This window comes from Amphiura filiformis, chromosome 5, assembly GCF_039555335.1.
Source record: "Amphiura filiformis chromosome 5, Afil_fr2py, whole genome shotgun sequence".
NCBI classification, from domain to species: domain Eukaryota; kingdom Metazoa; phylum Echinodermata; class Ophiuroidea; order Amphilepidida; family Amphiuridae; genus Amphiura; species Amphiura filiformis.
The window spans coordinates 66642051-66786229 of record NC_092632.1 but is presented as its reverse complement, the minus strand read 5'-3'; the positions used below and the strand labels follow the sequence as shown (position 1 = coordinate 66786229).

Sequence of the window (144179 nt, the reverse complement as noted above, 5' to 3'; positions counted from 1 at the left end):
GTATTCAGAATGCAATTCGATATGTCTGATGAGCTCTAATGTCCCACAATAAATACTGTCCAAACGTTCATACCCCTTCCCTTAAATAGGGTTTTCTGCAAAATACAGCTTTGTAAATGTTTTTTACTCTCATATAAGAAGCTGAAAATTTATTATTTCCGAGTTCCGACTGATTTTGCTTGATCGCATCACATATTATTTTCAAACAAATGTGTATTGCAATATCCTGCTTCCACTCAAGTAATATCAATTAAAGGAGTATTTCGTGATCCTAGCATCCTCTTTTTATGACATTTTTCAGTAGATATCCACGAAAAAAGCTTATTCCCAAAATTTCAGTTGATTCCGATTTTTTGCGTTTTGCGAGTTATGCATGATTATGTGTATTACACTGCACCATAGACAATGTGTTGTAATTTCGTTCTGGTATACCAGAACGAAATTCAAATTTCACAATATCTTTGCTAAACGAATTAATCTGCAAGAAATTGTCTGTACATAGACATTATGTAGCTAGAGGTTTCCAGTGATATAAAAATCTCAACTTTTTTTGAGAAAAGTGGAGGGTGAGGCTGTGGATCACGAAATGCCCTTTTAATCGTATCAGCTGAAGATATGAGTCATCTTCTTTTTCCAAAGGAGTTATTTCTGTAAGCAATACAGAGGTTTCAACATTGACATGACTGCTCATAATCTGAGACCAAGCAATTAAATATGGCAACTCAATAGATATTTAAGCTTTAAATTCACCTTTTCGGTAAATCCCATAAGCCTTTGCGAGTACACCTGAGACCTCGTCATTTGACGTCACGCCGATCTGCGCCGATGCGCACATCGTTTATCAAACATCGTTACTGCGCATTGCAAGTCGGCGTGACGTCAAATGAAGAATTCTCAGGTGTACTCGCAAAGGCTTAAAGGGATTTACCGAAAAGGTGAATTGCAATTACTATGCGAATACTGGCAATCACATTTTTAGGCGGTACCCTCTTCAGGTTTATATGCTTGATTGAAGGGAATTGCTCATTTTCAACTCTGTAATTTGACATACGTATCATGTCTCACTTTTTACATTTGAAACTTCAGATTTTAAAGTTAAAAGAAGTTTAATGCTATGAAAACGACATGATTACATGATGACACATGTGTAACTAACCACTTACTTAGTTCTTGTAAACACATTTTACTGAAAGTTCTGAAATGTTTTTAAAGGAAGCAGTATCTTGCCATTGTGTTTGTTATTGAACATTTGCAATTATAATGTTAACATAAGATTTTGAATTTCTGATTTCTTAGCTTAGAATGATGCTATTCATTTTACCAATGCAAAGGGTGTTTTTTTTTCACTACGCATAGTATTTACTATTAAATGTTTAAATTGGTATCAAATTTAAATGCTTACACTTGGATGAACTTGGATGAAATGGATGAACAGGGCTTTTCTTCTCCCTACTGGAGCATATGTCATAAGCGCAACGGTGTAATTTGGAGAAACTCCCAATATTGCACCATGCATCAAGGGTTGCGCCAATTTTGCTTTCGTAAATTGCACTTTGATGTTGATGATATTTATTTGAAGTATCAAGATTTTTTAGGTTCCAAAGATGTTCTTGAAGTGGAAGCCCCACTTTTGGTTCAAGTTCCTTAAGGAATTAGTCAAGGTTAAAATTTATCCATGTAAATTCTGTTTTATCTGTCATCAAATAAACAGATGTAAGGGCTCATATTGAAATACCCTACCACGTTTTCACACAGAAAGAAGGCAGGATTCCCCTTCGCTAAGCACGCGCCTCAGGAAAGCTCGGTCATAAAAGCGGATGGATTATATGCATCAGTGATACACCCTGCCCAGGATTTTAACAAAGAAGGCTAGCACAGGAAAGCTGCAGGATGGCGCACACCTTCCTGTGTAAGGGAATTTCAATATGAGCCCTAAGTCAGTTCTTCTGTGGCGAACTGGCCATGTGGCGCTTCCTGTTTAAACTAGGTATTCTTGCAATGGGTTCATGGTGCTATTAGCTTTAGTGTTGTAAAATAAAAGTGAACAGTTTTGCCAACAATTTAAGGTAAAGAAAGTTTCTGAAGTTGAAGTTATACAAATTGTCATAATATTAAATACAGTGTGCAAAAGAATTAAGGTACCAGTTATGTCCACCCCTGTATATCCTAAACAAAGACAGATATGTTATAATTGGTACAAACAGCCAATAGCTGCAGCTGTTAGGTCAAATTTAATACCTCATTCGTTGAAATCATTCAAGAAATCAAGACACAATGATCCAAAAAAGATGCAAAAGTTTGCAGTTTGCTCCATTGCATGCCCTCAGTAACGTAGCCAGCGTAGCCCTGAACACCGCAAATTAAATGGGGAAGGAGATGTGGAAAATTGAGGACAAGAAGGGGAGGAAAGAGAGAAAGAATGGGAAGGAGAAAGAGAAGAGGAAGGGGGGAGAGCGAGAAAGAGAAGGAAAAGGGCAAGGAGAGGGGAAAGAGAAGTGGAGGGAAAAATAGCGACGATATTAACGTTTGCCCCCGACTGACAATGCTGGCTGCGCGCCTGCATACCCTATTGATTTGTAAAGGGTTTTTTAACAAGAAAATTAGTAGCATCATGCTTTCATTGATTAGAACACAAAAGTGCAACTTATGATTTTGTTTCTTCCTTAGGTTTTAGATCACCATTTCTTTGAATTCTCAACCAATTTCAACAAATGAGGTCTTAAATCAGAGATAAAGAGTACAGGCATTGCTGCTTGTTTTGTTTAGGATATACAGGGGTGAACATACCTGGCACCTTAATTCTTTTGCACACTACTATAAACCATCTCTGTCTAATGTAAGTTCTTCATCCAATTCACAGAGCAACCAAGATAAAAACTACACTATAAAATAATGATTAATGTCGCCCTCTATAGACAGAATAATACAAAAGGATGTGGACGGTTTATTCTTGGATGCTGTTCAGCATTATGCAGTGATAACGATGAAATATAGTTAATGGGGTTTTAATTGTAATACATAGGAATGGTGCTGGGTATCTGCTTGTATTAGAGATGGGACCAGATTGAGTTATGTGAAAGAAATCTTATCAAAAGCCTCTTATTTCAAATTGTTTCATTTTAATATTTCATTTCTTTTAAGGGGTGGGTATGAACATTTGGACAGTATCTATTGTGGGACATTAGAGCACATCAGACATATCAAATTGCATTCTGAATACGAAGAATGTCCTGATGATATCAAATTCGCAATGTAATACACATTTTATGACAAATGATTAAAAATTGATATTTTTGATATTTAACAGTACTCGAACTAAACTTTATAAATCTGATGATTTATACATAAAAGTGTATGTAGGTGGGATGAAAAGCCGACGATCAATTGAAAATTTTGACCTTTCGTATTAAAGATATGGATTTTTTTCCCAAAACACCAAAAAAATTTAGGTCTTTTGGGGAAAAAAATCCATATCTTCAATATAAAAGGTCAAAATTTTCAATTGATCGTTGGCTTTTCCTCCCAGCTACACACACTTTAAGAATATATCATTAGATTTATAAAATTTACTTCGAGGGACTGTTATATATCAAAAACGTGAAAAATATCCAATTTTAATAATTTGTCATAAAATTTGTATTATATCGTAATTTCAAAAATGAAAATTATTTGATATCAGAAAGACATTCTTCGTATTCAGAATGCAATTCGATATGTCTGATGTGCTCTCATGTCCCACAAAAAATACTGTCGAAACGCTCATTCCAGGTCCCTTAAACCACGCCCACTTATCTAAATTAACATTGGTATCATTTTATGTTGGCTAATTCACTCTTCCATTTTATTTGCCTTCCATATATTTTGTTTGGTTTACATATTTTGCATTTTAGTCTGGTCCCATAACTTTTTTATTTTCTTAACAGAGGCTTTAACATTTATTTTCTTTTGTAGCTTTAAGTTATACAGATTTTTTTTTTGTCAGAAAAGGCAGCCTAAATAAAGCCAGGATGATATAAACAAGTATCATAATGTCAAGTCTCCAGTTGTATTTATTATACCCATAGATAGTGAGTTCATGTAAGTGCAGGAACTCAAGTTTTTGTGGCTTATATAAGGCGAAAAAAATAACTCATAACACCATGTATTGTTATAGAATGGCGTGCACACAGTTGGACGCAGTGTTTTATGCTAGTTGTGCATTGTGGAATGCGTCACTGATTACCGAAAGTGTCCCATGTATACATGAAAAAATTTTTTATTACTTCAGCTAAACGTGCAGATGTATACATTGCAAATTCCAAATTCCCAGACAGAAACCATGACATTTTCCCTTTGTCTACTTCCATTTCCAAAAAATTAGCTGTAATTATTATGTATTAAAAATATTCCAGTTTTATTGGCTAAATACTGCTAACCCTTTAGTTGGCACAATTTGAGGTAAAATAGACCAAAACAAGCAATTTTGCATGTTTTCTTACAACTTCAGTCACAAATTTCACCTTGGCACAAGTTAAAGCATTAAAAATCTTGAATATAGGCCACAAGTTTGCTCATAATATTTATGTTGCTTTTGATAATTGGTTATAAAGGAGATCAGAAGATGTTTTCCAAAAATGAGAATGCATAATTTGAATTGGTCTTTGCAGTAGTCTTAGGGCTCTATTTGGCTTTTCTATTTAAAATCCACACTACCCTTATGAAAGATTTTGAAAATATCTTCCGCAGGGGGAGAATGAATTTCAAATGGAATGAACACATAAGCATCTCCATTTTGAATATCGCCCTCACTCAGTGGAAGATTCAGGTTGAATCTTTCTCAGAGGGTGAATAAAATTTGAATGAAGCTGCCTAATGCATTCATTCCATTTGATATGCATACTCCCCCTGTGGAAGATATTTCCCAAATCTTCCACAGGGGTAGTGTGGTTTTAAATAGAATAGCCCAATTTGTCAGAGCATATACATGTAACTAAAATTTAGCCTTATTTCCAAAATAAATGGCAAAATATTATAATTTGACTTACTGAGTTAGTGCTAAGGGCTCATATTGAAATTCCCTTACACAGGAAGGTGTGCGCCATCCTGCAGCTTTCCTGTGCTAGCCTTCTTTTGTTAAAATCCTGGGCAGGGTGTATCACTGATGCATATAATCCATCCGTTTTATGACCGAGCTTTTGTGAGGCGCGCGCTTAGCGAGGGTAATCCTGCCTTCTTTCTGTGTGAAAACGTGGTAGGGTATTTCAATATGAGCCCTAAGGGATTGGGATTTATCTCAGTTTCATTTGGCAAAGAAGGATATTACTAATCTGCCCTCGATAAATTTACCCTGTGGGGTCACCCCTACACATCCAATCACATACTGTGCTACTATCTCTGAGAAAACGTGTTCAAATGCTTGTTGGGAAATGTTTGTTGTAACTCGCAAGTTTTTTTTATCGCCCCGTGTACCATTTCAGTCGCTAACTAAGATTTATAAATAGTATTGTTTCAATGTAATTCTCCACATACCCTCTACCCTTACCCCACCAATCAATTTTGGGAGAACATACGGTGATGATAAGCATATTGTGCATGGCAACATTGGATGGGGAACCATTTCCAGTTAGGCTTTTAAAAGTGTTTGAACATTTTTTTCTGAGATTGTAATTCCCCACTGCACTAGTGTCTTGTCTCAATTCGAGTACAACACCATGTTGGATTTCGAGATGGCATATTCGAATCGGTACAGCCGTCTTACCGGCTTACGAACAAATCGCTCTTATATGCATGTGTATAAGCCGCAAGATTAGTTAGTTTTGAATCTGCCATTGTAAAATCCAACATGACGTTACTCTCAACTTGAGACAAGACCCACTCTAATTGAAGATCAAATTAAAAAGAAGACTAGTTTGCGTATGACCAGGCCTGAGAGTGTGTCTTTGAAAAAATATCTTTTTTGGCGAACGGGGGGCTGGAACAGCTAAAAAAATCTGAAATTATTTAAACCATACATACTTTTGTACACAAGTGTAGAAAAAAATCTCGGAATTTGAAAAAAAATATATCTGGAAACGGATTAAAATCTGGTCTCTCACACCCCTGCGTACGACGTCCTGTCAACCAGACCAAAAATGCTGTACTGCGCAGGTCAGCAACCAATCACGCCCCACCTTTGCACTGACGTCAGACGCAAACTAGTCTTTTTAATTTTGTCTTCAATTATATAGGTACTGAGTGGCAGGGATTACAACAGCTTGATTACTTGCCATACATGTAATATGCAACCACCAATATGCTGCACCAATTTATGCATGACCTCAATGAATGATGACAAAGGTAAGAGACAAGAACTGGCTCTCATTTCTTTTATTTGAAAACCACAATATAGATTAATAAGATATTGCCACTAGGTCTGGAAAAAATTTCATTTCCCAGGAAATTTCCCTCCAATATATCAGGAAAGCACAAATTACCAGGAATGAGATTCCTGAATTTTCCTGGCCTGATTCCCACTATAACAAGCAGTCTTAATATTTGACCAGTTTAATATTTTAGTGCAAATTCAAGAACAGTGATATTCAAAAAATAAGACTAGCATGTATCCTGAATTTGAAAGGCAAATCTTATGAGATAGGTTTTCAAATTTCCCCCATCTATCCATGGCACGGCCAAGCAAAAGGAGTCCTTTGCTAAGCGAAATCAGTTGTCATTATTTTTTTCTTCTAATATTGTTGACACTTTTACCATTTTCCATTTTGACAGGCTATACAATATGCTGACAATCATTTAAAATGGGACCCAGTGTTTCTGACAGCGAGATGTGAATATTTTTATGATAGAAACACAATATCCTTGTGTGGGAATACATTTCTACGGCCACCTTTCAAAATCAATTTCAAAGACAAATGGTTTACTTTGCTTGACCACATTCCAAAAATAATTGCATTTCTGCACACAATCAATTACTGTTTCCGAGTTTTCTCCATGATTAAAAGTTGATCCTAAACAATACAGCCAAACAAAAAAGTTTCAGGTTTTCAGAAGTTCCTGTTTACCATTCCCTTATTCTATTTCCATAAAAATTGGTGACCATCAGCAATATTCACAAGATGTAGCCAACAGATTTGAATCCTTAATAAATCGGATACTTTATACCACTAAATCAGTCCTTGAAGCAGTTTCTGAGTAAAGTTTATATACCAACTTTACACAAACATTGTGGCAATCGGCAAAATATCAGCCATTTCAGTGTTGAAAATAAAGTTTTACTAGAATTGTGAAAGTGATCTCTACAAATTTGTAAAGAAAACGTGACAATTTGAGCGATGTATACGATTATTACGGTGTGTAAACACATAAAATTCAGGCTATTTATATAAATATAACGCTGATTTTCTCAAATAAGTAGATGTAAAATATGGAGTCATTTTCAGCAGAATTCAGTTCTGATTACAATGATATAATAAAATATGTATTTATATATGTACCTCAACATGCGGCCAGAATCGCAACCCCTATTTCAACATAAAGTCTGTGGAATGCTATTTAGTAGTATGAGCCCTTGAACTTATAATTAAAGTAACAGATGCAGAGACACAAAAAAAAAAGTAACAAAAACAGACAAACAAATTATTTGTTTCACTTGGCCTCAAAGTTCTACTTTAATACTTGGGACCGAGTCCAAGCCTCATTGAAGTTCTGGACTAAGTTAGTCACCTTCTTCAAATATATGAATGGATTTTATGAAATGTGCTTCAACATCACCTGAACATGGAAATAGAGCTTCTTGCAGAGGAAATAAGTTTAGATAGTATTGTAAAATACCATCGCGTCCTATTGCTACCTTAACACCACCATTTTCCTGAGCACCCTTGCACATTTCGCTATCCTGCATTACAGCTGGAATACAATATAGTTTGTACATCTAAATCCCCCCAATATGCAGTAATTGGAATTGCAGGGAATTATCTCAATACAGTAAAACAGGCATGTCTCTCCAATACATCCTCCTTGTACAGGTATGAAGCTACCGCCATTTACCAGTATTATTTCTCTTTGGCATAATATCAATTGTTCATGAGTCCATTTTGATATCCACAATGTCTTTCAGATGATTTCAATCCCACTCATCCTCTGCTTGTGAAGTTTGTCTATGCTGCGGTCCCCACCCTCCTGAATCTCTGCTGCTAATTCGTACTGTTGCTAAACCTGTTGATGCATTTGGGGCAGGGGCAGGACCTCGAAGGGGCATCTGAGGCGGGGGACCTCTTGGCACGCCCATAGTTTGTTGTTGCATTGGGTACGGAGCAGGGTTATACCGATATGGTTGAGACTGCTGAGGCACTGTGGGTGTTGTTGGCGTGGTAGGTGGAGGAGCAGCGTAGTTTTGTGGAGGAGGAGGGTGATGTGGTTGGGGTGGATAGTTTGGCGGAGGATGAGCTGGCGGAAGGTGACTTGGAGGAGGATGGGCTTGGGTTGGGAGTGGTGGTTGATGCGACGGTGGTGGTGGATTCATACTAGGATGAGGCACATTGGTTGGGGCTACCTGCATGTTAGGAGGGGGTATACTAGGATCAAATGATGGTTGAGATTGAGCTGGCACAGATTGTCCATGATATTGTCCTGTGTATTGAGTGCCATGATACTGCACTGGAGGAGCTGCTTGAGTGGTAGCTGCAGGTGGAGCTGGTGGTGCACTGGCAGGATATGTAGGTGGTGGTGGCTGCTGTGCATACTGTTGATTATAAGTTGATTGCTGCTGCCCATAATATTGTGTGTTATAAGGTGCTGCTCCATACTGTGTGGTTTGATATGCAGGCTGTGCAGGGGGTGGTGCTGCTGCTGCCTGTGGAGCTTGGTATGGCTGTGATGGTACAGTTGTGTAGGTCTGTTGGGGTGCTGCTGTAGCGTATGTAGCAGGAGCCACATTGCTAGAAGCAGCAACAACTGTAGCCGCTGGTGGATAAGCTCCTTGTTGATAGTACTGGGAAGACTGTGGGGCAGCAGGGACAGGTTGTTGTGGTGGTGGTGCTGTTGGTGGTGCAGGTCTTGCTGGCTGTACAGGGTAACTTGTAGATGGTGGTGCGGGATGAGCGGGAGGCTGCTCTGCAGGTACTTGTTTTGGTGGGGGAGGTGGTGCTTGTGGTGCTTGCCGACTTAGATATTCTACTTCCGGTGGAGCCCCTTGGCTAGCTGGAGCAGTGGGTGGTGCTGCTGACTTAGAGGCTGGTTCCCGTGACTTCTCAACTTTGGCAACCTTTTCCCGTGGTTCATCTGAAAATATCATACAAAGATGAAGGTAAATATTGGACACTGAGCTTTAAAAAGTTATCGGGCTGAAAAGTACTTAATTTCTACCTGTGATGTACAACTTAAAGTAGAAAAACAGGATTCCCTGTTAAAAGTTATGATGATAACTCTCCTTCACCATCTTAAAAGCAGCTAAACATTTAGCTAACTGGAAAGCACCACACCCATTTTGAATCAACTCGTGTACAATTTCATTACGAGGCGATGGATGAGTGCACTGCGCGCCATGAATTTATCACAAGTCCTGCCAGGTCACGTATTGACAGAAGGAAAGTTTACCATCTGGCTTTATTTCTAGGAATGACAAGCCATGACTTTATCATGGGGTCCTGCCAGGTCAGATATTGACAGAAGTAAAGTGAATTGTCCAGATTTATTCCTAGGTATGACATACAGGGTGGAAATTAAGCCACCTATTGCTGACATATACCTAACTCCCACCTGGGTTCCCCGTTTCTGAAGTGGAAGGCTGTTAATACTGCCTTTCCTTCACTTAGTGATAGGCACCACAATAATGGACACTGTGCCAAAGTGCTCATGTCCTGGCTAAGGGAGTTTTGATGTTCTTCCACATTCCTGGGAGTGTATTTAAAAGATGCTCAAAAACTACTTACCTGATGCTGGCTGTCCCTTTTCTGATGCTGGATTTGGAGTTTTCTGTAAATTCATATCAAAATGGACAAAATTAGCCATTATCTATTACAAACAGCTCACTTTCTGGAAGAGGTTCATTTGGATAGTTCAATGTTCAATCAGCAGCTTAAGTTTTTTGTGACTACTGTTTAGGTTTACGATTTAGGTTAAGCCTGCGTTTAGATCATGGTAAAATTTAGGACTAGAGTTACGGTTACGGCCAAAGGCAAGTGTAATTTGAGCTAGCTTTTACTCTGGGTGCACATTTTTGTCTCTCCTGTGAGTGCCCATATTCGAGTTGGGTCCAATAAAATGCACACTGACAACACCAACTGCACAAAAGTGAATAACATATATCATCACTTACCGCTGCCTTCTTTTTGCCACCTGCTTTGATTGTAGCGCCTGGTATCGGTCCTCCTTTCGACTGCCCTGATGAATACAAATCTAGCAACTGATGGCAAATATCTACAGGAAAAGATGCACAGAATAACAAACATTTGTAATACAAACATATTTCAACAAATCTTCCGATACCTTTGTACAGGAGCCAATCGTTATAAATCTGTGATGAATCCACACCGCTAGTACTGTATACGCCAACACAATGCGCGTATAATTTGCCATGCATGGAACCTGCCACTACATGTTGAATTCAGTTTTTTGGAGATAGCGGCTAGAATTTGCCATTATATACTGTAGTTTTATTCCTGATATCAATAGAAAATCACCTCCCTTCTTGTAAGGTTGAGTAGCAACATTTGACCAACTGACATTTGATATAACCATGTAAATTAGATGATCGATTTTTAGCTTGTTTTCGTTGTTGAAAGGGATTAAATCATGTTTTGGCGTTGTTCATCACTGTTTAACAATTCGTGTCTGGTGTGACTTCACTCAGGCAGCTACAGCTGTTCTCGTGAACTAAATCATGCACACGACATGGACGCATCATTGTTAAATGGTGATGAACAACGACGATTGAATCCCTAACAGTTCCTCAAACCCCTGGCCCTTTTATATAGACTTCACTACCAAAATTCAATCAGGCTTTGTTTTCCCATAATTAGCATAGTACTTACCTTCCATTATATCAAGAGATACATCATCTGTCAGCTGATCCCACCACTTGACCTTTGAACTCTTTCCTGACCAGTCCAGCAGGTCACTCTTGGACAACCTTCCAGCCAGATAGAGAAATGCTGTTGCAATGATGTGTGGCTCCCATTGTAGACATAGTGTTGTACACAGGCTGAAATGAGACGATAATAATGAGCGCAAATAGTAATGCTTCTTATTTATAGCAATGCTAAACATAATACATGCCAGTACTAAATATACATAGCTATTTGCATACCCCAATAAGCGCCCACCCAGGATATTTTCAATTTGCTAAAGGGTACCATTAATGTTGAAGTGACTGATAGATGTTGATAAAGTGAAATAGCTTGAGGATTTGAAGTCCTGTGTAAACTTGCAATAAATTTACTGCATCAGAAAAGCTACTAGAATGTCTCGGGACCCTATATAACGTAGGTCTATAATAAACAGCCCTTACCAAAAAATTAGGTAAACAATGTAAAAAATAACTGCCCACCCAAAATGACTTTGTAAAGCGCCCAGGGCGCTTATTGGAATGAATATTTGGTACATGTAGTTTTCAGCAGGCTGCTGATTTGGCGTCGTTTATGGCGTAAACACAGAAGTGAGGTTCTGAGTCGCTAATTGAATGACATCATCATCACATCGGCACCTCATTCCCTTGTCAAGCTGCGTAGTATCGTGACCTAGTTCTTTTTACTCGATTCCCTGAAAAAACGGATGGTTACCGCTGAAGGAATTTGCATGTTGCAGCTTACCTATCATTAACAAATGTCCAAGCCATCTGTACCAGCTTCTGTATCTTACTTTTGTCTCCTTTGATTGTCTTTGCATATTTGAGTAAGTAAGAATACGGATGAAACACCTGCAGGTCAAATTTGATGGTCTGCAGTAGGATGCGCTCATATGTCATAATCTCCTCCTGTAACAAGCAGTGAAATAATACTGTTAAGTGTTGACAAGTTTAGCAGGGACTGACTTTTGAAAATGAGGTTAAGAGCTGTAGAATGCTCTTCTGGTCTCTTCAAGAAGAGCTTTAGAAGAGCTATTTGCACCTGTGACCATTAACACAAAAAGAATATAATAAGTCATCAAGAGGAGCGGTAAATCGCTCTTACAAATGCAACTTGCGATTGCTCTTGTTCCTCTCAACAGGCAGTCCCTGGTTTAAGAGCAACCTTGCAATAGTTACACTAACCCTAATCCCAACATAAAATCTCTTTAAGCTTGACCATACATCCTCTCCTTCTAATTAATCCTAATCCTAACCCTAAACATTATATTAATGACAAACTTTTGAGATGACACACATCACTCCCACATTGTCCTATAGTTGTAGAAGCATGCAATCATGTGCAATATTTCTATGGTGCAAACAAAACATTGGAAAAAAAAAGGTATACACTAAATTGAAATATGAGCGAGCCTGCTTGTTGGATATTTTACAATTTTATTTGCTTGTAACACCTGTATTTTACCTATGTTAGACCATGGGACAAGGCTTGCTAAGTGCTTCAGAAAGTAGTTTTCGTTCTCCCTTTCTGGGTAGAGGATGGTTTATACATGAAAATATAGCTATTATATCACTGATCAATAATATAACATTTCCCACTTTCAAAAGTTGCACGTTACTGTGTAATTTAGGAGTTATTTGGGGTTAAAAATGTGTTTTTAAAGATTTTTTTCCATTTTTGCCCAAAAATGTCAAATATTTAAATAGCTGTAACTTTCAAAATAAATTGAGTAGAAATTTCATTTCTATTGTACATGTTACATATTACATGGATGTCTAACACTGGTGAATAAAAATGTCACAGCACAACTCTAAAATATAAAAAAAAATGGCAAAAACCATATTTGTGTGCTATTTCGGCCATTTTTTGAGCTAAAAATGTAATTTTGCATGGGGAAAAAAATAAATATAAATTTTATTGATTTAAAAAATATGTCATTATGTCAACCTAGTTATTCTGAACAAAAAAGTTAATGATGGTGAATGTCTGTGACCTATAGTTTTTGATCTATAGCCCTTTCAAATCCATATGACATGTAACATCTACAATAGAAATGAAATTTCTACTCAATTTATTTTTAAAGTTACAGCTATTTTAATATTTGACATTTTTGGGCAAAATGGAAAAAAATCACTGAAAAACACATTTTTAACCCCAAATAACTCCTAAATGAGTAAAGTAAAACGTGGGAACTTTTTGGATATTAATTCAGACATATATTTACTCTTGATTTGTTATGTTTTTATGTTCTGCCCAAGAGTGGACTACGGAAGTGAAAGATAAATGCCCATGTCCCATAGTCTATGTGTCAATACCATTAGATAATTAACCATTTGTTTGCCACGTACCTTAGGGTCGTCTCCAAATGTGGAAAAATATTGATCAGGAACAAGTGCTTTGGCCATACGAATGATATCCTTGCATTTCTTTGGCGTCTCCTCCACTTTGCCTGCCAGGAATAAACATGCTGCACCAGTCACCTGCAGGGGGGAGCAATAAGCATTTACTATATACTTTTCAGTACGGTTCTTCCGTGGTTTGCCAATTTGGTGCAGTTTATGGCGTATACGGCTAATTGAATCACTTCATCATCGCATCGGCATCTCATTTGCTGGTCAAGCTACGTAGCAACGTGTGACCTAGTTCTTTTGTACATGTTAATCAGATAGAGCAGACGGACACCGCCGACAGAATTTGCTGAATACTAGTATAATTAGATTTTTATGGTAATATGCTCAATCAGCATATAGGCCCTACAAACTAACTGACTGCTCTACATTCACATAATTTCACACAAAATGATCAGTATTAAGATGATACACTGTCCCTAACAAAATCAGATTTACAGAGACTTAGGTCCACCTACATGTAAGATCATAACCATCTTGTTATAACAACAACAAAAAGATCTTGTTGGGACACTTAATTTGCTGATTTAAATCAACTTTTTCAGTTTTTACCGTTTTTGATCAAAGTTAATTTCTATCTTGAATTGCCTGTTTTACTTCATTTGTAATGTTTCTACACCTTTTGGATACAATTAAATACCTCTATGTCATTTTATCTATTGCTAAAAAATCATTTTCAAGGTGCAGAATTCAACAGGTTTTTTCCCCATGATTTTACCAAATATTTTCTTTGAAATTTTCACGTCTGAAAACATGTTTTGATTTTTTGTAAATACCTGATAGGATTGTGCATACATGTATGTCTAGCATTCCACTGGTCTCTTTAGACTTTATCATGGGGTATAGCAGTTCTTGAGATAAAAAAAAATCAAAAAAATCTGATTTAAATCAAATAAATCGATTTAAAAATAAAAAAATTAAATCAAAAAAAATCGCCAACCCTGCTCTCTGTTACATAACCAACTTGCCTAAGGTGTGAAATCTTTCCAAAAGCAAGCCTTTCTCTCAATTCTAACTTCAATACAGAGGTAATAAAAGGTTTTCATACTTACATATCTTGGGAATTCTTTGAAGGAATGAAACATGTAGAAACGATGAAAGTACACAACTCCTGTAGCCATAGTGTCATACCGACTGTATCCATTCAAGTTAAGGAATGAAAAACATTACTTGGTTTTGGTCAGTGATTCATCCATCTACCTCACCTGGCATTCGATGGACAATCCATAAAATCAGGGACGGTGGTCCATAAACACAATGCATACATGTAGTAAATATTCATAATGAAACATTTTTTGTTTGTTTTTGTGAAACACCTTTTTCATTTTCAGCCAAAATAAGTTGACCTCAAATGACCTCTGCGAGAGTTTCCAGAATGCAGCTTTGGCTCAAGTTTGATATAAAATTGGATTTTTTTTTCACCCAATACTACAAATTTATTAGTTGAGCTATGAGTTTTAAAATATTGGACTTGACTACATCTCGTCCAATATTTAAAACTCATAGCGAGACCAATAAATTTGTAGTATTGGGTGAAATAAAAATCCAATTTTATCATTATTATGTTTTCAGAATCTTCATAACTTTTTGCTTCAACATGTTCAACTTCAAGCAAAAGGGTTCCTAATGTCAAGGCCAGTTAGGCCACGTCCATGACATGTTGTAATATAAGCTTTCAATAAAAATATCTTCCACGCAAAATGAACTTTTACGCTGGTTAAAAATTCATTCTTTCCATGACATTTCTGGGCCTGCAAACTGAATCCATGTTTTCATAAAAACATAGCAGTCTGATTCAGTTTCACATTCTGCATTTATCATTTAAAAATAGTGCTGCGATAAACACCTTCTGTGAATAGGCTTATTATTATTACTATAAAAGGATACAGTCCTTGTGATGTGCCAGCATCGATGATAAACCGTGCACCTTCTCGTCGGTAGCGTGCCTCTGTGCTAGCATCGATGCCATCTTTAAATGACGGCGTATTGATGAGGTCAGGCTTCTCATAAAACCAACAAGGCATTGTGTATTCTGTGAATGATAACAAAAGCATTAATTGGGTTAATGATCAGGAGAATGCAAGAAAGAGAGAAGTACAATTTCAATACAGAATATGAGAAGCATTTTAAATTTATAATCAGGGTTGTACATGTAGCTAGCCTGATTTTAGTGGTAGGCTCTAAATTGAATGGCTCGGGACAAAATCTTTTTTAGTGAACGCGAGTGATTGGGGAATAAGCTCCATGGGTATCACCTCCCTAAACGTATTTTCGCGATGTCACCAGGAATTGACCCTGTTTTGTTGACATTATTTGTAACATAATATTTGCACGATCCGAAAAAAAACCCGCAAGTCAACCTCTTCCACAGTTCCCATCGTATCGCTGATCAAATATCTGTGCATGAAATAGCGATGTGGTGTGTATCATGTTGCTGCGATTTTTGTAATTGTATGTAATTTATGAATGAAAAGGTGTGAGCCGCACAATGACGACCTATGATGATATTTTCTATTTCTTGGATGGGATTTTTTGCAGCTATTTTGATGTAAATTGCGACTTCGCTATCTCCATTTTCCCTATCGAAACGTCAAGTCTTGTTTACCATTTTGCCGGAAATGTGGGAAATTGCCAGGCCGCCTTCTGGAAATGCGCAAGGCATTGTGGGAAATTGTCAGATCTGTACATGTTGTGTAGCCTAAGTCCCTTGGCCCCGATCTCGAAACAATAAACATGGCGGAATAAAATGGCCGTGCGTATTCAGTTGAAGGACTGGTGGAATAGACCTATGTAACTCGGTTAATTGCGAATCGGTCTGACAAGGTCAGGTCAGGGTTGGTAAATACGTCATCTGCTTAATTATTCATAGATACCTTAAACGGCTGGAATACACGGATAGCGAAGTCGCATTTTACATCAAATAGCTGCAAGAGTAAAACGTTCTGAAGGATCGGTAATGATTAACAGCTGGTCTGCTGTATTTGAAGTGCATATATTGAAGTTTGTAAGTTTGTGACTTCGTATGTTATGTGTAATAGATATTACAGGAGGCTTAAATTGGTACGCTGTCCTGCAATTTGTCTGTCGCTTTCGAAAATGTATTGGAGTTCTGGGCACGTCACACCGGAAGTGTTACGTGACCTCGCTGGGCATACTACAACTTAGCATGATTTTTTATGGTGATAAGACAATCGCACATGGAATTTTAGAGGGATTTTGATAGCAGTTCCATTAAAAAAAGCTGCTATCATAATGAGACTAAGATCTAGAAACACCCCCGAAATGCTGTTTGGGGAATTTTGCTTGCTGAATCTTTTTGATGAAAGTCAATCTTTGACAAGATGTAACTTTTGCTACGGAAAGTGCTATGAAAAAAGGTTTTCAGTTTTGGCTTTGTTTACTCAAGGGCTTTAATTTGATATATAAAATGATGCAGTTTGATGGCAAATTTGAATTCACCTAGCATACCTACTTTATAGAATAATAAAATGTTGCTATTCTGTCGGTCCGTGCCATGTCACTTCCGGTTGATGATGAGACTCAAATTTGAGTGAAAACAAGTCCTTGGTTCGATTTTTTTTCTTGATGATTTCTGTCATTGGTGTTGTGTATATTATGATGGCAAATAGTCAGTGGAATCAAACAAGTTTCTAAGTTTTCAGAGTGGAAGTTACTTACTTGATTTATCGTTTTATATAATGACAAACCGACAATTAAAGTCCATGGTCGAGTGTTGTTTTTTCCGAATTGACGATGTTGCCACTCCAGTCTGGAGTGACTAGTCTCCTTCACAGCCGGTTTCTGAATTCTGTCGTTCATTACAAACCGTGAGCCACGTGAAACTTGGGCCCAAGACTAGAAGCTGGAGCTGGACCGACAGAATATATTTAAAGGTGAACCTCATTGAAAATAAAGTTATATATCAATGGAAAGCTTATGATGTCAGGAAGCCGAAAAGAATATTTTTTATTTGCATAGCGTACCAGGCTATATATAATCTCCATGCAAAGATTGGATATTGGCACCCCCTAAATTACAAAACTAAATCGTTCAAATTGGGCGCCGTTGATGACGCCAGCCCAGGGACACACAGTTACTTCCGGGTTTGATTGTAAACACAATGTCCGGTATTACTGTGGCATGCATCGGGCCAATGCACAAATTCAGTCATTGTCAACTTACTTTACATGAAAACTATCTTCAATAAAATAAGAATAACATGAAGGAAATATCATGATCAAATTAAGAATGAAGTTCCTGAATAAAGTGTGTGGATTTAGAAATGAGAAAAGTGCTGGCCGGGGTGATTTGGGATAGCCCAAGCCATCCACGATATGCATAGGGAATATTACAGTAAAGCACGAAGAGCGAAGATTCGCTGAAGAACCGGAATGAAAACAGATTACAAAAAAATAACTGCTAGTGCTATTATAGCTACCAGTACAGATCGTCACACCAAGTTGAGATGAACTTATCACAATGAGAAAATGAAGGAATAGAATAAGGTACATGTACAGGATTTTTTAATTATTTCTTAGCTTTACAACCAGTCATGGCCGGTCATGTATGATAGGCGAACTCGTATAGATACGGGATGAGCTCAGTGACTGCACTGAGTCTCACTACGCCGAGTGTTCAGTATCCGCGACTGTACTGAACTTGCAGACAAAATGACCGATTTCATATTCACATTCTGATATTTCCAACTTATTGCTACTTCATCAGCAAAATTTATTCCTGTAAATGTTCCAAATATAAGGGAACGATTGATCAAATCTGCTGAAACACCCCATGAAACACGGAGGACGAAGCCCGAAGCGAGTCGCTGTGTTTGTGCATATCCGTCCCTGCAATTCAGCAGCAATTTACGCATCGTGTTCGGTAATCCATAAAACATGAATGTTTCACTTTTTCAGTACCGTACACTGATTGTACTATCATTAAAGAATCATGACACAAGTGACAATATTTTAATAAATTCAGATTTCAGAATTCCATCAAATAACGGCATACTAAGCCTAAATTGTATTTATTTTATAATAAAGTATCTGCCCGAGTATCTGTTTCTTTCAATCGCGATTGTGTGGAAAGAATGTATTACCATAATACGCTAAATATGAAAACCTTTTATGGGCTGGATTTGATGAAATCAGCGGTTTTTTATTTTTTTTTTAATTACTGCAAGACGATATTTTTTTTAAATCAGACATTTTTAAATGAATCAAGAATATATAGGGAATGTCACAAACAACTATTTAATTTGTTATTCGATCATGTTTATTCAGTCCATGACATGAACGGTAGCAGCATTTTAGGCATAATCGGTATTGTAAAAACCGAAAACCGATAAACCGTTTGTGTAAAACCGATATAAACCGAAAAATCGAGTTTTGAAAAAAAAAAAAATCGATTTTTTTTTTTTTTTTTTTTTTTTTTTTTTAATTTTAAATTTTTTCACAAGTTTTTAATGTTTTTCCTACCCATAAACAAACTCTAACCCTCCCCCAAACTGTACTACATAATATACAAACCCACCCAAGCCTAACTAGCCTAACACTGTTGCCCCAAACCCCAAAATGGAATAGGGGTGAAATTGATTTCACCACAAAATCGGACCTATATTTAGCATGTTTAGTAAATGCATGAATATATATTAATAAAGTTTCAATTACTTTATTTAGCATCATCTCATCAAATGGCCATTTTTATGGCTAATTATAGGAAGGAGAAACCTTTCACATAATTTTGGAAATAAAAAAAATCTAAAAATACCAAAAAATACATTGGAGTGCAAAAGCTTTTTTCTTCTGGGTAAATTCTTTTCTTACATGCAACTTTTTTCTTGCAGGTTAGAAAATTGATAAATAGGTCCATGTATGCATTTTGTATATGATGACCTATTTATCAAATTTCTAACCTGCAATAAAAAAGCTGTTGCATGTAAGAAAAGAATTTTTACCCAGAAGAAAAAAGCTTTTGCACTCCAATGTATTTTTTGGTATTTTTAGAATTTTTTGAAATTTCCAAAATTATGTGAAAGGTTTCTCCTCAATATAATTAGCCATAGAAATAGCCATTTTGTTGAGATGAGGCTAAATAAAATAAAGTAATTGAAACTATTGACATGAAACTATTAATGCAATAACACTAAACATATCTACGTCCGTTTTAGGTAAAATCAATGTCATTTTTTTTAATTGTTTTTTTCTGACCTTACACAAACTCTAACCCTATTCTTAACGTTACTATAACTAAACAAACCCACCCAAGCTCAACTAACCTAACACCCATGTCACAACCCCAAAGGGGAATTGGGGGGAATTTAAATTTCACCTAAAAATCGGAACCTATATACATATATAAAAATATTCTTTTTCAAATTTCAAATGTTATTTTGTTTTAATGTTTTTCTGACCTTAAACAAACTATAACCCTTTTTCCCAGGCCTTACTATAACTATGCAAACTCACCCAAGCCCAACTAACCTAACACCCTAGCCCCAACCCCAAAGAGGGAATTAGAGGTAATTGATTTCACCCAAAATCGGACCTAGACATGTTTAGTGTTATTAAATGCATAAATATATGTCAATAATATTTCAATTACCTTGTTTAGCCTCATCTCATCAAAATGGCTATTTTTATGGCTAATTATAGTAAGGAGAAACATTTCACATAATTTTGAAATTTCAAAAAAATCTAAAATTCTGAAAATACAAAGAAAATACATTAGAGTGCACAAGTTGTTTTCTTCTAGGTAAGAATTTTTATCTTACATGCACCAGTTCCTTTCTTGCAGGTTAGAAATTTGATAAATAGGCCCATGCATGAATTTTGTATATGATGGTTATCAAACTTCTAACCTGCAAGAAAGAAACTGGTGCATGTAAGATAAAAATTCTTACCCAGAAGAAAACAACTTGTGCACTTGAATGTATTTTTTTTGTATTTTCAGAATTTTAGAATTTTTTTTGAAATTTCAAAAATTCTTTTAAAGGTTTCTCTTTTATAATTTAGCAATAAAAATAGCAAATCGATGAAATGAGGCAAAATAAAGTAATTAAAACGTTATTAACACATTCATGCATTTAAAACATAAAAAATAAAATACCTGTCCGATTTTCAAGGTGAAATCAATTTCTCCCTAATAAGGGGCAAGGGTTTTGGAGTTAGGTTAAAGGTTAGTTGGGCTTGGGTGGGTTTGTATAGTTATAGTAAGGTTTGGTAGAAGGGGTAGTCAAGGTTGGGGTGGGTTAGAGGTTATAAGGTTAAGAAAAAAAACATTTGAAATAAAATAAAATTTGAAAAAAAATATAGGTCCGATTTTTAGGTGAAATAAATTTCATCCCTAATTCCCGATTCGGGCAAGGGTGTTATGTTAGTTGGGCTTGGGTGGGTTTGTATAGTTATAGTAAGGTTTGGCAGAAGGGGTAGTCGTAAGGTTGGGGTGGGTTAGAGGGTTATAAGGTTAGGAAAAACATTTAAAAAAAAAAAAAAAAAAATCAATTTATTTTTTTTTTCTTTCCGGTTTATCGGTTTTTGAAAAAACGGTTGGTATCGGTTTCGGTATTGATTTCAAACCGATATAAACCGCGAAATTCGGTATACCGAATATGCCTACAGCATTTGCGCATGGGATTGATCCCAGCGCGAAATTCAAACTCAATTACCCAGTTATACCCAGCCAGTTATGACTGATTTTGTCAAAAATGTACGGAAAATTTATGTGTTGACAATAATTCTATTATTTCTAATATATATAGAAGGAACCAGCAATTTGAAGATTCCTCTAATTTCAAGCTCGATTTGTGCCCATAAATGTTTAGGCCTATGTTAAACTGTATGTTATACAAATTGTACAGCTATCATTTCTACCCTATGACGAACCGACATACCTGTAAATCAAATAGCCCACAAAAAACTGGTCATCGCTGGTATTTTTCATGAAGAAAAACGACACTTTTTTACGCCGGAACATGTCCAAAACACGTTAGCTGACGTACAAGCCTCCCCACGCATGTACATAAACAAGCCGTGTTCATTGTTTAATTGTCACCTGCAGCTGTTCGCAAGAAAACTTTCTGCATAAAATTACCTGGGGTCGTTATCAGGCCTGAGACACACTGGCGCTTAGTTTGAGGACAGTCACTATGAGTTACTAATGTCGGCACATGCAGAAAATGCGTGATGGGTCGCCATTTTGTGACTCGTGCAAACTAACACAAACAAATTATTGGACTTAATAATCTTTTCAAGTTTTAATAAAACGTGCATCTATCATGATAATATTACATTTTATTATTTTATTATTTGAATTACATAAGCTATGTCAATTTTGTGTCCATGTTAATTTTTATATGGATTTACCTGTGTTGATTTTAAACTGTTGTGAACGTGGAGCTACGCAAATTGGCAGGCGATTACCCACCATGCAATGCGAATACACGGAAACGATCCAGTTTAGGATGCATCGCAGTTCCTGTTGTGTCAACCAGGCGTAAACCGCCCATCCAACCTGATCGTGTGCACAGGATTTGTGCTGGAGGCTAGTTAATGCGCACAACCAATGCGCAGAAGAAGACCTTGATACTAGGCGGAGCTTACGTTTCACAAGAATGATTGACAGCTGTGAGTAAGTGAAATTCTGTTCTGTGATTGGTACAAAAATATGGTTCTCGTGATAAATGAATATATTATCCATGGCTTCAAAATTAGGAACTGTTTCTTCCACAGAGCCCTATATAGGGCTCTATGGTCTCTACTCATCATACACGCATCGAGAAAATCTGGCCAGCGGCACGCTTGCCAATCAGGCTAGCTATTTGTACGGCGTGGCCTCTCATCCTTTTTATTATCTCTGGTCTTGTCACGCTGGTAGATTCGCCCACCTGTGATTACTGACCTGGATCTGACAGAAGATTGTGGAATTTACGATTTCCAGCAGCAGGATTTTATGAAACTGCCAATATTTGCAAGTATTCTGAAGGATCGGTAATAATTAAAATATTTTCATGGTGTCGGTAGTGCAAGTTGAAGTTAGTGAATTTGTGGTTTTGTATGTTATGTGCAAGAGTGTTTTCAGGAAGCGTAAATAGGCAGGCCGTTATGCTAAGCTCTCCATGTTTATATATGCAAGTTCGGCGACGAACTGGACACATCACACGGTAGTGTGATGTGTCCAGCCTGGATATAGCAAAGTACAGGAAGCCAGTCTTGTTTACATGTTTCCGAGTAGGATCACGTGACTGCTAACCCTGAGCTTACGCCACGAGCATTCCCAAGGTCATAGACGATTGATTTGGGTGCTTTTGGGCGCCTTAAAAAGACCAAAAATTCAATCATTTTTTTAATTTTTCAGCTTTATTACTATTTAATAGCCATCAAAAAAATCGGAAAAAATAATTTTTAATATCCTGACATCATAAGCTTTCAACTTTATTTTCAATGAGGTTCACCTTTAACACCGCATAACACATTACTCATTAGTAAAATTGTTAGTGAAGATTTCATGATTACGTGTTAATCCAATGGAGACGTCAAAAATGGCGAAATCGCATCCGACCCCTGCCCCCCCCGAGAATAATTACCATCAACGCAAAGGGCAGGCAAGGGTGACGAATTCTGCGAATACGTACAATCGGCGGAATTTAGTTTACGTTTACTATGGAAAGATAAAAGTTTAGTACAAGATTAACAACGATATAACAAATCAGATGTGAAGAAGTTCATACTCACGTGATTTCAGATACAGAATTCAACAAAAACCGGTAAAACATTAACTTTAAAGAAACGTAAAAAATCACGACATGTCTCTTCACAAAAAGTGGCCATTTGCAATTAGGCTTTGTCATTAAAATAAATTGCTATTCAATAAAATAAATAAACATTCATTTTTTTAAATACAAATAATAGTTTTAAAAATATTATATTAATGTGTAAAATAAAAAATGGTATTATTTTTGACCAATAAATGGGGAAAATGTATTTTATTTCTGACTAGTAAAAATATTGGTGAATTAATTAAAGTGAAAATGCAGGCATTTTTAACGCGCAGACATTGGTAGTAGTGTAAAATATAACACATTGAAAACTTTCCAGCAAACATTGTTTAACACTTAAAAAATTATAAAATGTAAAAATAATTATATATTGTATATTAAAAATACAATTGATAGCATATATACTCATATTACTTCTTGAAATGGACCAAAAATGATATTTGAGTGATCTTACATTTGGCTAATTGATGCATCATCTGCCCGTTTAAAATTCCAGGAACGCCCACAGCTAGACGACAACCACCTTGCAGAAATTTGGAGGAGGAAGAAGAAACTGTATTGGGGGTGTTTGGAATTTGGTTGTTCACCCAGTAAACATTAAATTTAAGCTTTTCAGATTGGTGCAATCTGTTCATATTGGTTGTTTTCAAGAATAGGTAGGTATGAAATGTAGAACTGACAAATAACTATGGCAATCTAAGCAGTTCTTTTGAAAATTGTGGATGGTGTTTTCAATGTTTTGATTTTCACTCAGTTCAGAGTCAGAATCTACTAAAGTACTAGTGCTAGTCAAAACACAAGACATGCATGAAGGACTGCAGTCAATTATATAATATTGGATAGCTTTTAGTGTGATACGAGAAATCGAGAATATACCACACAAGCCATGAAAATGCTGAGCGAGTCGGAAGCTTTTTGGGTGCCAGAGTCATGAGAGTACTATCAAAATAAACGTGTTTTGCCTTTTGGTGCCATTAAAAATGCCTTGTCTTGATTTGGAAACCAGTTGTTACACTTTGAAAATTGTGTACTGAATTTCACAAACATAAATTATCTGATTGTATCCAAATAATGTAGCTACCCAAATAAGGCAGATCGTAAACAGCGCCGCTCATCAGTAAAATTCACTAAAAATGATGTTTATATCAATTTAAAGAAATTCCAGCGCTGGGCAAATCAAGCAATCTCCTGATTGGCAAACATACTTGTCAGTGGCGTGTCCAGGGGGGGCTATGGGTGCTGAAGCCCCCTGCACTTTGTTAAAAATCATGTAAAATCAGCCGTTTTTTGGCGATTTTAGCCCTTACAACTGTAAGCCCCCCGCATAAATCTGAAAGAGAGGCTGAGGAAAAGATTCTGGTGTCATATTTTCTTGTACATGGCCATGCGTTTTGAGTTGGGCCGGTAATGCGTTACATGTTTTCGCGAGATGAAAATTGCATGTTTTTTTGTTTGGATATGAATATCTTCCACATACTATACCCAACATATATAAAAGTATACATTTTCTGACTGCAAATGAACCAAGGAATCCAAAAATGCACTTTAAAATGACACAGGGTGTAACACTAAGGAGCTATGAAACTGAAAATACCGAATATTTTAGGGAAAAAATGTAAAATTTGACAAATTAAAAAAAAAAGTTAGCTTCACCCCACATATTTAAAAGTTCCATATTTGAATTCCTCTCAGTCAGAGCTTTAAATACATATATAACATCATAGGGTTCAATAAAATTAAAATGATTTTGCGCCAGCCTCTTTCAAGGCATATTTTCCCATTGACTTCAATGTGTAACCCGAACGGAAAATAAAATATGCAAAATTGCTTCTCAAAGTCAAAGCAAATTAAATTACCTGGAATATGATTGTATGGTCTTATAGTATGCAGTTTAAAGTGAATTATAAAAATGTGAAAAAAGAAATGGACCTCTTGCATCATATGACCCCTGGGGGTCACTTTTATTAAATTTGCTCCTCCTGATCCTCCTCCTCCTGATCCTCCTCCACCCCGCACATTATGCTAATTAGATGCAAATTATTCAAATGTTAATAACTTCTTACAACTTTTTTAAGGTTTACTGTATTGGTCTCATCACAAGCTGTAATTTGACACCAAATTTAGGCTACATAGGCTGCATATTAACTGAGAAAATTAAAAAGATGAACCCTAAAATGTCGCGCGCATGTAACATCTCCACCTATTTACTGGCCCAATTCAAAACGCATGGCCACATGTGAGCCCAGCACTATATTTTGTGAGCCAAATTACTTTTTACCACGGCCATGTAAATATTAAAGAAGTTACAACAAATTATTCATCGCTATGTCGAGTCAGTTTTCAGCTCGGAACTCGGAAACACAAAATTTAAGTAAATTAAACTGTCGATTTTTAAATGCTTCGTATCATTTAAATTGGTTTTTTCAGCAATCAGGTATATTTTTAGTGTCAAGTTGAGAGTCAGATTTTGTTTTTGGTGCCAAATTCAGCTGACAGCACTGCCAGGAAGCAGTGTTGGAATTAAGGCTTAAGCATTTTTTTATGCGTAGCAAAATTTGCTTTTATTACTTGGTACATTCACATGCAGTCAAACCTCTTTTATCCAGCCATGATGGGACTAGGGGTGTGATTTTCTTTTCTTTCTTTTTTTATTTCTTTACTTTTTTTGATTTTATAGTATCAATAAAAATAAAAAAAAATAAAAAAAAAAAAAAAAAAAAAAAAAAAAAAAAAAAAATTCACGATGTTTTGTGTTTTTAATAAGAAAATTGATACTTTGTTTTCATGTCATACTCTATTATTTAATGATATCAAAATGCATTGAATTAACTTAATTAAGCTGTTGTAATTAATTAATACATTTGTTTAATTGTATTTGTTATTAATTCATTAGATTAATAACTTCAAAATAAGACCAAAACCATTTGTTCATGATGAATTTGAGCAAAAATATAGGAATAAGAAGAAAGCAAAATGTGACGGCACCCCCTTTTTTAGGGTCCCAGTTTAAAAAACATGACCAAATATTAAAATTTGATTTTTATTGCCAGTTAGAACCAGTGCCGTACTATTACGCTGACTTTCGTATTCGGCGAGGAGGACGATTTCGACCTCCTCGTTTGTTTACAAACAGAGAGGTAGACAAAGGGCCTGTCAAAACTGTTCCGCTTGTCCAAATACTCAAGTATCAAAAGGATGGTCCACTATAGAGTGGTTCACGCAACATGAATAGGGGATTAAAACACTGAAGTAGGACCATGTGCTTCTTTTGACCTATTTGCCATCAAGATTTCGAATGAAAACAGTTCAGATCCAGAACAGGATCATGTCAGAAATTAATATTTTGTTCTGGGTCTGATTATTCGGACTAAGTTAGAACTAAGGATTAGGATTTAGCTATGCTTCATTTGGCGAAACAAGATAATATTTTTTTTTTAATTCCAAAAAATTTGTTATATGTATTTTTTCTAAAATCTAAAGTTGTATGTACATACATCCTAGATATAATATCAAAATTGCATGGTTCCTGCACATAATGATAAAGGATCATGCGTAGTAAAGTCGCTGGGTGGGCGCTTATAGGGGCATGGGCGGTTAAGGCTAATGTAAGCACCGGGAAAATGCGCGATTTTTGAGAGCACATTTCACGCAACAGTTTTAGAAAATTCGTGATTTGTCTATGATATTCCCAAAATGCGTGCATTTTCCCCAAAAAGTTCAAATTTGTAGTTTAAAAAAAAAAAATTAATGTTTTCTTTTTTTCCTGGGAGACTCACATAGAGAATCCCGTAAAATGCCTTCATTCAACTTGATCGGCTCATTCACTCAGCAAACTTACGCTCAAGTTCAGCACCGAATTCAACCACAGATTCTCAACACATTGAGAATCTGTGATTCAACACCCGCCATCACGAAAACATGACCAGCTTTCAACTCCGCTGATTTTTGACAAATTAATCAATACTACCGATTAATCAATAAAAGTTTCTAACCAATGCAGTGATTGGACATCTACCCACTCACAACACGATAATCAGCCAATCATGTTCTGGTTTCTATATACACGACGACACTGCGACCCGAATCGTGTGCTCACTTGCGGGTTCATGTTTACGACTGTCAAAATTGCACTCTGTTTTTTTCTGCATGGATTGTATTGCGGATCGCCATGGAATCTTTCAATTTTAGTAAAAACTTACATTTTTTGGAAAATGAATACTTTAAAAATGGATATCTTGGAAAAATTTTAAAAATTCGCGGCCAAACCTAAAATTAGTGATTATACCCAAAATTCATGAATTTCGGCGTTGTTTGCACATCGCGAATTCTCCCGGTGCATAGGCTAATGAAATCGAATTATTAGTTTCCCGTCACATTTTTTTCAGTGAAATATGAGGCCATGATTTCATTATTCATTATTTCGGAAAATTTCATTATTGTCAAAACTTTCATTTACCTTTGTTGATGAAAGACCATCTCAAAATGAGTATTATGCTTAAATCATCATTACAGACATTTTGCAACAGATTGAGAAAAGATTTGAATTTGTTTTTATTAAAATGAAAAGAAATTTGCAATTTTTGTAATCACTAGAAACATGATGAGGTAATCCTTAAATGTCCATTATTTACTACATCCTCTACCCCTACAACTAAGAAAAACTGCTGATTATGATCAGCCAGGGATGTCAGACATTTTGAGAGTTTCAATTTCAATTTTTTTTTTTGCTGATGCAGGCGGGTGACGGGAAACTAATCATTTCATTTCATTAGCTTAATGGAGTGAACACAGTGCAATTTAAATTAAATAATGCATATGCAGCTGCAAAATCCAATAAAACTTAATTAATATGTGAAATGTGCACAACAGTGATGTATAAGTATGAATTTGGGGAATGGATTGGTTAAATTTATGTTTAACTAACAATATTATATAAAAATAACATTTCCATAAAAAATAGATTTCACTACAGTATATCAGATAATGTGCCCTTTTAACTATGAGTTAAAAACAAATGAGGAAAAACTAAGAAAATCTCTATTGCATTCCATCGCCTGACATCGAAATGCATACAATTGTTAATGAGGTCGACTGGGTCAATATGACATTGCAGCTGTAGGCAAGGTCGGCTACACGTAATAAGTTGTGTTCACATTTTGAGTTACACCCGGCGTAAGCTTATGCTAACCTTGATCTAAATTCCACAAATATTTTCCCTACTCCTACAGGCGTGTCCACACCTAGCCTACTCCTAGCACTACGCCTACTAATTCCACCAAGTATTCACTTCTGGTCGGCGTAAACATTGGCTACCACTTCCGGTGTTTTTGTGACCTTTATCAACCACGCGATATGTAATTTCTTAGTTCCGACCAACAAAAGGTCAAACTTACTCCGGATGCCAGGCGTAATCTGCGTTTACATTGCAACTTACGCCTGGCGGAAGTTACACCCAGCTCGCTACTCCTGACTTTTGTCAGGAGTAAATTGTCGAACGTACGCCTGGCGGAACTTACGCTGACCATCGTTCACATTGCACCTACTCCTGGCAGCACCTACCGCTACTCCTAGCAACTTGCGCTGACCAAGTTCCGCCGGGCGTACATCCGACAATGTGAACACGACTATACATGTATTTCTACCATATTATGAATTAAATCTTTTGTTCTGTACTTTTATTAAAACTCAGATTTTGTCACAAAGGCCTTGATTTTTGCAGGGAACACAAATGTAGTTCAATATAAAGTACATTCAGGCACAATCATGTATAAATGAAAATGTTGATAACAAAATTGAGGGTGCCCTTCGAAAATGTTACAATATTGCTTTAAGATTATTTCTTGTACATTAAATTTTGACCAAAGTGTATCCATGAGCATCAGAGAGATCAAGAACCCCACTTCCAATCAATGCATTTAGTTGTACCATATTTTTTGTTTTGGGAGCTTTATTTCCTTATATTAATAATATTATTGATTTACATAAATTAGAATTAGAATAAGAGACAATTGTTTTATATATTACATGTAAGTAGAATACTGAATAACATTATGAATATTATCTAGTACCAATCTGAAACTGCTGGTATAATAAGAAAAATTGAACTTACACTAGCTCAGACTCAAAAAAATACCATTTAGCAGGCAAGGCATGTTGCGGCACCGAGGTCCAAATATTATTTGAAACAACATAAATGCCACTGATTACAGATATCATAATGTGTAGAATTGTGTTATTTATGTAGTTTTGAAAGTTATGGAATATTAAATTAAAACAATGACAGTTACTAAACTCATAAAAGTTCAAGAAACTTTGATTTTTCAGAGATTTGATTTTTAGGATTAAACAATTCCAAGTAGAACTTTTAATGTCCAAAATACATGTCTAGTGAGAGTACTTCCTGCATCTTTTGTACGAGTCCTCTAGGATAGTTTGTTTTTCTCTCATGTTGAGTAAAAGAATATTCTTCTGTGTGTTTCTCCTATCAGGAGGCACTACCTCTGTGAGTAGTGCATTGAGCATCTGACTACTACTGTGCTGGTACTTGCGTCATGGGTCGTAAGAGTAAACGTAAACATCATCCGGACCCAGAAGATGTCGCCAAAGCAGATAGGAAAGAGATCAACTCCCTCTGTGGTCAGCTTCTTGAAGGTTGGTGTTACTATATTTGCAAAGACCGTTCACACTGCCCAATTTTGCGCAGTTTACGGCGTAAAGATGGATTCAGCACCTTATTCGCCGAACCAGAGGAGGCTTAAAGGCATTCCTACAATGCACTATGATTGGGAAATTTGATCAATATAACCTAATTTTAAAGGCAAAGTCCCCATTGCCACACACACAAAATGGTAATTTTAAAACTGCAGCCAACAAGCTAATAGTTGAGACTTATAACTTATATTTGAATTTCTTACAGGAAACATTCATATTGTCCCAATGCATTAATTTTATTCATAAGTCTCAATGTTTTGAATGTTAAATAAAAGGATAAAAACACCAGATATTTGCACACAATCCCTGCAAGGCATGGTTAACTGTACCACATGTGTACAAAAGCCAGACATACCAAGGTCAGAAACCCCATTGGGTTATGGGAATGCCTTTAAACATCCTCTGTCGCCGAACAATCTGTGTTTGCGTAGGCACAACATAGTTCTTTTTACGCGATCGGTCGGCCTGTGCGAAAGGTCTTTGCAAAATAGTGTAGTCATTAATGTGATTGTAAGATTCTGTCAAGACTAATGGGGACAGGGTTGTTTTCATTTTAGCTGCTCTGGCTTACTGAATTGGTTCTTGATGTTGCAATGAACGGAATACATTTTGTTTTTTGAATTGTGCAAGTTCTTTTCCAAGTTCAATATGTCTTTTGATGTCTTTGCTCACAGTTTGCTCCAGACCAACACCATTAGCACCTGTCAAGCAATGGGAAGAGTTTATGCTGATTTATGCTATTGTGTCAAAAGTCTGCAAGAAACAGCAAGGTAAGTTTTTAAAAAATAGTTAATGAATGAATTAACTAATTATTGTGGAATGTATATAGAGATTGTTCAAAGGTTGCAAAATTACTCCTACATCTACAAAGTGATGCAAAAACATCTCAATGGTACAGAAATGTAAACATGATCTGAAGTGGGGTTAATACCATTTAGGCCTAACGGATAAACACAATTACACGAAATGAGAAATGTGTTGAAATTGTCCCCATTTATGCAGATGTGTAGGTTCATTGTCCCTAGTCGACATAATATAGCAAGAATGTGTGCAGGGGTGCACTTGTGCCAGCATTCTTGTGGGGTACTGTGTAAGTTGCAGCAATAACTTGTGGGGTACAACTTCTTTGTGGGGTATAAATTATATCATGGATCCCATAAAGAAAAAAAAGCTTATAGGACCCCATAAGGCCTGAAACATGCAGATTGGCTATTTTTAGAGGTACCTCATAAGGGGAGTATAGTGGGTCTGTGTGAAAAAAACGTTCCCCACAAACTATTGGTGGTACATTTTTGGTACCCCACAAGAATGGTGTGATTAAGGAATATACCCCATAAAGAACCGCTGGCCTATTTAATACACACATAATGCTGGACCCCACAAGAATCCTGGTGTAAGGGGGGGTGTTTGTGTGTGTGCCTTGTGTTATTCTGAAAACTATATTTGCATGTACATGTATACTGTGTGTGTGACTTATGAAAACCCACACTTGTCAGCTATTAATATTAATACTTTCATTAAGGGATCTGGAATGAGCGTTTCGACAGTATTTTTTGTGGGACATGAGAGCACATCAGACATATCGAATTGCATTCTGAATACGAAGAATGTCTTTCTGATATCAAATAATTTTCATTTTTGAAATTCACGATATAATACAAATTTTATGACAAATTATTAAAATTTGATATTTTTCACATTTTTGATATATAACAGTCCTTGAAGTAAATTTTATAAATCTAATGATATATTCTTAAAGTGTATGTAGTTGGGAGGAAAAGCCGACGATTAATTGAAAATTTTGACCTTTCATATTGACGATATGGATTTTTTTCCCAAAAAGACCTAATTTTTTTTGGTGTTTTGGGGGAAAAAATCCATATCTTCAATACGAAAGGTCAAAATTTTCAATTGATCGTCGGTTTTTCATCCCACCTACATACACCTTAAGTATAAATCATCAGATTTATAAAGTTTACTTCAAGTACTGTTAAATATCAAAAATATTAATTTTAATCATTTGCCATAAAATGTGTATTACATTCATGTAATTTCAAAAATCAAAATTATTTGATATCAGAAGGACATTCTTCAGTATTCAGAATGCAATTCGATATGTCTGGTGTGCTCTAATGTCCCACAATAAATACTGTCCAAACGTTCATACCCCACCCCTTAAGGCCTCTGCATAAAACAAAGCAATGTATATTTCATAAGCATAATAAGTGCAGGTTAAAGATGTGTTTCAAGATAACTATGTTTAATCATTTCAGATACAAGATTTAAGAACCACAAGAGAGAAGAGCACTTTGAAGTTTTTGATGCATGGGCTAAGGAGCATGGTGTCACAGGTCCAGGTGAAGCTTTCTGCATTGAGCGATACGAAGAGGGTGGTTATGGATTGAAAGCTCTCAAGGATCTAAAGGTACAGTGGCAAAAGTTATATGTGATTCATTTGTGCCATTTCTAAAAAGTTACTGAGATTTGTTGCTGAAGTATGATAGTTTCTCTGCACAATACTATGTTCACCTTGAGTTTGGTAGTAAAGTTAGTACCTGAAATCAGTGAAATGCAATTGTGCTGCAAGTGTGCCAACATCCCACCCTTGTACATAACGTAAACGTTCGCCTAATGGCGCTATGGGCGCCCTTGACATAACTGGAATTTTAGACACTCTAAAAGTGCCCTCCCATAAAAATCCCACCAGCAAAAAAGGGCACATACCCTTAATTCTTGTTGGGAATTTTAGAGGAGGGAGCTCTCTATTTGTACATGAAATTTACCCTGAGGCAAAGGAGCCCATTAGGCGAACATTTAGGGTATGTGTACATTCTTGTACACTCTGTAGAATGAGGTTAGCAAATGGGTAAGCTGGAAACCACATGCACAAGTAAGGAGACGAAGCCTGTGAAATTGAGCTCATAGAAAAAGGAAGTGCTTGTTGTTTTTGTATAGAAAAGTGTGAATTATCTTGTCTGATTGATCATGCTAATTGTTGAATATATGATTCTTTTCTATTTTAGACTGAAGATCTGTTTCTGTCTGTTGGAAGAAAGGTTATGATTACAGAGAACAATGCTAGAGAATCAGATCTTGGTAGGTTTTAATTAGAGACCAAAGTTTTCCGTTTTACCAGTAAAGAATACCGAATTCAAAGTTTTGGTGGTAAACCAGTTTATGTCATAACTTCTTGGGGAACACTTTGTCAAACTAATTAATGTCATTTTAAGCTTTGCTTTGCCTTAAACACTCCAAATTCATGCTAACAATAATGGTCTGTCTATGTGGAGGGTGAAATTCAGCAATTTGAAAACTTTTGGAAACTGGTATTGCAATTCACAAAACAGAATTTGCCATTTAAAAACGGAAAACTTTGGTCTCTAGTTTTAATTCATGTTTATGAATGTAATTGCAGGTCCTGAAATATATGACTCAAAACACTGCATTCCGTGTTTACTATGTTTTAACTATTGATGTTATGAAAGCAATCACTCTTCTAAGAGCTCTCCTTTACTTCCTGAGAGTGATGTATAATTTTGGATTCAGTGATGTCAATGTAAATCACACTCCTGACAGCTCTCCTAAAAATCCTTTGGATCACATTGCAAACCTCACCTGTAACTTTCAGAAGTTTAAGCATTGATTACCCTCCTTTTTAGATCCTGCAATTAGAGGGAAACTAGAACCTTATCACCTTATTCTTGTCCTTTGATGCTGTCGACAATCATCTCTTTTGTAATTTGTATTACAGTTGAATGCTTAAATGAACACTTATACTTTCCAGTATTACCCTTAATGTTCAGAACTCCTACATTGTCCCAGTAACTACTTTGGGCAATTAATGTAAAAATGTCATAATATTAACACATAATTTGTGAACTTGTACATTTCGAAAGGAAACATATCGACTGCTCAGTGCCAGAAGTGGGTACATGCAATAGCTGCCCTATGATCATTTCACAATTTACATACAGTATATTGTACTCATCTACACATGGCAGCAATTACACTTACCCACTCCTGGCACTGAGTAGTCAAAGTTCAGAAATCCAAATGTATGACCATCCACGATGAACCCATTGGAAAGTCACCACAATTTTGAGTATCTTAGATTATTGAACAGTTGAAATCTCCAGAAAACAAGCTTTAAAATGATACATCACTTGTCATTTGTGTGGGAAATCAAGTTTGCTCTTGAAATTCTTTTGTGTTCTTTTGATTTCTATAATGTTCATTGGTCCATATCTCTGAATAAGCACTGGCGACTTTACAATGGGTTTGTCGTGGATGGACACATATGAACAGAGCTTTTATTTTCTGACTTTGTTGTTTTCTCCTAACCTTTCAGGTCCATTGATACGTAAGGATCGTGTATTACAAGGCATGCCTCATGTGGCCCTGGCACTCTTCTTACTTGCTGAAAGAGTCAATGATCAGTCCTTCTGGAAACCATACATTGGTATCCTTTAATATGGTAGTGGATTCTCCAAAACAATGCATGTGTGATAAGACAGCAGTTGTCAACTGTTTTCAGTACATTGTTATTACACATTTGCAAACTTTCATCAGAATTTTTTTTTTTCCTTGAGGTATGGAGGTTTGTAGTGAAGCTGTTACGTTAAATGAACAAGCTGTTTTAAACACAATGAATAAATTGTGTGTGTTTGTTCTTGTGAATAATTTTCCAGGCAACCTACTCATTTGCTTGATGGCATCAAATACTAGTAGTTATATCTGAGACGAATAAACTATATTCGTCTCAGGTTATATTAACTTTCTGTGATTTTGAGGCAGAATTGAGAACATCAAATATTAGCTTTATCAGTAGTTTAAAGAACCACAAGATCCGACCATTTATCAAGGTGTACATATGTGAAGTCATCAACTGATTGTCTGGCTGTAAAATATACCTTCAGATCAATATCGGTAAATCCAAACATGTATATTGTAGTGTGTGATTTTGTGCCTGTATATACTCCTTGACTTTTGTATCAGATATCCTTCCTACTTCCTATTCCTTGCCACTCTATTTTACTCCTGAGGAGCTTCAGCAACTGCAGGGATCACCTGTATACAGTAAGTCAACAATATTCTTGGTTGTGATTTCATGTTTGATTTAGCTTAGATCTGGAGCATGAAAGTGGGACGCGACTGATTTTTTTTACCTTGATATTTTGTGGACATTATAAAAAAAAGTATGAAAATCCTGATAATGGCAAAAAAAAATCCGGTTTGAAATTCATATCAGAATAAAAACACATTGTAAACCACAGCAGTTAGAGATGTAGGGTCAATCCAGACATGGATAGTGAAAACAACGGTCCACAGAAATGTGTGTGCGCATTTGGATGGTTAAAACTCATGCAGTGGTGTATCCTTGTCCAAATTTGCCGGTGCGGAAACATATGCATGTGCATTGTATGTACATCACTTGCTCTATTATTTCAATTACTTGCTTAAATTTTTTTTTTAATTGTGAAATATTGATATATTGATTGTCTTGCATTTTGTATGTAATTTGTAAAGGCTGCCATATTCGTTAATCTTGTAAAGTGAATCAAGTGAATAATGTTGATAAAACTATTACAGTTTCTGTCAAAGAAGAACGGCACTTGTTTACATTTTGAGAGCGTGCACAGTGTAAACACGGAAGTGGGGTTATGATTGGCTGATTCAATCGTCTGACAATCATAACATCAGACGCTGTAAACGTTGGTCGGCGCAAACAAAGCTCCGCGTATGTCGCTCATTAACAGGGCGCTCGCGTAAATCTGAGCAAGGGACTGCCGTTCTTCATTGAAACCGAGTGTAGTTGTGCTTTGCATCTACTAATGATGTCTGTCTTCTGCAACTGCTTTGTGTGCAGGTGAAGCCCTGAAGCAGCATAAGAACATTGCCAGGCAGTTTGCATACTTCTATAAGATGTTGCAGGCCTCACAGGATGCAATCAAACTTCCCTTGAAGGATAAATTCACATATGAGGGATACAGGTAAGAATCAATATGATAAGGGTATATTGGGCTATTCCATTTAAAATCCACACTACCCATGTGGCAGGTTTTGGACATATCTTCCACAGAGGCTTGTCGAAGATTTTGGGTATATCTTCCACAGAGGGAGTATTAATTTCAAATGGAATTTAAACACATTAGACAGCTCCATTTAAATTTCATACACCTTCTGAGGAAGATTCAACCTGAATCTTCCACAGAGGGAGGGTGTGTTTCGTATTGACCTGCCTAATGTGTTCATTCCATTTGAAATTCATACTCCCTCTGTGGAAGATATGTCCAAAATCTTCCATAGGGTTAGTGTGGATTTTAAGTTGAATAACCCATTGCTAGTGCTGATTCTTGAGACAGCAGATTGATTTTCAAGAACTACATGTGTGAATATACTTCACACAACATGTTGGTGACAATCAGCTGATTCTTACAAAGTTTACTTGTGGTAATCACAAAACATTGAACCAAAATTGAACCAAGTTTACTGAACTATTGTGAAAGTAATGTGAACTTGTTTACGGATAATGTGTAGTTGTATTGTAACATAGGGTCTTATTTCAAATACATCTGTTTTTTAAGCATCATTTCAAATGAACATATCCCGTCTTTAATCATCAGAACACAACTAAGTTGCAATTAAATGCAGTTGGTACTTTTTGGTTACATTAGTCAATCAAACAACTAGTGATGTTGGCTTCAGATGAACAATGTCCAAAATTTGAGAGTATTTTTAAACAGCTTCAAGAACATTGGATGCATGTAAAGATTAAGATTTCATAAAATATATTATAAATTTACCAATCTTGTTACAAAGATTCAGTGATCAAATGAGTTGCTTGTCATTTGATTCTCTTGCCATTTGGTCCATGATGGCGTATGATTTTATGGATTGGGATTTATGATAAGAGTTAAAGGTTTTAAGTGGGGTTAGTCTAAGAGTTCAAATTGTATTGAGATAGGGCTAGAGGTGGCATTAAACCTCAAATAAACTCTAGATAGTAAATGTTTTATATATGTGTGTCATTGTGTTTGCAGGTGGGCTGTAGCTTCTGTGATGTCTCGTCAGAATCAGATTCCATCCAAAGACGGGTCACACCCTATATCAGCTCTCATCCCTGTGTGGGACATGTGCAATCACACCAATGGAAAGGTAAGAATCAAATTCCATCCAAAGACGGGTCACACCCTATCTTGACTCTCACAAAACCAGACATAAGTCACTCATTTTGAAAATTGAGTTTTTGATGTAATCATTTAGTACAGGTCTTCAGCTTTCATTTGATAGCAAAATTATGTTTCTGGGACATGTGGTATTCATTCTACAGTCTTTCAATGAGAAGGGGGAAGCGACACATAAAGAAAAAAATAAATGTAAGAAAAATGGCTTTGAAGTTGTAAAATGACATGTTAAGGACTTGGTTTGGCTCAGGAAATGCTAGATTTTGGGCGCTTTAGACGTAAAAGAATATTTTGTTTTCAGTGGTAGGTTAAAGTAAACATATTAAGGAATCAAAAAATAATAAAAACTGAGAAACAAAATCTGCAAGGTTTTCACCCCTTTCCCAACATTGACTCACTGTATCTTGAAATGGCTAAGTGTGACTTGTGGCAGGTTTTGTCAGAGCGGGTCACGTATGTGTCAGATTTGTGTCCCACAGAGTGGTATTCATATTTATTACATGCACAAAATACTGTATGTAAACCTTTCTTTTTCCTGTTACTCTAATCCAAATCCGTTCCAATTTCCATCTCGTCAGATCACTACTGGTTACAACATGCCAAATGACAGTTGCGAGTCGGTGGCGCTTCACGACTTCAAGGAAGGGAGCAGATCTTCATCTTCTACGGAGTACGTCCCAACGCCCTTCACCTTCTGTACAGTGGTTTTGTGTTTCCTGAGAGTCACTGTGACAGCATGGGAATACAACTAGGCATCAGTAAGAACGATAAGCTCTATCTGATGAAACAACAGATGCTAGGTAGAATGGGACTCACTGAGTAAGTCTAGGCGCAACTCGTCGGTCGCAACACATAGTGGTGTCCGTGAAGGACAAAATACGTTTCTGATCAAAATGATTTTGAAGGATATGCTATTAATAACGGAGTCTATACTCCTCCACTGTTATCTCTCAGTGACCCGATTTAAGGTTCAAACTATTAAACTATATCTTCAATAGTTAACAAGTAATAAATATTATAGGATAATAGCTAGCTCTAAACCTATACGCCACTATGTGAAACGGAAAATGTTGAAAAACACTCTACGCCACTATGTGTTGCGACCGACGAACTGTTGTTTGCTATTTGATTTTGTGATGGTGTTTATATGATGTTGCTCTCAGGGGTATATAAACTTGAAAATTTCCTTATTTTTTGGTAAGGAAAAAAATAAGCACTTTTTGGAAGTTGTGAAAGAAAAAAACCCTTTTACCCATTGGAAAGGATGTCAAATTATGGAAATATGATATTTTGTGAAAATAAAGGTATGGAAAAAATAGCCTTTCTGTGAAAAGATATATTCCCCTGGTTGCTCTATCTAAATATTTTTCGCAGTATTTATTAGACTGTTATTGAATTTAATCCTTATAAAAGTTCAACACTTATAATCAAATGCAGCAAACCTTTGACGAGCGTGATTACCGTGATGTTGCAAATTCGAAGCTAAACAACGCGTACGGCGCACAGTTCATTCATAAATTTCCACTCGGCAACAGCAGATTGCCTCAGCAGCCAATCAGAGACAAGTGCGTCCAACGCAGTAAATACGCGATGTATACTTAAAATACGCGCTCAAATGTTTACTGCATTTGACTATAACTGACTTCAGCCTGTAATGTATTTGGTCGGTGATGGATAAAAACTGTTCTGGAATTGCACTTTTTTAGTAACCTTAATGTTAAGACTGAAGCTGAAATGGTTAAAATTGGACTTGCATTTGTAAAATGATCAATGCAACATGGTGAGAGAATTTGTAACATGAAGAATAGAAAAATGGAAAAATGTCATTTCATCACTGACCACAAAATTGGATTGTTAATAATAGTGTTACATTTTCTGCTGAATCACAGATATAAATCATTTTATAGACTGAAGAAAATACTCTTATAATAGTTCACTAAATTTGTTTGCATATATCACATAATTTATCAAGTTAACTCACAGGAATGTGTATATAAGAGTTCACACACAAAATATGATATATATGCAAAGGCTGCCAGTTGTTTACATTTTGAGAGTGCACAGCGTAAACACTGAAGTGGGGTTCTGATTGGCTGATTCAATCGTCTGACAATCATAACAACTGATGACCGATAATCTGATTGGTCGATTATGCATCAAAACATTGGTTGGTGCACACAAAGCTCTGTATGCCACTCATTAACAGGGCACTTGCATCAATTTCAGCAAGGGACTCTGGAACTGAGTGTAATATAGCTATCATTTTATAAAATGTGAAACTATTTGCCCTTCATGAGCGACAAATCAAAATGGTGGATTTACCACATAGTGTTAAACACAGGCAATTTTGAGTCGATACTCTTTGGGCATAATCTCTTTGATACAGTATTAAATGACATGAGGGGGTTTCCAAAAATCATCAACATCTGTACATTTTTTGCACTTTGGGGAAATACCAACGACAAATTAATTATGCAGCAAATGTTACCCAATATTGTGAAAATCAACACATGGCCGCTTAATGATCTCATTAGGCATCCAAACGTGACATATTTACCCAGTCTATACAAATTGTATCATTGTAGTGGTAGATTGTAGTCTGACCTCATTATCTGATGATGTTATTGATCAATAAGTCAGGGCTGTCAGGCTTATCTTGGTTTCGACCAATGACAGCCGAACAAGTTATTGTATTGTGATATTACTATATATGTCTATTTAATGAATGTCCAAGGTTGAGTAAATATGCAGTGATATTGTCTGTTTAATTAAGATCAAAAGAAGATGTTTGAAGATCAAAAGCAAACAGGACTTGAGAATAAAGTAAACTAAGGAATGGAATGGGTGTGAATGTGGGTGTGTGAAGAAATAAGAGGGTGTGTCTGTATATGTGCATTTGTAATCACCTACAACTGGGGATGTAAGTGTGATACCATGCATTCCAACCGGGGACTTTTCAGATCTGTGGACTGTCCCCATTTTATAAACATGTGCAATGGGCTAGAAGTAATGTAAATATAAAATCAAGAGTGTGTCCCCTATCGGTGATAAAAAAAACCATCCATGGTTGATAAGTTATATGCTGTAAAAATGGTGTAACGTCCCTGGTTACCCGGTGAAAGTCGGGAAGTAACATCCCTGTTTGGGGTGGGGTGATTTCACATAGAGTAGAGCCTGCAAACCTATAGCGGACATTTGTATGTACTTTTCACACCAGACATGGACTTCATAACAATGTCATCCCCACTTGTCATCACTCTCACAATGTAACCCCCCCCTCCCCTTTTTTCTGATTATGCAAAAACTTGACTTATTCAGACCTACAGTAATTCAATGTTCCCAACATTAATTGTGTATTTGCAGGTCTTCACACAACTTTCCCTTGCTGGGAGCTGAATATCCTATTAGTGCAGAGCTACTAGCATTCCTTAGGGTTTTCTCCATGAGTGAAGGTAAGTTTCTGTGTCATCATCTTGTAACAAATTAGTAGTACTTCATCAGAAATACGGTACTCTTTTGAGTGATTGGTATGATACTTATAAGATAAGTTGCTGTTGAGATGGGTTAAGTAATATAATAATATTGAACTTGAAAAAAATTCGTTCACTCTTGTTTATTTCTCCCAAGCCTGGTATTTAAATGGAAGGGAGAGCCTGGACAAATGGACATAAAATTGTGAGAGTGAAAAGATACCAGTGGGAATTGAACCAGTACACCCTACAGCAAATTAGTGAACCTGTCTTGGTCATAAGTGTGCTGGATCAATCCCTGTCAATTGTGATCTCTGATGAGAACATGGTGGAGTGGTTATGGAACACACCACGTCCCAGGTTCAATTTTCAGCAGTGGCAACTTGCTTGGGTATTGGTTCTACCACTCTTCTCATAGTGTATTTAATAGAATTGGGGAAATGAACCATGGGAGTACTCTGGGTTTTTTTTTGGAGGGGATGTTAAACCATCAATCCTGTGTACAGAGAGGCATACAGTCAAGTTTGGAAAAAAGTTGGATTTCAATCCCTGACTGTCCCATCTTGTGATCTTAATGTTTTATGGTGAGTAATGTTTATGTTGTTTTATTTTCTTTCAGAGGAACTGCAGAAACGTTTGTTCGATACCCATTTTTCTGAATCTTTGGGGGATCTGATTCAGCCAGAATTCATAGTGAGCAAAGAAAATGAGATTCGCTGTTGGACATTCCTGGAAACAAGACTGACACTTTTGCTGAGACAATACAAGACATCACCTGAGGCAAGTATATGTCCTTCAAGTTCAAACATGAGCTCAAACAAAAATACTTTGTACTCCAAGTCACAAAATGTCCAAATTTGTCAGGGGCAGTCAACTATAAACAATTTCTCTTCCAAATTTGGTAAGTTTTTACAACTTTGTGTGAAGGAGCAAAGAAGAATCAAAATGTTTTAATACCTGTATATCTAATTGAACTAAATAATTAGATGTATTGCAAGTGGGAATGACCCTACAGACTTATTTAATCTAGTCCCATTCTATTTCCAATAATGTTTAAGTTTTCTAACAAATGCTTGATGACTTAAAATTGATAATATATTTCTACCAGATATTCTACGTAACAAGTTTACATCATAAAACATTTGTTAGAACTTCAACATTACTGGAAATAGAATGTGACTAGATTAAATAACGTAGATATGTTACATCAAATATTCTACATCGAACCAGGGTTAGCGCTGGGTCAAAATCTCTGAGGTCTATTGGACCCCTTCAACTTCATTCCAAACATTTGGGGTCCGGGGTAATTTTTTGGGGTCCCAAATTTTGTTAAGCATTTTTAGGGGTAATGTGGTATATGTACACATTAAGAGTGTACATTAAGAGTACTGAAGACGAACAATAAAGAATTAAAGAAACAAGCAGATATTTTGTGACTGATCATGCATGTTTTGAACAATTTTGCGACAATAATTACCACATGGCCACCCATGCATGGAAAACTGTAACATTTGTTAAGCTTATTACTGGGTAATTTTGTCATTTGGAAGGAAATTTACTAGATGATGTGAAACAGTCAAACTTTACTATCTGCGCCGGTAGAGGCAGCGTTATGCAATTGCAGTGTTGCAACTTGCAGGCGAATGTGGTTCAAAATTCGCACCCTAACTTCTTAAGCTGATTATCATGTGCCCTTTCTAACACAAATTTTCCTTCAGTAATCAAGAGAAATTCTACATTTTTGAGTATAGGAAACTCACAAATTTACTAGCTGAAGCAATAAAATAATGTGAGGAATCTATGAAATCCTGAAAATCTTGTATAATTTTGGAAGATTGTCACGCAAGGCAGTACACACAATATTTTCGTCTCACCACTGAACTATACACCCATATAAACATTGCTACTTCTATGGCGTCATAGTTGTCTGGCATTAAGTTTGGAGTATGAGATCCATGAACACACATAATTTGCATACTATAATTTGCATATAACGGAGAATACTGTATTTAGTTTGATGATCAATTGGCGAATTTCAGGGATCTTTCTTGCATTCTGAAGACTGACATTGAAATTTATTGCGTCCAGTCGGACGCAGAAGGTTTGATAATTTCAAAATTAATGCGTCCGGCGCTTAAAAAAAGAATTTCAGGGATCTTTCTTGCATTCTGAAGACTGACATTGAAATTTATTGCGTCCAGTCGGACGCAGAAGGTTTGATAATTTCAAAATTAGCGTCCGGCGCTTAAAAAAAGCGCCATGGACGCGAAGACGCGAACCCTGCATCGAACACTCATAGTCTGTAGCGGCCCTTACAATTGAATATGTGTTGGGTTAGGAATGTAGGCTATGTAGCAAATGTTGCTGTTCAAAATGTTACAATTCTTTTTCATGAGTTTCTTTTCTTTTCTTTAAAATAACAGGAGGCTGAGAAATTGTGGAATGATGGCAACCTGTCTGTCCACTCCAAACTGTGTTTGCAACTCAAAATGACGGAACAAAGCATCCTAACAAACTCTATTGCCTTCTGCCAAACTCAGAAAGAAAGGGCACAAGAACTGGAAGATAACGCCACGTCTTATCTTGGCGAAGACCTGGACGGTGCAGTCGATATAGAGGAACTGGACATCGGCGGACATTCCGCACGTCTGATCAAACCACGTGGACCCGTGGCACTAGCCATGGAAGAGGATACTCAACTAGACGATGATGAAGATGACGACGACATTCCGACGACAAGTTCCACTTCACTTTCAACAACGACTAAGGACACTGAAAGCATTCCTGAAATGAGTGACGAAAGTCAGACGGACAGTAGAAATGATGTGGAAGGAAGTGAGCTTCCACCTGAAAACAGTAGTGATAACGGACAGCTTGAAGAGGTTGTATCAAATGGGGACCATGAAATAGTTGAAAGCGGAGGCGTCATCAAAGAAAAGCGGTATGAATGGCGATTATGAACTTGATGAGAGGGATGTGTCAATAGTTGGTAGTAAACTTAGTAGCTTACACCTAGAAACAGAAGAACAGACAAAAGTAACAAAATCAGCAGAATCACAGGACTCAATAGGTACAAATGGAATCGCCATCAATGGAGAACAACTGGAAGAGTCGAAAGAGTAGATATGTGTTATCATGTATAGGTTAATATGACCTGTAATATCGTAGCGTTTGTGTCTCGCCAACCGCCCTCGTTTTACTTCTGTTGCCCAATAATCGCGAAAGCAGGCGGTCGCGAGAGTTGGCGAGACTTGTGGTTCGAAAACCTCTTGTGTTACTCAAAGTAACCATTATTTTCTTTTCAGCAGTGTTATTGATGAGGTAGTAACTTGAGCAAAGACATGTATAGTATTTGTGTTCAATGATGATAAGTCCCACCATGTGATTTAAAACAACAAAAAACATTCCACTTTTCAAAATGAACCAATGCACTTATTTGCAACTCATTCCAAAATATTCTCAGGATTTACTTAACTCATTTTTGTCAAAAAAACATAAATGATTATATTGCAATTATGTGATAAATCGACCAGCTTAAAAGAAGTACATGATCTAGTCTTTCATATATCTGTTGACACAAGACTATAAAAGCAACTCATTTTCACAGTGATAAATTCATTTAGGGACATATGTGGTGTGATCAAGCAAAATCAGTCTGAAGTCGGGCATATTCAATTTTCAGTTTTTACATGATTGTATAAGCATTTGCAAAGCTACATTTTGCAGAAAACCCCATTGAAATTGAACATATAGTTCCAAAGATATGAACAGTATGCAACAAAAGAAATTGTTGTCTTTGTTTGGCTATATCTGAAAATCAATATATCTGACTTCCAACTGATTTTGCCTGATCACATCACATATTAATTTGCAATTTCCCAAACGAGAACACCCTCAAATTCAACAAAATTCAGATTTTATCATTTTTTGAACAAGCAATTCACACTTTCAGAGCGTATTATTTACCTGTTTTTTGCAATAAACTTGATATATTGTGACCAAATCAGCCGATATTATTAATCGTTTGGTGATGCAGTTGACCAAATATTTTGTACAGAAATATCTGTTAAATCCTTTAAGACTATTTCTTGTTACTACACTCTTGCACATGAAGATGCTGCCGGCACTGTCTTAACCCTAACCGAACTTGCGGGTTTTTTGCTATTGGGGGTTAAGCTGGCCCGGCCAGCGATTTCCTGGGTATATATGACTTGGGCTGATTGCATCGCCGCAATCACGTGGAATCCATGCATGCACAGTGCTTTTCGTAGTGCACTTTAGTGCAATTCAGTTCGGTTAGGGTAATTGCCTATTGTTTTGTTCATTCATTCTTGTGTGTGTTTCTTGTTGTGTTCTATTTGTTTAAAAGCAAGTCTCTCAGACTAACTTTTCCACCTATGGGCAGATTATGAAAAGAACTTGTCTGGAAAAAAAGTAGTAATTAAATATCACAGAATGGCAGCTGAATGAGGAAAAACAATCACTTAAATGTTGAAACAATTGACCAAGAATGAAGACTTGGTTTTGATCACCCTTGCCTACTATTTCAGGGCCTCAATTTCGTGCCAGTTTGCGAGAATCAAAAAACATCGAGTCACTTTACTTACTGCATGATTCAATGAAAGAAGTTGATTCTCATAACATCCTGAGATTCTCATTGAATCTGAGGCCCTGTTATCTGACCAGCTTGAACAGGTATATGATTTAGTGCTTATGAACGAAACCCATCTGATTGGTTGTGTTTACTTTTTGATAAAGGTGTAAATAAAAGGTACTACTATAGAATAATGTTATATAATGAAAACGAAAGTAATCATGGTTTATGATTAAATGCTTGTATGATAGCTCTTTAAACAGAACATGTTTTGAAACAAAAGGATAAGACTGTGTGTTTATATAGGTTCAGATTTTGAATATATAATGTACAAAGAGTAAGGTATTAAGAAACGTTGTTGTGTAAATAGAGAACTTTCTAAAAACAACATTACCATGGTAACTATTTGTAATAACCGATTTTTATTTTGTTCACCTCAATCAAAATGTTTACTGGCTCTATGCATATTTTGATTCGACAGATTTATGTAATTGGCCATATTTGACAATATTTTTCATAAAAGAGATGTGTTGTTTTTGCAAGCAATAAGGTTTTGTTGTTTCCAGGGCTGCTCAATTTTGTATATATAATGTCAAAGCTTATTTTGAGATTTTGCCTTGTTTGTTTGTGTGCTTTTTTTTGTAAAAAAAAAAACATGTATGTCGTTAAATTTTTTCAAATCTTCATTCATGTACAGAGCTTCAAAATAAACAAACAGTTTTAAGGCTCATTAGGCTGAACATTTTAAGGGTGAAATGTTTTTGGCTTGAACTTTAAGGAGAGACTTCAGATCAACATGGGGCATTGGAAGAATGGAGAGTGAAATAGCCAGCAAGATGGAATTTTAATTAGGTCCACAATGATATGAACAGGCATGAGAATTTCCAGTCAAAACTCTGGAACCAGTCTTTTTTTTTTTTATCAAAATTTCCACAGTTTTATTTATTTTCAGCCTATTTTCAGGTGTTTTTTGTCCAATTTTACGCACTTTTCCAGACTTTTTCATGAATGTGTATTCCCATGCCTGTATGAAAGGGTTGGCCCGAGGATTGGTGCAACCTATTTCAAGTACTGTATTGTACTTCATTAGAACAGTATGACTGCTCAGTGTCAGAAGTGGGTAAGTTCAATAGCTGCCATGTGTAGATGAATATTGAATACAATATACTGTGTATAAATTATTAAATATTCACAGGGCAGCTATTGCACTTACCCACTTCTGACACTGAGCAGTCAAGTATGTGAATAAAAGTTTCACACATAACACAATCAAAGCCTCTCCCCCTTTTGTGTTTTTCTCCTTTGTTTTGCCAGTGGAACAAGTAAGTGCCAACAGACTGAACAGATATTATATCTGCCTGGCATTGATCATTGAATTAGTACTACCTGGTAGTAGAAACCCCCACCCAACCCCCTCTAGATGTGGACAGTGCATTTCACACTGTATGAAAGCAATTTCAGTTTTCTTCAAAATCGCCATTGTGCATCAATTATAAGTTGGGGTAGTTAGGTAAATGATTTACCGTATTGTTTGTAATAAACGCCCCGGGGGCGTTGCATTTTTCCAAAAGGGGGGCGTTTATTGGAAGTGAATTGTCAGTGAAAAAAGCTTAAAAATCGGGTTCAATTTCCGATGGTGCTCCTATTAAAAGGAGGATTCACGACTATACATGATGATGGCGCCCACGGAAAATGATATTTTCGTGGGAAATACAACAAAATTACTCCTGTAAGTGCATGGAATTAGTGAAATTCTACCATAATTAGGCAATGAAATGGATGGGAGTTGAGTCATAATATGTTTTGTCCATTCAATATAGCGATCGTGACTGACATGACTGATGCAAGTTTTAAGCTTACCTACGATATGGCATGGAAATGTTTGCATTTTGTCAATTTTCACAGAAAAATTGGAGGGGGCGTTTATTAGAGGGGGAGCGTTTATTACAAACAATACGGTATTACACAACAGGAAAAAGTGTACAAATATTGACTGCTATGAGGGGCATGGTTAAAATTATAAGCCCAATGTGCGCATCGGGTCACAGCATGGTTTTGAGATCACCGCAGGCCTATAATTTTAACCATGTCCCGAATATGAAGTAGTCAATATTTGTTTTGTATACCGAATGGATTTACGTGGATGTTGCGATTGTGCAGTTTGGTTGTAACGTACATGACCGGTCAATAGTTTGTTACCATTACCAGTCAGTAGTTCATTTTGAGGGCATAGCTAATTCAATGACCGCACTTTCAACCAATCAGAGGACAGGAATCTATATATGAGGTATATAATACTGTGTATAATAATATTGTTGGAATTCTTTGCAACACTACATGTTTACATGTATGTGGCATATTCTATTGCACATTATGATTTGTGTTATACTTTGTAGAGAAGCTATATTTATTTACCATAGATCACAATAGTATTAAGTTGTGTTAATATACAAATATTTTATCTATTTTTAAACTATCAGTTATGATGACGATTAAGTAGTTAGAAGTTCTTTAGTTTGTTATCAATAGATTTGACAGCTTAGTTTTGTTAACTTGGAATTTTTTAAGACAATCATTCCTTTATAGCATTGGTTTCAGACCTAATTTAAGGGTGTTGTCAAGTTCCTTCAGGAAGATCATTTAATCTTAGGTTGCATGGACCTGCACTGGATATCAGAGAACAGAACATTGATCGTGTCATTAAACATTGGCCCTTTGTTGGACATGCCTTATGGCAATGTGTGACCAAGATGTCGACCAGATGTGATAAACAGCATGTTTCCTGGTAGAATCTGTAATTAATCATAATATTTAACTAGTCCTGTTCCAGAGCAGTTCTATGTGCATTTCTAGTCTATAATCTTTTTCACAGGTTTGCCCTTTAACCTGTATATGACAAGTGCTGTGTTGTCTTTGCACAGTAATGTTGAAAATGGCATAAATGGTCTTGAGTAACCAATAAATGCCATTAAATCCAAGCACCCAACCGAGGACTTAAACAGGATTTAGTCAATTGGGCATTCTAAAAAGAAAGTTCGGTGTGCAACTTTTTAGTAACTACGGAGCATGTGAGCAGCTCAAAGTCCTTGCAGCTGGGGTTTTTAGATGCTCTCTGGTGCAATCTGAGGCCATTTTCTACCTATTTTTTGTTTTAATATTGTGACAATATGAAGCCTGATTTCTATACAAATATTCAAAATAATTATATGATTTCATTGTATTTTATTTTGATTTACCTTTTTTTGTCATACGACAAGATGTGTATTGGAGCGACAGGCTTTGTTTGTTAAAGCTAATAACAATTTGCGAACCATATATCATTGTCTCTGATTGTGAAACACCAAGAGTAAATTAAGGCAGTCGTACTATGCAAGCTAGGGGGCGTACATACAGTCCAAGATTGAAGCGTGATGACGACTACTAGTACTTATGCGAGCTTGCTCTTTTACGATGGCCAGCTAGATCATTACTCTCATCGCATTTTGGTGATTGTTCATTTCATGATTGAATTGTCCCACAAACATGACAATGTAGCTACAGGGATTTGTAATGGTGATGGAAAAGTGCATGGTCGCCGCATTGATGCGTATGCCGTGATAATAGAACATTGCTGCATTATTTCTAATGTGGCTGCATAAAATGCAGTCTACACAGCTGGCTGGCTGGTTATTTAAAGTCCTTACACCCAACCTTTATCAATACTACACTTCTGGTCCTGTAAGCTTTGTTATCCTCATTCAGGCATAAAAACTGGTCTTGGGAAAAAAAACACTGAAAAGCATGTTTTTTACCATTTTCTGTGAAGTTGATTCAGAAATAGGCTGAAAAACAATAACAGCTAAACTGCTGAAAAATTTCATGCCTACTCATTTAAATGTATGTTACCCTCATTCATGCTTTGTGCTTGTTTAGTTTATTGTGAAGAAATTTCTTATTATATTGATTAGAATATATAATTTTGTTTATTGTTTATTGGTTAAACTTTATTTCAGTAGTGAAATAATATATTACAATTTATTTTCCAAGTGTATTAAGTTTCATACCAAATTATTTTGATGTTTTAGTTATAGCTTGATAAGTATAGCATTAACATATATATGAAATAAATGCATGTTACGATATTTACCAGAGAGATTAGGTCAAGTAGATTCCAGTATCTATATGGTCTGGTGTGTCGTGCAATGAGAAATCCAATATTGGGATTTTCATGCATGGAGACAAAAATAGGGTACCTCTGGCATGGGTACCTCAGGGGTACCTCTGGCATGGGTACCTCAAGCATATTTTGTCAAAATGATACTTAATATCTTTTAAGCATCATGAGTTTTTCAAGTGTGCATGTGTAGCCTCTGACACACATAATTGGTGCAGTGCATTAAACATTAACGTTCTAGAAGTTTACTATTCACATGAGGAAAGAAGCTGGAGTTAAAACTACTTTCCCACATGTGTGAGTGACACAAATTATATGATAGTGTGATCTCATGGGCTATTCCAGTTGAAATCCACTGTACCCCTGTGTAAGATTTACGAAAATATGTACCACATGAGGAGTATGTTTTTCAAATGTAATTGGTCAGAGTTAATCATTTTGAAACTCATACTCCCTCTGTATTATAGCGTTACCTATATCTTCCACACCAGGAGTGAGTATTTCAAATGGAAGTTACCCAGTTTGTCTATTCTATTCCAATCTCATACTCCCTTTGAGGAAGACTTCAGCTAAATCTTCCACAGAGAAAAGTAGTGTGGATTTTAAATGGAATAGCCAAATTAGGTTTACACACAGGTCAGAAGTTTCAACTTGCATGTGTGATGATTTAATTATATAACTGAAATGTTACTTGGAGCAGGTTCTGTACCTCATATGGATAACCTAAACATCCTTATGCTGAGTTAAATTGCTCCAGCTGTTTGGCTTCTAGAAGTCAAAATGTGTATCACAGTGGTCTATAGAACAGTTCATGACATTTTGGGTGGTAAACTACGATGTTTTTGTTCATGCTGCTGAAAATTAAACATATTTTAGGCCTAAATTTTCACTGGAGTCATGAGAAAAATATTACACCATGTTGGGGGATGAGGCCGTCAATCGGGTCACCCACCTTTTTTAAGCTAAAGATAAAAAGTTTTTGTCACACATAAATTTGAATCAAATGAAAAAAATTGCTCATAGCAAATGAACTTCATGATGAAATTGACTCAAGTGGTGAATGTAAGGGCCAAATAGATACATTCACAGCTCACTATAAAACATTCAACCCATCGTGGGACGTTTTTCAAACAAATTCAGGCTACCGGGTGATCATGCATATCATGTTATGCATGCCAAATTTATTGGACCAAGTATAGAAACACATTCAATATTAATCCTAGTCCCTGATTTTGGAGAGTAATATATGATAAACTATCAAAGAACTTTACTGCTTTTCCACTGCTGTCGTCAACGCGTAGATGTGGCTTTTCGCATGTGCACATATTTAATATCTTTAAATGTGCATGCTAGTGCTTCAGAGGAGAGAGCAATCACTCATGCTCATCTCGGAGTAGACGGTACACGTAGTGAGTATTCGTTATCAACAGGTGTAGTCTGATACAGTTATTAGAGCATGTGATATCTATCAATTACTGTTTAAAGGAAAGAAGCAGTTGTTTTGCTTGACGGTAACTCACTTTCCATTCACGGTAATCAGAGAGCCACAAGACCACCTAAAGTTTGTTGATAATTGACAAGTTTCAATCAGATGTGAACATTAGTGTTTTCTGAAAATGTTCGTAGAATATTGTACCATTCAGTTTTCACAATCTTAACCAGTTTGGCAATTCCACCAAGAATTCATACCAGTTTGATTCCATACATGCAATCGAACAAGTCCTGTATTCAATACATCAATTAATAAAAAGTGTTAAGTTGTCATGTGATGTTTTATTTTGTTCTTGTACACATGAAGTGTAAAATGTTTACCAAATATTTGAAGTAATAAATGAACAAAATTGGTAAATATTTGTTTCTTTCCTTTTCTTTTGTTCCATTTTGCTGTTGGGAGTTTTTCCTCTGAAGGGGTATAACACATTACCCAGGGAGTAATTTTTTTTTGAAGACTAACAATGTGTGTCTCAATTTTACAGAATTATTGACATTGTTAAAATTGTTTACACATCATTTCCCAAAGTGACTGAAATAAGCAACTGTTATGACCAGTGTTAACCTGGGATTTATTTACTGTAAAAGTAAAATTTTCGCGAGGTTTTTAATTTCGCGAGTGGACATAAAATCGCGAAAATAAAAACTGGCGAAAATAACCATTTGCATTAGGTTTCTATTGTATCAATATCAAAACCGTGAAATTTAATTCTCACGCAATTGACAAAATCGCGAAAATATCTTCTCGCGAAAATATTGACTTTTACAGTATCAGGATACAACTAACTTGCAAGTGCTAACCAATGGCAGGTGTGAAATTTTTGACCAGAAATGGACAGATGTAATGGCATGAGTTGCAAACGTGAACAGTAATTCGCTGCCGTAGTGCACGTTAGTAACCACTGGTTACTGCTCCATGCCTGGGCTCATACACCCGTTCCAAATTTTGATATGTCATGTGATTATTCAATCAGTGGTTCGTAACAAAGAAAGCGTGAGCCAGTTGACCTAGCAACAGTCATATTCTAACGTGCACTACGACAGCGAATTTCTCCACAGTAAAATGTATGGGAAAATTCAGGAAACACAGGAAATAAGAAACAAGCAAACAATGTATTTTTTTTCTGATAGACAAATGTCTACTGATCTATTAGTTGGGTTCATGTTCAACAAAGAATTTTCAAATATCAACAACAAAAGTATAATCCATTATTTTACATAAAAAATACAAATTTCTATAATGTACTGATCCATATTTAAGTGCTAATTCAGCACCTCATTTTTGCACAAGTAGGGTCTTTGGAGTTTATAATGATGCAAAGGTGTAGAGTTGATATAAAGGGTTAAATCATCACGTATACAGAACAATTCATGGCATTTAAGTTCTTGAAGACTGGCAAATACAATGCTATGTGAATAATATTCACACCTACACCATATTTGAAGTGCAACATATAAGGCCTCAGAAAAAAAAGTTTATATTGCCTTTTTCCAACCAAAAATAGGGTCACATTTTTTTCCTACATCTGAATTGTCAGATATTTGGTATAAAATTTGCAAAATGTTTTGTCTGTTTGTAATTTGTAACACACAACTCTGATATATTAAAAAACAAGCATGGCAAACATTTAGTCATTTTGGTTACCATCGTAAACTTTTGTTTTTTAATATTGTATGTGAAATATTACAACAACAAAAAAAGAAACATACCAGCCGACCGGGACTTTGGAGCTTTAAGGGCAATACAAACTCTATTAGGCCTTATTTATAATTGACATTGACATATGTGACACAATCTGGTCCACGGAAGCCAAAGGCAGCAAATTTGAAATTCAAAAAAGGGAAAAATATGAGTAAAAATAGAATAAAAATATGTAATTAAACATCACAAAACTACATGATTTTACAACCAAGTATGCTATACCTTTGGCATTTTATGATAGCCTAATGTTTATATAAGGTAATAATAACTCAATTTTCAAAAATGCCTCTTTTGGCCTCCATGGACCAGATCGTGTCACATATGTACAGGGAAGACTACATGTGCTTCATACTGTTTCATACATACATTCATACTAATGCAAAGTTAATGCAAAGTTAAAATGGTTAATTACTGGTACTAATCAACTGCTAGAGGATAAATCATGTTTCATTTATTTCATATTTTGAGGGCCCTCAGTGTGGAGGGCCCAAAACTTGCCAAGAGTAAAGCATGTGCACTCAATTGGCCAAGTTTTGGTTTATGTATAAGATCAACAATGGCGGCGGTAGCATTTAAATTTAGAGTGAGACGAGCATATTTTGTTCCAAAGCATGTGAAAAAAATTATATTTTAGCCCAAAGTGGAAGTGAATTTTACAATATAAAAAGCCAGTGTGCACAATTTTGCAATTCTAACATATTTTGGTCCAAAACATGGTGTTTTGGGAGCCCTGGCCCTGTACTCTGGGTAGTAAACATTATTGACTAGGTTTGGTCAAGTGAATCCTTTCTCTATAGGGGCCTATATCTAACGAAACTCTTCAAGAACCTGTAAAATGAACTTATTTCTCTTACATCAATTATTAAACAGAACTAGTCTCTTTTAAAAATACAATGTTGACAACAACAGGATTTACATTTTCTTTGGAAACAGTGAAATGAGCAGTATATTTCATCTTTACTTTCTACACATAATCAGCTGCTGATTTGTTGACAATATTCGCTATGGGGTTTGGGACTCTTTCATTTAAAGGGCAAATATACAGGGAACTAACTAAAAGGTACTAAATAAATTCTAAATAAGTAATTTCTAAAAATGTTGCAGATACTTTTAGAAGTTTCTGCACATTCCTACTGGCTTTGGTAGCAACTAGCAAATCATTATTTATCAAATATTTGTGCGATTCATAATACCAGTGCTGACAGCTTTTACTGATGAAACATTTACAATGAGGGGTAGTTTTTTCATCTTTCCAACAGAAATTCCACAAGGTGCCACAGCACTCTAGATTTACTAGAAATGTCTCTCAACTCTGCCCTACAATGCTGCACTGACTGTATGAAGTGTTCAGCAACATTACTATTCAAGCCTCACTGTGGAAAGCTAAAGTGTACCTTCACATTTGTGACCCCTCAGCACAACTGAGCCGGATGTCGCCAGTGCCACTATTGAGATATGCTCCATCGAACTTAACAATAAACAATAGGAAACAAAGGATTTATTGACTGTTTTATTGATTTTTCACTACTTAAATGTCAAGTACTATAGACATGATATACATCATTTTAAAGCTAATTTCAAGCAGAATATTTTGGTTGAATATCTCAAAAATGATGATTGGCGACTTCAGGGCTCAATTGTGCTGAGGGGTCACATTTGATAACCACAGACCATTTTACTGGCAAACACAATTGGTGTTAGGGCGGCTTCATAACTCAACTGGCGATTGTTTAGAACAATAGAAACCGGCTCCAACCCGATGGAACCAGCAGGCAACCGGTGGTTGAGTTTTGAAGCTGTCACTAACACCATTTGTAGAGTACGCTGCAGTGGCCTGGGAACCCACACTTAGCACAAGATCAAAGAAGTCAAGCAAATCCAAAGATGAAGTGTGTGCTTTGCCCCCGGCAACTATGACTGCAAGACCAGTGCCATCTTACTTCTTAGTGATCTTCAATGGCCATCACTCCATTCTAGACATCGCCATCGCCAAGCCAGACTCGCCATGCTGCACAGAATAAGATGCAACCTTATCAACATTAACTGGGAGCAGCACTAACCATACCAACATCTAGAACCGGGGGCATAATAACCTGGACACCCTACTTCAGCACCCAGACTTGTTTGGCTTCCTTCTTTTCACGTACCAGCAGGGAATGGAATGCTCTAGGAAGTCTCATGTACTTATTTTGCACCCGATTCTACCTGCAGCCATATATGTCACAACAGGTATACACTTAACTTGGAAGAAGAAGAAACCAAAATATCCATGAAGCATTTACGAACTGAACTAGTGATTAGTAAGGAGGGGTTACAAATGTTGATTATGTTTCTCATATTCACTTACATACATAACACATTTCATTTTGATCCACATTGGACTTCATTGGTGAGGGAGGAGCTATGTAACAAAAGTAGGTCATCCAAAGATATGGATAGCGAACACCACAAGTACATTAAGGTTTCCATAAGGGATCATTTCAATGGAGGGAATATATGTTCTTTAATCATTTAACATGTTAGTAAACAATTACAAGTTAGTAATGAATAAAATGGTATTATACAATGTCAAGTTTAAGAAATTACACTATTGATTCACCTCAATTTCAGTACTGACATAATGTGCGTATTTCGCTGGCAGTTGTATTGAATCTTATGCGTAAAGTTAATCTTACAGGGCATACACACACGTACAAAGGTGGCTGTAAATGCGGAAAAAAGCATTGATATCCTTACCAACACTGAGGTGAACCAAAGCGTACACATAGTCACTCAAGTCTGATGGATAACGCAGCAATTTTCTTGCTATTGTGATCTCATGGCAACTTTTACGTAACACACAAGGCATTTTGAGTTCTGAGGTGTCACTAGTTAAGTGTCACTGTCCGTCATTTTTGTTCTCACAATCAGCAAGGTTGCCAGTGGTTATGCTAATTGGATGAAAATAAGATATTGCCAGACTGAAAATTCAATTAAAAATAGGATTCAGTTCAACCCTACATGTAGCAGCTCAGTCAGAAATTCTGCACTTGCCAGTGAACTAGTCCGAATAATCAGTCCCAGAACAAATTATTAATTTCTGACATGATCGTGTTCTGGGTCTGAACTGTTTCCATATGAAATCTTGATGGCAAATTGGACAAAAGAAGCACATGGTTCTACTTGACAGCTTTTTAATCCCTATTCATGTTACATGAATCACGCTATTGTGGACCATCCTCTCTGTTTGTAAACAGACGAGGAGATCGAAATTATCATCCTCTACAAATAGGAAAGTCAGCGTAATAGTATGGCACTACCAGTGAACATCCTTCAGATTTCACAGCATAAATTTGGTTGTAAATCGTAAGAAATTCCATACTGCTTACTCCAAAATAAGATGTTTTATGCAAATTTGACTTTGCAAACTTTCCAAGATTAGCAAAATCCAATTTCTGCAAAAAAAATTGCATAAAATACTAATCTCATAGCATGAAAATTGCTGTATAAAAATTATCCGCCACCTTTTGGTGATTATCTTCCTATCGGCAGTGGTACTGAACAGCTGCTCCTGCCTCTCCAACCCTTTGTCTTTTCCTGGCCTGCATATCATCAAAGAACTTGTTGATATCTTCCGTCTTCACTACTTTGCCTTGGTCAGCAAAGTCTTTGAGATAATTGGTCAGCTCAGCCTTCAGGTCATTGAAACCTGTACGAAAAGACAAAAGAAATAGCACAATATAACTTGTCAAAAAGGTGTACCGACGTGTGTTGCGTAATAGCTTCCCTGCTTCCCTGATAATTTTGAGGTTAAGTATAACAGTTAAATCGTGTACATGCATGCTTTTAAGCATACCTAGATGTCTGTGGTATGAGAGTATGTTCTGGGGAAAAATTCAAGCACAAATAGTCTAGAACACCGGTTATGGGGATCCTGCAAATGGCCTTTTGTCACCTATAGAGGTAGATAGAGTTTCAAAACAGACGCCCATATCATTTTAATTACAATTACCGCCCACAAATATTATTTTCTACCAGTATTTACATACAATCACAACACAATATCACTTTGTACGAATAATACATACCCCACAATGTACATACACAAATGGGCATCACACTCATCACGCTTTGCATTTAGTGATATCCACATCTGTGACGAATGAATAGCGTGGCCATTAACACACAAGTACACTTATTGATGTTTATAAGCATAACTATTTTATTTCTGAAGATAAGCTTTTCACATTTCGATGGCGTTTTAAAATCTTCTTCGAACACCTCAGTTAGGTGTTCTCTGAGTCAAGTTGTAGATTAGACTAACTCATCTTGGGATTGATATAAAACTATGTGGAACTAATGTTAATAATAGGTCACCCCAAAATATACTTTTAACCAATGAGGATTCTCAAAAGTAAGGGGCGTCCCCTTTAATAGCCAATCCTATTAATAATTAATATTCATCATGTTTGATTTCCAAGATGGGCAAGTGGTCAAGTAGGAACAATTGTGGTCCACTACCATCTATTGTCTTTCTTCATTTTTTGGCACATTTCCATTACCAAGAAATGTGGGAAGAACATGACGATAGCATTTCTTTTGTTATCAAAGCCTTGAGGAGGTTAATAACTTCATGAAGAGGTTAACAACTTCATGAAGATCATTCTATATTATTACTATTCATTTTACTTTTACTTTTCATTGTGATAAACTGAGATCCACCCATAAGCTCTTTGGGTCAACATCTCTCTTTTATAGAAATATTATTGATGCCAATATCTTATGTTTTTAAAGAACTTGTTTTTCTCACCAAAGGTGACCAGTACTATGTATCAAATTTGGTCTTTAGATATTTTCCCAATATTTTATCAAATATTGTACAGCAATTAGTATTTTCACTTTAACTATGTCACATGCCCCCTTTTCGAAAAATGAAGTGGTATCTTCATTCTTTATATAATATGAATTTATTCATTGGTTTATTGTCCGTCATTTAAGTTCGTCTTCGTGATCCATGCTCTTCTTTGTGGTGCTCCTTTAGAGAATTATAGCTTTCAGTTCTTCGACTTGATTGAAGACAGAGCGAACCACATAGACAAAAAGTTCATGATGAGCGTTGAATATACCAGTGTTCATACATCCTGATGTTTTGTAGACAAACTGCTGTAATGTACATGTAGACAGCAAAAGTTTATTTACAATATTTGTAGATGATCCCTTGTAATTCTGGTTGCCTTGTAGTATATCCATTTATCTTGGATTAGGCTCAGAAAATAGAAAAAGTTGTAAAGTAAGCAGGTCACATGTCCTTGGGACGATGTAAAGATGATCATTTGTATTCTTCTTGTTATTGAAAGCAATGTTGCATGCAATATAAATAATGCTGGTATGTAGTTAAAATAAACACTGCTTGCAAAGTCTATCCAAACTGGAATATTTATATCATGGAATAAACTCTTCCTTTTCGCTGGAAATATAATTCAAGTTCATTCTGGATACATGTTCCTGTAGCAAATGTTCTTGACTATGTGCATTCCTCCATAGAAACCTGCAGTAAGTGTCGTTAAAGTTTTTCTCTAGTTTTATCTCAGCAGGGCTGTGTATATTTTGCATCTGAGGCAGTTCACTGTACATGTACTATGTATTTGCATAAATGTACATGGACAAAGTTCTGAAACTAGTTATCATCTTCATAAGTTCAAATATTTGTCTCATCTCCGTTGTTTAAGCAATTGGAGTCATTTTTCACCATTCAGTTTCACCAGTTCTATGTACAGCAGTCTTTTGTATCGTGACTGAATATGTACACAGTTATCTCATGCCTAACGTAAGACGGCATGGTTTTGGAAGACCGTTGGTCACCCAAATAACTGTTGAGTATAGCCACCCATATGTTATGCACTGAAAGTGGCATATGGTGGTTAAATATCATTCAACACTCAAGTTTAGTATTAGTCACACAAATTTAGTAACTCTTTTTGTTATTCATTTGCTTTCTTGCTTGCTTAATTGTTACTTTCTTAGTTCTTCACGTCTTTAATTTCATTGGTCATTTATATCCAAAAATAGTTTAAATTTTAATGATCACTTTTAAAACAGTTTCGAGTTCAACATTTCCTATAACATGTGTATAATATGTTAGAACATGTTATTATAGTATTAAAATTTTGCCTTTGTTGTCGGCAGTCAAAATTTCCATCTTAATTAGCACTTACGTTGCTTTATATAATTTTAGCATGGCAGTTCTTTTCAAATTGGTTGCATAACAGGTCTCATTTTGTAACCATTAAATTAGCATCTCTTGCAATTCTTCAAGAACACATCTGAGTGGCCAAACCATTGCCCTTTGTGGCAATAACAATATCACATCACCAGTAGGTTTGTCTGAAACCCTAGTGATAAATTGCACCCAACCGTTGGTTACAACTTAAATTATATACTTTCAATAGATATGCAACAAGTAGATCTGCATTATTGTAAATGCAAGATCTGGTACTGATTCATTTCAGTATCACTTCAAAGTCTTATTTCAATGAAATGTAAATTCTAGGTATTAAGTTTAATTGCTATTAAACTTTCTTTTCACTAAAAAGAAAGATCCTAACTTTAATTCAAAGTTATCATGATATTAAATTAACATCAACAATTCAACATTATATCTTACAGAGCCAAATCATAAAAGTAGCCAAAAATACCTGTGCGGCGAACATCACAAAGGTCTTCCCTGAGTAAAGTGACTCAGTTAAACCCATCACATCACCATTAGGTCTCGTGCGACCCTAGTACCTAGTGATAAAATCAGGGAAGTGGCACTTCCCTGATGAAATGGCATACCCAATTGGAGGTACCCAAAAAGTGCCTGTGCGGCAAAACATCACAATAGTCGTCCTGACTAAAGTGATAAAGTAAAACCCATCACGTCACCATTAGGTCTCGTGTGACCCTAGTCCTTAGTGATAAATCAGGGAAGTGGCACTTCCCTGATAAAATGGTGTACCCAAATGGAGGTACCCAAACATGCCTGTGAGCGGCAAAATGTCACAATAGTCTTCCTGACTAAAGTGAACACAAAATAAACTCATCACTCCACAGTCTGTCTGACTGTAGTCCTTTAGTGATAAAATCAGGGAAGTGGCACTTCCCTGATAAACTGGTGTACCCAAATTTGGGGTACCAAATGGCTATCTTTATATTTGAATGAAATAGATACAATATCATATTAAAATGTTGCTTCTTTAGTAATTTAAAATCGCTTGTAAGTGGTTACAATTAAAAAATTTTAAGTAAACTGACTTGTTTAGTTTATCCGGCACACTTGGCCATTTTCTTTCAAAATTTATTTTATTACCTGTTGGCGAAGACAGGTCATCATTACATAAAATGGTGAATCATCAAAGCCAAAATTTAAATTTGCATTTGCCATAATGATTGACTGAAACTAAATCTTCTAATGCGAGGCCTAGTGTGACTAATACCAATTTGAATGTCGGATTCAAATTTACACCATAATGCCAATTTCACTACTTTAACCAATATGGATAACTCACCCATAGCTATTGGGATTCCGGTAGACTTCCTCCACATTAGATTCATCTTTCAGATTACAGTTCTACTAGCTTGAAGAACATTTCAGGTGTCGTAAACCTAGCTGCTACCATGTGACGAACGATTAGCGTTGCCATTAACACACAAGTACACTTATTGATGTTTATATCTCTAAGCATAACTATTTTATTTCTGAAGATAAGCTTTTCACATTTCGATGGCGTTTTAAAATCTTCTTCGAACACCTCAGTGAGGTGCTCTCTGAGTCAAGTTGTAGATTAGACTAACTCATCTTGGGATTGATATAAAACTATGTGGAACTAATGTTAATAATAGGTCACCCCAAAATATACTTTTAACCAATGAGGATTCTCAAAAGTAAGGGGCGTCCCCTTTAATAGCCAATCCTATTAATAATTAATATTCATCATGTTTGATTTCCAAGATGGGCAAGTGGTCAAGTAGGAACAATTGTGGTCCACTACCATCTATTGTCTTTCTTCATTTTTTGGCACATTTCCATTACCAAGAAATGTGGGAAGAACATGACGATAGCATTTCTTTTGTTATCAAAGCCTTGAGGAGGTTAATAACTTCATGAAGAGGTTAACAACTTCATGAAGATCATTCTATATTATTACTATTCATTTTACTTTTACTTTTCATTGTGATAAACTGAGATCCACCCATAAGCTCTTTGGGTCAACATCCTCTCTTTTATAGAAATATTATTGATGCCAATATCTTATGTTTTTAAAGAACTTGTTTTTCTCACCAAAGGTGACCAGTACTATGTATCAAATTTGGTCTTTAGATATTTTCCCAATATTTTATCAAATATTGTACAGCAATTAGTATTTTCACTTTAACTATGTCACAACATCTCACCTTGTATTCCATTCTCATGTTAATTACATTATTTGTCTATAAAGTTATTGATGTAATGAGATGAAATAAACGATCCAACTGTTGATTATACAAAAATACACCCACAACGCAGCTCTTGTATCAAGTATGTATGTGTTTGGAGGGGTTTTTTATGTGTGTGGTAGAAGGGGTATTCCAGGGTGTGTGTGTATGTGACCTACCATGTAACATTTCCACCTGTTGTATCCTATTCATATTAGATAGTGCCTCCATGCCTTGTTCATACTGTGTGTGTGGAGGGGGTGTTCATGTGTATGGTAGAAGGGGGTATTCCAGGATGTGTGTGCATGTGACCTACCATGTAACATTTCCACCTGTTGTATCCTATTCATATTAGATAGTGCCTCCATGCCTTGTTCATACTGTGTGTGTGGAGGGGTGTTCATGTGTATGATAGAAGGGGTATTCCAGGGTGTGTGCATGTGACCTACCATGTAACATTTCCACCTGTTGTATCCTATTCATATTAGATAGTGCCTCCATGCCTTGTTCATACTGTATGTGTGGAGTGGGTGTTCATGTGTATGATAGAAGGGGGTATTCCAGGGTGTGTGCATGTGACCTACCATGTAACATTTCCACCTGTTGTATCCTATTCATATTAGATAGTGCCTCCATGCCTTGTTCATACTGTATGTGTGGAGTGGGTGTTCATGTGTATGGTAGAAAGGGGTATTCCAGGATGTGTGTGCATGTGACCTACCATGTAACATTTCCACCTGTTGTATCCTATTCATATTAGATAGTGCCTCCATGCCTTGTTCATACTGTGTGTGTGGAGGGGGTGTTCATGTGTATGGTAGAAGGGGGTATTCCAGGGTGTGTGTGCATGTGACCTACCATGTAACATTTCCACCTGTTGTATCCTATTCATATTAGATAGTGCCTCCATGCCTTGTTCATACTGTATGTGTGGAGTGGGTGTTCATGTGTATGGTAGAAAGGGGTATTCCAGGGTGTGTGTGCATGTGACCTACCATGTAACATTTCCACCTGTTGTATCCTATTCATATTAGATAGGGCCTCCATGCCTTGTTCATACTGTGTGTGTGGAGGGGGTGTTCATGTGTATGATAGAAGGGAGTATTCCAGGGTGTGGGGGTGTGCATGTGACCTACCATGTAACATTTCCACCTGTTGTATTCTATTCATATTAGATAGTGCCTCCATGCCTTGTTCATACTGTGTGTGTGGAGGGGGTGTTCATGTGTATGGTAGAAGGGGGTATTCCAGGGTGTGTGCATGTGACCTACCATGTAACATTTCCACCTGTTGTATCCTATTCATATTAGATAGTGCCTCCATGCCTTGTTCATACTGTATGTGTGGAGTGGGTGTTCATGTGTATGGTAGAAGGGGGTATTCCAGGGTGTGTGTGCATGTGACCTACCATGTAACATTTCCACCTGTTGTATCCTATTCATATTAGATAGGGCCTCCATGCCTTGTTCATACTGTGTGTGTGGAGGGGGTGTTCATGTGTATGATAGAAGGGGGTATTCCAGGGTGTGTGGGGGTGTGACCTACCATGTAACATTTCCACCTGTTGTATCCTATTCATATTAGATAGTGCCTCCATGCCTTGTTCATACTGTGTGTGTGGAGTGGGTGTTCATGTGTATGGTAGAAGTGGGTCTTCCAGGGTGTGTATGTGACCTACCATGTAACATTTCCACCTGTTGTATCCTATTCATATTAGATAGTGCCTCCATGCCTTGTTCATACTGTGTGTGTGGAGTGGGTGTTCATGTGTATGGTAGAAGGGAGTATTCCAGGGTGTGTGTGCATGTGACCTACCATGTAACATTTCCACCTGTTGTATCCTATTCATATTAGATAGTGCCTCCATGCCTTGTTCATACTGTGTGTGTGTGGAGTGGGTGTTCATGTGTATTGTAGAAGGGGGTATTCCAGGGTGTGTGTGTGTGCATGTGACCTACCATGTAACATTTCCACCTGTTGTATCCTATTCATATTAGATAGTGCCTCCATGCCTTATTCATACTGTGTGTGTGGAGGGGGTGTTCATGTGTATGATAGAAGGGGTATGTCCAGGGTGTGTGCATGTGACCTACCATGTAACATTTCCACCTGTTGTATCCTATTCATATTAGATAGTGCCTCCATGCCTTGTTCATACTGTGTGTGTGGAGGGGGTGTTCATGTGTATGATAGAAGGGGGTATTCCAGGGTGTGTGCATGTGACCTACCATGTAACATTTCCACCTGTTGTATCCTATTCATATTAGATAGTGCCTCCATGCCTTGTTCATACTGTGTGTGTGGAGGGGGTGTTCATGTGTATGATAGAAGGGGTATTCCAGGGTGTGTGCATGTGACCTACCATGTAACATTTCCACCTGTTGTATCCTATTCATATTAGATAGTGCCTCCATGCCTTGTTCATACTGTGTGTGTGGAGGGGGTGTTCATGTGTATGGTAGAAGGGTGTATTCCAGGGTGTGGGGGTGTGCATGTGACCTACCATGTAACATTTCCACCTGTTGTATTCTATTCATATTAGATAGTGCCTCCATGCCTTGTTCATACTGTGTGTGTGGAGGGGGTGTTCATGTATGATAGAAGGGGTATTCCAGGGTGTGTGCATGTGACCTACCATGTAACATTTCCACCTGTTGTATCCTATTCATATTAGATAGTGCCTCCATGCCTTGTTCATACTGTGTGTGTGGAGGGGGTGTTCATGTGTATGATAGAAGGGGTATTCCAGGGTGTGTGCATGTGACCTACCATGTAACATTTCCACCTGTTGTATCCTATTCATATTAGATAGTGCCTCCATGCCTTGTTCATACTGTGTGTGTGTGGAGTGGGTGTTCATGTGTATGATAGAAGGGGGTGTTCCAGGGTGTGTGTGCATGTGACCTACCATGTAACATTTCCACCTGTTGTATCCTATTCATATTAGATAGTGCCTCCATGCCTTGTTCATACTGTGTGTGTGTGGAGTGGGTGTTCATGTGTATGATAGAAGGGGGTGTTCCAGGGTGTGTGTGCATGTGACCTACCATGTAACATTTCCACCTGTTGTATCCTATTCATATTAGATAGTGCCTCCATGCCTTGTTCATACTGTGTGTGTGGAGTGGGTGTTCATGTGTATGGTAGAAGGGGGTATTCCAGGGTGTGTGCATGTGACCTACCATGTAACATTTCCACCTGTTGTATCCTATTCATATTAGATAGTGCCTCCATGCCTTGTTCATACTGTGTGTGTGTGGAGTGGGTGTTCATGTGTATGATAGAAGGGGGTATTCCAGGGTGTGTGCATGTGACCTACCATGTAACATTTCCACCTGTTGTATCCTATTCATATTAGATAGTGCCTCCATGCCTTGTTCATACTGTGTGTGTGGAGGGGGTGGTCATGTGTATGGTAGAAGGGGGTATTCCAGGGTGTGTGCATGTGACCTACCATGTAACATTTCCACCTGTTGTATCCTATTCATATTAGATAGTGCCTCCATGCCTTGTTCGGGGTGTGTGTGTGGAGTGGGTGTTCATGTGTATGATAGAAGGGGGTATTCCAGGGTGTGTGTGTGTGCATGTGACCTACCATGTAACATTTCCACCTGTTGTATTCTATTCATATTAGATAGTGCCTCCATGCCTTGTTCATACTGTGTGTGTGTGGAGTGGGTGTTCATGTGTATGATAGAAGGGGGTGTTCCAGGGTGTGTGTGCATGTGACCTACCATGTAACATTTCCACCTGTTGTATCCTATTCATATTAGATAGTGCCTCCATGCCTTGTTCATACTGTGTGTGTGGAGGGGTGTTCATGTGTATGATAGAAGGGGGTATTCCAGGGTGTGTGCATGTGACCTACCATGTAACATTTCCACCTGTTGTATCCTATTCATATTAGATAGTGCCTCCATGCCTTGTTCGGGGTGTGTGTGTGGAGTGGGTGTTCATGTGTATGATAGAAGGGGGGTATTCCAGGGTGTGTGTGTGTGCATGTGACCTACCATGTAACATTTCCACCTGTTGTATTCTATTCATATTAGATAGTGCCTCCATGCCTTGTTCATACTGTGTGTGTGTGGAGTGGGTGTTCATGTGTATGATAGAAGGGGGTATTCCAGGGTGTGTGTGTGTGTGCATGTGACCTACCATGTAACATTTCCACCTGTTGTATCCTATTCATATTAGATAGTGCCTCCATGCCTTATTCATACTGTGTGTGTGGAGGGGGTGTTCATGTGTATGATAGAAGGGGGTATTCCAGGGTGTGTGCATGTGACCTACCATGTAACATTTCCACCTGTTGTATCCTATTCATATTAGATAGTGCCTCCATGCCTTATTCATACTGTATGTGTGGAGGGGGTGTTCATGTGTATGATAGAAGGGGGTATTCCAGGGTGTGTGTGTGTGTGTGCATGTGACCTACCATGTAACATTTCCACCTGTTGTATCCTATTCATATTAGATAGTGCCTCCATGCCTTGTTCATACTGTGTGTGTGGGGTGGGTGTTCATGTGTATGGTAGAAGGGGGTATTCCAGGGTGTGTGTGCATGTGACCTACCATGTAACATTTCCACCTGTTGTATCCTATTCATATTAGATAGTGCCTCCATGCCTTGTTCATACTGTGTGTGTGGAGGGGGTGTTCATGTGTATGATAGAAGGGGGTATTCCAGGGTGTGTGTGTATGTGACCTACCATGTAACATTTCCACCTGTTGTATCCTATTCATATTAGATAGTGCCTCCATGCCTTGTTCATACTGTGTGTGTGGAGTGGGTGTTCATGTGTATGGTAGAAGGGGGTATTCCAGGGTGTGTGTGTATGTGACCTACCATGTAACATTTCCACCTGTTGTATCCTATTCATATTAGATAGTGCCTCCATGCCTTGTTCATACTGTGATGAGGAACTGGTCTGCCTAGATAGACCTCTTTGTTCATATGCTAACACAGAATCTGCAGAATCAGTCAGGAAGGCCACATATTTCTCTTCATACATACTCTGCAAAGGAAGGTGAAAAAATTGACAAAAAGTTGTTTCTAACTTGCTAATATTTTGTAACAAAATCATGGTGATTCTCACATATGTATGATATATATAAACAGATGACAGGGGACCTTTAGTTTTTATGACAAAAACATGGCCATACCGTATTTCGTCAAATAAACGCCCCCGGGGGCGTTATATTTTCCCAAAGGGGGGGCGTTTATTCAAGGTTAATTTTAGAACGATAATTCTCGTTAAAATCATTAGGTAAACGTAAAACTCACGCTAAAATGACGAACTATGAACTAGAAACACTGACTTCTGGTTCACTTCCGGGTTTCCAATCCAGATTTTCGCCAATTATTGACGCTATTATCGACCATGTGGACAAATTGGTAAGCTTACTACACAAGATAGCATGGAAATATCGGCATTTTTTAAACATCTTGGTTGAAAAAAGTGGTGGGGGGCGTTTATTTGAGGGGGCGACTATTTGACGAAATACGGTATCTAATTTTGTGACTTTTTACCATTTGATTTTACATTTACATAGTCACTGAAAGAGTCAACATTTAAATGACTGAAGCTGTAAGGAATGATTATTGTTATTACATACAAATACATACAGAGAAGATGGAACATGTGTAACACTATGTGAAATGTGCCACATGCAGACACAAAAATAGCCAAACATCCAGGACAAAAAGGCCAATTTTAAAATCAAACAATAATAAATTGTGACCTGCTCCCATAAAATTAGTGTAATAGGGGTGTGAGAGTTCCTCTTTTCAGCTGATTTCTTCTTTTTTAATTGCCAAAATTTATGTGTTTTCTTTTATTTTCAGCCCATATTTGGCTTTTTTAGTAATTTTCATCTTCTTTTGTCTAAGGCCTCTCACACCCCTGGTGTAAAGTAAGAAGTTGGTGGTTTCAAGACCTTCCAGTTGTTGTTCTTTGTTTGAAGACATCTGTGTAGTCAGCGGTAAGTCATTTGTTTGTTCTCTCCCCATTCGCAAAGGACATACCACTGCCAATACAGGTGTCTTCAAACAAAGAACATCAACTCAACAGTTGGAATGTCTCAAAACTCATTACGCTCATTTTGTGGGAGTAAGTCATGATTGGTGCCGCATATCACAAGCAAGCAAAGCAAAGCAAGCAAAAATACGTTAAAAATTTAACAATGCCAGGCAAATGGTAAAACAATCCTGAAGTACACCCCCCCCCCCACCCACATGAGCGTCATAAACAATATATGCATTCTCCAGTTAAACTTCATTAACAACATACCTTACAACTATCACAGACACAGAGTTTACTTCTCCATCCAGTGGGCCAAAATGTCGCATGCTCCCCTCTGTACACACCCCTAGCCTGTAGGTCCTTCAGTTTGCATTATTGACAACTTACCTTACAACTATCACAGACACAGAGTTTACTTCTCCATCCAGTAGGCCAAAACGTTGCATGTTCCCCTCTGTACACACCCCTAGCCTGTAGTTCCTTCAACTTGCATCATTGACAACTTACCTTACAACTATCACAGACACAGAGTTTACTTCTCCATCCAGTGGGCCAAAATGTCGCATGCTCCCCTCTGTACACACCCCTAGCCTGTAGTTCCTTCAACCTGCATCGCTGACAACTTACCTTACAACTATCACAGACACAGAGTTTACTTCTCCATCCAGTGGGCCAAAACGTTGCATGTTCCCCTCTGTACACACCCCTAGCCTGTAATTCCTTCAACTTGCATCATTGACAACTTACCTTACAACTATCACAGACACAGAGTTTACTTCTCCATCCAGTGGGCCAAAACGTCGCATGTTCCCCTCTGTACACACCCCTAGCCTGTAGTTCCTTCAGTTTGCATCTCGTCTCTGCTGAGCTCATCTGAGAATCATCGTCCTCTTGTTGCTGCTGTTGTTGTCCATTAGGCACTGGGTCATCTTTAACTATGCAATTGTCTGTTTTATTCATACTTTTCTCATCTTTCACGTCTGTTTTTGGTGCTACTGCTTCTGCTGGTTTTGCTTCTGGAGTTGTATTGGACTTTTCACCATTCGGCAAGCTAGGGTTGACTTCTGTTAAGTTATTACTGGCACTATCATTTTCCACCTTTGTTTCAGAGTTCTGTGGAGTTTTGAGTTCTTCTGTAACATTTTTTGCAGATGATTCCATCTTCGTTGATTCTTTGGAGTTTGCTGATGATGTTGATGCACTTCCAGGATCTTTAGCTTCCGACTTCTCACAGTTACCTTCAACATCTACTGAATCTATGGTTTCTTCTTGTACTATTTTGGTTTCTGAAACAGAAAATGATCAGCATTGATATAATTAGGAAATCCTAATTATAAATGCACAAGATTCCACATCCAATTAAGTCTGATCTACTGAAATAGAAGATAATCTGAACTCCTATACACCTTGTAAAAATACAAACCATTCTGCATCAAATCTTATGATAAACATGCATGTGTCGCTCCTTCTAAGTGTCATGCACAAGCACCAAACAGTTCCGATACACTCCCAAGTAAAATATGAACACCCCTAATTATTCCCCATGCCCGAATGAAGATTTTTGTAAACCTACGTTAAATCCACACCATTGATTTACGCACAATTAAACAATGTAAAATTCAAACAAACATTTTTAATTGATAATGCCTTAATGGAAAGATAACCTTTGACCTGTAATTTATTACAGGTCAAGACACATGATGTCATCAATGGTGTGTAAAACTATGATGACAGGGAGTCCTGATTCTCCTCTATTTCTGTGTTCTGATTTCATCTCACATTCTAAATTCAAATTAAGGGAAGGTGACCTGATATATTTGGAAAATTTGGGTATAACATAAAATGCTGTCCCTTTCAAGCATTTAGAATTCTTGTAAATGTGACTAATTCCTTGTGGAATTACTGACATTTATACAGTGTGATACTGGTAGTCTAGCAAATCCGTTATTTGTTTGCTTATATATCTCTTTTCATTGACTCACCAAGACTATGGACACCATAGGTCCACAAGAAATCACACCGCTTCATACAGGTGCAAATTCGTTATTTGTTTGCTTATATGTGTACATCCATATCAAAACGATGCACTTGTCGGCTGCTACATGTGTCTCATTTTACATATAAATAGCTAGAAATAAATAGGTTTACCAGACTATCTCAAGTGGAGGTCACCTCAAATCATACCGAAATCACTTGATTTAGGACTAGAGAACATATTCCTAAACATACTATGTGACTTGGGGATGATTTGAAGTGAACTCCACTTTAGATGAGTCTGGTATGTATTCCTAGTTATTATGTGAAATGAGACACATGTAGCAGCCGACAGGTGCATCGTTTTGATATGGATGTACACATATGTGACCATCCAGCACAACTGAGCCCTGAAGTCGCCAATCATCATTTTTGAGATATTCAACCAAAATATTCTGCTTGAAATTAGCTTTAAAATGATGTATATCATGTCTATAGTACTTGACATTTAAGTAGTGAAAAATCAATAAAAGTCAATAAATCCTTTGTTTCCTATTGTTTATTGTTAAGTTCAATGGAGCATATCTCAATAGTGGCACTGGAGACATCCGGGCTCAGTTGTGGTGGATGGTCACATATGTCTCTTTTCATTGACTCAACCAAGACTATGGACACCATAGGCCCACAAGAAATCACATCGCTTCATACAGGTGCAAATCCGTTATTTGTTTGCTTACATATCTCTTTTCATTGACTCACCAAGACTATGGACACCATAGGCCCACAAGAAATCACACCGCTTCATACAGGTGCAAATCCGCTTAAATTTGTTTGCTTACATATCTCTTTTCATTGACTCACCAAGACTATGGACACCATAGGCCCACAAGAAATCACACCTCTTCATACAGGCGCAACACACCATTTCCTGATAGTCTTCATTATCAGGTACTTCAACACCACCTAAATGCTGTAGCAAAGAAAACAACAGATAGCATACAGGTATCAGAGAGAAATGAGTGAGGGGAGTCTACCACTACCTCAGTGCTGTCTGATACCATATAAGGCTTAAGCTAGAGACCCGTCTGGCCGTCATTTAGACGCCCTGTCACGAAAAAGGCCATCCAAAAAAAAGCCTTTTGCGATATATACAATCATGTTGAATGTTACAAACCACTGTTAGGAGCCTCTAAATGTCTATAAAATGGCATGTTATGATGCGTTTTCGCAAGTACCACCTTCGATGGGCGCCATCTTGTTTACTTCCTGGTTTGGTAATAGCACAATCTCTTGAAATCTCTTGTTTGCATGTATTCATTTTGGCTGTTGGTGGCGCTCTTCCAGAATCCCAGTTTTGAAAAGCCCTGATACCATAATGATACTGTGCCAACAACCTCACGTCATATCCTCACTTGTATCATTGTGCGTAGCACTCACTCTGCCCCTCTTTTTACGTGACCAATACTTCGATGTTCTTAAGGCTTGTGTAAAGAGCTTTACCAAAGTAAACTTTCGCCTATGGTACATGTACAACCTGTCTGTCTGTCTTCTAATTTTTACTATCCTCCAGTTTTCTTTTTTAAGATACCACAACAGAACTGAAGGTACAAGACACCAGTGTGATTCTGCTGTTCAAATCATGTTCAAGTAACATGCTAGGATTTCTAGAACAACATAATTCCAGGAATTCACAAGATATTTGTCAGTCACTCTAAATCTGTCACTAAGTTCACTTACCCTGCCATGATACCAGTCTTCACATACAACACACTGGATCATCTCATCTTCAGTCTGAAATACAATCAAAGACATACACATAAATCTCTTTTAATAGAGAACATTAGTTTAATGCCCTTTGGCTACAATTGGACTAATCGCTGGACTAATCGCTCACATTTAGCCCACCACAGCATGTGGTTCTTCTATTTAAATATCCATATGCTCCCTGTGGAAGATTTTGGAATCCAACCAGTTTCATCCAAAACAATAGAAAGTTGTGAAAGATTTTGGAATTCCACATAAAACAGTCTAACAAAATTCTACTGGATTCATCAATTTCACCATTTTAAACTGGAATTTATAAACCAACATAAATTTGCAAAGGTTAAAGGTTAACTAGTATAGAGATGGCAGCGATATCTTCCACAGGGGGTGTAGATTTTAAATGGAATAGCCCATTTCAACTAGCCCTGATATTTTTAAATATTTTGGCTGTTTGTATGGCCATAGCTTTGTTTTATCAAAGGTGAAATTTACAACTAGTCAACCAGAATAATTGATTAATTTCAATCCTTGGCTACCTCACGGGGACAATAGATTGGGATCATATATCAATTTAGTTATATACCTCGTCCTCTGGATCGGGGTAAGGTCTCTTACAGATGCAGTAGACTCCATGGAAGTTATCATTGTACTTGTTGTCAGCATTGGTTGCAGCTTTGTTCTGAAAGAAAAAGTAAAATAAGATCATGGTCATTCATGGACGAGTTCAAATCAAAGGTCTTATTTCTATGTCAGTAACATTTTTGTTAATTTCTTGACTGAACTTTCTTGGTAGCTAGCTCAGTTTGCTCCATTGTTGCGAGTGTAAAAACTTTGTTGGACTTTCAGAACCTGCAAACATGTTAATTTGCTCTTTGTTAAAAACAGCCAACTTGAAATGTCCTGTATGCTGAAACTCTTCCTTTTTGATATGTGAAAACTCGGGAAACTGATCCTGGTTCCACATCTGCACAAACTATATTTAAACAATGCTAAATGATTTATGGGGTATTTTGGGCTACCATAATCAGTCACTTTAAAAATGCAATGATCTTCTGTGCAGTTAGTTTAGTCAAGTTTATTACCTTTATTGCACAACATAAGCATCAAAACTGTACATGACGTGTAAAAGGAAATCCCTTAGGGAACACAGAAGCCCGAGAACTGGGGATCCTTGAAGTCACATGTTAAACTAAAGTACACATATTGGATGTTATAAATGCTAAATGTGACCATCCATGACGAACCCAGTGTAAAGTCGCAATTTTGAGTATCTTGAGTATTATTGAACAGTTGAAATCTCCAGAAAACAAAGCTTTAAAATAATATACCATAAAACCTCATCTATATCTATAGATTGCTTTTGATGAAAGCTAAATTAATCCAAGTGCCATCCATTGACAAAATTGTAATATTATGGAGTTTTTGAGCAAATAAATTACAGATGCAAGCATATATACAAATATGTGACACGATCTGCTCCATGGGGGCCCAAAGGAGGTATTTTTGAAAATTGAGTTACTATAATTATCGCGTTGTAGTAACATTAGGCTATCATATACTAAAAACACCAAAGGTCTAGCATACTTGGTTCTAAAGTTATGAGGTTTTCTGAATGTGTATTTTCTTATGTATTTTATTGTTTTTTACTCCATATTTTTGCATTTATCTCAGTTTGAAATTTGCCGACTTTGGCCCCCATGGACCAGATCATGTCACATATGTGCTATTGTAAGACCAATCTATTGTATTAGCATATTTACAGCTGTTTCATATTAATTTATCTTTTATCAAAAACACTCTACATGTATATGCTTGTAGATGAGGTATTACGGTATCACTTGTCATAAGTATGTGGGAAATAAGGTGCTCATCAAGTTTGATCTTGAAATTCTTTGTTTTCTATTGATTTCTATAATGCTCATTGGTCCGTATCTCTGAATAAGCACTGGCAACTTTACACTGGGTTCGTCGTGGATGGTCACAAATGCAGAACTGATACTATCTATACACACAGGTGACCCACCCACCTGTTCTAGTTTGCATGTTAGGTTGGGAAACTTGCTATTGCCACAATCACACCTGAAATTCCTGCAAGGAAAGAAAGACAAATCACATGATAAAATAAATTTTCAAATTTGAAATCATTTATGTCTGGTGTGTATTTCAAATACTGGTACTCTTTGTGTGACAATTTTTTTTAAATGTCAAGAGAGAACAAAAACTTTATAATTTACTCCTTTATTTAGCCCTATGCATTTCAATATACCTAAATAGCAAATTGGTCATTTTTGGCTGTCAAACTTATATACCGGGTACCTACTTTTGTAACGTACCCACATTTGCCCCCCTCCCCATCCGTGCTTGTTTAAATAAATCTACCAACTGAGTCATCATGTCACTAAAGAGTTAATTGGGTATTGACAAATATATAATTGCAATCCCATCTCTGTTGATTTTTATAAGTTTCGGGAAATCAAGCTGGCATACCTTGATCAATTTCATTCCACAGAATGCACATTAATTTGATACAAACATGCACTGAACTGAAAGTAAAACAAAATTTTCCTTTCCACATTCCAGGACTGGTCCTCTTACTTTGACTTAGACAGTGTTTCTCTTACCTCTTTGTATACAACTCAAACAGTTCATGTCCTTCATGACACTCATAGCTACAAGCCAAGCAAACACCTGCAGGTGGATTAGGTGCTGATGAACAGGTGCCACAGGCATACAGAGCTTGTCGCGATAGATAGCCCTGAAATCAAAACAGAAACAAATTATACACATCAGGAAATGCTACAGTGTTTCTTTTGTTTCATTTTATTTCAGCCACATTTTGCACACCACAGCGTTTCATCCAAATGATTGCGCAATAATTGCACTTGGCAAATCCGGTGTTGTGCTTTGTCTATTCACAGTGATGTCTGTGATAGAGACTGGGTATTCCACTTTCTACCATTTTTTCCCATGATGAAAGTCTCATTTTTTCAATGCATCAACAATTAAAGATTGGGTGGCCTAAACATGTGATGTAGTGTCACATGCCACAGCAAAATCTAGAGATTCATTCATGGCTGTGGCTAGTGGCCGGGAAAAAATGAGGTGGACAAAATAAAATAAACAAAATTACCACTTGTAACACAGAAACTAATTCAATCTGTGAGGCAAGATGGTTTTCAATGTATGTTAAGCCAAGTACTAAAAAAGAAAAGGCAACCTTGTCCTTGACAAATTGCAACAAAAGGCAATTAATGTACCAGTATTCTGATTGTCATGATTGTTATTGCTCACATCACGCATGCGCACATGGTGCAAGCACGGCCATGACGGGGTGATCTTTTCCTTTAGACCACCCTCGCTATACAAGTATAGGGACTCAATTATTACTTTTGCATCAAAGTTAAACAGTTGCCAAATCGAAAAATACATCGAGTTTTTTGAGAAATTCACCATCTTGAATAAAATAAAATGCAGAATTTCATCACACAGTAAAACCTGTCAAACACGCTTGAAAATGCTTGATGTACGCGAGCGTAAATCATTGTCAATACGATTCTAGCGCTAGCAGTAGTAGCACTCGTGCTACACGAAAGTGTTGGAACTTGCATCACCAGTTTTACATAAAACATGGATTTTGGAACAAAATAAAAGCTTAATATTGGTGTAAATTTTAACTGATTCACACAAGCAAATGATATTTACACTTACGTGTAATTTTCGTGACTTATCCAAGCTCACTTCTTCAGCACTCTGATGGATTGCTGGTACTAGACGTGGTAGCGCGAATCGGATCACGTGACCTGGGTATTGATCCCAAATCACTAGACCCGATAAGCTTCTTGTAGGCGGGGGGGAGGGGGTGCCGTCCCAAGTCTTTGTTGAGATCTGGATTAGTGGCGGCGATATAGATATCCTCTTTCACTCCTCTCTGATACCATCGGGGGTCCCGAGTCTAAAATCTTCACTTCTTGAGGATCAAAGGTGTGTTTGGCGGCTCTCATGTGTGCACCTAACAGGTGACGCAGCTTTGTGCTCAGATACACGTTTGGACAGTGGACGCTCAGTTTCACCGACATACTGTGATGGGCAATCCTGGCACTTGATATTATATATTGTCCCAGTGCGATCCAGAGTTTTTGGTTTGTCTTTAGGCGACACAACCATGCTGCGGATGGTGTTAGTTGGTTTCACATGAACCGTGACGCCCGCCTTGCGTATCTTCCTGTTGATGGACTCAGTGACACCGCGTACGTAGGGGAGAGTAATGTGCCCCTTAGGGCGGTCTGTCCGTTGTTTGGGTTTAGGCTCATGACGCTTGCTGGAAGGGGAACTCCACGCCCACTTGGTGTAACCGCAGATGGCAAGCGATTTCTTGACATGGTCCATTTCCTGTTCCAGGCGTTCACTATCAGAGGATAGGGTTTTGGCGCGGTGGGTCAAAGTTCGAATAACCCCTAACTTGTGTTCTAGTGGCTGGTGACTCGCAAAGTTTAGATATTGGTCTGTGTGTGTACTCTTCCTATACACACTGAAGGATAGGGAGCCGTCCGTGTTGCGCGAGATGAGCGTGTCTAACATGGCGATGGAGTTGTTGGATTCATGTTCCACGGTGAACTTGATAGAGTCATGAATGGAGTTCAGATGGTGGGTGAAACTGTCAACCTCGGAACGCTCAATGATCACCATGGTATCGTCAACATATCTCCGAAATAGCGGGTGGGGTATGAAAGGATGTGATGGCTTTCTCCTCAAAGTTCTCCATAAATAGGTTGGCGATTATGGGACTCACCGGTGAACCCATCGCGGCTCCCTCTCGTTGAATGTAGTACTTGCCGTAGTAGATAAAATACGTGGTCTTGAGGCAAGTGCTAAGTAGATCAGTGACTTGTTGTGGGTTGAGGTCAGTCCTGGAATCCAAAGTGTCATCAGCTGTGAGCAGATCTTTCACGATAACCAAACTTTCTTCCACTGGCACACTGGTGAATAAGGCTGTGACATCGTATGACACGAGACATTCGCTAGGACTAAGTTTGAACTGAGACAGTTTGTTAACAAGTTCTTCACTGTTCTTTAAATGCGTACTGGACTTGCCGACAAGCGGAGACAAGATGTTGGCTACGTATTTGGCCGTGTTGTAGGTGATGGACCCTCTACTAGCAACAATCGGTCTCAGAGGGCAGGCTGGCTTGTGCACCTTCGGGAGGCCGTAGAACTTAGGCACCACTGAAGTAGTGGGATACAACTGTTTGTAACTTTTAAAGTCAATAGCCTCCTCTTCTTTAAGAGCTTTCAGTTGATCCACTAATTGAGTCTTATATTTAGTAGTGGGGTCCTTTTTATGTTCTCATAAGTGTTCCCATCGCTTAAAAGTTCACTTGCCTTTTTTCTTTATACGTAGCAGTATTGAGCACAACAGTAGATCTGCCTTTATCGGCAGGAAGGATGGTTATGTTCCTATCCGATTTCAGGTCCAGAGCGGCTCTCTCCTCCTTCGTGATGTTGCTTTCAGGTACTTTCGCGTGATCTAAAATGTCAATACAATCCAACCTGAGACGAGCAGCTTCATCCGTATTGTGTCCGATAGCTTTCGTGGCAGTCTCGATACCGGTGATGAATTCGACAACCGGGATCTGCGCTGGCTCACAGCGAAATTCAGTCCCTTTTTCAGAACTGACGACTCAGCACTGGTCAAAACTTTGTCAGACTTGTTCACAACCCATCTATCTGTCACATTCTTACTTTCCTGCTCCGTAACATCAACGATGGACCGTTGTTTGTTGTTATTTTGAACATTTTTATCCTTCGAAGACACGCGGTTGAACTTGTTTACTTGACGTGACCTGCATTTGTCGTGACTCAGCGTGTATGCGCATGCGCGACCCAGTTCTTCACTTCTGTATACAAATCAATCGATAAAGCATTGAACAGCTGTTCATCGGTGTCCGAAATGTGTTGTTTTACCGAGTTCAAGGTGACATAAATCTGCCTAATGCGTTCACTCACTAATTGGTGTTGAGCTCGTTCCAAAATCCTTTCCGCCGTAATTCCTTTGACAGAAGATTTCAATTTTAGACTGTGCGGGGTGACTCCTTGATGTTTACAATGGAGTGTAAAGTGTAGATGATTACGGAACCTCGCCGATTTCCTCTCAAGAAATTCCAAACGTCTCGTTAGTTTTGTTGCCATCCGGCCATGTTCGCTTTCGAGACGGGCGTGTAGGTTTAACTGCTGTGGCGTAGACATAATATTGGTGTAAATTTTAACTGATTCACACAAGCAAATGATATTTACACTTACGTGTAATTTTCGTGACTTATCCAAGCTCACTTCTTCAGCACTCTGATGGATTGCTGGTACTAGACGTGGTAGCGCGAATCGGATCACGTGACCTGGGTATTGATCCCAAATCACTAGACCCGATAAAAGCTTGTTCGAAGAAATAATTTTGCTACGTTTGTGCAATTGTGCTAAAGATAGGTATCCCAGGCAAACCTTAGTTAACACATTTGCTAGTCAGCGAAATTCGCCGAAACCGGGGCCCAAACACAATGCATATTTACATAGAAATTTGAATTTTTTTCGAGAATAGGTCGGTGAAGAAAACCTACATAAATATGTTTTCTATACTTCACTTGACCCAAATATATGATTTTTTATGGTGATAATCAAGTCGCATATGGAATTTTAGAGGATTTTGATAGCAGTTCCATTAAAAAAGCTGCTATCGCCATGAGACTAAGATCTAGAAACACCCCTAAATGCAGTTTTGGGGAATTTTGCTAGCAGAATCTTTTTGATGAAAGTCAATCTTTGACAAGAAGTAACTTTGTTACGGAAAGTGCTATGACAAAAATGTTTTCAGTTTTGGCTTTCTTTACTCAAGGGCTTTAATTTGATATGTAAAATGATGCAGTTTGATGGCAAATTTGAATTCACCTAGCATACCTACTAAAGACATGTTTAACCTTGATGCCAAAGTTAAATTTGATAAATTCGTAATTTTAACCTCATATAGCTCGGGTGGTCTAAAAGAAAAGATCGCCCATGTGACGGCATTACATTTTATGTCAATGACAATCACAATGTCATGAATGTAGAATTGTAGAAACTCAAACCTGAGACAAGCAAATTATATGAAAGCCTGATAATTCAATCATAATAAATTAGTTAATTACCAAACTGTGTGTGTGACATGCTTAATTCTGCAACCTGTTACCTATCCTCAGTGAAGCCTGAAACATGACATAACATTTCCATGTGATTTCTAAGTCTTGTCGTCGAGCTGTCTGTTTACTTCATGCATGCATGACTTTTAAATTAAGCTTACTGACACAAGAAATTCAGACTCTACCTGTAGGTAAGTACAGCACTTATCGTCACTGTCACCAAGCACAGCCGTTGCCTCTGCTTCTAGCTCTTGATTCACCTGCAAAACGTCAACCATGGACACCACATTACCCTCTTCAGTCGCTGCTAAATCAGCACTTTTACCATCAGAACTTCCAGGTTTGTCTTCCGCCATCTTCACTGATTATGGGATCTAAATTTAGGGATGGGCGACTATATCTATCAGAAATGAAGTAAGAATTTGGGTTGAAAATCACTCACATCACACTTTCCTTCCTGGTAAGCTCTGGTATTATTAAAGTCTGTGCAATCACAGATATTATATGTGCGGGGGCCTGGGGAGGGTAAAATTAGGGGGGGGGGGATTTATTGGCAAGCCAAGAGGGGGCAAGCAATTTCTGGCAGGCCAAGGGGGAGCAATTTTTTTTGGCACACATTTTCTGGGGCACCCTAAAAGGCTTAGGAAAACCCCCTGGGGGCACTCAACTTTGGAGGTGACGCGTATGTAGGGCTGTTAAGACCCCTTTTTCAGCATCGCTGTCACCCAAAGACCCCATATTTTTTATTTAACACATGCTCGCTCCAGGCTCTGTCACCCAAGACCCCTATTTTTCCATTTGATCTGTCACCCAAAGACCCTTATAAGTTCAATTTGAACAGCAACTTTCATTTATCACTGATTTTGTTACTTATTTTGAAAAAATAAAGAAATTTGAAGCCATTTAGAACTAGAAATTCGATTTTCGAGGTTTTTGTGGCACTGTTTTGGTTCTCACCCAAAGATTCCATTAAAAAAAAAGGTCATGTTCTCACCCAATGACCCCATATTTTTTACATTTTGCTCTCACCGAATGCCAAAAATCATGCTCTCACCCAATGACCCCATATTTTTTACATGTTGCTCTCACCGAATGCCCCTTAGTGCGAAAGCGCCAGCCCTACACCTATAGCCGTTTCAAATTGAAGTGCCCCCCCCCCCCGGGGGAAAACCCTACAGAAACGTTAAAATCCCGGTTCAAATATGCTAAATTTTTTTTTCGCTACGCTCGCATTATAATCAAGAACATTTAAAGTTTGCAAATTGGGAACCAAAAAAATTGGCATGTACAAAGGGCAAAAATATTTTGGGAGGCCAAGTAATTTTTGGCGGGCCGAGAGAAGGAGGGAGAGCAAATTTTATTCGAAAAATTCACTGCCCCCCCGGCTTTGCAATGATTTTTCATCAAATGTATCCCCCCCCCCTTTTTTCATTTTCAATGACAAGAATTTCAAACATTTTCAATGACACTCCCCCCCAATTTTCTAGATTTTGTAGTGTTTTATCCAAATTTTGCATAGGGGGCCTACAGTTCAAATCAAGTTAAATAGGCCTACCCCCTGTTTTGCCTATTTTGCGGTCCGCACTTAAAAATACCCCTTTTCCATGATATATTTGGTAACATAGATGGTTACCAACTTTTAATGATGAGGGGGATAGGCCTAATATTATAATGATTAATTTTAAGAAGTTATGCATGCCGGTCTTCTCAAAGATAAATTTAGTATGATAAAGTCCCGGGGATAAAGTTATCTTATTTTCAATTCCATCCTTTTTTATTTCCTCATTTCATTTTCTTTATTTATCTTATAGTTTTCATTTTATACTTGTCTTATACTCAAATCTTTTCCTTCAAATCTTGTCACTCTGGCCGGCTTAGTAGGCCTACTCTCCTCAGGGGCCAATAATTATGTGTAGGCCTATACCGGGGTACTGTGAATTATCAAAATGGTCTGCCAAAAATCGCTTCCCCAGCACCATCATTGGTCACGCCACAAAATCTTTTTGCCTCCGGTGTCAAAACCCCGCCTTTTGACGTGCAACACTGATGCCCCCCCTTTACAAGATTTTGGGCTACCCAAATTTAAAACCATCTGTGCCAAAAATCACCTCCCCTCCAAATTATTTATTATTTATTTATTTATTTATTTATTTATTTATTTATTTATTTATTTATTTATTTATTTATTTATTTATTTATTTATTTATTTATTTATTTATTTATTTATTTATTTATTTATTTATTTATTTATTTATTTATTTATTTATTTATTTATTTATTTATTTATTTATTTATTTATTTATTTATTTATTTATTTATTTATTTATTTATTTATTTATTCTTTTATTTATTTATACAGATCTTTGGTCTAACCATAAACCCTAGGGTATGTTGGTCTATACTCAGCTGTCAAAATACACCGTCTACTAGCATTATATCATAATATCAATTTGCTTTTCACTACCACAATGTTGACCTTTGACACATGTCAACAATGTGCATGTACATGTACAACAACACGTGCATTTGTTGCAAAAACATTGGATTTAATATTGGAAACGTAACGTAACGTAATAACGTAACCTGTCGTTGGTATCTGAATCTCGGAATTTGAAGTGGAAAAGCATCAAACTGCGGAGAATTTCTGAAGACTTTGTTTCACTTCATTGATGATTCAACAGATACCGATGTTTTTGGTGGTCTAGCGACAGTAAAATCGCAAATATGAAGTAAGCTTAAAAATTACTTTTACATTTAATATCATTTTACACATTAAACATTACACAGACATGATAGTTTATGTCAATGTCATGCATATGCATGATGCATTGCATGTATATAAGAATTTCCGTATATGTTTATTATTTTTTTATTATTATTTATTATCTTTGCAAAGTCCGAATCAGCTACCCTGTGTAAAGATAGTCACTTGTGCTGAGCATGAAATTGGTCACTTATCGCTCACTGTTCAAAATGTGACATCTACACCAATTACAGTCCCCGAAACTGTCTACTTTTTAGCCGACCTCAATTCCGAAACATTTAGTGATAGTTAAAAATGCGATCCCCAACCCTTTGGTTACCTTTGGACGAATTTTTCGAAATCTCCATGAGTCTCCGTGTCTGAAATTCCCGGTACAAACATCGAAAATGTCGCAATTCTCAGTTCTCGGTGATGATACTATATCCGCATCGCTGTTTTCATACATGAATATGCATATCTCTGACCCCTGTAAGGTCAAAAACGGCGTTGATTTCAACCAATCCGATCCACCGCTTAATAAGCAGCTTGATACTGACGTCATATCTGAGGTGACCAGGAGGCAGGAGCTACCATTTTGGTAAACTGAACTCGACTCGTATGCGTTCTTTTGGTTCACATAAATCGAACAAAATTTTCAATAACGGGTAATAGTATGATTTCAATTTTTTATTAATGAAGTTACTTGTAGTTTTGAGGAATGACAAAGTTGTTTTTGGAAACTTAGATGTTTGTTTCAACTGATGATGTAGGATCGCAAGGTGAGTGAATTCGTGAAGAGATTTGCTTGTTTGAGTGATAGTAGGATACGGGATGTAGGCTAGTCCTCTGTGTTTGACCGGCTCCGACGCCTCAATTCTAACGTCTCAATTGCATACCTGCTTACCAGACAGCAATACTGCGTATTGCTGTATGGAACCAGATATACGAATCAGCATACGGTACCGTACTCATACTGTTATTGTTAACCGGATCCCTGCAATATACAAAGTTGTAATGTATTGTTTTAAAATCTATAATAAATTACCGAGTTGCAAAACTTTTCGTGATAAAAACTCGAACGGTGGTGATGCAACTGCAAATTTCACTTTTGCAAACCTAACTGAAGTATGACTTGCCCACACAGGGTATAATTCACCGAGCCGAGTTACGCTGCATATTCACCTCATTTGGGGGCTGGCATTTTCTTCAGAAAGGGGGGGTCCCAAATATGACGGTGACTGGAGAAATTTTTTATGACCCCCCCATCCCATAAGCAAAAAAATTTACGACCCCCATCTTGGGTCGAAAATTTTCATGACCCCCCCCCCCTTCCACCTACACAGACTCAAGACAAATTATTTATTGCCGGAACTAAGGTGCGGAGCACACCAAAACTTAGAGCGTGTTAAAATGTTTATTGCAAGTGTAAAGAAGCGCAAAAATTTTGCCTAGATTGTACGCACATTTCGATTGTGAAGTTAAAGAATGCGCTAAAATTTTGAGTCACCAGCCCTTAATAATTCTATAACCCCCCCTATTTTGGGTGTTAAAAAATTATAACCCCCCTATTTTTAGTCTGAAAATTCTATGACCCCCCTGTATTTTTGGGACCCCTTCAGAAGAAAATGCCAGCCCCTCCCTTAATGATTAAAGTCTAAAAAATCTACAAAATCTTGTGTATTCGCGTATCAACACGCCGTGTCAAACAAAAAATGTGTATCATTTAGTTCGCATTATCTCGCGACATCGCATATCAACACGCTGGCTCTAAAGCAAGTGGGAATAATTAACCAGGAAAATCAAAATGAGTGAGGAGAGTGCATGGGTGCTATGGGTTGGCGATATTATTTAACAATCTGCGATGCATGGGTGACCATCAAACTTTGCGACCATGGCAAAAATTAAAAAAAAATTGAGCATAGGACAAATACTGACTTAAAAATTGTACATTTTATTTTCACATTTAAAATCGCATTCACAAATTTTTTTAGCAGTTGACTAGGAAGAAGTACTAAAACCATGCTACTAGGGACAGATAAGAGGCAGGGCGGAGAACAGTGGAAAGAACGGGAGAATCTAGGGTACAACACGGGGGCAACAAAGAAGAAATTCATTAAAATTAATGAAATGAAATGACTGATCATTCGGTAATAAATTAGGGAGTTTGTAAAATTGTTCGCAATAAAAACTCTGATGGTGGTGATGCATTTGTAAATTTTTTTTTTATCATCCTTTTTCAAGCAATTATCGTAAATAAACGATGATTTACCAGTGGATTAACTGCCATTTTTAATATGCCAGTAAATTAACAACACTGACATATCGAGGGCTGAGTGCAACAAAGGGCTAACTGCATTTTTGGCGATATAAGGTTTTGGTACCAAAATAATCCTGAGAACAATGAGAATATTCTCGACACAAAGGGCTAGTATTTAAATTACATAGATTTCAAAATCAGACTTCCTGAACAAAGTGTTATTTTGTTTAGTGCAACAAAGGGCTATCTGCAGCTGGGTTTGGATATCTGCAAACATTTTTGCTCATATCTCGAAATGCCCAATTTGTAGCCCTTTGTTGCACTAACCCCTCTGACAATATTTATCTTTGTGTATCCTTTGTTTGTTAGACCTCCACACTTGTCTTGTTGTTATGTGTGTGTGTTTTTTATTTCTGTAAAGTCACTAAAGTGGGTTACTCCTTCATGTAATTTTACACAAAATTAGGGTTAGGGTTAAGGGGGTACTACACCCCTGCCCAATTTTGTGCCTGTTTTTGCATTTTTCTCAAAAATTATAGAGCATTGGTGACAAGTAAGATATGTATATTATAGGGGCAAGGACTACAACTGCTACATTGGAAATTTTATTTCAGCACAGACAACAGTTGTGGAGTTAAAGTCAAAAATGAGGGAAAACCAATATTTGATCAATAAATCAATAACTACTTGTCTTGAATTGCTGAATTTTCAGTGCAGTAGTTGTAACCCGTCGAAACTCGGGAGCTGATCCTGGTTGCGATGGTTATTTGTGGAATGTCTAGGGTGTGCGCTCTTGAAGCAGCAAAGTCCCTGAATTGTTTATGGAATGATGTGGGGCCATAGTGGTCAGCGACAACCTGTAAAGTGTGCTGAGGCTTGTGGATCAACGTCTAGGCGTTGTGCCTGTGCGTAGCGCACTATAAATCACTGCGCTTTTTTTTTCTTTTTTTTTTTTTTTAGTCCTTGCCCTATAATATACATATCTTACTTGTCACCAATGCGCTATAATTTTTGAGAAAAACGCAAAAATAAGCAAAAAATTGGCTAGGGGTGTAGTACCCCCTTAAGGTTAGGATTAGGGTTAGGATTAGGATTAGGGTGTTGGTAGGGATTAGCTTACACAAAATAATTACATGAAGGATCAACCAGACACAGTGTTGCAACACTTATGCAGGCATTTGCCTTTTGTTGCATCTCCTCCATTTGTGTTTAATAAAATCATTTTGGTGTTTTAGTATTTTTTGTAATTTTGATGGAAATAAATTGAATTGAAACTTTCAGTTATAGTTTCTTCTGTTTTTCTGGTTATTTTCCACAGGTTGAATGTGGATGGATTATTAGTGTACTTCCCATATGATTATATCTACCCAGAGCAATATATGTACATGGTAGAGTTGAAACGAGCTCTAGATGCCAAGGTAAACTTGCTAACATGAAGCATTGTGTACTTTCTGTTAGAAGCATGAGAGTTTCCACACATGAAGTACAAGGTCCAATGTTGATTTTAAGACATGGGGCTATTTTGGTTTGACCCTTGGTGACTGATAAAGAGGTCATGAAAAGTCATACAGGGGTAAAAAAATGAATATTCCATTATTGTTGACAGATACATTGTACATTAAATTACTCATCTGATCACAAAGATATTAAAAGTCTATAATTTGTGCTATGATGTAGACATCCTATCATTAAAATCAATGGACCTTGTACTTCATGTGTGGGAACTTTCATCCTTCTAACAGAAAATGCACAATGGCTCCCAGCTGTACTATTAGGCCAGATGTATCAATCTTTATCTTTCTCTAACTACTGTGTAATGTGTACAGTATACAAATATTACATGCCTATGAGTGTGATAGTACAAAATATATCATATATATCTATTTCACGAGGTGAAGCCGAGTGATAAAGATCAGTCAAAATTTGACCAAATGATATATTTTGACTATTACACGAATATTGGCATGTAATATTTGTTTTATATCATGATATCACATGGTTTCTTTTCATGCCATGTGATAGTAAAAACTATCACACGGCTAAAGTCACTGTAATCAATTGCTGTAGAAAGAGGCGTAATAATCGGGTTAACTACCGTAGCAATAGATAAATTGTAGTGCAGGGCGATATAGTCAAAATTGTATTAATCTATTGCTGTGGTAGTTAATCCGATTTATAATGTCACTTCTACAGCGAATTAACATCATTGTATCCAAATTTAGACAGACAAATTGTTACATTTAGGCCAGATTTATCAATGTTTATGTGTGTAACTACTCCTCGATTTCAGATAAATACAGCTCTATTTTGGGGGGATTAAAAAACATCTATCCTGTTTTGCCAAATGAAACAGCGCATTCCTAATCCTTTTGTTGAACATGGTCAGGGATGTAGCTACAGTGGGCAGTGGTGGACGGCATGGTCAGGGATGTAGCTACAGTGGGCGGTGGTGGGCGGCAGAGCCCACCACTCCGTTTTTGAGCCCACAACTCAGCTTCAATTTTAGCACTGGAGCCCACCACTCAGAGGCCAAAATTGCTCAATTTTATCAAATAAGTCAAGAATTTGGTCCATTTAAGCAAAAAATTGCCAAATATGCAAGATTTTCATCAAATATCACCTGGCACTAAACATACCCTAGCTACAACCCTGAACATGGTATAATTATATTGATTTGTACATTTGTATGAGTTCTTGTAAAATAATTTATTTATTTATTTATTTAAACTTTCTTTAGGCAGGGTAGCCCCTTCAATGACAAAGCACTGATTTCCAAGGAGGCCCTGCAAGTACATATATTGAGTAACATAGTTACAACATAACATAGTTAGAACATAACATAATTAATACAATACAGTAAAATGTGAGATGCAGATTTGCACAATGATAATATAAATTAAAATTAATTTACATGACATCACCATGTACAGTAATAACAACATTTTACAATAATATTATTTCAAGGCAGGTTTTACAAATGCAGCATTCTTAAGTTGGAAAATACTCATGTTATCAAAGTTATTACAAATACTAACAGGAAGATTATTCCAAAGTTTAACTGCTCTCATTTGGAAAGTGCGCTTACCAGCATTATTATTCCATGATGGTTCATGTAATAAATTAAAAGTTTGACTTCTGGTACCTTTTGAATGAACAGAGTGCATGAAGGTAAACTGAGATGAAAGATAAGATGGAGCAGTACCTTTAAGACATTTAAAGATTAGAGTTAACATGTGATTATTCCATCTGTCATTTAGTTTGACCCATTTCAAAGAATTCATCATCTCATTAATCATGTATGTACGTCATCCACCAGTGGAGCTCCTGCGCCCCTCCGCAGAACATCCGGTAGTGGATGTTCTGCGCTCGGGGGCGCAGAGAATCCACTGTCGGAGTTGCTGCGCTCGGAAGTAAAATAATATATTTTCGTATTATAATAACGGTGGATCATTGCTGCGCTCGGGCGCAGAACATCCACTGTCGGAGTAACTGCGCCCGGGCGCAGTCCCTTATATGTAACGGTGGATCATTGTTGCGCCGGGCGCAGAACATCCACTGTCGGAGTAACTGCGCCGAAGTAAAATAATATATTTTCTTATTATAATAACGGTGGATCATTTCTGCGTTCGGGCGCAGAACATCCACTGTCGGAGTTCGCGCGCCCGGGCGCAGTCCCTTATAGGTAACGGTGGATCATTGCTGCGCTCGGCGCAGAACATCCACTGTCGGAGTAACTGCGCCGGAAGTAAAATAATATATTTTCTTATTATAATAACGGTGGATCATTTCTGCGTTCGGGCGCAGAACATCCACTGTCGGAGTTCGCGCGCCCGGGCGCAGTCCCTTATAGGTAACGGTGGATCATTGCTGCGCCGGGCGCAGAACATCCACTGTTGGAGTTGCTGCGCCGGAAGCAATATAATACATTTTCTTATTATAATAACGGTGGATCATTTCTGCGCTAATCCACTGTCGGAGTTGATGCGCTCGGAAGTGAATTATTTTCTTATTTTATTAATAAAATGCAATATGCATGCGTATAATAACTAATATTTTCTTATTATATAAAAATAATATGCATGCTTATAATAACTAAACTCCGAGAAGTATATTTTCTTATTATAATAACGGTGGATCATTTTCGCCGGGCTTAGAACATCCATTGGAGTAACTGCGCCGAAGTAAAATTTCTTATTAATAAATATACATGCGTATAATAACTAGTATTAGGCCTATTATAATAACTATAACTCCAAATTGACAGCAAAATAATGCATTTTCTTAATGAAATTACGGCGGATCATTGCTGCGCTCGGGCGCAGAAAATCCACTACCGGAGCTTCTGCGCCGGAAGTCAAATAAATTATTTTATTATTTTATTAATAAAATACAATATGCATGCGTATAATAAGTAATATTTTCTTATTATATTAATAAAAAATAATCAAAATAATAGATTTTCGTATTATAATAACGGCGGATCATTGCTGCGCTCGGGCGCACAAAATCCACTACCGGAGCTTCTGCGCTCGGAAGTCAAATAAATTATTTTATTATTTTATTAATAAAATACAATATGCATGCGTCTAATAAGTAATATTTTCTTATTATATTAATAAAAATAATCAAAATAATAGATTTTAGTATTATAATAACGGTGGATCATTGTTGCGCTCGGGCGCAGAACATCCACTGTTGGAGTAACTGCGCCGGAAGCAATATAATACATTTTCTTATTATAATACTGGTGGATCATTTCTGCGCTCGGGGTGGGGGGGCGTAGAACATCCACTGTTGGAGTAATTGCGTTCGGAAGTAAAATAATAGATTTTCTTATTAGGCCTATTATTTCTTATTAATAAATATACATGCGTATAATAACTAGTATTAGGCCTATTATAATAACTATAACTCCAAATTGACAGCAAAATAATGCATTTTCTTATTGAAATTACGGCGGATCATTGCTGCGCGGGCGCAGAAAATCCACTGTCGGAGCTTCTGCACTCGGAAGTCAAATAAATAATTTTCTTCTTTTATTAATAAAATACAATATGCATGCGTATAATAACTAATATTTTCTTATTATATTAATAAAAATAATCAAAATAATAGATTTTCTTATTATAATAACGGTGGATCATTGCTGCGCTCAGGCGCAGAACATCCACTGTCGGAGTTGATGCGCCCGGGCGCAGTCCCTTATATGTAGTCTGACTGCCGAGCAATCTGACAGGCTGGAGAATATCCAGAAACGTGCATGCCGAATTATTCTGGGTATCAGATATGATTCCTACACAGAAGCTTTGGAACTTACTGGACTCCAAAGACTGTCCAGCAGGCGTTTGCAGCTTTGTACCAAGTTTGCTGTTGGGTGTTCTGAATCAGAAAGATACTCTGATTGGTTCCCCATGAACAGGAGTAGCCATAGTATGAGACTAAGACGAACAAAAGTCTATCAGGAATTCAGATCAAGAACCAAAAGATATGGGGATAGCCCCATTCCATTCATGTGCAGGCTTTTAAATAATAAGGATTAATAAGTTCAAATTTTGCTGTAAACAGCAAATTTGGTGCAGAGTTGTGAGCGCCTGCTGGATAGTCTTTGGAGTCTGATGTTTTGGCTGAGTTCACATGGGATTGTGCTGTGTGCTGTGTACGATGTTCGCTGTGCGGTGTGTGCCCGTTCGATCTGGCTGAGTTCACATAGTATCCGAGACTATTATACTCCTATGTGAGCTCGGCCTGATCGGGTGGGTGTGTGTCGTTTTGCTGTTGACGTGTGCCGTATGCAGTATACTCCTGTGTGAGCTCAGCCTTATGTACCCCGCATGTGTTGCAGGGGGGGGGGGGGGGGAATTGAGCTTTTATTGACTTTGTCAGCATCTCAGTATTATATTTATGTTGCTTCACTGCTCGAGGATGAAATCAATGTGCAATATTTTCATTTTATTCTGAGTTAAGCTCAAAAATCTGTTTTAATTCTTAATATATAATGCCCCATTTGATTATCTATGTAGTTTTGATGTTTTATGATGTATGTGCAATATTCCATGTTGATTATAAATGTTTCTTAATGTTTTAAAAATGTAAACCACATGTAATTTGGCCTTTGGCCACGATTTTGTGAGTGAAATAAAATACAATACAATACAATACAATGTAACGAAGATCCACTGTTGGAGTAACTGCGCTCGGAAGTAAAAAAAAAAGAGTCTAGAGTCTAATATAATATAATATGTTTTTTCTCATTTTACGTTTATTTTTTGTTTTCTTTCATCTACATTCTTTTCTTCTTTTGTCTTTTTTTTTCTTTCCTTTTTTTCCGCTCACGCTTCCTTGTTGGTACTTTTCATGTAACCGCAATTGCTCTCTCAGATAATTCCTATTCAAATATAATTCTGATTGACACATGACCACTTTCAATTCGGCCTTTGTTAGTCAACAGATAAGTAGGTGGATTCCCAAACAAGCGGAGGGGGTCCAAAAATTAGCATAAGCGAAGATCAATGTCAATTTTAAATCCACGGCAGAGGATAATTATGGGCCGTCATTTTGTGGTTAGAGATTAAAGGAACCGATAAACGTGGTTTCATGTCGCCGGCAGCTAGGCTACACCAAGGACTACGATATATATCAATAAACTTCTCGGAGTTATAGTTATTATTATACGCATGCATAGGCCTAATAGTAATCAACTTCTCCGTAGAGCTATTACAATAAAAAATATATTATTAATATAATAAGAAAATAATTTATTTAGCTTCCGAAAGCATCAACTCCGACAGTGGATTCTTTGCGCCGAACGCATCAATGATCCACCGTTATTTTAATAAGAAAATCCATTATTTTGCTTTCGAAAGCGCAGACCTAATAGTAAATATCAATAAACTTCTCGGAGTTATAGTTATTTATTATACGCATGCATAGGCCTAATAGAAATAATAAGAAAATGTATTATTTTGCTTCCAAGCGCATCAACTCCGACAGTGGATGTTCTGCGCCCCGAGCGCAGAAATGATCCACCGTTATTTCAATAAGAAAATCCATTATTTTGCTTCCGAGCTTAGTTACTCCAACAGTGGATGTTCTGCCCGAGCGCAGCAATGATCCACCGTTATTATAATAAGAAAATCTATAAACTTGCTGTCAATTCGGTTATACTATAGCAATAAACTTCTCGGAGTTACGCATGCATAATTATATTTTATTAATAAAATAAGAAACTAATTTATTTGAATTTCGAGCGCAGAAGCTCCGACAGTGGATTTTCTGCGCCCGAGCGCAGCAATGATCCGCCGTAATTTCAATTAGAAAATCTATTATTTTGCTGTCAATTCGGTTATATAGCAATAAACTTCTCGGAGTTAAGTTATTATACGCATGCATAATTATATTTTATTAATAAAATAATAAAATAATTTATTTGACTTCCGAGCGCAGAAGCTCCGACAGTGGATTTTCTGCGCCCGAGCGCAGCAATGATCCGCCGTAATTTCAATAAGAAAATGTATTATTTTGCTTTCAATTTGGAGTTATAATAGGCCTAATACTAGTTATTACACGCATGTATATTTATTAATATAGGCCTAATAAGAAAATGTATTATTTTGCTTCCGAGCGCATCAACTCCGACAGTGGATGTTCTGCGCCCGAGCGCAGAAATGATCCACCGTTATTATAATACTGAAAATGTATTATTTTACTTCCGAAAGCGCAGCAACTCCAACAGTGGATGTTCTGCGCCCGAGCGCATCAATGATCCACCGTTACATATAAGGGACTGCGCCGGGCGATCAACTCCGACAGTGGATGTTCTGCGCCCCGAGCGCAGAAATGATCCACCGTTATTATAATAAGAAAATCTATTATTTTGCTTCCGAGCGCAGTTACTCCAACAGTGGATGTTCTGCGCCCGAGCGCAGCAATGATCCACCGTTACCTATAAGCATGGAGGTATATAAATAAATGGAGAATGATCGCCAGAATTCTAATCTCTTAAGTGGAGATTATCCCGTTACCTCTATTCAATGAGTCACCAAACTTGAATTGACCAGCCACTTCAGCCAAGCTATTGATCTCCACGATGGTTATGAGCCTCTACCATGGTTCATTGATTGTCACTCCCAAAATTTCCTCATAGGAATTGACCCTACATTGACCCGCATCGGAAGCCTTGTAAAAGAGACTGTATAATGACGTCAGCTAGTCAATCAGCTAGTTCAAAGTCACCAGTTTTGATAGCTTATAGTTTCAATGTATGATCGTGCGAAAACCCGAAGAAATTCGGATGTTCTGTTCTCAAGTTATGAAACTATTTTCTACACTAGTTGTGCCGTAACTTGACAAATATACTTAGTTTTCATGTTCATATATTAAGCTTTTAAGGGGTCTGAGGAGTTCAAATATAGTGCAAATGAAAGCAAAACGTTTTTACCTTCCGATTGTGAAAAAAATTATGTTGGGCCAATTTGGGCCATTTGAGTTACTGAAGCGAGCAAAATTTACCGGAAGTACTTGAATTCAAGCAAAAGTGATGATCAGACAATCTTTTCTAGAGAGGAATTGATATACGGAATGTATAGGCCCTACATACTTTGTTTAAATAGTTTCTCATAGTTTAGTGTATGATAATCGTGATTTTGGTTGAAGCTTCGGGTCAAATTGATTGAGTGCCATGACGGATATGTCATGTTTAATTGTTTTTAAACTTTAAATTCTGTATTGTCATGAAATCGTATAGGCCGCCTAAATCATCATCATTAAACTTCTCATTGTATAATAAATAATTATCAGTATTTAGGCCTAAATGATTATTAATATTATTAGGAGGCTATCATTTTCTTTGGAGGGAGGGGTTCCAAATATACGGGGGGTCATAACTTTTTGGAAAAAAAGTCATAATTCAATTTTTCATGACCAAAATGTAGGGAGTCGCAAGATGACAACAGATAAGGTGTTTCTTTTTTCAAAAAGACTGATTTCTTGATGCAATTTAAGCACTCAATTTTTGGCGAAAATGAGATTTTGATATCAAAATTTTATGAAACATGAGCACTTTCCAATAAGTATAGGCCCTAAACTTCATTTTACCCCATTGAAATCAATGGCCAGTGAAACAGACTTCACAATGTAATCAGCTTAGCATAATCAATATAAGCCTGAAATTGCCTATTCAACAATAATTGGTCATAACCAACGTAGTACAAAAGAGGCTTGGCTGGATCATTCTCCATTTATTTATATACCTCCATGCTATAAGGGACTGCGCCCGGGCGCATAAACTCCGATAGTGGATGTTCTGCGCCCGAGCGCAGAAATGATCCACCGTTATATTTAATAAGAAAATCTATTATTTTGCTTCCGAGCGCAGTTACTCCAACAGTGGATGTTCTGCGCCCGAGCGCAGCAATGATCCACCGTTACCTATAAGGGACTGCGCCCGAGCGCAGCAACTCCGACAGTGGATTCTCTGCGGCCCCGAGCGCAGAACACCCACTACCGGAAGTTCTGCGGAGGGGCACAGGAGTTCCACTGGTGGATGACGTACATAACTCCATTAATTGGACATCTTGGGTCAGCAGACAGGATTATACGTGCTAATCTGTTGTGAAGAACTTGAAGTGCACTTGAGAGCTCATTTGAACAATTAGACCAGACTGGACTACAGTAGTCAAAGTTGGGCATAACAATAGCATTTGCAAGCATAATTAGGATATTATTAGGAATATAATATTTAACACGTTTTATAACACCACATCTTTTTGAGATATCTGCTGATAATTTACTTACATGTTCTGACCAAGACATAAAAGAATCAAAAACAACACCAAGGTATTTGAATTGATTAACACGCTCAATATAATCATTGTTGTAATACAAAGTGATATCATTAAATTTATCAAGAATATGACGTGTACCAAACACCATGAATTTGGTTTTCTTTACATTTAAAGTAAGATGGTTAGTAAATAATAATAACAAGTTAATGATACTCTTTTTAAAGAATATTTCCCTAACAAGAATTTTGAATTATCTTTAACTTTTTATCTTGCTCACCTTTAGGGTCACTGCGTACTTGAGATGCCTTCAGGGACAGGGAAGACAGTCTCCCTACTATCGCTGATTGTTGCATATCTGAGGACAAACCCATCGGAGGTCACTAAGCTTGTCTATTGCTCTCGCACAGTGCCTGAGATAGAAAAGGTAAGCTAAATCATCCAGAAAACTGATGACTTTTTAGATTAGTGTGCCCATATAAAGCATGCATCAGGAACCAGAATTTTGTGGTTCTCGGTTTTTGTGGTTCTCAACGCTTTGCATCAGCCGCAATGCCTCCACCTTAACACGCATCGTTTTAACCAGTTCACTTGAAGCTGGGCGGAATAATTTTTATTTTTAAATCCAATCCAAAAAAATACCAATTTTTATGCAAATAAGCTACAAAATTATCATATTATGCGACAAAAACCTAATGGGATTTGAAGACCACCAATGGCCACCCCTCCACTAAGTCACATCACTATATACGCCATTCCAGTTTCGGCACGTAGGAACATTTATGCAAATTTGCTACCAAATTAGCATATTTTGCTACAAAAACATAATAGAAATTGGTGACGGCTAATTGCCACCTCTCCACCAAATCCCATCACAATACGCCTTACCAGTTCGGGAAATAGGCAGTTGCAAGTGCAAGAACACATTTCTTCCTTGTTTGATGGCGATTACTTCCAAATACATGATACATTGGGCTATTCCAGTTAAAATCCAAACTATCCCTGTGGAAGATTTTGGAAACATTTTCCACAGGGGGAGTATGTTTTTCAAATATAATTGGTCAGGGTTAATCATTTTGAAACCCATACTCCCCCTGTATTATGGCTTTACCATATCTTCCACAGCTGGAGTGAGTATTTCAAATGGAAGTCACCCAACTGTCTATTCTATTCAAAACTCATACTCCCTCTGTGGAAGACTATAGCTAAATCTTCCACAGGGGGAGTGTAGCTTTCAACTGGAATAGCCCATTGATGTTGTCTGTTTGTATTTTTAGTGTCTTGAGGAACTTAAAACGTTGACAGAATACTATGAAAAGGAAACAGGAGAAGCACCAAACATTTTGGGTCTTGCCTTGAGTTCACGCAAAAATCTCTGCATTCATCCATCGGTAAGTGTGAAGACTTAATAATATACAAATACTGAATGTTTATGAGTTCAATGGTCAGAATATTTTCATGAGGTGAAATATGGACTTTGCAGAGTTGAATGGAGCAGTACTTACATGCATTGTATGTAAACCAAAAATGAAAATATTCTTTCCATTGAATGAATAAAATCATTCAATATTTTTTTTTATAACTCATATATAAATTCCTTTTCTTCCATTTAATTTTATAAATCACTTGTAAAAAAAAATATAAAAAAAAATATGTAAACTATTATTTAAGAAGTAACACCCACTCCTATTATTGGCGAGTTGAGGTGGTCACTGTGAGCGCTATATGCTTGTGTTTGACAGTGTTGCCATGGTAGCTGTGTGTGAGTGCAATGGAAAATGGACGCTAAAAATAGCAAAAACAATCAATAATAATTGGCCAATCAAATGACAACAATCTTTGTATGATATAATTATAGTATGGAAAGATTTGTGCTCATGAATTTCGAGGTTTTGAATATTTATCAGTAGGCCCAATTTGTTGCATATTAATTAATTATTAGGATAAATATTTTGTGGGTATTAGAGAAGTTGGATGTCAATCCAACTGTCTTTATACACCCAAAGCCTATTATGCAATTCATACCAAATACATGCATCTACTCAAGTTTATTTCACAAAGCATGCAGTAGCTACAGTACAACTAAAGTAGCTAGTGAAGTTATAAACTAAGCAAATATAAATCAAAACAATTATGTTTGATGCTGATAATAATGTTGATTTTGTAGGTTAGTAAGGAGCGACTTGGCAAAGCGGTTGACACTCGTTGTCATCAGCTGACAGCATCTCACATTAGATCTAGACGTCAACATGACCCAACAATACCTGGATGCTCATTCTTTGAGGTAACATTCTATTTTTGTGCCATTCCTTCTTTTCATCCTTTCTTTAATTTTTTTCTTTCATTGGTCCTGTCATTGGTTCTTTTTCCTTTCACTTTTCTTTTCTTCTTTTTTTCTGAACAAATTAATGAACAAGTGAGTGAATGGGTTATTCAATTGAAATTCAAACACCCCCTATGGAAGACATAGACATAATCTCCCACCACATTGTGTGCAGATTTCAAATGGAGTCACTCATTCAGGTAGCTCCATTTGAAATTCACACTCCCTGTGTGGAAGATATATCTTCCATAGGGGTTATGGATTTCAACTGGAATGGCCCAATAAATGAATGAATAAACATTTGAATGATGAGGAAAAAGAAATTTGTGCCTGCTTATTGCTATATTTGTCATACAAAGAATTCACTCTTTGTCAATTTCAGGCTATTTAGGTACATATAATAATATAAATGTTGTCTTGTTATTATCGAATTCAAAACATCTGGTGCAAATGAATACACATGCTCAATGTAACACCAATTTGACTAAATTAGACAGGTTATCTTAAGGGCTGGGGTATGAACGTTTGGACAGTATTTATTTTGGGACATTAGAGCACATCAGACATATCGAATTGCATTCTGAATACGAAGAATGTCATTCTAATATCAAATAATTTTGATTTTTGAAATTGCAATTTAATACACATTTTATGGCAAATCATTAAAATTGATATTTTTGATATTTAACAGTACTTGAAGTAAACTTTATAAATCTGATGATTTATACTTAAAGTGTATGTAGGTGGGATGAAAAGCCGACGATCAATTGAAAATTTTGACCTTTCAGTATTGAAGATATGGATTTTTTTCCCAAAACACCAAAAAAAAATTATGTCTTTTGGGAAAAAATCCATATCTTCAATATGAAAGGTCAAAATTTTCAATTGACCGTCGGCTTTTCCTCCCTGCTACATACACTTTAAGAATATATCATTAGATTTATATAATTTACCGAGGACTTATATATCAAAATTTGAAAAATATCAAATTTTTATAATTTGTCATAAAATTTGTATTATATTGTGATTTTCAAAAAATGAAAATTATTTGATATCAGAAAGACATGCTTCGTATTCAGAATGCAATTCGATAGGTCCGAGGTGCTCTCATGTCCTACAAAAAATACTGTCGAAACACAATAAACGCTCATTTTAGATCCCTTAATGCATTTTCAACACAAAATAAAACAATATGTAAGCCTTCTATCGATGACCAAAAATAACATAAGGGTTACTGAGGATGCAGATGCAGGAAGAGGAACCATGCTGAAGATATGCTCTCTACACCCCATTACATGGTAAAAGAAGACCTGAAAGGCAAAGAACATCCTACTTGTCTTATGTGCAAAAACTGTTGGGGGACTTCAACAACTTTTTATTGCCAGATGCCACTACCACTTTGGCTTCAAATCATAGTACATGGAGAAACTTTGTAGTTGCCTGCTTTGCAGCTGAATGAAATGAATGAAGGACAAGTGGGATGTCTTCCACAGATGATGCCACATACAGTTTTTGTGAATTTAGATTCATTGGTGTTCTGTGAATCTGTTTTCTTTCAGGAGTTTGATTCCTTTGGGAGGGAGTCCCCTTTACCTGCTGGTATTTATAGCTTAGATGATCTTAAAGATAGAGGCAGACAAAATGGCTGGTGTCCCTATTTCATAGCAAGATATGCTGTAAGTACAAAATATGTTTAAAAAAGTTGTGATGCATGCTGTCTGCAAAATTGGAACTGTAGTCTGTATACCTTTCTCGAATCAGATAGAGAGAGACAAAATGGCTGGTGTCCATATTTCATAGCAAGATATGCAGTAAGTACAAAATGTGTTCAAAAAGTTGTGATGCGTGCTGTCTGCAAAATTGGAACTGTAGTCTGTATACCTTTCTCGAATCAGATAGAGATAGACAAAATGGCTGGTGTCCATACTTCATAGCAAGATATGCAGTAAGTACAAAATGTATTCAAAAAAGTTGTGATGCATGCTGTCTGCAAAATTGGAACTGTAGTCTGTATACCTTTCTCGAATCAGAGATAGACAAAATGGCTGGTGTCCGTATTTCATAGCAAGATATGCAGTAAGTACAAAATGTATTCAAAAAGGTTGTGATCAGCGATCGAATTCGATGGTATCGTATCGCAAAATGCGATGCAATTTCCATCAACTGCTATGCACTTTTCCAAAATGCATAGCTAAAAGTGCTATACTGCTATGCAAACATGTGTTTTGCATAGCACAAACTGCGATGCAAAAAAATTGACTGAATTCGAACCCTGGTTGTGATGCATGCTGCAAAATTGGAACTGTAGCCGGTATACCTTTCTCGAATCAGATAGAGATAGACAAAATGGCTGGTGTCCATACTTCATAGCAAGATATGCAGTAAGTACAAAATGTGTTCAAAAAAGTTGTGATGCATGCTGTCTGCAAAATTGAAACTGTAGTCTGTATACCTTTCTCGAATCAGTAATTTAGACATTTTGTTTTATTGTATCTCTAAATGTAATGATGAGAGGTATATACGAGCGTAAACATATACATTTTCAGAAAGGAAATGATGCAAAGAATCCAAGTAGCATAACAGATTCCTGGAAAAATTAACAGTTTTATGAAAATCTCAAAATTTGATTTACTTTATTGACTCGAGGAAGGTATGTGGACCATAGACACCTACATATTACTGGCTACAGAGTGAGCAGTGCATGGATATATTTGCAAGGGGAGCACAATTTGGGGTGGTGAAGGCTGGTGGACAAGGCTAGTTAGTGGTGTAATGTTAGGTATGGGCAGCAATTAGGGTCAAAATGGGGAACAAAGACACATATGGGGTATGGACAGCAACACAAGACAAAAACATGAAATGTTATAACTATTACACTTCTTGTCCCTTAAATTCTCTATTTCAGATATTCCATGCCAATATCATTGTGTATAGTTATCACTATCTGTTAGATCCCAAGATTGCCGAGCTGGTATCCAAGGAGTTGTCACGCAAGTCAGTGGTAGTCTTTGATGAAGCTCACAATATAGGTAGGTACGGTCGGACTCATGAATGTTGAATATGGTTGTTGGACAGGAAAAACCTCCTATGTACTTGTGGCCCCTGAACATGTTTAAAACAAAACTGCCAACCGGTTACATGTTCAGGGGGTAATGAAACAGGAGGTTTTCCTGCCTAACGAAGATATGTATTTCAGGCAGTAACAGCTTCTGCTGAGTAATGTTTGGTCATTTCAAATGTGATTCATATGGTGAACTTTGATACCCTTGAACAGATTTCAATGATTTGAATCTTGATTAAAGGAGGATTTTGTGATCCTAGCATCCTCTTTTTATGAAATTTTTCAGTAGAAATCAAAGAAAAAAGCTTATTTCCAAAATTTCAGTTGATTCCGATTTTGTGTTTTGCGAGTTATGCATGATTATGTGTATTACACTGCTCCATAGGCCACTGTTGTAATTTCGTTCTGGTATACCAGAACGAAATTCAAATTTAACAATATTTTTGCTATAAACGAATTAATCTGCAAGAAATATTTGGTACATAAACATTATGTAGCCATAGGTATCCAGTGGTATAAAAATCTCAACTTTGTTTGGGAAAAGTGGGGGGATGAGGCTGTGGATCACAAAATGCCCTTTTAAGTGAAAATCTCTAAAATTTCCAAATGCTGCTTCATACATGTACAGTTTGGGGAAATATAGAGAAGTCAACTGAAACCATTCTAACAAGAAAAGGGTAAACAGATTGTGATATTTCTTCAACACAATTTAAATCATAACTGGATGATAATCAAAATTTATTTATTATCTTTTGGAAATTGGATTTGGGACACTTAGTTTGAATCCAATGTTGGGAAAACCATTTCAATGGGAAATTAGAGAAGAAATATGAAGGAGAATTGAAATAATTTCTTAAGACTGAAACCCGAATGTTCATGGTGCATTAATTATTCACGAGGGATGGAGTGGGACATTTGTTCGCACTGCCCTCTATCCTACAGCTTACATTAACAGTCCAATCGATTATTGATTGCACAGTACCTCAAACATGTCAAGTGCCATTCTCAAGTGCCGCGATCGACCACGACCGTTAGTACCTTTATCTGTGTTAACAAGGTCATTGTTATTATAATTTAGAGTCATAGTACAACATAGTTTCGACTATTATTATATAGCTATGATGTTATTTGTCGGGATATGTTCAGATTCCCCCCCCCCCCATCCGAGCTTTGGCATCACTACTGCCCATCGACTATAAACATAAATAAATACAGTAAGAAAACAAACAGGTCGGCGAGGAAGAGTGGAAATTGTATTTACTTTCGTAGCACTACTATTAAATCATACATTTAAAACAAACTAAATGAAAAGCTGGGACTGGGGCTGACATTAACGGTATTAAAATATTTTGATCAGAAGTGCCATGGCCTGTACTAAATTAATTTAGTTACAAACCGCATGATAAACGTTTAGCTCAATTCGGTAATTCAATATTGGCACTGCATTTACACAGATCTTTATCCCAGGACTTTATCCATGGGTTGCTGAATTCAACAGGTATATCGGCCGCAAAATGCTTCCGTGTTTTGGTCAAAATTCACGACTTTGTCAAATTGTCCATTCTAAAGTGTTTCTATATCTATGAAGTAAATATACTTGGCCACGCCGCAAATGTTTGGTTCACGAATCGTATAATATTCATTTTTTGATCAAAAATGTGACCGATAAGTATCAAAATTTCACGAATATTTCCTAATTATTGGTAAACAAAAACAAGCATATCTTTGCGGTTAATATTGCAAATGATTTCGCATTTTTTACAAATATTTTAGAGATTTTTTTTTGTAATCATGAAAAACATTTTTAAAAGGTCACAGTCTCATAGTCAAGTAGAAAGTCTGTTTATGGTCCATTGTAGTCCGTGAAGAAAATAAAATGGCGTCGATGTGGATGTTGTTGTCAGGCTACCGCTGACAACACTCACGCATGCGCTGTGGCAATTGGAAGCTCGCTGGCTAGTATATTGATCGTATCGATCGGGTAATTGGCTGGGCAATAAGTGTGCACAGTGCCTATGCAGACCGGCCCTCGTGTATTAACAAACTTTTAAATTATTTTTCAGATAATGTGTGCATAGATTCATTAAGTGTGCATATATCAAGAAAGACACTAGAGAAATGTCAGACCAACTTGGAAGCACTTAAACAACAGATAGAGAGGTAGGATTCATGCTTCAAATCACTCAGAATATGATTAATAAACATGTATACAGATCACACAGAGAAATTTAAGACATTTAAGGGATGGGGTATGAACGTTTGGACAGTATTTATTATGGGACATTAGAGCACATCAGACATATCGAATTGCATTCTGAATGCGAAGAATGTCCTGATGATATCAAATAATTTTGATTTTTTAAAATTCACAATGTAATACACATTTTATGGCAAATGATTAAAAATTGATATTTTGTATGTAGGTGGGAGGAAAAGCCGACGATCAATTGAAAATTTTGACCTTTTGTATTGAAGATATGGATTTTTTTCCAAAAACACCAAAAACAAATAGGTCTTTTTTGGGGAAAAAAATCCATATCTTCAATATAAAAGGTCAAAATTTTCAATTGATCATCGGCTTTTCCTCCCAGCTACATACACTCTAAGAATATATCATTACATTTATAAAATTTACTTCGAGGACTGTTATATATCAAAAATATGAAAAATACCAAATTTTAATAATTTGTCATAAAATTTGTATTATATCGTGAATTTCAAAAAATGAAAATTATTTGATATCAGAAAGACGTTCTTCGTATTCAGAATGCAATTCGATATGTGTGATGTGCTCTCATATCCCACAAAAAATACTGTCCAAACGTTCATACCCCACCCCTTAATAAAGTTTCAATAAACCCAATGCAAAGCTAGAATAGAATAGAAAGTACAACTTTTTTGTTGTAAAACATGACCAGCCAAAGGGTTGATCTGGGCCTTTTATGTAATTCAAATTGAAATTAAAGGGAAAGCTTCCTTCACCTTTGAAGGCAAATATAAAAATATTATCATCCACTTTCTTTCTCTCTCCGTTACTGCATTTGAATTGTGGGGCACATCCTGTATATGACAAAGACCTCCCAGCCAGTTCTGATTAGGGTAACACCAGGATGTCTGTACACCCTATATCAACAAGGTTAAACAAAATATTTGAAAATAACTTGAATGTAAACATCCTTCTGATGTGTGATACTCTTAATCATGTAATTTTGATATAGAATCAAGGCCACTGATGCGGAGAGATTAAAGCGGGAATATGAAAGATTAGTGGAAGGGTTAAGAGATGCAAGTGCAGCAAGGGCAACTGATGTACAGCTAGCCAACCCAGTTTTACCTGACGAAATATTGCAAGGTTAGTGGGTTTTGTTTACAATCCTTCTTTCTAGATAAAAGGTAAAGGAGTCAAACGGAGTGCCCATCTCTCTTTTGTTAGCGATTAATGTTTAGCGTTTGCTGTGGGGGGGTTCACCACACCTCCTCCACAGTGAGTCTGTTACCTCAACTATATTTAAGAATGCAGGTACACATTGATATACCTGGGCAGAGAGGAGTAATCGAGATAAAGTGCCAATACTCAAGGCCACAACACGGTGACATCGGCGGGGCTCAAACCCGCAACCTTCCGATTATGAGTCGGAGCCCATTCCACTTGACCACCGTGCTCCCTAGCTGAAATAGATGAAATACTACAAAGTTAGTTGTACAACCCATCTGTCTATTTAGGTAGGGTAACCAGGGGGGAGGGAAGACTATATTACAAGGTTAGTTGAAGGGTTAAGAGAGGCAAGGGGGTAAAAACAAAATAAGATCACAGAAGGTGAAACACAGCACAAAAATCTTCCACCAACATTTACTAACACCAACTAAATGCTACAACACACATACAGCAGCAAATCCACTGCCATCACTCATGACGAAAAGACAAAAAGTATATGGATGATCAGCTCCAGGCTGAAGTAAGGGGTGATTAATCACCTATGATGAATTTCCTCATACGGTAGAGCGCGAAACATTTATAGCTTCAAGACTCTTATTGTCCTGTGGATCCAGGCTCAGTTTTGCACATCTGACATTCTTCATTTCTTCCTTCATATCTTGAAGAGTTTATGTCCCGGTGAGGAGACTTGCCTTGACAGCTGCTCTCTGAGTGTCCATGACATCTGGACTAGTAGTTGACCAGATATGATGTGGAGCCATAGTAGGATTGAAGTCTCAGTTAATATACTTGAGGGAAGATTGGCTTGCAGCCCCATCACAAAGCTTGTTAAACCAGAAGGTTCTGACTGCGCTGTCGACTCTTTCTTTCCACTTTAATTTTGATGGTGGGTCGGCTAGGATAGAAAGTCCATCTGGAAGACTGTACTTCTTCAGTTCAGCATTTGCTTTATGAAACCAGCTCCTGGATTTATGGTCATTCACCGCAAGCTGTCTTTGGGCAATTTCTTTCTCAATACTGCAGCCCCTAGCGATTGCACCAAACACAGCGATGTTTGCTGATAACACCCTCAAAGGGGAGCTGTCCCAGTAAAAGAAACATGGCTTCATCAGCCATCTGAAAGATCTGGAAGATGCTGGATTTTCGTAATTTTCTTAAGCATACCCATATGGTATTTTTCAATGATGGTAGTCTCCAGCCCAAGGTCGATCATGGAGATGATGTTGCTCAACATGCTCCAGTACTTTGCCAATGATGGAGGTGATGGTTATCCCTCTGTAGTTGTCGGTAGCTCGGGCATATTTCCCCTTTTTTGGGGACAGGAATTACCATTCCCTTCTTGAAGGCAGCAGGAACATATGAGCAGGCAATGATGGTGTTGAAGAGAGCAGCTAAATAAGGAGTGAGCTGGTGTTTACCATGGCCTTTGTGCTCCACACACAGCTCTTCAAGATCAGCAGCTTCCTTTTTGTTCAGCCTTGATATCGCTGCACTAATTTCTTCATGGGAAATAGGATTGCCATCAGTATCAGGCATCAGCCTAATGATATCTTTAATCGTTTGAACACCATCGTCAATTTCGTTCTTGAAGCTGTGATCGAAAGCGGGATGTTGATGGGGTGTTAGCTAATCCCTCAAAATGATCTGCCTATTCTGATCTGATGTCCTCTGGTTTGACAAGCTGCACCACCATTGACGAGAAATTCAGCAGTATTGCAACAGTCTCTCTATGTGTTTGATAATTCTGTAGAAAAGTTGATCATTCTCTGATGAAGCCTGCATAATTTTGTTGTTCTGATTCAACTCTCCAATTGCTGCCTCTTTACCTTGCTCACTGCGAAACTTCAATTTTGCCTCCTTTTATTTAGGCTGCATGCTTCTATTGTCTATGGATATCCTTACAGAGACAGTTAGTCTCAGACTCCATTTTATATTGCACTAAAGGACAAAACTGCAGTCAAAAATCAACAGATGATGGCTTTTGTTGAGAGCAGAATGTAATTTGGCTTCAGCAAAAAGCATCAACAAAAGTCGATGCCCTGTGTTGAATGCACTCTTTAGGCAAATTGTATGGTATTGAAGGGCCTGTATTTCATTAATATCAGGAGAAATCAGCAAAGATTTCCCAATCTATAAAAACAATATGGCGGAATTTAAGATGGGGGATACAAAATGACGAATGTATGATGACTATAAAATCACATCACAAAACTATCATCAAAAGGCCTGGTAGCAGACATTTAAAATGTTAAAAATACAGAGCACACTTTTAAAAAAGTGAGGACTTAAGATATTGCACTTAGCTGTTTCCGTAGCAGCTTCCGAAGGTAGATGCCAATCTACAAAATGGCGTCATCGATCCTTGTCACGAGTGCAGTTCCACGGCAATCACAAAATTTGGTCCAAGACGGCCAAAACTACAGCGCAAAAACCACCTTCCAGCGCAGAGAAAAAGAACTGGCAAACGTAGGCACACACTGGACATAAAACAAGTGAATATCTACAGCATAAAAATGATCAAACAGCTAGTTAAAAATAAAATAATAATTAGTTATTAAAATGATATTTAACTGACTAAGAATAAGAATAAACGATATGAATTTTTGTTTTTTTCAACCATTCGTACATACATACATATATACAATTTATATCACACATAATCTAATGAAAGGTCTAAGCACCTTTACAAACTACAGCCAAGGTTGGAATAGAAACAAACAAAAATACCAAAGGAAAGGAACAATAACATAAAAAGGTGTGTTTTTAACAGTTTTTTGAAAACAATAAGAGAAACAGCTTCTGTGATGGAGAGAGGGAGCATGTTCCACAGCCAGGGTCCAATAACAGAAAAGGCCCTGTCACCTGTTGAATGATGAGTTTTGGGAATATGAAGCCTAGTATGATCAACCGATGAATGAGGGTAATGATGAGAAATGCTTTGAGTGTTGTATAAAGCAATATCAGAGGAGAGGTATGTTGGTAGAGAGCCATTTAAATAATACCTATCACCTATTTTATTGTATTATTGTATTATCATGCAATTTGCCCTTTGGAAGCCTCCTGGTGTAGAGAATTATATTTAGATGAGAATGAGTGACGTCGTATTTGATAGGATCTATTGGTTCAAATATTATACACTAAGTATGGTTTGTCTAGTAATGTACTAGATTAAAAAGTACATTAAACCCAAAATATTTTGCCTCTAAATTTTCTTGCGTATATAGAAGCTGTGCCAGGAAACATTCGCAATGCAGAACATTTTATCGCCTTTTTGAAGAGATTTGTGGAGTACCTCAAGGTCAGGTTACGGGTCCAGCATGTTGTTTCAGAGAGTCCTGCGTCATTCCTGAAGGACACATTCAGTAAAGTGTGCATCGACAGGAAACCTCTGAGGTGAGTCAATCTATCTGGTCAGGTCAATGAGACCCGATGGTCCGATTTATGATATTTATTTACCATATATTCTGCTATTCCATTTAAAATCCACACTACCCCTGTGGAAGATTTTGGAAATATCATCCACAGAGGGAGTATATAATTTCAAATGGAATTAACAAATTAACAGCTCCATTTGGAATTCACTCTACTTCTAGTGAAAGTTCAGGTTGAATCTTTCTCAGAGGGTGTATGAAATTCAAATGGAGCTGCCTAAAGTACTCACTGGCATTTGAAATTCATAATTCCCCTGTGGCAGATATTTCCAAAATCTTCCACAAGGGTAGTGTGGATTTTAAATGGAACAGCCCATTGTGTCTATGATACATTCATAAAATTTTCAGAAATTCATTATGCACAGTATTTGCCAGAAGTAACTTCAGTCAAATTTTTTTCTTTTACCAGCCAATGTAATTAAATCCAATTAAACGCAACATGAATGTGAATAAACCCACAAATAAGATATGAAGATGCTGGTGAAGATTTGTTGTATCATTTATGATAATGAAATGAAATTTGCTTCTTGTGAGCAATTCAGATGATGTTAAAGAATATTTAAGAAATTTACATTGTATGTTTTTTATTTTTGTATGTGTGTTCAGGTTTTGTGCTGAGAGATTACATTCTTTGCTGAGGACATTAGAGTTGACAGACATCCAGGATTTATCTCCAGTCACACTGGTATCAAACTTTGCTACACTTGTCAGTACTTACACAAAAGGTAACACAGGTTTTTTTTGTATCTGGGCATTAGTAAGCACCTTCAAACAAGGACATTTATGTGATACTTCAATCGCAATTGTGTACACACACAGCCAGGACCGAGGATGTCCACAGTTCAATGTTAAGTGGGAGAGTTTGCAAATAGTGTAAAAATGCTGACATTTAGGGGTATAGAACATGTCTTTGTTTAATGTTTGATCTCATGTGTGTAAATTGTATGTACTTGGGAGTCATTTGACTTTGATGTCCTCCCGTGGACACACATATGAGTAAGTGTGGATTTCTGTTAGTTGTAAAGACATTTGTATGTTGATGTGCTATCTTAGGTGTGCAAAGGGGGTGGTTAGGATACCCACCTGCATGATTTTATGTGTGTGTGTGTTTGTTTGCATGCTTCCTAGCTTGTTCTTACCTAAGGTACATTGTGGGGTGATTTATACGTACAAACCGACATTACCGGTTTTTTTTTACTTGTGGGGTGAACCCCACAAGTCAAATGGCCGTATACGGCATCTAGAGGGGGTAGGTATACCTATAGGCATGGTTATAAATATCACCGCATAATGTTTACATACGTATATATTCTTATGGGGTGAAAAAGGGTATGTACATAACAACCGACATTATGGGTTGCAGGTATGTGGGTACATGTATGTTTATTTGTCAGAAATGTTAACAGTTTTTGGTTTCCCTTATGTAACACAGGTTTCAGTTTAATCATAGAGCCATTTGATGATAAGACACCAACCATACCAAACCCGGTGCTCCATTTCAGGTAGGAATTGTATTATTTTCATATGTCATGCCCTGCCCAGGTTGCAAGTTTTTGTTTTGTGTATGTATGGTCTCTCTGGCTATATAAATTTAGGTGTTATTGCTAATATATAATTTGTTCAATCTACAAGTGGCAAGACTCGTAAAATTGTGGATTGACGTAGAATGGTGCATGGTGTGCACACAGTTGGGCACAGCACCTACTTGTACACTCATGTGAATTTACGCAAGCCAAAGTTTGATATAAAATTGGATCAGTTGAGCCCATATTAATTGGTCGAGCTATGAGGTTTAAGATATTGGGCGAGACAGAGTCGAGTCCAATATTTTAAAACTCATAGCAGACCAATAAATATTAGTAAAGCATCAATTTTATCATTATTATGTTTTGGATCCAATATTATCACAACTTGGATCCATCAAAACATAATAATGGACTTTATTGATGTGAGCAGTAAAAAAAACCACCTCATTTTCACCTATTATGAGTTGAACAAGTATAAATGCTTTTCAAGCGTAACACCATTGGTTAACTGTTCAATTTTGAAAGCTTAAATTTTTCTCTTTATTCTTGAATCAATACGAGCATAATTAACATATTTTTTGTCATTAATTTTTGTTTGCTGTAGTTGTATGGATGCCTCCATTGCTATCAAACCAGTATTTGATAGATTCCAATCTGTCATTATTACCTCAGGGGTAAGTAATATCTTGGTTGAGAATTAAGAAGTATATAAAACAATGATCTCTACATTAGAAATTTCAGTTGAATGAACACAGCTTTCAACAGCTGTAAGCGATCCATCCGTGGTCATATATCGCATATTTTAAACTACAACACAAACGCACGACCTTGGATACAATAATTAAAACACTAACCAATCACGAGTGAGTTGGCATGCTTGGATCCACTTCCACGTTATGCTCGCACAGTTGCACACGCTGGCGTACATCGTGCACTTGATGCGAAAAATGCCATGCTATGTCAAGCTGTGTTCATTCAATTGAAATTTATACTGTAGGTTAATGCACATTGGCCATATCTGTATTATTACTTACTTACCGAGAATGATTGCTTTATGAGGCCATCTTTACATCAGTAAATTCACCAGCTTTTTGTGTGTTATTTTCGCTGGCCTTGAATATATTTCATTTTTATTTATCAAAATCTATCATACAAAATCTCACTTCCGACTTTGTCAGGAATAAAAATATCTTAAGTCGTAAATTCTTCAACTATGTGTGCATATTCTGGGCCGTATTCTTGTCAAAAATTTAAGTAAAAAAAAAAAATCCTAAAAACACTGCATTCCACATTAGGTTTTCAATTTGAGAAGGGCTTTGAGACAAACTATTAAATTAAGATGGCCTAATATTAAAAGCACTAAACTGCAGAGTTTATTTTCATGTAGATGTGTGTAAAAGTTAAACATCAAACAATAAAATATTACTCATAGCTAGTGACTGGAGTAAATTTTTCAAATATTGTTCTTAGCATGAAGTTTTGGTTTATTGTGCTTTTATATGTTTCAAACAATCAATTACTCATAGCTAATGACTGAAGTAAATCTTTGAGAACATTTAAAATTGTCCTTAGCAATAAATTTTGGGTTATTTTGCTTAATTGGCTTAATATGTTTCTTTTGTTGCAGACCCTTTCACCTCTTGACATGTATCCAAAGATTCTTGACTTTCGGCCCGTTACCATGGCATCTTTCACAATGACACTGGCAAGGAACTGTATCTGTCCAATTGTAAGTACTCATACATACGGTTTATAAAAGCCATATTGTAACATTTCCATAAGAAATAGAATTGTATTTTTTAGGCCTGGGCGTTAGAGAAGCGGCTACAGGGTGACAGGTAACCTATTGTTGTCGCACAGTAACCAGTAATCCGTTGACTGCTATTTTGTCAATCTACATCTAATTGGGGGGTTAGGGTAAGAGTTAGGGTTAGGGTTACGTTGACAAGAAAATACAGAGATTACCTGTTCGTCCCATAGCCGCTTGTGGCCATTAGCAGACATGCCAACTAGTACGGTTTCACCATATTTTGTACGGTAAAACGTGAAAAATACGGTAGTACGGTCACCTCCAAAAAAATACGGAATTCCAGAATTTTGACCAAAATAATAAAATGTTGTGTCTTAAAAAGATAAACAGTTGCAAGATTAGACTACCGACTGAATTACTGGTATCATTAGATCACTTTCTTGGTCTGTTACAGTACCGGTTAAAGTGGTTACCTACATCGTTTTTCTCTCAACTTTCGATCATGCATGCACATTAAAAAATTATTTTATAATAGGCCTACAAGATGCTCTCCGAAATAATTTTCTTCTGACTTGCAGATTTTTCATGCACATTAATATTTTTTATTAACCACCTAATGCTATGTCTTCTGAAGGTATTTAGTTAACTTATTTAGATCTTTTGGTGCAAAAGAATAAGCCTACAAGAAGGTTTCCGACCTCCTTTTACTTCCGACTTTCGCACCATGCATGCACATTAAAGAAATATTTAATAGGCCTACAAGATGGTTTCCGAAATAATTTTCTTCTGACTTGCAGATTTTTCATACACATTAATATTTTTATTAGCCACCTAATGCTATGTCTTCTAAAGGTATTTATTTCCCTATTTAGCTCTATTGGTACAAAAGAATAAGCCTACAAGAAGGTTTCCAACCACCTTTTACTTCCGACTTTCGCACGATGCATGCACATTAAAGAAATATTTATAGGCCTATACAAGATGGTTTCCGAAAGAATTTTCTCCCGACTTGCGGATTTTTCATGCACATTAATATTTTTTATTAAACATCTTCATCTAACTGCTACACATCATGCTATGTCTTCTGGAAGTATTTAGTTAACTATTTAGGTCTGCAAAAGAATAAGCCTGCAAGATGCTTTCCGACTTTGTTTTCTCAATGGTGCACCCAGTGGCACATTAATATTTTTAATATTTTTCTTTAACCATGCATAGATAACTGCTATACCCAGTACAGTCTTCTAATTGACATTGGCATTAAACTGTTTAATTTTTTTTTGAAAACATGAACAAAACCCGATATTAGGCCTACAGACTGATACTATGATGATGATTCAGATGATGATCAATGATTTTCTGAACTTGAAAGATTTAACAAAGCATACTTCTAACAACATTAGAAGTAACAAACCCCAATGTTTCAAGAAAATGTCAATTTGTTTGGTTTACATACTTTACCCAATTTCGTGAGGTCAAAGGTCACATACAAGGTCAAAGGTTGACTGAGGTCACCAAATCTTTTAAGGGTACATGCCACCAAATAGCTTTCCATAGACTTTACGTGCAAAACAGGGGTCACGTTTTAGGCTATAAGTCGAGTTACGTCTTACTTTGAAATATATATTTGATATCATTTTAATCAGAACAAAATTCTGCATAACATATCTGAAAATGACACCATATTTTAGGTCTACTTTTTGAGAAAAATAGCGCTATATAAAAAGACCCGATTTTCCCGTGTTTACGTCTGACTGCTAACCGCGTTTTGACCTCGTGTGTTCATGCGCTCATCATCGTAAACATCACTCAAATTTTCGCGTTTTCTGTTCAAATTAGTAGAGATCACATTCACAAGTTCTAGCAAAACACGATTTGCAACACTAAAATTGTTAATATTGTACCGATTTTGCACATTTTTTATGCAAAGTTGGGACTATAGTCGTGATAAACTTTTACCGGAAACCGCGTCACACACGGATTTAGTGGTATGAACCCTTGAAGAGGCTAAAACATCGTTTTTAGGCCTTGAAAATGATTTTGTTATCTTTTTCACTGCATTTTGAATTAATTGTAAGAAATTTTGGGTTATTTTCTTTCATACTTTAGACAGGATGCCGATTTCAAGCACAAGCATGATAGCCGACAATTGCCATTTTTGGTCATTTTGATGCACATGAATGCACAATGGTTGCTGATTTGCTATTTTCATGAAGATATTAATTGATGTTAATAGTAAACGTTCTTTGAACATCTTTTGCAAGTGCATAACTTCAAAATTAAAACATTCTCAGTACCTGCAGAATATTTAAAAAGACAAAAAATGTCAATCAAGTAGGCCTACCCCCCCCCCCCCCTCCATCGTCACTTTTAACCCGTTTTGTCCAAAAAGCAAATGTAATGAATGGCTATTTGAAATTAAATATTAATATAAATTAAACTTTGAATGTTATAACAATTTAAAATACTGGACAGTGGTATAAATAAAGCAAACTAGAAACTTAAATATCTTAAATCTAATTTTTTATGTAATTTTATTAAAATTGAAGGCCAAAACTTGAGTTTAAATGACAAAAAAATTTGTTAAAAAATAACAATGAAATTGAAAAACTTCTTTGTAATTTAAACACCAATAAACAATTTTTTCAATATTTTAGAACTCTTCTTTATTCGTATCAAAAGGTTTCAAACTTCTACCAAAATCGGAACTTTTATTAAATTGGAAATAAAAGCAGGCCTATTCGCGGCAAACGCACATACAGCGAAAAAACCTGGCGGCGTCCATGAACGCGCTTGTTGATGTCCTCCTCTTTCTTCGTGCATTTTAAATAGATAAAGACGCGCGGAAAACGCATGGAATTGCTCCTTAAAGGGTACATGCCACCAAATAGCTTTCCATAGACTTTACGTGCAAAACAGGGGTCACGTTTTTAGGCTATAAGTCGAGTTACGTCTTACTTTGAAATATATATTTGATATCATTTTAATCAGAACAAAATTCTGCATAACATATCTGAAAATGACACCATATTTTAGGTCTACTTTTTGAGAAAAATAGCGCTATATAAAAAGACCCGATTTTCCCGTGTTTACGTCTGACTGCTAACCGCGTTTTGACCTCGTGTGTTCATGCGCTCATCATCGTAAACATCACTCAAATTTCGCGTTTTCTGTTCAAATTAGTAGAGATCACATTCACAAGTTCTAGCAAAACACGATTTGCAACACTAAAATTGTTAATATTGTACCGATTTTGCACATTTTTTATGCAAAGTTGGGACTATAGTCGTGATAAACTTTTACCGGACACCGCTTCACACACGGATTTAGTGGTATGAACCCTTAATAATTAATTTTTAATTGTGCATCACATATCCGACAATCAGCTTGATCAGTCATGTAATTAAGGAAATATGACAACTTTAAGATGGCTGCTTTCCATGTAAAGTATAGCAAAGTAGCACTTTCAATGAGTGATAACTCGTAAAGGAAGCATCTTTCTGTATTGATTTATTACTTTGATGGAATGGTTCTTTGGTATTGCCAAAATTGATTGCAAATTGTAAGGTGGGCCCCTGGACCCCGGACGTTCGTGCTTGGTCGCACAAGTGCTCCCTCGCAATTATGTGTTCTACTTTTGGGGTTTCTGGGGTTGGCAGGTATGCAAAAGGTACATTTTTTAAAAATACGGTTTTAGGGTGCAAAATACGGATTTTTGTTCTTCTGAGTACGTAAATCTGGATTTCAAAGTTGGCATGTCTGCATTAGGGTTGATCAACTGTAACGCCAGATTTCTTGATTATGGATATTTTTGATTCAAGGGCATTTTACCTGCTTGTCTGTAAAGAAGAGAGTGATGGCAGTGGTGGGTGGGTGTTAGGGTGCATAGAGGTATTTCCCATGGCGGCTAGGATTTCTTAAGTATAGGTTTAAGTCAGTGATTTGATAATGACAACTAAAACGTAATAAAATATAGTTTCTTCCATAAAATCTGATAAATATCATTTTTATTTTTCAGATTGTTGGTAGAGGCAATGACCAGGTTGCAATGACATCCAAATTTGAGAGCAGAGAAGATATTGGTAAGTGCCATTTTACTTTTAAATGAACAGGGGAGAATCATTAAAATTTCAAAATAATAAACCAGCAAGAAGAAAAGATGGCTTTAGTAGACTTGAAAAGAAGATATAGAAGTATTTTATAAGAAGGAGCAAACTAATACAGGATTTTTCCCTTTCATAAAAAAAAAAAAAAAAGATTTGATTTGTTTTATTTATGTACTGTTCTTCATATAAACAAAATTTGATTGGATTTATGTATCTATTCCAGCTGTGATTCGTAACTATGGTAACCTTCTTGTGGAGTTGTCATCAATAGTGCCTGATGGGATTGTGTGCTTTTTCACAAGTTATGTCTATATGGTAAGTCATAGCTGTATATTATGAATAAATTATAATCAAATAGAATCCGTTATTCAAGAATTGTTGACGTACAATGTATGGTGCCAACAATATTTCTTACTTCTGTTAAAGGGGAGTAACCCTATTGGATTAGGTTGTGGATTTTCTTCAAACTTGTATACAATGTCGAATATCGTCCCATTTATGCATCCGTGTAAAAAAAAGGAACATTTTCAGGGCAAATGTGAAGAATTAGCATAATTAGCGAGCCAATGCATTGGTATGCATGAATTGCATTGTGGTCCCAATCATTGTAAACAGCTAAATATGTGAAGATATGCGGTATTACTACATAATTTTAGAGTTTATTTTGAGATGAAACATAGCTTGCACATAGCAGGAACACAGCCGCATTTAATCATAATAAAGTATCAGTAAGCTTACGAACTTTTCATGCATGCATGATTTTCTAAATTCCTGGATCTATACCCACAATGCACTAATGGGCTTGTGAATGGCACTAGCATGATTTTAGTAGAAATGCCATGATAGGAAGAGACCAGGGCACAAGACCAATATTTGATAGTTTCAAAACAAATTTCAGTCATTTCTATACAATCACCTCATCAGGTTAAAGTTGCTGTGTGATTAGTTGTGTAAGAAGTAACTTTAACCATATGTAAAATAGGTAATGGGGCTATGCATCCTGCACAAGAACAAATGAACACAATGGGCAACGATTGCTCGCTACAAGAGGAAACTGAATATGATTAATAAGAAAGAAAGAACAGTTTACCAACCCAAAGTGTTACAATTAAACAAGACAACTAACACAAATCCAGACCGGCACACACCCCAGCTTGAAAAACAAGCAAGGAAATGTGCCTGCATGGGATTCAAACCCATATCCTTCCGATCTCTAGACGGATGCCCTATCAATTAGGCTACCAGCCCCCACTTTTTTTTAATACACAAATAATACATCTTTTGGTCAATTTTATTTTTCATTTTTTTGTATTTGAATAATATCATTATATGTATAGGAATCCATAGTAGCTAATTGGTACGAGCAAGGCATCATAGACAACATCCAGAAGAACAAGTTGCTATTCATTGAGACTCAGGATGCGGCAGAGACCAGTGTAGCATTGTATAACTACCACAGGGCTTGTGAAAATGGAAGAGGAGCCATCTTACTCTCTGTTGCTAGGGGCAAAGTATCCGAGGGAATTGACTTTGGTAAGTGAAACTATTGGGTATGCGCCGTCTCTTGTTTGCCGATTTTTAAGAAACAATACAAATGTTTGCATCTCAGAAACAAGCAATTGTATTTTGGTGGTGTTTCAGTCAAATGTAGAATTTATGATGTGTAATTTAACAATAAATAATTATTCAGCTCATATAAGGTGATATTAATATTCAGCTTCTGTTACTGCGGGAGTTGGTAGGCGCACATAAATTCACATTAGCGTGTACCCGTCACGCATTACGCAACACACAACCAGCCATCCTATATCAATACACATAGTTATGAGTCTTTATTTTTTTCTCCTTATATAAGCTGAACAAACTTTAACTTTGATACATCAATTGTTATGATTGACTTTAACATGAAATTGCTGTCCTGTTCATGCCTAGTTAAAGAGTAGACCATGAAGATGTCCATTTCAAACTTTTTCCATTCTGTTGCAGTGTAAATCCTTTACATACCCTGGCTACACCAGTGGTTTTGACATTCTACCAGTATATATCAATTTACTGCAAAATCAAAAAAAAAAAAAAAAAAAAAAAAAAAAGCGCAGTGATTTATAGTGCGCTACGCACAGGCACAACGCCTAGACGTTGATCCACAAGCCTCAGCACACTTTACAGGTCACAACTGTAATGGTGCTTATCATTGATGCAATAACATCAAAACATCAATTAGCGTCTGTCAAATTCAGAGATAACCTTGTCACTGATTAATTTGATAACCAGGGAGGTTTGATTCACCCCAAAAGAATTGCTCTGGAAGGGCTTCCTCTTTAAGTAACATCAATTTCCTTTCTTCCTTTACAGACCACCATTATGGAAGAGCTGTGATCATGTTTGGCATCCCATATGTATACACTCAATCACGTATCTTAAAGGCTCGCTTAGAATACCTCAGGGATCAGTTCCAGATCAGAGAAAATGATTTCTTGACATTTGATGCCATGAGACATGCTGCTCAGGTAAACGAATAAACATCTCAAAAAAAGTAACTAAACCCCCTTAAATAATGGCCATTATTCAAAAAGGGGCTATTGTATTAGAAATCTGTAAAATGCGTTTGAAGCAGAATTTATTTCTGCGCATTTTGACACCTCATTTGATACGATACCCAGAAAACAATAAAACAGGGGGTGTATGAAATTCAAATGGAGCTGCCTGATGTGTATACTCCATTTGAAATTCATACTCCCCCTGTAGAAGATATTTCTGAAATCTTCCAAAGGGGAGTGTGAATTTTAGATGGAATAATCCATTGTACCTAAAGGCAGACTTCATCAAAGTATTAATTCTACCCACCTTCAGTGTACAAATTAAGTGGTAATCTGGTAGTCCTGACTACCAGATTTGCTGACGGATAACCAGAAATTCACTGCAGGTTATCCGTTGGACACCCACACTTTTTTCACCTTCATGCAGTATAAAACATGAAAAATGACTTAGTCCCGATATTTTATTAAGCTTTTTAATACGAAAAATAACATTGCTGTCCAGTTCTATCTAGTCTTCGTACTCCTCAAAGCTTTGAAGTTTCAAACCACCACATCCCCACATAATTAGTTAGGGCTTGAGTGTGCGCTGTATGGCCTTCTTTCAGTCCAAACTAGTACTGTGGCTTTGTGGGAGCAATAGCGGCGCCTGTGATGATGATGAGGCTTTGACATCAGCCAAAAACTTAGATTTTAGATTCTTATGACACTGAATTTTGTATTGATTTGTGTCTTTTCTTTAATTTTGAGTACTTAAGTTATTAGTAGTTATGATATTTTATTAAATCACAATTTTGGCGGATATATACGGATTACCAAAAACTCTGGCGGATGACCAGATTTCATGACCTGGTCATCCGCCGGATCAGGGTTCCCGTTAAGGATTTTTAAATGTGGGTCATGATCAGAACGGCAGCCCCTTGTTGGTAACACACGTACCTGTACCCCGGGTGTACACTTCATCAAATTGATAAGATAAAAGTGCATTTTCGCCGTGATATTCCATCTGCAATCGCTATGATAATTTTATTTCGAAATCTCGCGAGAGATTCCGTGAGATACCAGATGCGAATGTGACGTCATAATCGTTGCGTTTGTTAGTACTGAAACAGTACGTCTCGCAATCACTGCGAATTTCTGCAAAAAATTCGACCTTTCACTGAAAGAGAATTTTAGCCAAGAATGGCAGATAAAACCGAATTGAACAGTAAAGGTACACCCAAAGCGGTGTCTAAAACTGTCGACATTTCGACCAAGAAATCGAACAAAAATGCATCTCCACGTGAGAAAATGGATACGCCCGGGGTGCCGAATTCGGCAACCGGCAGCGGAAATCCGAGCACCTCAAAAAATGGTGCGTCGGCAAATGAACCGCAAGCTCCTATAAAGAAAAAGGTAGCAATTAGTAAGGCTAAAAAGCCAACTGATGATAGTCACGGCCAACTTGGCCAACGAATGACGATTTGGAACAGCTCATAGCACAACAAGCTGAACAGAATAAAGTGTTCCAACATAGCATTCTGGGCGCGGCGAGCGCCTAATGCATGATGATGATGATGACAAAATGTCAACAGATTCTGTTACCGCAACTGGTGGTGCAATTGGGGGTCACCAAATCAGTGATTCCGATGATGATACGCAAGAGGTCATGATGAATGATGAGACACAGTCTTGGAATATGCAAACTGATCATGATATTGATAATTTTCATGGACCGTCTGATGATGCCACACCAGGTACAGAAACTGTCACTTCCAGCCAAGATCTGGGATTTGCTGCAATGTTTGCAGTGGACTTTGATGACGGACCAAACATTAGAGGTGATATTGCAAAATCCCTCGTACATGAAATGACTTACAAGCTTGAGGAATCCAAGCTTAAAGAGGCTATGGATCGACACAAATGTCCTAAGAACTGTGATTCGCTCCAGACTCCGATGGTAAATCCTCAGATCTGGGCTAACATTCCAACTAAGTCACGTTCTCGTGACTTAAAACTACAAAGAGTGGGAAAGCCCTTAGTGAAAGGCCTTATTGCATTGGCCAAAATGAAAACGTCAAAGTTAAATCAGGACATAGTTGATGGGTTTACGCTAGTAGCTAATGCGGCTTTTGAGCTAAATTGCCTGCGCAGAGATCTGCTCAAACCAGACCTAAACCCACAATACCATCACCTTTGCAAGTCACCTGTATTGGAGCGCGGAATGCGGCAAGTGAAGCACAGTAGAGAACATTACTCTCTGTTGTTTGGTGATGAACTGGGCAAGAAAGTTAAAGAGCTCCAAGAGGAATCAAAGGCAACGTCTGGGGTGACAAAGGGCTATAATTATGGCAGTAACTTTCCCAAAGGCAATGCCCGCTTTAAGCCGTACACAAACTACAAGAACAGAGGTGGATCGCATGCAAGACAGAGTTTCCATGCAGCAGCTGCAGCTGCAGGATGGGGTGCCGGTAAAGGTTCTTTTTTAGGGGGAAAGAACAGATCCCACAGACAATTCCCTTACTACAACCGAGGCCAGTATTACAACCGAGGCCAGTACAACAACCATGGCCAGTACCAAGCACGGCAGAGCCAAAAACCAAGCACCATGACATCCAGCAACTCACCAAAAAACACCAAGAACTAAAAGCAGAAGAGGTAGGTGAGTCTGAAAGTGTTATACATGTACAGTATGAAGATTCATATTTATTGTATAAATTAGACGACATACAGATTGATGCGCCTGTCGGTGGTCGTTTGAGGCATTTTTGTAGCAATTGGGAAAAAATAACTTCCGATACACGAATATTAGAAGCTATTTCAGGGCATAAATTGGAATTTGAACACAATCTAAAACCGGTTCAGCATGGGTTCCCTGTTCCATATAAATTAAGTTCAGAGGAAGAAACGGCTGTAAATGAAGAAATAAACAAGCTTATTTCAAAAGAGGTCATTGCCCTTTCTGACCATGAACCTGGCCAATTTCTTTCCAACATTTTTACAAGGGAAAAGAAAGACGGGGGTCACAGAATGATACTAGACCTGTCAAAATTAAATGAAAGTGTTGCAAAAAATCATTTTAAGATGGATACATTTGCAACAGCCAGATCACTCATTACCAAGGATTGCTACATGACCTCTCTCGACCTCCGAGATGCATATTATTCTGTCCCCATTGCAGAATGTGACAGAAAATTTCTCAAGTTTTACTGGAATAATAGTTTATACACTTTTAAAGCCATGCCAAATGGGTACAGTGGGGGCCACGCTTATTTACCAAGCTCTTAAAACCCCACTTGCAAAACTTAGATCAATGGGTCATGTGATTACAGCTTATATTGATGACTCGCTGCTGATAGCACGCACGGAAGAGCAAGCTGCTAGATCTGTACGAGACACTGCAAAATTTCTGGAAACTTTAGGGTTTATAATCCACCCTGAAAAATCGGTGTTTACTCCCACACAAGAAATTGTATATTTGGGGTTCAAGATAAACTCAAATGAAATGACAGTGTCTCTACCCACAGCAAGGAAGCTCGATATTAAAATGGTTTGTAATAATTTGTTGGATAATGATAGACATACCATCAAGACAGTAGCCAGGGTAATTGGTAAACTAGTTGCTGCATTGCCGGCAGTACAGTACGGAGCACTTTACTACCGTTTGTTTGAGCGGGGTAAAATTCGAGCCTTAAAAGCCAACCACGGCCATTTCGATAGATACATGACAATTTCCAATAAGGCAAAAAGAGAATTGCAATGGTGGATAGATAATGTTGATACTGCTTATTCATGCATATACAGGCCCAAACCAGAGGTTTACCTCACATCTGATGCTTCAGGTCAAGGCTGGGGCGGAAGTGATGGCACCACTCATATTGGGGGTAGATGGAATGCAAATGAAGCTTCCATAGCTGAAAGAAATGAAATTAACTACCTTGAACTTTTAGCAGCGTTTTTTGTACTGAAAGCTTTTTGCCGAAATATGAGTAACAAACATGTCAGAATATCCATTGATAACACCACAGCGGTGGCCTATATTGCCCACATGGGGGGATCCAAGTCCCAGGATTGTAATGAGCTAGCTAAGCAATTGTGGCAGTGGTGTATAGATAGAAATATATGGATATCTGTTGTACATCTTCCAGGGGTACAAAATGTCATAGCTGACAGGAAGTCGAGAGTCTTTGCCGATGAGACAGAATGGATGCTAGATAGGGAAATATTCGGGATCTGTGCTTGGAATTTAAACCTACAATTGACTTATTTGCATCCAGAAACAATGCTCAACTTCCTAGATACGTGTCATGGCTCCCAGATCCAGGAGCAGAAGCAGTAGATGCCCTATGTCTTGACTGGGGGACTTTGGATTTTTATGCGTTCCCACCGTTTTGTCTTATTGGGAGATGTCTCCAAAAGATTATTCAAGATGAAGCTGAAGGACTGCTCATAGTGCCCAAATGGCCTACACAGTCATGGTTCCCACAAATGCTTAGCTTGCTCATACAAGATCCTATCGTTTTACCAAACACCAGGTCACTCCTTACCCAACCTGTATCAGGGGAATTGCACCCACTTAACACTAAGCTCATTTTACTTGCTTGCAGGTTGTCCGAAGTCCATCCAAGACACAGGTGTACCAGAAGAAACTACAAACATTATTTTGTCCTCATGGCGCAGTTCCACTAAGTCGCAATACCATGTTTACATCCGCAAGTGGCTACGATTTTGCAATAGCAAACAAATTGATCCAATGCAGACGGATGCAGTTCAGGTTCTGATTTTTTTGCCACAACTTTTCAAGGAAGGACTTACATATAATTCCTTGAATGTCGCACGCAGTGCTCTGTCTTCGCTTGTAATTCTACAGGCAGGGCGATTCACTGTAGGTACTCACCCTCTGGTTACTAGGTTTATGAAAGGAGTCTACACAAAACGACCTCCAGTTCCTCGCTATGAATTTATCTGGGATGTGCAAATTGTGCTCAACTATTTACGCAAACTTGCCCCTGCTAATGTGTTGAGCCTCAAAGATCTCACATTAAAACTGGTTATGCTAATAGCACTAGTCAGTGCTCAAAGATCACAAACAATACATAAACTATGTTTGGACAGTTTATACTACAGTGGCAGTACTGCGAATTTTCAGATCACAGGGTTGATCAAACAGAGTCGGCCCGGAAAAGGTGGACTAACTGTAAAACTTCAAGCCTATGCTGTAGATCGGCGTCTCTGTGTTGTGACCTATCTTAAGCACTACATTTACAGAACACAAAAATTGCGCGGTAAAGCGAAGCAATTGTTCATTAGTTTCAAAAAACCTCACAAACCAGTCAGCAAGGACAGTATCTCTAGGTGGATCAATCTAGTAATGAAGGATGCAGGGGTTGACATTTCACGCTTCAAACCACACTCTACAAGGGCTGCAGCGACATCTGCTGCTGATAAACTTGGCGTACCCATATCCCTCATCCTTAAAGCAGCAGGATGGTCCAATGAAAGAACCTTTCGCAAATACTATGATAAGCCACTGGAAGGAAAGCAAACGGGAATAGCAAGACCCTTCCTGAACAAGAACTTAAAAACCACATAGAGCTTAAATTTGGACTAAACTTTCTTTACTGCACACAGTACAGGTTGTACAAAACATTAACATAAATTGGTGTATGCAGTTGCAAATATGTAGATGTTTGATATGATGTTATTAGCCTTAATCAGCACATTCAAGTTAAAACTTACTGAAAGATGTTTGGTGCTGTATGCAAAGTTCTGCATGAGTTAAAAAGTTGATTAGTATTTTTTGGGCTAAAAATGAAAGCACACAACATTTGACAATGACCATGTAATTAAGTTCTATATGTTGAAACCTGCCAAAATTATATGGCATTACTTACTGAAACCCAAGTTAAGGTGTTACAAACTGTTGAGACATGGACTGAACAACATAAAGTATGATTTTTGTATAAAGTTTGTACTTGAAACTGCACAAAAATATGTGTTTGAGATATAAAATTGTTGAAAAATTTACATTAGCAGTGATTGTAGATTATTTCATCTGTACATTTTTCGGATGACATTGGTTTACTTGACAATAATGATGCCTGATGGGCTTTCAAGTCTCACGGAATCTCTCGCGAGATTTCGAAATAAAATGAAAAGATTAAATGAGAACTTACCTGTTTGAAATTTAATCTTGATTTTATGAGAAAGAGCGAGCGAGAGATAACGTGCCCTCCGCTCCCACCCTTTCTTGTTTAATATTAGGTAGAAGATAGTTCTCTTAATTTCATATCTTTTCATTTCACTTTAGCATCCGGCATCATTATTTGCTTTTAAGTATGACGTCACATTAAGATCTGGTATCTCACGTTATCTCTCGTCGCTCTTTCTCATAAAATCAAGATTAAATTTCAAACAGGTAAGTTCTCATTTAATCTTTTCATTTTTCTCATTTCTGTGTCAGTTTTGGTCCGAAACGTGCTCAGAAACAGCTGCAAAAACATGCGCAAATTTTCGTACTTTTACTTCCGGGATTCTTAAATTTTAAAACATGTTGTTGATGCTATATAAAGCTAAAACACGCGCTGCCACAAATAATACAAAAAAAGGTTATCATTTGGATTTTGTCTTTAAAATTGCTTTTATTTATCGTAACAATAATACTAATAAAGCAAACATAGATTATTTATAAGAAAATAAACTTAAAACATTAAAAACTGAATATTGTCAGCTTGTGATAAATAATTAAACAAACATTAACTGCACGTTAGCCGCATGTATATGTTAGATGCTTTGTTTACTGTAAACAAAGCATCAATGGGGACAGGGAACTTTCCCATCAAACAGCGATCGTACGGAAAGCTTGCAAAAAGTGCACGATTTCCTGACGTTGCATTTACAAATATTACAGATTTTACTACAATTCTTAAGCAGGTGGGTCAAAATTTTGGGGCTTTTATTATCTTAAAAATATAAAAGAATAAAAATTTCGTATTTTTATCATCAATTAATGATTAGATTTTGAAGTTTTGTCTGCGTCCACATGCATGTGACATGGACGCAAAATACTTGATTAGCCATGTGAACTTGCGTCCAAATTTGTAAAATACGCGTCTGGACGCAATGACGCACACTAACGGGAAGCCTGCGCCGGATAACATGATTTATTTTCTTAATTTGTACACTGCCCACCTTGCCTTGCTGTGAGACTTGAATGACTTCAAATCTTTGTGCTATTTGTTATACTTTGTTATTACAGTGTGTTGGTCGAGCTATGAGAGGAAAGACCGACTATGGTGTCATGGTGTTTGCAGATAAGGTGAGCATTTTCTACCATGGGATAACTCGTCACTTTTCAAAGTGGAAAGACTTCATGTCTCAAAACATAATACGCTACTGTTACTGTATGAGATCTGTTTGACTTTAAATTATTGGTGTAAATACCATTTACAGTAAAGCTTTCACAAAAAGTAAGGCAATTTACCAATACACTAATGATGCAATGAGAATTGTTTTCTATATATTAGGCAAAAAATGAAAATAGAAAATTGACCTTTTTTTTTTTGTACAAAAATATTGGCAGAATATGTTTTAAAAGCATTTATTGGAAGATTTGTGTAATTAACACTTTAAATTACTGAAAAATATTTCAGTTTTGAAAATTCCGAACATCTCAACTTTTCTCATGAAAAATATTTAAATTTTGAAAATTCCGAACATCTAAACTTTTCTCAAACTTATTATTTTTGAGTCAAGAGGGCATTCCACATTGGATTTTAAAATCCTCACAAGCTTTGAACATCCTTTTTTTTGGGGGGGGCCTTATCAAGATGAAGCATAACAAACCAGCATCTTGCATGTTAAATATTTTTCCTTGCAGAGATTTGGGAGATCAGACAAGCGTGGCAAGCTGCCCAAGTGGATCCAAGAATACATGAAGGATAGCCTGTGTAATCTCACAACGGATGAATCCGTACAGATCTGTAAGAAGTTTCTCAGACAGATGGCACAGCCCTTCAAGCATGTGAGTAGTAACATGAATGGCATATACCTCCCCAGGGGGTACTCAAGTTTGGTTTGGGTAGGGTGTGCCACTGAGAATTTGAAAATGGACCTATCAATATAATAATTTTTGTTTGGAACCATCGATATATATACCAAAATTCAAAATTTTTGGCCAAATTCAACACAAATTGTCTTATTTTTACAATGCAACGCTGGCGTGATTGTTAGACGCAACACGATCAAACAATCGGCCCTCATGAATATGCGAGAATTCACATCATACAATGCACAGGGACTTTGACTGTTGATACATGGTCTGTAGTAGTTTGTGATTGAAACAGCCATTAAACAGCATGTGTCTAATGTAGTGAAATAGTATCAGACCTGCCAACTGTCCCTCATTTGGGGTTTACCAAAGTGAAAATGAGGGACAGTCCTGTTTTCTGAAAATTTCAGTGATGGCAAATTTAAATGTAAGAACAGCAGAAAATGATGAAAATGTCTCTTTAAAATTTGCTATTCAGCTACTTAGATGGTTCGCCATTATGCACTATGTGCGGGAGAGCCTCGAACTGGCAGCATACATGAATGGGAATTGAACTAGTCATAACGCTCTGTGTAAGGTTACATAATTCTTCCTTTCATGTATGCTGCCAGTTCGACGCTCTCCCCGCTCATAGTGCATAATGGCTGAACCGTGCTCGTCGCGAATAGCATTCTCTTTAGTCTATTGTGATAAATTCAGACCTGCAAAACTTTCTCTGAATTCTGAAAGTATTGCACACCTTTTAGCCCGGGCCTTTTAGTCTTTGAATTTGTTGGTACCTGGTTTGTGTACATGTACAAGGTTTTGGTCTCAATGTCCCTCATTCTAACTTCGGTGGGTTGGCAGGTCTGTATTATGTAAACATCCCATATCTGAGGGAACAAACTCAAAATTTTGATGACATCCTATAAACAAAAGCTTTTTCATTAGGGGAGAGGGTCCAAAAGTTAGATTATGTTTGTTAAAAAAATATATTAGTCAAAGATTTCACACTTACATTTCTGGGAGGAATGGGTGGGGTCAGCCTCCTAATGAAAGCACTTTTGCTTATATGACATCATGAGACTTTTGGTTTGTTCCCTTATGCGATGAATATTATGTTAATATTTTCTGATTTTATATTACAGGAAGACCAACTTGGCTTGTCACTTCTGACCCTGGAGCAACTGGAATCAGCAGAAATGAGGAAAAAACTGGAGCAAACAACTCACATAATCCAGTAATGGAAGATCCAGGTGTAATGCAAGCAACTCAGATGCGAGAACTTATAGCCATCAGTAGAAATGAGGGGTAAACAGGAACATGCAGCACACATTATAATCCATTAATGGGTTTGATCCAGTTGTTGTGTAAGGTGCTGTGTGTTCTGTAGTGCCCTATATATATTTTGCAATAATAATAGGAAAACACCGGAGCAACATTATTTTACAACACACATAGTGTGTGGATGGTTTTTGATCCAGGAGCTGCATTCAGCAGGATCACGTAGTCCAGTTTATGGGTACATGGTCCTGTAGTACCGTAACTCGGACTAGCGTATGACAAAATAGTGGTATCAGCAGAAATGAAGAGGAAAAAAAACAGCTGCATTCAGCAGCAACACATAGTCCAGTTTATGGGTATATATATGGTCCTGTAGTACTGTAAGCAACTCGTGAACTCAGACTAGCATATGACAACATAGTGCTATCAACAGATATGAACAAAAAACAGGAGCAACAATCAGCAATAACACATAGTCCAGTATATGGGTATATGGACCTGTAGTACTGTAAGCACTGGCTTATGACAACATAGTGCTATCAGCAGAAATGAAGAGAGGAAAAATAGGAGCTGCATTCAGCAGTAACACATAGTCCAGTTTATGGGTATATATATGGTCCTGTAGTACTGTAAGCAACTCGTTAACTCGGACTAGCGTATGACAACATAGTGCTATCAACAGATATGAACAAAAAACAGGAGCAACAATTATAGGTTAATAACTGCGCATTAGTTATTTGGAGGGCATTGTGAAAAATCTAAACATTTTGCCTTTGGAACCGAGGAATATCCCGACCGAGGAATATTCCGAGGTCCAAAGCAAAATGTTTAGATTTTTCACAATGCCCGATATATAACTGATGCAAAGTTATTAACCGAATTCATAACCGCTATTTTTAACTCATCACTCAACCAAATCTCAAGATTTTATTCTGTGAAATTTGTTGAAATAAACAATTTTTATCAAAAGGTATATTTCGCCCTTCAAAAAGTCGAACAGGCTAAAACGGACTTACCAATTACAGCACTACGCAATCACGCCATGTGCAAATATGGTAGTTGCGTGCGCGTGAAGTATTCCGGCGCAACGGATGCGCACACGTGGAAGTCATTGTACCGCGAAGCATACGTGGAGGTCATTGATGGATATCAATAACCTCCGCGCCGGTGCACCGCAGTGTGCGTAAATCATCTAATGACCAATTTGATTGGGACGCACATATGGCGTGATACGCGGAGGTTATGAATCAGCAATAACACATAGTCCAGTATATGGGTATATGGACCTGTAGTACTGTAAGCAACTTGGACTGGCTTATGACAACATAGTGCTATCAACAAATATGAAGAAAAAACAGGAGCTGCATTCAACAGTAAACACATAGTCCAGTTTATGGGTATATGCAACTTACACTGGCTTATGACAACATAGTGGCATCAACAGAAATGAAGAAAAAATAGTAGCAATTGTCATCAACATTAACTACAGAACACAATCCAGTTGGGGTCATGACAGTATTTCAAAATAAAGATGTTAGTGCAGGGGCATACCCCAATTTGCTGTTGCCATCATAGGCTTGAAGGTGTTTTTTTTTTTTTTTTTTTTTTTTGACATTTTGCCACTTGTCAAACCTTGCTGCTTTAAGCAACCTCCTATTTACGGGTTAAAGCCATATTATAACATTTGCTGAGGAGAATGCCCTCAAAAAAATTTTTAATTCTGGTTTTTACACAATTGTAATGTACTTTAGTAAACAAAGATGCTCTGCCAAAATCAAGCCTTTAAGTGCTGTAGTTTTGTCAAAATCCGAGATTTTGAATAAAACGCAGGAACCGTCATTTTATTATTATGATGGAAACATTAGTCGAACATGTATGCGATGTTCATAACATGCATAACAACACAGTACGTACACGGCATGCGGGACACACATACAGTATACGCACACCAGAGGGTCGTACCATATTACAACCGCTGGAGTAACATGCATTGGTGCTAGTAGTAAATTCCAATTTTCTTTGCTTTACCTCACTTGTTCGGAAAATAATACTAATCTATTTTTACAGAAATGTTATAATATGGCTTTAAAGGCACAGCACTTTCCCACCCCCAGAAACAAAATGTATTTCTTTGCTGGTAACTGTAAATAGCACAAAACTGTTGTTATTCTCTGTTTAATATCAATTATTTTGTGAAAAGAAGTTTGTATTTCTTTTGTAATAAAATGCCAATTGTTTTTGGCTCTTTGGATAATACTTCAAATAACTTGTGGCATTAATTCTGTGTTCCATTTTTCAAACTTAATTTTTTGCATATTTATACATGGCCTAACTTACAACTTACATGTACACCTAAATGGAGTTAGCTGTGTTTGTATAATATTAATAGAGCAATTTCAACATGAAGTTTAGACTTTAGACTGTCCCACAGTCTTGGTTCAGTTCGGTCTCTGGAATCTGGATAATGGAATGATATGGCCTATAAAGATATGCCAAAGTACTTTACCCCCCCAGTCCGCTTCTAAATGCTCAGCGCCAACAACCAATTCCTCTTTCTCCACAAATCGATGCCACCACACTGATTACACCTCTTATGTTGAACACTAAAATCCAGTGACCGCTCCCGAGTCCCCATTTATTGGATTGGTTTTTAATGTTATAGTCTACATTACCAGTCGTTATCCATGGACCTGAGGGAGGGTCTACATGAAGTTGTATTACAACATTCAGTCCCACATTAAACTCGCATTACCTCGTTATTTCGGCTTAAAATGGACAGAAACCCTTCCTGACAGTTATAACTAATATTATTTGTAACTAAATGATATTCTTCTTTCATCATTTTGACGAATGACAAGATTAAAACTTGACAGAAATCATAACATGGCTTTAACCAGAATCTATTCAAAACACCTGTAACTTTTCTCTACACTATCCTCTTGTTTCACTAAATAGATTCATCAGGTTTGTTGGTAAACATTATAAATGATTTCATTTGAACAAAACCAAAATATAACTCACGATTGACGGTTTCGCCTATCATGGTCGATAGGCATCATCAGAATGATGGTAGTTGATCCTTACTTCGGTTGGGACGAATCCCGGCCGACGAGGGTGTTTTATCAGCCAGGAGAGGATCATACACGTGACTAAGGAAGTGGGCCCCTCGTCTCTGTTCATGACGTTGGGCCTCTTCTCCTGATCCAAATGGATTCTTTGATTCTTCTTGTATTTGCATCGCACTCTTTGCACAAGATCTTAGCATTGTCCCAATTGATGACATGGTTTTGCTGGATCAGACAAAGGGACTTGTTGTGATCCCGTACGTAGAGGGACTCGCAGAGAAAGCCAATCGAATCTTCAGAAAGCATGGTATAGCGACAGCCATGAAACCGAACACCACTCTCCGTAAAATGCTAGTGCATCCTAAAGACAAAGTTGACCCACTCAGTACCACCGACTGTGTATATGAGATCCCATGCACTAACTGTAAACACTCCTCCGTGGGGGAGACGGGCCGCATATTTGAAACTAGACTGAATGAGCACCAAAAAGAAACGGCTAGGGTGTCAAAGACAAAACCAACTATACCCGACAATCGCGCAAGCAATCAGCGAGTGAACAGTCTAAGTCCGCTATTGCGGACCATGCGGTCCAGCAAAACCATGTCATCAATTGGGACAATGCTAAGATCTTGTGCAAAGAGTGCGATGCAAATACAAGAAGAATCAAAGAATCCATTTGGATCAGGAGAAGAGGCCCGAACGCCATGAACAGAGACGAGGGGCCCACTTCCTTAGTCACGTATGATCCTCTCCTGGCTGATAAAACACCCTCGCCGGCCGGGATTCGGCCCAACCGAAGTAAGGATCAACTACCATCATTCTGATGATGCCTATCGACCATGATAGGCGAAACCGTCAATCGTGAGTTATATTTTGGTTTTGTTCAAATGAAATCATTTATAACTATCCTCTTGTTGTTGGAAGTACTACTATTGAGTTAAAAATGATAAAGTACGATTTTCAACTGATGGGTAATAATATTATGCACACAGGGTAGACTGGTAGAACTTGACTGACAGTAAAGTTGGATATGATAGGATTTGTTTCTCTTATGTTGAGGTATGGATCTGGAGGCATGTATCTAGTAAAATTGGCATATCGGCCTGTTTTCAAGTAATTTGACCTTTATACCAAGAACAGCCCAAATTCTTCATTTTTATCCCCCCTGACAAGCCATAAACAGGCATGAGAATTTTCCTGCTTTTGCAGGATTTCCTGCTTTTTTGTGGTCCAAATTTCCGCACTTTCTTTTAATTTCAGCCCGTTTTTGGCCTTTTTAGCCTCATTTCATGCGCTTTTTCAGGCTTTTTCAAACTTTTCAGGTTTTTTTATGGATGATCATTCTCATGCCTGCATAAAGAGGCTCTTGCTATGTTATATTCCTGTGTGTGTATAATTTTGGAATTGAGCAAAATATGCTCATTTTTATAATAGCAAAATATGCTCATTTTAACAAAATATGCTCATTTTAGCAAAATATGCTCATTTTAGCAAAATATGCTCATTTTAGCAAAATATGCTCATTTTAGCAAAATATGCTCATTTTAGCAAAATATGCTCATTTTAGCAAAATATGCTCATTTTAGCAAAATATGCTCATTTTAGCCAAATATGCTCATTTTAGCCAAATATGCTCATTTTAGCAAAATATGCTCATTTTAGCAAAATATGCTCATTTTAGCAAAATATGCTCATTTTAGCCAAATATGCTCATTTTAGCCAAATATGCTCATTTTAGCAAAATATGCTCATTTTAGCAAAATATGCTAATTAAATAGCTGATTTGCATAGAAGAGTTTTGGCAAGGGTTACTGTCATTAGTAAATGTAAAAGTAATGGTGAAGCATGATGGATAAAGGAAACAATTTAGATAAAAAAGAGAACTGAGGATAAACAGAGATGAAGGAGTGTACAATTTGATGGTTACGGTTCGCTATCTCTAAGGTTCGCTATCTCTAAGGTTCGTTATCACTAATTACGAAAAAGGTTCGCTATACCTAAGGTTCGATATCACTAATTTTGAAAAAGGTTCGGTATTTCTAAGGTTCGATATCACTAATTTTAAATAAGGTTCGCTATCTCTAATTTTAAATAAGGTCCGCTATCACTAATTTATTGAAGGTTCGCTATCTCTAAGGTTCGCTATCACTAATTTAAAATAAGGTCCGCTATCTCTAATTTTAACAATCCCGGTATCCCTAAGGGTCGCTATCTCTAATTTTAAATAAGGTCCGCTATCTCTAAGGTTCGCTATCTCTAAGGTTCGCTATCTCTAAGGTTCGCTATCACTAATTTCAAATAAGGTTCGCTAAATAAGGTTCGCTATCTCTAATTTCAAATAAGGTTCGCTATAGCGGTCCTTATTTAAAATTAGAGATAGCGGACCTTATTTGAAATTAGAGATAGCGGACCTTATTTAAAATTAGAGATAGTGGACCTTATTTAAGATTAGTGATAACTAACCTTAGGTATAGCTTAACCTTAATCAAATTAGTGATAACTAACCTTAGAGATAGCGTAACCTTAATTAATTAGGATAGCTTAACCTGAAACAAAATTAGTGATAGCGTAACCTTAGGTATAGCGGACCTTTATTGGAATTAGTGATAACGAACCTTAGAGATAGCGAACCTTCAATAAATTAGTGATAGCGGACCTTATTCAAAATTAGTGATAGCGTAACCTTATTTTAAATTAGTGATAGCGAACCTTATTTATAATTAGTGATATCGAACCTTAGAACTAGCGAACCTTATTCTAAATTAGTGATATCGAACCTTAGAACTAGCGGACCTTTTTTAGATATAGCGACCCCCTTCCTCTACTACACACGGATTCTGATCTCCACAGACTTTGCACGTTAGTGATAGCGAACCTTAGAGATAGCGAACCTTAGAGATAGCGGAGCTTAGCACTCTTTTAGAGATAGCGGGATGTCACCCAATTTGATTCATACCACAGTCGCTTCATCACAGTTTGTATGTCAAGAAACACAAAACAGTCAAGGGGTTTTGTGGATCTGGTACATAATTTCCATTGCAAAAGAAAGTTTTCATACTTGACAATTCAACAAAATACACAATAAAACAAACATTGATAATACCATTTCAGTTTTCGTATTTTAATATAAAATACATGCGATTGATCTTTCCATACTTGAACCATGGAAGAAAGAGATAAGAAGGAACCACAACGAACGCATTCACTTTGTCCACTCCCTTTACCGACATTTAGTTGACATTGTTATTCATGAGGATTTACTTTGATCAATACCCGCGTTAAATAGGTGATTGGTATTGTATTCCATGTATTTGCATGTCTTCTGGAGCGTGTGTGAAGGATGATTTGAACTAATGACCTTCCGTGCAAGCACCCTATAGGATTTTCTCTGGTGACGTGATCATCGGTCATTGATGGCCTACATCTTTTTCTTCCATTTTGCCCAATTTTTCCAAACTTTGATGACTTTTTTCTCAGAGTTGGCAGTCTTTGGCACTGAAACGAGTTAGCTAGTTACGATTATACACATATAAACTATTAAATTAAACAGGTTTTATGTACCGGACTCAACCGAACATTGTGCATTATTTAAGAACATTTTACATCTATTTTTCATCGAAAAAGTCACCAAAATCTTACCTTATCAGCAAAAAAACGGCCGATTTTGATTACCTTTTATAGGACATTTTCTACACAACACGATCAAGAAAACAGTTTGACTGTAGATCCCAAAACAAAGCTACTATACATGTTCAGAGCATCAGTGAAATTCCATAATCTTACTTCTGGGTAGCGTTTGTTTGTTCGTGGATGGGTTTGTTATAAATTTTTTACAGTAATGATTTTGCCAAGCATCGATCGCGGTAAATGGATCATACATGAAAGTAAGTACCATTGATAGCTTTTCTTTTCATGCGCCAATAGATAAGCGGATTAAAACTTGGCCGATCGAAGTCGTTGTGGTTCCTTCTCATCTCTTTCTTCCATGCTTGAACAGAGAGAGGTAATGAAATGGGTTAATTAGATCTTCTGAAGGCAATCATGACTAATGAAATCAAAACATGGCAATTGAGTTCTTCCGACTTGCAGAACATACATATAGTATGGGCCTAAATATAAGTGCTCCCCAGGCCTGTAGCCAGGGGGGTGCGGTGGGGAAAACACAACCCCCATAAATCTGCAAAAGGTCTGCTTTGTCTGTAAAAATAGCAACATTTTGATATACCCCAAACCATGAACTTTCTGCGCTTTTGTTTTAAATGTGACCGTACAGCACGAATGAGCAGTAAATGTCCTCAATTGTATTTCAGTTACAGTGTGCTATGGGTATCTCATTAAATGAGGTACACGTAGCACCAAATTGAAAATACCTATGAATATGACCTTCATGCCCATTTTACACTGTAACTCGAATACAATTGAGGACATTTACGGCTCGCTCGTGCTGTACGGTCACAAATAGGATCCGAAATTCAGTTGCAGGGTGGATAAAGGTCTACGTTTGGCCAGAATGAAGATTTCTCTTGAAGTTGAAAAGATCCGTATTTGGAAAATCCACCTCCCCAAGAAAAAATTCTGGCTACGGGCCTATTTCCTCTGACTTGAAGCCAAAAAGGGTAAATTGTGTCACATGGAGTGGCTCAAATTGCCGCAGTTGTATTGAAGCACACATTGGGTTTGTGTCTGGAGACCGGGTGCATAGCTTTTTAAATTTGCATTTTAGTGCATCATTTTGTTTTGTCTTCAGACACTCACTATTTTCGTCCTTGTTTGGAGATCTTTACAAATGCTCTGTCCACCAGAGCATTCAGTGGTGTAGGGTTATGGGGCACGGGGAGCATGCGTCCCTCCCCCATAGATTTGAAAATTTAGATAATCTCATAGGAAAATGACCAAAATGGCTTGTGCCCCCCCCATCAGGCCCAGTAAACCCCCCCCAAATCATGGTCGGTGCCCACCAATATTTGCATGCTTCACTCAAGCCCGACTTCAACAAGTGTCACATAAAATGGTTCAAGTTGTCGATAATACCAACACATAATTATTGAGATACCAGTACCTAGAGTAGTCTTGGCTTCAAAGGGCATTTTAGGGCATGGTTCTCTTCTCACAAGACAACCACAATTGAAGGCATTGAATAAATTGCACATATTACAGTGCCCATAGGAAAATGTGTTGTCAAACGACCAAATATGCAACAAAGTTTTTGCACACAAACATTAAGGTTTTCAATGGTATAAAAAATCTCAATTTGTTTTAGTAAGTGGTGTGGGGGGATGAGGCTGTGGATCACAGAGTGTCCCTTTACAAAGTCACTCACAACTCAAGAGTTTATTGAGATTTAACCTCAATTCTTCATCTGCAGAACACTGACATGAAGTAATGAAGTAAACTTCACAGCCCGGGATCACAGGTGACCTTTGCTTACAGCCCCTCTTTTGTCTTGTGCTGAATGACTGTAATAAAACTTCAGCTTGATTATTGTACTCATATCAGTTACAAAATTCTAACCCTGCCCTGGTTGACTGGTTCTCAGGAAACACACACACAATGCTAATTGCTCAACATTAATTTTCCTTAAGGGGGTACTACACCCCTGGCCAATTTTATGCCTATTTTTGCATTTTTCTCAAAAATGATAGCACATTGGTGACAAGTAAGATATGTATATTATAGGGGCAAGGACTACAACTACTGTACTGAAAATTCAGCAACTCAAAGCAAGTAGTTATTGATTTATTGATCAAATATTGGTTTTCCTCATTTTTGACTGTAACGCATACAACTGTTGTCTGCTGAAATAAAATTTACAGTGCAGTAGTTGTAGTCCTTGCCCCTATAATATACATATCTTACTTGTCCCAAATGCGCTATAAGTTTTAAGAAAAATGCAAAAATAGGCACACATTTAGGCAGGGGTGTAGTACCCCCTTAAGATGGGTCGGAGGCTCGACCAGGGCTCGAAAAAAATGTTTGTTTCCTAGGAAGGAGATTCTTATTTTACATGATTTCCCACGAGTTGAGGGAGGTTTATGATCAAAATATCGATTCAAAACCAAGTTTGTGGGGTCGGGTGTTGAACAGTGTCCCTACACATGCTCAGCTGTCTTTTTATGCAGACCATGTGTTGAAATATAACCATGTAATAAAATAATAATTTCTCAAAAAAATCCATAATGAAAACTGTTAAACAGTATGTTCAGTATATAAAACGATATTATATTTATGTGCATTTTATTTTTATTGTTTTGGCAGCTCTGATTTCCTACAAGGGCCACAAGGCATGTTTATTTCTCGGGAAGGAGCTTCCCCAATTCCACACTTTTCGAGCCCTGAGCATGACCTCACGGTGGTGTTTGTACTCAAATATTGAGACTTGTATAAAGCACAAGAGAAATGGTGTGGGTTTTAAAAAGGAGATCCCAAGGCCTGATTTAAGGGGTATAATTTACGCCACTTGTGCATGATTTTTCTTGGGAGGGGGCAATGGCCCAAACTTATATATTATTGACCATAACTGCAAGACCTACATTGTGTATGAATATAAAATGTGATTATTGGCTTCCTTGACTCATTTTCTATAGGATCAACGTAGGGTATTAATTTTAAGTATGCTACTGTTTTGAAACAGCAAAAACTGGAAAAATTTGACTCCTGCCATCCATTCACCTTCAGTGGCATACCCAGCAAACACAAAACGTTTTATAGAAAACGTTTTATTGTCATGTATAAAGGGTATAATAAAACTTTAATGTTTCAAAAACATTTTTGGAAACTAGATGCAAAACATTTTAACATCAGCCCTCGAATTAGGGATCTGAAGGGGCACAGCAACTTTTTTAGGGCAAGTTGATAATTGCCTTGTATTTTCACTGAAAAAGCAAGGCAGCATGGCAGTTTGTAATATTTCAAGAGGGTATCATGGCAACTGTTGAAAATTTGAGAAGGGCACCAAGGTAATTTCTCAAAAGCGAAGAAAACACACACAAACAGTCTGATAGATGATTTTATAATGAAGGGGCAGGGCTGGGGCACCGACGGCAACTTCATTACAGGGCACGGCAAGTGACTGCCGTCGGTATAGGACATATTTTGAGGGCATTACGGCAGTGGGGATGGGCTCCCATGGCATTATGCTGTGGGTTAATTCGAGGGCTGTTTAACATAATGTTAGTAAAGAGTTGGTAAAATATTTTGCACAAAAGTTTGCTAAGCAATATTTCACAATAACATTTTGATAATATTTTTAAAATGTTGTAGTGTTTTTTTCATGGAAATTGTTTTAAAAATATAATGTTAATAATATTTTTGTGTTTGCTGGGTAACCAACTCCCTTCCAAATGAACAGGTACCATACATATCACAATTCACACCACAAATTAGGTTCCATGCTGAATGACTAGCAAACAAGAACAACTGTGATTTTATCCAGAGAAGCAGAGCTGCTTGATTTATTGGCAAATTCGCAGATTGCAAAGAAATCTGATGTGCCCGTGTTTTTTGGTGATAGCTATGCCCTGTTAACAGATTTATCAAAATTTGACCATCATTTTTTTTAATTGTCACAATTCTGAAATTTGAGGCACATATTTTTGGAATTCACAGAATGATGCAACTACATAGAGCCTCGATGTGACGTTAGATTGACAGGATCTATGGATATAGTCTTTGATGCACCACTGTGAAAAATGAAGCAGCTTGCCAAAAATTGTTATAAATGTAGGGTACATAGAAAATATCATTTTAAACTTTTAAAGTAAAATGGACAAGATGTACCAAGGAGCACACAAAAAATAATAGGAAGCTTATTTATGATGTGAGCCCTGTAGCATTATATCTATAGTTTACAAGATTTTCATTTGAATGAACAGAGCAGAGCCAGTATCATTATGTGATCCTATCTTAAGGACAAAATGTGAGAGGAGTAAAAAGCACGGTGGCCTAATGGTTAGGGCACGAGCTTCATAAATGAAAGGTTGCGGGTTCGAGCCCCACCACGGCCAGTGTGTTGCGTCCTTGGGCAAGACGGCTTAATTCCCAATTGCTCCACTCCACCCAAGTGTAAAAATGGGGAGCTGCTGGTGGTAATCACAATCTAAGTCGCTGAGAGTACCTGCGCATCAGTTACGGACTTGTGGAAGCGGAAATGATTCCGATATATCATAATGGCAGCGGAATAATTGTTGAAGTGTGCTGGTACTTAGGTGTAGCGCACGTTGAATCACCGACATTTATTTATTTAAATACTGATTCGCTCTGTCAAAAGACTAACCAATCTGGAGTGGGTTGAATTCACTTGTGTGTCACACATGTGTATGCAGCCCTGGGATGCAGGCACTCATGTTGTGTTCATTCAAATGAAATTCTTACTGTACATGTAGGTGTCTATATGCAACAGGCCAGATTTGCCCCCTACACAGAGTGTTTCACACATACATTGTATACCAGTTCCATACCTGCCAACTTTCAAATTTCAGAAAGAGGGACAAATGAGAGAAAATGTTTAAAAAAAGAGGGACATTCCTAAATTTCCTATACATTACTACATGTATACACAGATTTTTGCAAAAACAGGAACACATGGTAAAATCACTCTCTTTTTTGCTTCAAAAAGAGGGATGTCCCTCCAAAAGAGGGACAGTTGGCAGGTATGCAGTTCCAAAACATCTGCACATGCACACACCCAACCACTTGATAACGTAAGTCTGTTTACACTACTTATTGCATCACAAATTACAGAAGGATCTCATTAACACGAAATTGTCAGGACCACACATTTTTGTGTAAAACAGGAATTGTGTTATCAGGTTATTCTAATGTATAAGGGATGAAATCAAAACTTGATTTGGAACCGCTCGGAACCGGCAGTCGCCTGCCGGTTCCGAGCGGTTCCATCCGGTTGAAGCTGGTTTCTATTGTTCAAATGAAATTTTTATTTTATCCCTAAAGGTATACCATATTTCGTCAAATAAACGCCCCCGGGGGCGTTACATTTTCCCAAGGGGGGCGTTTATTAGAGGTCATTTTTAGCACGACAATTCCCGTTAAAATCATTAGGTAAGCTTAAAAGTCACGCTAAAATGACGAACTATGACCTTTTGACACTGACTTTTGGTTCACTTCCGGTTTCGGATGCAGATTTTCGCCATTTATTGGCGCTTATTATCAACCATGTGAGCAACTTGGTAAGCTTACTACACAAGATAGCATGGAAATATCGGAATTTTGAAACATCTTGGTTGAAAAAAGTGGTGGGGGCGTTTATTTGACGGGGGGCGACTATTTGACGAAATACGGTATATGCTTGGTACTGAAAATAGATTTTTGTTATCAGGAATTTTGTGTTTTAAAAACAGATTTTGTGTTAACGAGTTTCCACTGTATAAACATCAGAACAGTCCAACATATTCCACACTGCAATTTGGTCATTGAATGTCATGTCAGCTGGGATCTGTCCACTCATCTTCCTGTAGCACCTTCCGAGACATTATTCTATGATTTGTTCTTCAATATTCCCTCCCAAGTCACATCACACTGCGTAATTATTAGTAGTTTGATAGGTATTATTCACACACACTGCCAAGTCAGATATGTTTATCCTTATTCTTATCGATGACAGCAAATGGTTTGAATCGATTTGCTTTTAAACTGTCCACCGCTGTAACATCTTTTTCACTGTAATTAGTTAAGAGTCTATCTTCCCTTTCTTCCGCTATGCTAGTATCTCGTGACGGCTGCTGAGTATTGCCAAATATTTGCTCTGCATTGTATCCTATAAAACCCACGACTAGAGAGATTGGGAAGACAGCATAGGGTCCATATACTCTCATTCCAGCTAGGATAGCAGGCCACACCATGGTTACCTAGATTTATTGGGCTAAAAAAAAAAACAATAAAAGAGTGTTAATTAAATATTTGTTAGCATTTCTACAAAAACAAGCAAATTTCATACCTTTTAATTTTCTAGACTTGCAAATAGTGAGTATAATAAAGCATAATTTATTACTTGCATTAAGCTAGAATTATCATACAAGATTATGTGATAAAACCATCCAACCGTGGGTTGCCTGATGTCAGACAATCATGACAATGATGTGTCTCTGAAAAATTATGTACCGGTATTAGGATCATGAATCCATGGTTCTGTCGGTCCGCATAACGTCACTTCACGGCGATAGATCGCTTCTTCCCATTGGTTACTATTGCCGATATTTGGCTTCCATCTCGCCCCTTGCACACAAAGATGGGGACACTATTGCGCTCAACATGCTCAATGGGGGGTCACAAAACATGCCAAACAATTCCAATGGCAAAAGTTAGATTTATTATCAGGTCTGGCATAGTGGCATGTCTGGGAAATTTTAAAACTTTTTAATTGATGAATTACCAAAAGACAAAGCAAATTGGTATTTTCTGTGCTGAAAAAATTTGAACTGAAAGCCCCTCTACAAAAGGGATTTCGCGAAGGTGTCCCATTTGACAGACGCGAGAAGTGGGTAAGTGCAATTGATGGGAAAAGCCAGACCGAGAGAATGCATGATGTCATGATGTGTAGTAGCTGCAGTTTTGTAAATCCATGAATCTGTATCATTTGTAATTGTATGTGCCCACATTGCTTATATACAGAGGGCCTCATTCAAGTCCTACTTGTGACCACAGAAATGGCTTAACTGTGTAATCCCCATAGGAAAACACAAAAATATGAAATTTAGATGCCAGAAACCTTTACGTCGAAAGATGAAAAGTGTCAATTGGTATACCTTGATACAGAAGTTATCATACAGTGATAGTAATTTTTTTTCAAATAAAATCGCTTTTCTGTAATATGGATCGCCGTACTGAAAAATGTTGCATGTACTTGCTTGTTTGTACAGTAATTCATTGTAAGGTACCGTCAATGATGGTCACAGATAGACATGTCCATATTGCTTATTATAGAGGACGACATTCAATCCAAAAAGTTTGGACCACAGTAGCTCACAGTCAATGGCTTAACTGTGTAATCCCCATAGGGAAATACAAAAATTTGAAATTTGGACACCAGAAACTTGGAGACGTAGTCTAAAAAGTGCTGGTACTTTATCCTTGATACAGAAGTCAGCATGCAGTGAAAGTTAGATTTCATAAAATAAAATCGCCTTTGTGTAAAATGGATCATCGTGGCAAAAAATGATGCATTACATGCTTCTTTTGTACAGTAAGTCATTGTAAGGCAGTGTAAATGATGGCCGCAGAAAAGTGCAGTTTTTTAAAAACAGACATTTGCCCATGATGGTTCGCTAATTTTTGAGCTACAGACATGGTTGACCCCTCATTTTTTAAGTTAAATAATCACCTTTTTAAACAAAATAATTTCCATGTGAAATATCCTACTTGAAAATTTTGTGAACATGCCTATCACAGACACAGAACTTGGAAAAATACATTTGCCCATAACCAGGGTTGCCAAACCCGCGATTTGGGCGCCCGATTGGGCGATTTCCGACTTCCGCCCCGCGACAAAGAAAGGGCTCCCGCGATTTCGCGACATTTGGGCTACTTTGAAAATCTCACCCGCGAAATATATTAAATGTTGGGCGATTTGTGACAAAGCCGACTTAAAAACTTATTTTTTGACCATGATTGCCAATTCTTTCAATGGTCATTCAACAAAAGCACCAAACAACTAGTTCAATAAACAAAAGTTACAAAACACTTTGTGGTAAGTGTGCCCGGGTAAGTGTGCTTCCCATGACAATGGCACGCACAGGGAGGGGGCTGGTTAATCGCACCACATGTTGTTGCTCAAGACCACTTGAGCTGGAGGATTATCCTTAGAATATTCCCATCTAAATACTCACAAGTGGTTTAAGACGACTTAAGTAGCTTCTTAGATCTTAGTGTCAGCGGGGTGCCGATTAAGTTTCTTCTTCAACATATTAGTTGGGGTTTTTTTCCGTTGGCGGTTCTTTTGAAATAAAATGTTTAAACACCTATCGCACATTTTCTTTTGAAACATTGTGAAACGGCATGATGATCAAAAGTACCACTGAGTCATTATCCACGGACCTGGCCATTTTGGGATTGATTAAAAATATACATGCACATGTTGTTATAATAATAATAATAATAAAAGGGGATTTTAAAGCGCCTAATACAAACGTCTCTAAGCGCTGTACAATAAAAACAATCATTTAAACACCATTATGTAAACAATCTTAAAAACTACACCAAAATTCAGTGAGACAAAAATATATAAGGTAGAAACACTATACCATCTTAAACACTACAACAAAATACATCGTGATATACTAGGCAAAATTATATAAAGACAAGCAAATATCCATGTCCATGAGAAAACACATTAAAGTCCATGATAAAAAATTAAAATGCCCGTGATAAAAACATATACAGTCAAATAACAAGCGAGGATACTAAAGGTGACCGCACCTACATCGCGATATAAAGTACATAAAGTTAAAACAGAGCGGTTTTCAGCCGCCTTTTAAAAACACTAACAGATTTGGCGTGATTTAACATCCAGTGGGAGTTGGTTCCATAGAGTTGTAGCAGCGTAGGCGAAAGATCTGTCACCGTAATACTTGGTTGCCGGACGATACGGTATGAAGAGGAGTCCTTGTGAAAGAGAGCGGAGATTGAGTTGGAGCTTGAATGGAGAAGTTATGGTGTCAATGAGATATTGAGGAGCGAGATTGTTTTGAGTCTTGTATGTAAGCAGCAGAATCTTGTAGATGGAGCGTTGTTTCATAGGAAGCCAATGGAGTGAGCGAAGAACCGGAGTCATGTGATTAATACGAGGAACTCTAGCGACAAGTCGAGCGGCAGTGTTCTGAATGCGCTGCAGTCGCTTTTTATGTAACAATCTGGCAGGCCATATAGGAGCGAGTTGCACGAGTCCAGAACCGAAGTCACAAATGCATGAACAAGTCTCTCAGTTGTAGCCTTGTCAAGGTGATCGCGAATCTGACCGATGCGATGTATTCCAATTGTGGCAGATCTACAAACACGGTCTATGTGCGGTTTCATGGTCAGATTGGAATCGATGATGACGCCTAGGTTTCGGGCACTGTCGGATGCATGAATAACAGAATCTCCTACAACCAATGTAACTGGGTCCGGAGCTTGACGGAACTTAGATCTCAGATGAATAACTTCAGTCTTACTGTCATTCAGAGCCAGTTTGTTATTTATAGCCCACATTCTCACATTTGCGATACATTTCTCGATGACGGCAATGACCTTGGCTCGGTCGGCAGGATCAAAGCATAGGTAGAGTTGTGTGTCATCTGCGTAGACCATTACCTGGATTCCATATGATGCAATCAGGTCTTGCAACGGCTCACTATACAGAGTGAATAAGAGTGGGCCCAACACGGAACCCTGTGGAACACCACACGTAAGGGGAGTTCCATCAGAGAGCACATCTTTTACCGCGACGGATTGTGTTCTGCCAGTTAGATAGGAGTTGATCCATTTCAGAACAGAACCAGATATTCCATATCTGTCCTCCAGGCGGTGTGAAAGAAGCTCGTGATCGATCAGATCAAATGCGCCGAAAAGTCCAACAACACGACAATGGCTTCCTTACCGCGATCCAGAGCTTGGAGCAGATCATTTTGAATTGGAGGAGCGCGGTTTCAACACTATGTTGAGGTCGATAAGCAGACTGTACTTGAGACACAAGTCCATTTCTACTGAGGTAATCTTGAATTTGACCGCTGGCAATTCTTTCAATCAGCTTACTCAGGTAGCTCAAATTTGAGATTGGACGATAATTGGAAAGAGCGCCGGCAACAAGGTTTGCTTTCTTTAGCAAAGGTCTGACGATGGCATGCTTTAAGTTGGTAGGAAAGCAACCAGAAGACAGTGACTTGTTAACAATCTCCGTCAAAGCAGGTAGAATGTCAGGTAGGCAGTCCTTAAAAATGGAACCAGGTAGCGGATCAAGCTCACATGACGTAATGTTAGACTTCTTGATTTCTTTCAGGACCTCGTCCTCAGAAACTGTGCGGAAGCAATTAAGAACACTGGCGCACGCGCGTCTACTTGATATGTCGATGAATAAGCAGATGTGGTAGCTTGTTCGTCCAGGCTTGCACGGAGACCATTCACTTTATCACTAAAGTAGCCGGCTAAGCGGTCAGCGAAGTTCTTCGGTCTTCATGCGAAGGAAGAGTATTTTCCGACTTTGGTTTTGTAAGGCTATCTACCACGCGAAAAAAAGGTTACTGTCTTCAGCGTCGGCGATTTGCTTTTGATGGAACTTGGATTTGGCGAAGCAAGCTGCTCATTGTATTTTTGCACTGTTCTTTGTATATTTCCTTATGCACGGTGAGATCTGTTGCCTTGAACTGCCTTTCGCAGCGCCGTTTTCACGCTTTTGCATCGCAGAAAGAATCACAGTACCAAGGTGCGTGAGGGCGGAGTACGACGCTCGGGCAGTCACAGGGGCATGATTATCCATGATCTTGCGAAGTACAGTGAAGAACTTGCCAGACAATCCATCCGCAGTGTCCGTGAGGTTCCGAAGAGTTCAGCGACGAAGTTTGAACATCTTTCCGAAATAGCTCGATGTTGACTTCGCAAGCTTTCTGCTGGTAACGGATTTTCGCGAAACAGCAGGACGGGCAATGTCAAGGAGTGACTTGACAGCAACATGGTCGGATGGCAAATCGTCGTGGACACTGATGGAAGAAACGAGGTTGTCCGTCTTTCTGGTCACCAACAAATCGAGGGTATGCCCACCGACATGAGTGGCGACGTTAACGTGTTGCTTAAGATCGTAGTCATTTAGCGTGTCCAGAAACGATGCCGCGATGGTGTCCTCTGGGTCGTCCACATGTATATTAAGGTCACCCGCGATTACAAAAGGCGTTGAGCTTGGCATTCGTCATGAAAACCAGAGATAGTGAGTTTGTTTTTCTTGTTTGGCGGTGGTCTGTATATCACAATAAGACGTAACGAGGTCGACTCAGAGGAGATCTGTACATCCATGTGTTCAAACGATTTGTAGCTTCCAGTGATATTATTTCGCTTCAGGTTCAGTCCATGCCTAGCAAGTATGGCGATACCGCCGCCCTTGCACCTTTTCGGGCGAGGAACATGATAAAAATCATAATTAGGCAGCGCTTTTTTCTTGATGTCGGCAATGGAACGATCATCGCGATGATCCCCATGGTACCACGTCTCCGTCACGGTCATAACATCTATATGGTGGTTTATAACGAAATCACACAGAGAAGCAGTCTTATTTCTCTTTTTTTTTTTTTCTTTAACAGAGCGAGAATTCCATGTCGCGAAGCATAAGCGCGGTGTATTCTGGGAGTTTCTAGGAATACGAATCAAATTGTTTGAATTTGAACCTGTTGCAGTGGTATTGGAACTGCATGATGGGATTCCTTGACAAGTTGAGATAAACTAGGTTCTTCACAAACGGTGATCAAATTGTCTGAGTTGACAGCTCTTTGGGGTATTGGAACTGCATGATGGGAGTCTGTTACAAGTTGTGATAACACTAGGGCTCTCACAAACGGTGATCAAATTGTCAGTGTTTACACCTCTTGAGGAAGTATTGGAACTGCATGATGGGATTCTGTTACAAGTCGAGATAACACGTTTCTTATGTTTGCCTCCTCGAGCTCCTCTTGGTCTTTTGCAGTTTGACAACGAAGTCCATGTTGAATGAATTTTGTTTATATCTCACACCTTTCGCCGTGGCCGAACAGGACTTGAATAGGAAGGGACGCATGATCAACAGTCATTTATAAACAAAGTTCAGTCAAAACATCGATAATCAATGCGATGAAACGATCGTATATGATACACGGTTAACACAGCAAATAGTCGTACATGATGACAACCAAAATAGCGATACGAAAGTCCAACAAATATCTTGAAAATCGCGAAAATGTTCAATTGCAAAAGATGATCAAAATGTTCCTTAGGTACTTACGAGTAGATGTACAAAGTTCAAAAATAGCTTAGAAACCGATTTCACGTCGAAAGAACAAGAATTTAGCAGAGACGATTTAATATGCGTCAGTTCGTGATCAGCGCCCTCACAACCTTTCACTCAGCTGAAGGCAAATTTTTGTAATGAATGGCATGTCTATAATGTGTTTGTTTTCCTCGGATTTTTTTAAAATAATTTTTGTTCGTTAGTTTATAATTTGTTTCAGCATTTCCCAAAAATTAAAAAATGTAGTGCAGAACCCCGTCAAAAGTCAACATTTTATTTTCCTTGCAATTTATATTTTTTCTTAAATTTTTGAAAATGTTTGTTAGTTTTTCATTATTTCAGCATTTGCCCAAAATATCACGTGTGTTTTCTTGCAGTTTAAACATATTTTTTTTCAGTTTTATTAGTTTATAATTTATTTCAATATTTCCACAAAAATTCACAAATAAATTTTTCTTTCAGTAGGCCCTATAGCCTTTAACAAAAAATCAGTTTTTGTTAGTTTTTTATAATTTATTTCAGCATTTTCAAAAAAATAGAAAGAAAGGGGTGTAGAACCTCCTCCTGAGCCGTCTTTTAATTTTTTTCTTTTTTAACTTTTTTTAAAACTTTTTGTTAGTTTTTATATCAGCTTTTCCCAAAATTCCAAAATAAAGCGGGATGTAACCCCCCCAATCAGCTTTTCTTCCACTTTTTTTTTTTTTTTTTCATTTTTGGATTTTTGTTGTTTTTAGAATTTATTTCAGCATTTTCCAAAAATTTCAAAATAAAAGGGGGTGTAGAACCCCCCTAAATCGACTTTAAAATTTTGGGCGATTTTTTTGGCTATTTGGGCGACATTTCACGGCTAATACCCGCGACTTGGGCTAAAAAGTTTTGGCAACCCTGCCCATAACTTCGCTAATTTTTGTCCTACAGACATGGTTGACCCTTCATTTTTTAAGTTATATAATTATCTTTCTAAACAAAACAATTTCAATGTGAAATATCATACTTGAAAATTTAATGATCATACACTCACAGCAGTAAGCTTA

General features: G+C 37.4%; 7 protein-coding genes across 7 annotated transcripts; 4 read left to right on the top strand and 3 right to left on the bottom strand.

The window, feature by feature from the left end:
• Nucleotides 1-6329: 6329 nt before the first annotated feature.
• On the bottom strand, nucleotides 6330-23276 carry LOC140153580 (uncharacterized). The gene is made up of 9 exons (XM_072176361.1): nucleotides 23179-23276; nucleotides 15332-15476; nucleotides 14497-14578; nucleotides 13385-13516; nucleotides 11781-11944; nucleotides 11004-11173; nucleotides 10289-10389; nucleotides 9903-9945; nucleotides 6330-9252 (listed from the first exon to the last, which is right to left on the bottom strand). The coding sequence occupies exons 2-9, from the start codon at nucleotides 15466-15468 to the stop codon at nucleotides 8096-8098; spliced, it is 1986 nt and encodes a 661-aa protein (XP_072032462.1). The 5' UTR covers nucleotides 15469-15476; nucleotides 23179-23276; the 3' UTR covers nucleotides 6330-8095.
• Nucleotides 23277-23732: 456 nt separating this feature from the next.
• On the top strand, nucleotides 23733-44980 carry LOC140153579 (actin-histidine N-methyltransferase-like). The gene is given in 14 exon segments (XM_072176360.1): nucleotides 23733-23878; nucleotides 29711-29873; nucleotides 30608-30703; nucleotides 32207-32358; nucleotides 32957-33029; nucleotides 34282-34392; nucleotides 34929-35009; nucleotides 35800-35923; nucleotides 36974-37088; nucleotides 37696-37762; nucleotides 37765-37936; nucleotides 40481-40569; nucleotides 41207-41367; nucleotides 43011-44980. Coding segments are annotated over 13 exon segments (1878 nt in total). The 5' UTR covers nucleotides 23733-23878; nucleotides 29711-29773; the 3' UTR covers nucleotides 43548-44980.
• Nucleotides 44981-55750: 10770 nt separating this feature from the next.
• On the bottom strand, nucleotides 55751-78273 carry LOC140153577 (putative E3 ubiquitin-protein ligase UBR7). Its single transcript, XM_072176359.1, has 9 exons — nucleotides 78073-78273; nucleotides 73343-73476; nucleotides 72749-72809; nucleotides 71305-71400; nucleotides 70695-70748; nucleotides 69819-69927; nucleotides 67731-68269; nucleotides 65807-65975; nucleotides 55751-56215 (listed from the first exon to the last, which is right to left on the bottom strand). The coding sequence occupies exons 1-9, from the start codon at nucleotides 78241-78243 to the stop codon at nucleotides 56049-56051; spliced, it is 1500 nt and encodes a 499-aa protein (XP_072032460.1). The 5' UTR covers nucleotides 78244-78273; the 3' UTR covers nucleotides 55751-56048.
• Nucleotides 78274-80441: 2168 nt separating this feature from the next.
• LOC140153576 (general transcription and DNA repair factor IIH helicase subunit XPD-like) lies at nucleotides 80442-125473 on the top strand. The gene is made up of 21 exons (XM_072176358.1): nucleotides 80442-80616; nucleotides 84206-84305; nucleotides 92953-93093; nucleotides 93944-94057; nucleotides 94834-94950; nucleotides 96549-96665; nucleotides 97895-98018; nucleotides 100114-100210; nucleotides 101269-101402; nucleotides 104711-104879; nucleotides 105524-105642; nucleotides 106350-106419; nucleotides 107048-107117; nucleotides 108071-108172; nucleotides 112209-112272; nucleotides 112520-112611; nucleotides 113634-113829; nucleotides 114649-114803; nucleotides 122068-122127; nucleotides 122689-122832; nucleotides 123987-125473. Exons 1-21 carry the CDS (start codon nucleotides 80612-80614, stop codon nucleotides 124080-124082), a joined length of 2286 nt encoding a protein of 761 aa, XP_072032459.1. The 5' UTR covers nucleotides 80442-80611; the 3' UTR covers nucleotides 124083-125473.
• LOC140151942 (uncharacterized) lies at nucleotides 116385-118052 on the top strand. The gene has a single exon (XM_072174247.1). It carries the CDS (start codon nucleotides 116395-116397, stop codon nucleotides 117454-117456), a length of 1062 nt encoding a protein of 353 aa, XP_072030348.1. The 5' UTR covers nucleotides 116385-116394; the 3' UTR covers nucleotides 117457-118052.
• LOC140151703 (uncharacterized) lies at nucleotides 118123-120836 on the top strand. Its single transcript, XM_072174039.1, has 2 exons — nucleotides 118123-118882; nucleotides 119417-120836. Exons 1-2 carry the CDS (start codon nucleotides 118123-118125, stop codon nucleotides 120400-120402), a joined length of 1746 nt encoding a protein of 581 aa, XP_072030140.1. The 3' UTR covers nucleotides 120403-120836.
• Nucleotides 125474-139967: 14494 nt separating the features above from the next.
• Nucleotides 139968-140486, bottom strand: LOC140152345 (uncharacterized). Its single transcript, XM_072174648.1, has one exon. It carries the CDS (start codon nucleotides 140484-140486, stop codon nucleotides 139968-139970), a length of 519 nt encoding a protein of 172 aa, XP_072030749.1.
• Between the last annotated feature and the right edge of the window lie 3693 nt (nucleotides 140487-144179).

Coding starts and splice junctions, on each gene's coding strand:
- LOC140153580 (XM_072176361.1), bottom strand. CDS start 15,468: ATGCCTTGTTGGTTTTATGAGAAGCCTGACCTCATCAATACGCCGTCA. Junction 10,390..11,003: donor ATCTCTTGATATAATGGAAG/GTAAGTACTATG, acceptor CTTTTCCTGTAG/ATATTTGCCATCAGTTGCTA. Junction 9,253..9,902: donor AAAGGGACAGCCAGCATCAG/GTAAGTAGTTTT, acceptor TGATATTTTCAG/ATGAACCACGGGAAAAGGTT.
- LOC140153577 (XM_072176359.1), bottom strand. CDS start 78,243: ATGGCGGAAGACAAACCTGGAAGTTCTGATGGTAAAAGTGCTGATTTA. Junction 72,810..73,342: donor TTTGAGTTGTATACAAAGAG/GTAAGAGAAACA, acceptor CTTTCCTTGCAG/GAATTTCAGGTGTGATTGTG. Junction 70,749..71,304: donor ACCCCGATCCAGAGGACGAG/GTATATAACTAA, acceptor ATTGTATTTCAG/ACTGAAGATGAGATGATCCA.
- LOC140153576 (XM_072176358.1), top strand. Junction 98,019..100,113: donor TGATGAAGCTCACAATATAG/GTAGGTACGGTC, acceptor ATTATTTTTCAG/ATAATGTGTGCATAGATTCA. Junction 101,403..104,710: donor ACCTGACGAAATATTGCAAG/GTTAGTGGGTTT, acceptor TTGCGTATATAG/AAGCTGTGCCAGGAAACATT.
- LOC140151942 (XM_072174247.1), top strand. CDS start 116,395: ATGTCAACAGATTCTGTTACCGCAACTGGTGGTGCAATTGGGGGTCAC.
- LOC140151703 (XM_072174039.1), top strand. CDS start 118,123: ATGGGTCATGTGATTACAGCTTATATTGATGACTCGCTGCTGATAGCA. Junction 118,883..119,416: donor GGGATCCAAGTCCCAGGATT/GTAATGAGCTAG, acceptor ACTTGCTTGCAG/GTTGTCCGAAGTCCATCCAA.
- LOC140152345 (XM_072174648.1), bottom strand. CDS start 140,486: ATGGTCTACGCAGATGACACACAACTCTACCTATGCTTTGATCCTGCC.